The 144,179-nt window shown below is 36.6% G+C and overlaps 1 protein-coding gene across 1 annotated transcript; it reads right to left on the bottom strand.

Moving 5' to 3' along the window:
* Positions 1 to 73,449: 73,449 nt before the first annotated feature.
* On the bottom strand, positions 73,450 to 129,127 carry LOC126823851 (uncharacterized). Its single transcript, XM_050552883.2, has 3 exons — positions 128,776 to 129,127; positions 84,373 to 84,455; positions 73,450 to 79,709 (listed from the first exon to the last, which is right to left on the bottom strand). Exon 3 carries the CDS (start codon positions 79,697 to 79,699, stop codon positions 77,696 to 77,698), a length of 2,004 nt encoding a protein of 667 aa, XP_050408840.1. The 5' UTR covers positions 79,700 to 79,709; positions 84,373 to 84,455; positions 128,776 to 129,127; the 3' UTR covers positions 73,450 to 77,695.
* Between the last annotated feature and the right edge of the window lie 15,052 nt (positions 129,128 to 144,179).

Raw genomic sequence — 144,179 nt, 5'->3', positions numbered from 1 at the left:
TTTGGCTGTTTCATTTGTCTTAATTACTTTCAATATCACGACCAATATGTGACATGACGACATATATCTTACGTTGGTATGTAAAGTATTACGTCAGCAAACAAGTTTAAAAGAATCATTATAGACTAGTTAGGGTATATGAGACTCGTGCTCTTGTATATATATACATAAATAGTTTCATTATCTATATATTGTATGTAAACATTATTGGTCTGTGTTGGTAAAAGCAAATATCACTGACAGCTATACAAGCAGAGAATACAGTTGGATTGCACATAGTCGTTGTCTTCACCTTAATCATGTCATGAGAATGGATGAATGGAAATGAAATGGAGTTTAACAGTTGGAATTTGATATAAGAGTAGGCCGTAGTGCCGCAGTCCGGGCAAATTTCCCTCATAGCACACTGTATGGCGTATGCCCGTCTTCATTAGCCCAGTTACGAGTAAAACAGTAGGACATTAAACCCTATGTCATTTCATTTCTTTTGACCGTCATAACGAAATGCAAGTGGGGCGATATTGGTTAAAACATAAAAGAGGGCTCAAATCAAGAAGCAATTCTTCAAACAGAAATGACCTTGACAGCACTGTCAATCGGTATTCTGTGAACTATGGGACCTTAGCTAAACACTACTTAGACGTCCTAAATAGTTTTTAGATAAGCACCCTGTTTCTCTTGCATGTCCAATAATGAGGGAAGCACCCTTGAATTATTTGACTCTCTTCAAGAAAGAAACATGTACGTGGTGCAATTAGACGTCTAATCAAGTAAAATTGGTTTTCAATTAAAACAAATCCGCACGGCATATTAATAGAGTTTTCAGATTATTGGCGGTCATTCGTCAATCTGTGCATGTTAGCCTTGTGTCAATTCTACCTTCAGTAGAAAGTTCTTAAGCATTGATTTCAACCAATATGTCATAAATAAATAATATAATTTCAGTATACCAAGTACGGTCAACTTGTGTAGTACTGGAAGTAAATTCCTTTATCTACACGCTAATTTTATTGTTAAAGGGGGTGTCACTGATTTCAAAAGACTCGGAAAATAAATGTGGATTTAGGAATGTAAATGACGCTATATGACGCTATAGCGCATCTAGCTTGTTTGAGATTTTCAAAATACTAAATTGATCTCTAGATTTGTTTAACGGGATTACTTAGCTCATTTAAGGATTTTCATTCTTCAGATATATGGAGGACATGATAATGGTGACGATAACTTAGTACTATAACTTCTGCAAGTATCTACATATAATAGCCATTCTGCTATATAACTAAGGTAAAAGCGGCCATTATACCTACTAGATATGGATATCCAGGCACTTAGCTCATTTGAGGATTTTCATTCTTCAGATGTATGAAGGACATGATAATGGTGACGATAACTTAGTGCTATAACTTCTGCAAGTATCCATTTATAATGGCCATTCTGTTATATAACTAAGGTAAAACAGACATTATACCTACTAGATATGGATATCCAGGCACTTACAAATGGTAAAATCTCAGAACTTTTGCCCAGACCCAACGGAAAGTATTAGTTTGCACCTCTTCGGAAAAGAATCATAGAGTTGCAGACAGGTGCATGGTATTAATATAAAGATTTGTAAGCGTCTTGTTCCTCCTCGAATTTACAAAAGTATATCTGGGACTGCTCCTTTAAAACGATGGGTGGGAAACAATGTAGCGTGTCACAGAATATATTTCTACAGGTGGTTTTTAAATTGTTATTAAGAAGGCCGGTCACATTACACTTTTCTTGTAAATCATTATACATTTTTTTTATTTTAAGTGACGCCTGTATAATTACAGACCCGAAACCGTACAACGCAGTGGACACTTACGACTGGTCCCCAGATCCATTCCCTGTATTTGAATTTGTTGTTTGTTTCTTGCAATGTCTGTGTAGTTTGTTTTGTCTGCAGCTTTGTCTTATCGGTTTTGTTTTGCATGTTATTTGGTCTTCCTGTACTTACTATTAAACATCAATTACTAAAAGACGAATTGTGTACAAGCCATTAAAATTCATTAGCAAACTGAAACAAATATCATAAATGAATAGTAAACCATATCCAACCCATTTACAAAGATTTCTTTAGCATTATCTTATGATCGTGTTCTACTCTCATTGGTCATTGAAAATATTCGTAAAGTTTGAAGCCATTTAAGTACTTATTAATTGTTTCGGTGACTTGATAAATACTAGATACTTCTAGTCGAGATACCGCCCAGTAATAAACGGTAATTGTATTCGATATAATTTTATTAATCCCGCATTGCAGGTTTACATGTACAATGTGTGACTAATGTCCTTACAGTGTATATTAGATACTTATGGTGCTTCGAAAAAGTACCTAAAATGAACAATTCAATAAATTTCTTAAATCTTCATGGAATGCTGTAATTATGTATCAGTTTTATTTTTGATACCCTAATTATACTGTATTAAACACTTTACAGAAGTTTATTTCAACGGCTCTCGTAATTCTCTTTGTGAGCAAATAACCTTGAATATTCGTAAGGCGTGTGGTATTTAGATTTCCTAGTTATTCCCACCCAGACAGGCTGTCAAAATAAAACAAAGCATCTATGGTTTAATTATAATAATAATTCAAACTGGGTGGGTGTAAAATGCAGACTAACTGGGTGTTGTATTTAATATAACATTTACCTATTGTACAGTAACAGGAAGATCTTAAGTCAGCAATGTATATACACCCAAAATTTATCGGAAACATCTACATTAATCGTCGCATGAATAAAGCGAGTGACATTTTCTCTGAGCAAGACGTCTATCAAAACATCCGCTATTCCTGTGTGGACCATTTTGACAATGAAATTTTATTAATCGCGCGTTGCACGTTTAAATGTACACTCTGTGACTATATGTCTTTAATGCCAGATCCAATGGATTCCTCTACAAACTGAAAGCCATACATGTATGTAGAGATGGAGATAGTTCAAGGTTGAATTGAAATGGAGTTTAACGCCCAACTGGCCTAATAAAGACGGGCATATATAGGGTGTGTCATGAGGGAAATTTTGCCCGGACAGCGTCGCCATGACCTACTCTTATTTCGAATTCGAATGAACGCCAATGGGTACACGGTACCCCGTTTTTTCGTCCTATCCGTTCTGTACCACTAAACGTTCTCGGACAACTCCGGGAGGTTACCCGAAACCTCCTGGTTAACGAGCCAGTGTATTACTCACCGCGTCTCCCCAGTTCAAGGTCGAGTGTCCGAAGGACTTGTATCATGACAATCTTCCAAGCCATCATGAAATTTATGAAAATGAAATCAAATCTATTACTCTAATCAGTATTTTAGATAGATAGATAGGTGAGTTAAATTGGGTTAACGTCCACTCGACACAAACTAGGTCATTCCGGGACTAACATATGGTTCAATTTTATTTCAATAATTTGCTTGCGCGTGGGATGAATTGGAAGACACGGTGAAAACCCACGATGGACACGTACAAGCTGGGAATCGAAACCACGCCATTTGACTCAATTGACAGACCTTATGATCTAAGGTTGGAAGGCCGAATGGTTAGCACGTGCGCGCTGTATCATTGAGTCAACTGGCGTGATTTCGATTCCCCGATTGTACGTGACAATGAGTAATGTCGGTTTCCTCCCACTGCTAAATAGCCGTACGCGCAAGCGAATTATTGAAATAAAATTGGACTATGTGTTAGTCCCGAAATGACCTAATTTGTGTCGAGTGGACGTTAAACCCGATCTCTCTCTCTCTCATTTCTCTCTCTCTCGCGTTCTCATCTCCTATTTTTCTATGGACATTCGTTTGTGACCACAACTCGACAAAGGGTGTTTTCTAGACGAGTTGTAACTTGTAAAAACGAAATTTAAAGGGTACATAATGTCAAGGTTGGGGGGGGGGGGTGGGGGTGGATGGCCGAATGGTTAGCACGTGCGTGCTGTATCATAAGGCCTGTCATTGAGTCAACTGGCGTGGTTTAGAATCTCCGGTTGTACGTGACAAGGATTAGGGTCGCCTGTCCAACCTCGTGGGTTTTCTCTGGGTCCTCCGGTTTCCTCCCACTGCTAAAGACCCCTACGCGCAAACGAATTATTGAAATAAAATTAAACCATATGTTAGTCCCGAAATGACCTTGTTTGTGTCGAAGGGTGATTTCTAGACGAATTTTAACTTGTAAAAACGAAATTTAAAGGGTACATTATGTCAAGGTTGTATGAAGATCTTCAGATCTAACACTGTTCCTTTAACAAATGCGCATTGGACTGATGATCCTAAAGGCCAAAATATAGATAAATCCGAACAGACTCCTCATAAAATATTCAAAAATAAGGAACAAACTTGAATCGAATCGCCGGTATGGAAGTGGCATTAGTTGTCCCTAGATGAACAAGCATACTGTGTATACTAATATTTATTTCTAAATAATAATGACGTAATGTGTCATGTGACATCTAAAACATTAAGTATAATCTTGAGTAAAATTATTTCGCAGAGCTATGATTCAGATGTCAATCTTCATATTGCTTTTCATGTTGTATATTTGGAACTGACGTAAAAGGAATTTAAGCCTATTAGGATAACTGATATTTTGACGGTAATAGATACCTACTTGAGACAGCTTGCGATTGGGTGTATTTATATATTCTTGATATTAAAAGCCTATGATGTCACTATATTTAAGTCATATGACTGAAGAGTGCTGCAGGTAGATATATCAATCTGCCACCTCAAGGTAAAACCATCTCTTCGAACTAATGCCCCGAACTTTGCTTTCTGAGATAAATCCATTTCTACAGCGTTGTTTCCTTCCCCACGTCTGTGTTGCAGGACCTTGCACGGACAGTGTCTGGTCATTGGTAGTGAAAATAGAATCTGACTCATAATTAAATGCACGTACTGTACGGTACCCAAATAATTATAAGTGGTCATCGAAAAAGGGGGGGGGGCAGATTCAATGAAAAAAAAGGCAAAATGAGGAAAATCAGGAATTCACCCTAAAGCTGAACATGACTGAATGGACAGTTTATTTGTACCTTAACTTACGTTTGTCTGTGGCAAGTACAGGCGTCCAGTTGTTCTGATGGTACGTAACACTGGTAATTCTTGACCGCTGCAATTCGTTGAAGACGTATAGGTGGAAACGCAAATGTCCGGCCAAATTCTTTCCTGTGTCCTTTTCTTGTAATTTAATTTTTTTTTATAAAGAAACCGATTCTTTAAAACAATGCTATAATAGTCTCTTTTGCTAATGGTCCGAATATATATATATATTAATTCTATATTTAGTTAACTTTACATTATTTCGTCATTTAAATTCACATCATACAGAATATAAACTACCAGTAGCAGAGTTATAGGCTAGATTAATGTAGCATCTGCATATAACAACCGCCCACGATAGTAAATGATACGGTTAGGTTATATCATTTGAAATTGGCGGAGCTTGAAAAAATATATCGCCAACATTAAAGGACCTAAGTCCGTAACTCAAAATCCTCCAAAATCTTCGACATCGAAAACACGAATTATTGGTCAATTTAAATCAACATTGATGATGTAAACTTACCGGGAAAAGATGAGCTTCTGATATCCGATATTTAAGATAAAATATTTTTTTTAACATTGGTACACGAATCGTGTACCATAATGCGCTTCAGCCACAGTTGTATTGAGAGACTCGAGGGACGAGGCTAGACACATTGCACCAAATCAAATGGAGTTATGTAGACTAGAATAACTAGACGCTAGAAATTTGAACTCGATTGAGATTGCTGACTTATTTCGCCGAACATAACTGATTTGAAATTGGAGTAAAAACGGAAACCATTAAATGTAAATCAGTTTATATACATTCATATTACAATATTATATGCGTTGCGACCCACTTTTGTGAATTTCTAGGTCCCAAATGTTAGCGATTTAGCTCCTTTAAAATAATCGACCCATATTCTCAAGAATATTACATTTCGTGCAGCTTGAGTCGCGTGTCAGTGGATGTCCACACCTTTATTAAGTCATCAAAAAATAAACTTGATAGTCTTGTACAACAAGTGTAACACCCATACTACAAACACACTCACCACTTTAATTTGTTGTTTTTTGTTGTAGTATATATGTAATTATTAAATACTTACATCATTTGACATCGGAAACTTTATTTAGTATTAAGTGCATGTATTTCTAATTACGATCTCTTATAAGATATATTTAAAGGATCCATTTTGAAAATATTATGTTTTATGTTGGGAGTAGAATGTTCGGATTACAATTTATTTACGCAGAATTCTAATGCATCTGGCTGGTATTAGATAAGGTACCTCATATTATGTCGACCCAACGTGTCTCAAGATGAAATGGGGTTTAACGTCCTACTTTTCTGCATCGACTGGGCTAAAGAAGACGGACATACACCGTACAGTATGCAACGAGGGATATTTTGCCTGGACAGTGGGCCACGGCCTACTCTAATTTCGAATTCCAACTGTCAAGGGTTCTTTCGAGCACGCCATTGTGTACACGGACCTCCGTTTTCGTCCCATCCCAACGACTAGGCCATGTCCTTGCGAGGCCTCCGGTCCTACACCAAGCACAAGCAACCTTTTCGGCCAACATCACAAGCGAACTCGCGACCTCCTGGTCAGCGATTCAGCCTCTTACTCAGAGAGACACAGTCGCTCCTCTCTCCAGACGAGAGAAGGTACTACATAGTTACATCTACCAGTTTCCCGCTGTGAATCAAAGCATAGCGCTTGCGCAATACATCGTAACTAGTATGAATGAAATGTTAAGGTCCGCACTTGATTTAACCGATAATTTTTGCAGACACACTAAAGTTGTGTCGCTACACGAGGATGGGTATTTATAATTAGTTATAATAGTTTAACATTATCTTATTTTAAAGACGCCACAGATGTTAATATACCGAATTAGTTTGCAAGTTGAAACTAACAAGAGAAAATCGTCGCTAAAAGCAATCACACCAGAGATATCTAACGGACAGCTCCGCGTGCTCGCGTGGACACCATTTCGCAGACTGTTGCCATGCTAATATGCTCCCTGCATTCGGATGTCCGTAAACAAACTATTGGTTAACTTGAGTAGAAATTTCAAGATATTAGTATTTCACTAAATAGTCTGACTGCCTTTTCAGTGGTTCAAAATCAACTAATTTTTAACATTGTCCAGTACTATTGTATTTGTATCATAAAATAAAACAAAATAATATAAATTAACGGGCTTTCTTTGAAGTGATACCGGCAAATACATATAAATGCACAGTACTCCACATTGAATTTCTCCATTTTTGTCCACATATTACTAGACATCGATTTAGTAGAATGCCTTACAATTATGACAAATCTCTTTCGTTTTGTTCCATTACATTATAAGTATTAATATTTATTTTGATCAATATTCCACGTTTGATGCCTCTGACCGGAAGTCTAATTAATGAATTAAAATGTCCGCCTTTTTAAATGTATAATTTAAATCAGCCATTTGTTTTTAAATTTAATATTAAACGCCTTTAAGACTAGTAAAATCTTTCTGTCGATCTTATGAGAACGTCACAGTAACATATATTATCTGATATACGCGGAAACATAGTAGCCAAACTTATTTTGATAACTTCCTATTTTGTCGGCTAAAATAAATGAATGACGACATTTGAATGACTAATAATGAAATCTCATATGCACTTTATGGGAACATGTCGTCAAACAAGTTATAACTGTACCGAGACGCAATGAAAACGCACAACTGGCGAGACATGGGACAACTGAATATGATCTTTGGCATGTAGGCTGGACATTTACCGACACAAAGAAAATTTAATCTACAACAATGTAGGCACAGTGGATACAAATCAAACGTTAGAAACTGTGTGTTCACCTCTAACAACCATGCACGCCTTGCAACGTCACTGGGTGGGGAAGATCAAACTATAAATGGATACCGGTTTCGGTTGAGAAGCGGGAAATAGTTCTGATGTGACTAAAATCCAAGGTTCATCCGTGTACTGTTGGTATTCTAAGAAAAGTAGGCTGCTCATGTAAAATTCTCTTCCCTATCATCTCACGCATGACCATAGAAAAATATGTCTACCGGTCTCAAAATGGCCGAAGAATTGTTGCCAGAAATGAAATGAAATGGGGTTTAACGTCCTACTGTTTTGCTCCTAACTGGGCTAATGAAGACGGGCATACGCCATACAGTGTGCTATGAGGGAAATTTTGCCGGGCAGCGGCACTACGGCCTACTTTTATATCGAATTCCAACTGTCAAGGGATCTTTTACGTGGCGCCAATGTGTACACGGGACCTCGGTTTTTCTTCTCATCCGAATGACTAAACAGCTGTCCTTTTCAGGCCCTCCTTCCTGCATCACTGACAAGGGGGAACCACGCCGGAAAATATAGGTGAACGTTCTCGGTCAATGCAGGGATCGAACACCCGACCTCCTGGCTAGCGAGCCAGCGTCTTACCCACTTAGCCACCGTAGGATCAGGTGTTCTAGAATATCTAGATATAACCGAAATATTCAAAACCGGTGAGTTTATGCGATTCTTAGATTCGACTGCCCCATAATGTATTGTCAAATTTCGAAAACCTATGCATGTCCATTAATCTGATTTTGTTTAACGGAGATAATATTGACTTCAAAATCTAGTATCTCTACTTTCAATGTATACAAAATAACTAACTATCGTATAAATACTTTCGTGAAAATGAATTGTTTATTTCGAAAACTTGTCCTTTAATATGATTTTTGAGCGAAGACATTAGCAAAAAAATCAACTGACACAATCTTAATCATTGTGGTAATTGTTGACTCGTTTCATTTTACCTGTTAACTAGAGTCAATATTTGACGCTATTAATTGATTATAGTATAGTTGATAGTAACTCTGTCGCCTAGTTATAAACAAACCCTACAGTACGGACCATCTTTACCTGAAGTTTATAACTTTTATAAAAGGTGCAGCAGTGTGAATGACGGAGCCATGGCAGTTCCTATCGACCGCCCACCATCGTCCAATAATGATTCTATTTACCTAGTACACTCAAACTGTTTGCCAGCTAACAATAAATTGTAAGATTTCCATGGATCACGCCTCTCAATTATATTATTCGTTTCGCTCACGAACCTTACAACTCTTTTTGACCAGATGGAATTCATCAACACCGTTAGCAGTAACAACAGAAATTTGTTCCACTTCGGCATATTTGTACTTCGATGATCAAATTGGATCTAGGGGAACGACATTTATTTCAGCTCACTAATTCAATAACTTAAAAAATGATCTAGAAGTAGCCTTTGTTATCAATAAGACCTCCCCCTTTAGGTTCTAGTCAACATAGAAGGATGACAGAGGCTACAATTTGGCTATGTCTTTTATACACGTCGGTATATTTTGAACTGATATAAGGAAACCAACTTCATTTACTTTAGTAAAAACGAAAATAACTCAAGTTAGTGATGTCTCTCGTCTCATTTCATCAATATCCGGTCTGTGAAGACATTTGATTCTGTTCCAAGTGATATAATGCCATTTGGGACATGGCCGATTAAATGGTTAAAGACATTAGTATTGGACATTCCCTGGCCAGTTACAATATATAGTTTTAATCAAGATGAAATAATTAAAACAGACACTACATATATGTCTGGGAAATTTCGAAGATCAAGCCCAATTGCAATAATTTAATGTTGTAAATTTGCCTTGCAATATAGTGCTAAAATATTTTGACATGAGCCAAATATAGACAAAATATAACTTCAAATGTGTAGCTAATGGTTAGGGGGAGGGGGGGGGGGGGTAACCAGATTCGGTTTGCGCTGGAGGACGGGAACACTTGGTCTACTTCACTGACATAATTTTGTTTTTCCACTAGAACACTGCTTTTATTCTGATTTACAGGGAGTGAATTGGAAATTTTTATTCTGATCTACGCGGAGAGAGTGATGGGTGCCAAATTGGATTACAACCCTAGACGGCACAATACCCGACACCGATTAGAACACCACATACCATATACACATCGTATTTTACAGACAATAAATGTTGCTCCGCGAGTAGGGGACTGGCTCACATTCAGAACAGTAGAACATTAAACCCCCATTTCATTTCATTTCCAGGAGGAAGCGTGTTCAATTCCTGCACTGTCCAATAAAGTTCTGAAATTTTCCATTCTGGTTTCCCCTTGGTGCAGGACTGAGGGCCTGGTACGGTTAACCGTCTAGTCATTCGGATGGGACGAAACACTGAGATGCCGTGTAAATACTTCCATCAGAGCACGCAGCATGGCGTAGGCCGGTCTTCAGTAGCCCGATTGGTGAAGACAAACAGGACGTTAAACCTCAACTTCATTGTATTTAAAAAATGAAACCATACAGAAATCGTTAATTAAGAAACTCAATGGCGATTTCTCCAATTAATCAATAGAAAAAGAAAATCCTATGTCGTGTGGTTTGAAATAAATAAAAAGTTTCTTATTGCGCGTGAGTAAAGGGTACTATAATTAACGGGTTAAGCCGTGTATAACAGATTCCAAACATAATAAAATATTAAACATCTTATTAATGGAATCGACTCGTGGGAAACATACGTTGAAATAGATCAGTGATCTTAAATTTCTGCACGCGTCAGCCTCGTAGTTGACACGCGAATTTTTCCTTGAAGTTTTCAAGGCAGACCCACAGGCCATAAGTCAATGTCAGGCATAGTACAGGTGAAGTACTTATCCATCTATTGTGTTATTGAACACAACCTGCGCTAACAATAACCCGATTGACATCCTAAGATATCTTGTGGCCATTACACATCAAGAAAATGGAATAATCGAACTATTGTGTAAAATTTGGTAAAGGCACAAGTTAGATCTTTCCGGATCTTTCAAAATTTAGTATTATTTGAATGTACAGATTGTTGCTAAATTAGTACATATGAGAACAAAAAAAAAACCCTTCACGAAGAGTGGGATGGCTTGTATGAAAAATATTGTTAAATTTTTACTTTATGGACCAAACCTCTGAGTGTGTATGGTCTTAATCTCAATATTATATTTTTGTTTATTCTGATACGCCTTTAACTATGTGCTCTAGACAGATTGATCATATCCTATCTGGCGCATGTAAGACAGCCATAGTCTAAGATTGTTATTCAGAATCAACTGGGCAGACGCAAACCAGGCCTTGGGTTTCTATAACATATTGAAAGAGTAAGGACTTCGAAATCATAACGTTCTTCTATAAATAATACTGACCAACTGTAAAAAGCTTAAGTCCTTCTCATATTCTTTATATCTAAGAGGCGGTGACTCAATAACTTGACTATATTGACTCCCACACAAGAGAGAGAGAGATGGGGTTTAACGTCCACTCGACACAAACTAGGTCATTTTGGGACTAACACATGGTACAATTTTATCTCAATAATTCGCTAGCACGTAGGGGTCTTTAGCAGTGGGAGGAAACACGAGGACCCGGAGAAAACCCACGAGGTTGGACAGGCGACCCTACTCCTTGTCACGTACATCCGGGGAATCGAAACCCCGCCTGTTGACTCAATGACAGACCGCATGATACAGCGCGCGCGTGCTAACCATTCGGCCATCTACCCCCCCCCTCCCACCCAAGAAAAAAACAAAAACATAACAGAAATGATCTAAGATGATTTTCATTAAACAAATACAATTCTAATAATTTACTACATTACCGTGTATTAGGTTAAATTTAATAGGCGATATATCCCTTGTTAACCTGGATATAATTTTAAGATATTGATAGCCGCAATAACTACCTGACTTAAGTAGTGGCGGGTTTAGTGTTTGAAGCATCTTATAGAATACGTGATACCATTTCTCATGTCACATAGCTGACAATTCTGGTTGTAAATAAATGCTATTTGGACAAAATATACAGTAGTTTAATATTCATTACCGGCTGAAATGTCGTATGTGTACTCGTAATTCCAAATGGGAATGCTCGAAACATTCAGAATTTAATGAAGCGGTTTAAAGATTAGAAAATATTTAAATGATATAGAAAATTCTATGAAAACGATATTTATTGCGTTGATTTAAAAGTCTAATGTATATTTCATATGTCTAAAACATCCGATAAGGCGTTCGTGTTGTTATAAATTCCACTTTGTTACTGAACACCTGGAATACAATTAAAATAAAATGTGGTATTGTAGTGTGATTTTCTCAAAAATTGTTTATTACACACAACCGATTATAATTAACATGAGACCACATATCTTTCATCTGCCATCATCGCCCAACTGCGACCGGTGCATGTTGTAACATTAATTCCTTCCTTATTTTAAAATACATATAATGTATATTATACTGTTTGGCGGCTTATAATCTATAGCAATATAATACATCAAATTCTTATGCAAGTCTTTGTTTAAATCTTGAGAAATATTTTTTCTCCTATGGTTATTCTGTGACACCAGTTAAAATTATACGTGTATAATGATTGCGTATTTGCCGTTATTAAAAATTGGAAGAAATAATAAAAGTTTGATGACTAAACGCATTTCACCCTGCCTAAATATACAGTATTAATGCGGTAGAAGATTTGGTCATGATGACACTCGACTGCTTCTACTGCTATGATTTGGAATATTAAATATTCTTACTGGTGAATTAATCAACATTTCATCAAGTATCATAATGGTTGTATTCTGAAATTGGATTCTGACGGGGGTTTACTTGTTTTCTAGACATTCTTCAACCTGTTTTCAACAAAGGTACGTAATAAACTAACTGTGGGTTTTTAATGAGAAAACCACGCACGTGAAATCCGATGTTAAGAGAAAGACTGGGTCGTATGCCGAGGTGTTGTTTTACGGAGGATTTCGTCACGGATGTTGACTTTGTTCAGCATAATGCAGGAGTACCTAATCGTATATTTGAACCGTCAAGAAAAATGTAAAATTTAGGTGAATTTTTTCATCTGTAAATTACCTAAACCATTAACCTTATTATAAGGTCCATGCCTAAACGTATCGAACAAATTTAAACTCACGACGGTCCAAACCCAACTCACGTTCCCTGTTGATGGGTGAACAATCCAACGTTTGGCGAATTCTGCTTAAAATACCTTGAACACCCTTTATCGGGTTATTAAAATCAAACGTGGCTGCCCACATAGACTTATAGTGCATTCAATTCAAAGTCATAAATTTTAGGTGTCAAAATATTAGTATATTTATTAAAAGAAGTAATTAGACACCGGCTATAATATATTGATTTCACTTGATTAAGCAGTTATATATTTGCGGCATAAACATCCGCGGATTAATTGATGCAATACATACCATGAATACTGGATAAAACATTGTTGTTAAGTACCAGTGTTAAACAATCGTACAGCATATGTTACGCCCCTGGACAGCATAAAACATGATATAATGTCACAATGCCCATTTTTATAATATGGGCAAATTAAAGTATTTGGTTATTCAGGCCCCAAGTTCACAAAACATTCTCATACTTTAAAATTGTTCGCCTTATTTTAACTAAAATATAGCCCTTTATAAAACTTTTGTTAAGTAAATTTTGAACTTAAACATACATTACGCAAGAGCTAAATCTGCCTATTGCAAGTCGTTCTTTAGGCCTGAAATGTTTTCTGAATTATTAATTAGACATTAATTAACTTATCCAGGCCATAATCAACTCTCGGTGGCATCGGATTTCTCCGATATTAAATAGATTATAACAGTTCAGCCATATTTTGATTTAAGCTAAAAAAAAAAAAATTGGAGGAGCGAGACTTAGCTTCGAACAACCAGTACCGTGGTTGAAATTATTGCACACTTCTTATCAAACCTTCAAAGGCTAATATCGTCGCTCGCAATAGAGTAATTTGAATGAAATTTTCAAATTATTCATTTTTCACTATCTATTTTCGAACTATTATAGAAACAATAATTAGCTCTTTATCTAAATCTTACATAATGTATCTTTAAGTCTGAGAATGCTTTGTGAACTCGAGGCCAGAATAACCAAATTCTTTAATTTGCCGACGTTTTGGTAACATTGGGTGAGGGGGGGGGGTGTGTGTAAATATTTGCTAACTGGTGCTAGTGTAGGGGCTAAGCTTAAAAGCCTTTATGATCAACACGTCACACATTCATTGACCCAATAAAGCATCAACCACATACAAAACATTTGTGCGTCAGTTTATTGAGATGTGCTCGACTTCATAGACTGGGTGTGTTTATGGGACATTTTGAACAAATGCTAATATAGAAACAACACAAATTGATATGGTGAGAGAGAGAAATGGGGCTTAACGTCCACTCGACACAAACTAGGTCATTTCGGGACTAACATATGGTTTTAATTTTATTTCAATCATTCGCTTGCGCATAGGGGTCTTTAGCAGTGGGAGGAAACCGGGGGACCCGGAGAAAACCCACGAGGTTGGACAGGCGACCCTACTCCTTGTCACGTACAACCGGGGATTCGAAACCACGCCAGTCGACTCAATGACAGACTTTATGATACAGCGCGCGCACGCTAACCATTCAGCCATCCAACCCCCCAAATTGATATGGTATGTGCTTACATTAATATAATAAAAAAAAGTAATTGCATAAACCATATTTATATGTCTATGTTATCACATGGATTCATGGCAGTTCATTCGAGTAGTAAATTTGTAAACTGGCTCTCTTATAATTAATTTGAGCACCTTTAACCGGAGCGCACATGGTCACAGGGATCATAAATTGAAAATCATATCACTTCATCTTTAGTATCGGACACAGTTGATCAAAATTAGTCATTGCAAGAGATAATACCACAGGATCATGATACAACTAAGCAAAAACCATAAAATAGCAAGAAATGTGATCACAATTAAGCTGAAATAACGTGCAGCCCATATAAACCAAGAACTATAACCGACGTTAAGTCTCCTTTATGTAGCAATATTTGACTTGTTTCACGCTAAATCGGCGATAATTTTACGCTAACTTGCTTTCATCGACACAAAACTTAATACTCAATTATGAGAAGCTTTGTGCTAACGGATGTTTTTTTCATTACAAACGAATGCTTTTGAATAATGATAATATACTATTCATGATGTCTTCTCGTGAGATAATCATGCTGAAAATATAAGTTATTGACCTATTTTAAATTGACTTAAGACTCAAATATTGTTTTTTTTACTGAAATGACGCTAAACCTTGACAAACGAAATAAAATATTCCCCTTTAAGGTATTATTCGCCCCTTTAAATTCGCCCTCCCCATTCTTACAGTATATTTATATCAAGCCTCAATAGTTCGCGGATTTATTCACGTAGATATATACACAGATTGATTATTTAACATTTAATCAAAAATACACACTAAAAGATCATATCCAGGCTGACATTCAATACCATTAAAATGAGGCCCAGCAAAAGGATGTACCCAACACTTATGGCTGGTTCTGTCTTGTTAATAATGTAATATTTTTTTCACTACTGAACGGAAATGAGCCATTCTTTGGCTGGTATTCCTTGTAGAGATTTGACTTTCACAAGGGATTAAAATCTATCAAATGAAGATAAGTGGCTTTATGATTTCAATTACTGAGTTACCTTTTCAAATAAAGATTCCACAGCCTTTCAATATTAAATAAGGAAATGTTCATTACAGGTCAATTGGAATTGGCGAATAAATACCCATTCCAATTGTGTGAGAGAGAGAGAGAGAGAGAGAGAGAGAGTGTGGCTTTAACGTCCATTCGACACAAACAAGGTCATTTCGGGATTAACATATAGTTCAATTTTATTTCAATGATTCGCTGGCGCGTAGGCGTCTTTAGCAATGGGGGGTACGCGGAGGACCCGGAGAAAACCCACGAGGTTGGACAAGTGACCCTACTCCTTGTCACGTACAAGGTACAGCGTGTAAGCGCTAACCATTCGGCCACCCAACCACCCTTCCGAATAACTAGACACATTTCCTTGCCAGGTCCTTCATTCTGCATCGTTGACAAGGAGAAATGACAGATCTTCTGATACAATAAGCTCGCGTTAACCATTCGGCCACCCAACCCCCTACATGTAATAGGTTAATAATACTAAAACCCATTATAGAATCATAAAAATCGTCATAGTTCTTTAGTTAATAACACTGTAAATATGGAAAAAACATCATATTTAAGAAAATGTTGCCAAAATACTAAGAAACCGGAAAGTCGCTTTAGGATAAAACGTAGCACAATGCGTAGTTCGAACCTCGCCTTGATATATTATCTATGCGTAGGATAAACTCTTTCCAGTCAGGCTAAGTTGGATTTCGGCTACCGAAAGTGCAAGTTTCAAATATATCACTGTTTCAATAAGCGTGTACTCTTAACAATGCATTTCCTGTGTTTTGATTAATTGGTTTTTAAATTGATGTATTGCTGATTGTGTGTTTTAAAGGCGAGAATAAACATATTGTTTTAGTTTTTGTAAAATACACCCACTGTGTTCTACATTGATACGTTCTAATTTTTAAATCGTCAAAATTACATATGTCTAATATTCTAAATGTGATAAATTTTGGGCGGATTTATTTCATAAAATAAATAAAAAAGTATTTAAAAATGATACAAATGAATATGATATTTTTTGGCTCTCCACCCAAATTTATATCTATTTATCGTCCTATGACATATTTTGAATAAATTACAATCATCGATTAACCCAGGATGTCCAACGATGAGAAAATATACGATGTTAAAACTACATTTTTGGACCCTCCATCCAAATTTATATCTATTTATTGTCCTATGACATATTTTGAATAAATTACAATCATCGATTAACCCAGGATGTCCAAAGATGACAAAAATTTACGATGTGAAATCTACATTCCACGCCCGTCAATCAATCACTCACACAATAACAGACATATTGTGTCAAAACGATGTCACAAAGCCTTCGTTTTACAATATGTTTAGTCAGTAAATAAGCTATTCACTGATAATAATAGAATTATTTACGACTATACCACAGTAAACCAATGGACCACAAAGATTACAGCAAACTGTTGATAGCAGAATTTGAATTTTAAGAGAGAGAGAGAGAGAGAGAGAGAGGAGGAGGAGAGAGAGGGAGATTGGGTTTAACGTCCACTCGACACAAACTAGGTCATTTGGGAATTAACATATGGTTCAATTATAATTCGCTTGCGACAGGGGGTCTGTAACGGTAGGAGGAAACCGGGGGACCAGGGGAAACCCAGGAGGTTAGTCAGACGATTCCACACCCCGTGACTCAATGACAGACCTTATGATCCGCAGGCCACGCATTAGACCCCCCCCCCCCATATATAATACAGATATATGGCTATGTATTCTGACCACACAGCGCGAATAGTATTCTGTCACCATGAATATTTTATATCCAAAAAATGTCGAAATCATCAATCACTGAATAAGATCGATTTACCTTTGAAGATGAAAACATCAACGGACACTGACCCCATAATGTCTTACATCGAAACTTAACCGCAGAGGTTGATATAACATATGAAATTATTGCTTGAATGCATTAATGCATAGATTCTAATTAATGGCTGGAAATGTAATTAATAGATTATGAATATAAATTATTTTAAATTAATCACCATCGATTTTTATACGCCCACATTTGCATGTGGAGGTATTGTGTCGTCGCCCCTGTCCGCCCGGACCTCCGCCCGTCCACAATTTATTTGTGGACACTCTACAGGTCACATTTTTTATCCGATTTAGACGAAACTTAAAATATAGGTCTATATCCCACGGATCTCGGTTCTTGTTGATATTGACATGTATCGGACCATAGCTTCATGGATTTTTTTAGCTTGTGGACACTCTATAGGCCACAATTTTCATCCGATTTTGATGAAAATGGAAATACATGTTTATACCCCCATAATCTTGGTTCCATGCGATATTCGCGCATATCGGATTGTAACATCCTGAATTATGACACCTGATTGTACGAGTTTTTAGCTTGTGGTCCCTCTAGAGTTCACAATTTATTATCCGATTTAAAAAAAAAACCTTGTGACTATATCACCGTTACACCTTGGTGATGGTTGAGTTCATAGCAAAACTGCCGGACAAAATGCCCGCCCCTTGTACGCAAATTGTGTAAAAATATAGTATATCAAGGTTGTGGACCCTCTAGAGGGCACAATGTTTGTCCGATTTTGATGAAAAAGGAAATACATGGTTATAACCCTAAGATCTTGGTTCCTTTCTGTATTATGGCAACTCATTTTCTAAAATTCGCATTTTTAGCTTGTGGATGCGCTTGAAATCACAATTTGTATTCAATTTTAAAATCCGTTTAAATATATCACCGTTACACATCAATGAAGGTTTAGTTCGAATTTCGTGAAAATCGGACCAAAACTGCCGGACAAATTGGCCACCCTCGTACGCAAATAGTGTAAACATATTATGGTGTATCAAAGTTGTGGGCCCTCTAGAGGTCACAATATTGATCCTATTTTGATGAAACTTGAAATACATGTTTATAACCCAGAGATCATGGTTTCTTGTGATATTTGTGCATATCCGACCATAATTTCCTGGATTATAACCCCTGATTGTACGAAAAATCGCTTTTGTTTTTAGCTTGTTCTCTATTCATCTTTTGCAAAATGTGGGCGTATCTTGCCTGGCAACTGGTGGTTGTTCTTGGTAACAAATTTGTACAAACTATTTTAGTATTGTATATATGAAAATCGGGGGACGCGGTGCTTTAATTATTCACTGTGATTGCTCGTCAAAACAAAAATGAAATAGAGTTTAACGCCTTACTGTTCTTCTCCGTCTGGGCTAATGAAGACGGGCGTAACGCCATACACAGTTCTCTGAGGGAATTCCAAGTGCCGAGCGATCTTTTACGTACACGCCAATGTGAGCACGGGACCTCGGTTTTTCGTCCTATTCGAACGAATAGACAGCTGTCCTTGTCAGGCTATACGTTCTGCATCACTGACATGGGGAAACTACGCCGGAAAATCCCGATGAACTTTCTCGGCTAACACCAGGAGCGAACCCGTGACCGCCAGGCGAGTCAGGGTCTTACTCACTTAGCTCGTCCTATATGCAATCCCAAGGAAAAGCGTCTACTCGTTCGGATGGGACGAAAACCCGAGGTCCCATGTGTCCCATCGCCAGCACGTTAAAGACCCCCCACCCCCACCCCACAGTTGGAAATCGAAATATGAGTAGGCCATAGCGTTGCTGCTCTGGACAAAATACCTCTCATAACTCACAATATAGCGTATGGCCGACTTCATTAGCCCGATTCCTGCAGAGAAATGAGAATTTTAACCCCATTTCATTTTATTTATATATGAAAGTCAGATTTAACTCAAGGTTAAATATTTTATCACAGATATAGGAAAGCACTTTTGTGGTTACATGTTGCAGGTCACATACTCAAACACTGTCAATGGTTGTATTATGTTAACGGATATTACATATTGATAATTCACTTTTAAGAAAAACTTCTATTGAATTACAAAATAATCATATCAAGTTTCAAAGTATCCAACCATTATGTGAAGTTAATATATATGAATAAATTCATTTTCAAAATGCCGAGTAACTCTATGTTAAATTGTCCTATACGGTTTATTAAGCAGAGCAGTGACTGTGCTCTTCGCATAAATAATTGAATTACTTAAATTTACCGAATATGCATAAAGTTGTAAAACAAAAACTGAATAACAATAGGCAAATTTATTGATTCAAATTGACAATTACTAATTCCACACGCTGTAAATTAGATTAGTATTACAAAATATAATAAAACTGTATCGGGGGGAAAAATGGATGCTTAATAATGTTTGAAAAACAATGTTGGTATGAATTTAAATTTGTGGGCTTCATCCATAAAATATTGTATTGATAATGGCTTACCTGATTGAGTTCCCGAAAAAAGAACAAAGATTTTCAAACATGATCTGAACTACATAAAACCATTTTCTCCACGCGCATAAATACATAAATAGGTAGGTTAACTAGTTATACTGGTGTTAACTCATACATCATACACAAAATATAGGTGTGTATACGTCGTCACTTTATGTGCATCAGCTGACACGGATCATCGTCTCGAATAAAAACAATCGTTTGTCATTTATGCTTAACATTTACAGCTGAATATACACTGCAGAGTTTTCATTGTTTAATTAAGTATGCAAAATAGTGTATGTTGTATATAGATGTATACTTCATGCAACAGGTGGTATATGGCTTATTTATATTACCTATGTACGTATATAGTTATGACTCAGTTGGTAAGAAAGAAATACATGTAACAATATATATTAAGGTAGTCGTCGTCTAAAGACATATGGACGATAGTGTAAATAAAATAATTATTATATCAATTCGAATTGTTGTTGGAAATTATCTCTTAAGGGTTTATTTAGTACATTGAGATGGGGAGTAATGATTGCATCATTGTGAGCAAGGGGTGGGTGGGTGGGGGTACTATGCTTTTGCTGGTGCTTGACGGGAATTGGTAATATACAGGACATAATTCTATTGAATACACAATTACTATTTATTACCGAGCAATGCATTGACTCGTCCGTTCGAGGGGTTTAACGTCTGCTTCCACCGAGGTTGATATCGCAGACATATTTTCGACAAGTATTTTCTAGTCTTTATAAATGAAACATCGCTCAGCAATAAAACGTAACTGCATACCATAGAGCCGTGTCCTGTGTATATATGTACTGTTTGTGATATATACCTACATTTCCCGTGTCATACCCACGACTACAGCAGTGACAGACTGGCGAACTACAGATTATAAACTATGTATTGACGTACACATGATATATCATAGAACAATGTATAATATATATACTCTTCAAAAAAAGTAGGGGATATTGAAATGCAAATAACTATGCAGGTTGCGATATGATAATGGACATTTGACATGCTTTGGGAGAATGTTCACAGACGAAGAACTTATCGCCCCAACAGAACCACTGAGCTGCACATGCGACACGCAATAGCACCATACACGTGGGAGGGGTTCATTGTCAAATTTGACACTTCAAGGAAGGGTTGATGAAAACTGCCGCCTGCTGGTTTATCTATCCATGTTTGCTTTCCCATCGGTTCTTGCTTAAGATTTACTGTTTAGCATATCTATGCTTTAGTGTATTACGTTTAATTTGATCGGGAGACGTCTTCGACGACGTCAACGTCAACCGACAACACTGCAAGAATTGGCCGTGGCACTGCAAGAGGGGTGGGTCAGATTGCCCCAAATCGTGATTGGACGGTTGATTAGGAGCATGCCACGACGAATTGCTGAATGTCTGAGGATTGGTGGAGGAATTACTCATTATTAAGACAAAAATCAAAAACGTCCATTTTCACTTTTGACGGTGTATCTCTTTGCGAGTGAAATGGGGCCGTCAGCCAAGCCGCCCATATGAACTGTTTATGTTTATGTGTAGGGAATTGGCCTGTTATTAACATACACTGGTTACCTCTAATAAAAACAGTAGTGCATTTCCGCAGTTTTGTATTGCAAAACAATACAATTGCCTAATTACGTTAAAAAATAATAACCAATATTTATAAATATCAACACTTGATCAATTTTTTTTAGCTCCAATTGATTGATTGGGGAAAATTTGATTAATTTTGCAAATATTCATCTCGCAGTTAACAAACATTAAAACTCCAAATTGTCATAATTTTTCACATAATAAACGGTCATTTTACGCCACAGTGTTCCACATCACAAATTTCGTATTTCTTCCTGGATATAATATGGAAATTGGAGTAATCGGACAAAACCCACAAGGTTAGGCATGTGATCCTATTCCATGTCACGTACACAGAACTTCTGATCTGCAGCGCACTTAGACCACTCGGCCAAACAAGCCTACTTTGCTAACAATATTAGGCCTATTCCTTGTTACGAAACTAGAACTTTTGATCTGGAGCGCACTTGGACCAGTCGGTCACCCAAGCCCCCTTTGCCCTTTAAATGTATATAGGACTATATACTGTAATACTATTTATCTACAGTTTATGTCTATCTATAATATAAACAGTACCAACATTTAAGAACATATGTTAACAATACACAGATTTGATACTAAATAAATTACAGCTGAACGTAATTTAAATCATTCTATGTACTGTGTTACCTACATATCATTGAAAGATATATCATAAGGATTATTACTAATCAATATGGCGAGTCCCTAGGCCTCTCTCAATTCTTCGCCCTAACTTCTAGTGGAAGATGAAACACGCCTGAGCAAGGCGTTTGATAGGGTGTAAAATATTATACAACTTGTCCCCTAGATATTGAGGCCCGAGAGAGAGAGAGAGAGAGAGAGAGAGAGAGGGGGGGGGGGCTACTCCATGCCACATACCTAACCGCTGTCTATCTCATCACTTACTTAGATACCATATCATAATTATGATCTACAGCACACTTGTAACAGCCTTTAGTTATAAAATGAAACGTAGTGGGCACAAAAACTTCCCGTTAACACATATTTTAAACTTAAACTTGTATGTACGGTATGGGTGGGCGAGGTGCACTTTGTACAGCGGCATTTCCCACTACCAACCTGTCATACGAAGCGCTAAAATATCAGATGTGGTGTCTGTCTCTACGGACGGGAGTCTATACCCTTCCAATCTGTTTGAAAGAGTATAATGCACACTATCCCACCAATGTGTTGTTAAAACAGATTTGTTATGCTTATCATCAATTTTCTGTTAACGACCATATAATGTTTTCAATATATTCTAGCTTAGGTGTTATGTTTCCGTGGTAAAATGTTTGACACCCGACTGGTGATTGTTCTGTTTTAAAGGGATTGGAATTCTACCAGTTTCCTGTTCATTGGCCGAGAAAGTTCATCCAGATTTTCCTGCGTGGTTTCCCCTTGTCAGTGATGCAGGACAGAGGGCCTGACAAGGGCAGCTGTCTAGTCGTTCGGACTGGACGAAAAACCGAGGTCCCGTGTACATATTGGCGTGTACGTAAAAGATCCCTTGGCAGTTGGAATTCGATATAAGAGTAGGCCGTAGCGCCGCTGCCCGGGTAAAATTACCCTCATAGCACACTGTATGGCGTATGCCCGTCTTCATTAGCCCAGTTTAGGAGCAGAACAGTTGACGTTAAACCCCATTTCCTACAATTGTTAGGAGAGAGGGGGTGGGGGTGGGGGTGGGGGTGTCAGTACCGGCACTATACATTTATTTCAATAAGTCCTTCGTCCCCCTGGACGCTAATTAATGCTATTCAAACCCACACTACGATGTTGGTTACTGAAGGTATAACTGTTACTACTTGGTTCCATCATCCAATGGCTCTCGGCAGTTGCCACCTCTGGACGATGTTGGTGCTGCCAATTCTTGGTCATCTGAATACAAATTACACACTCAAGTACATTTTATAAATATTAATGGAACTGATAAAGAAGGGGGCTTTAAAGAATACACCATTTATCAAATAATTACAATTGATAAACACATCACGACTGATTTTAACGGACCTAATCAATTCCAATCTCATCCATTATGCTTAGCTAATAGACTAAGACTACAAACATAAACTGCTCATGATAATGAATTAGGAGGAATAATCTTTATAAATATAACCTGTTACTGCCAAGCCATTTGGCTTGTGTCATACCCAATCGACATTTTATTACCTCTGTAGTGAAGTGCGATTAACAACTCTATATTATTTGCGTCAAAAGTTATTTCCGTAGTCCTCATGTCGCCTAAACACTTGAAGGAGGTGGGCGTCCAGTCCGTCTGGCCGATATTGGATATCAAGGATATCTGGTTCTCTATCGGAGGAAATTTTGCACCTGGACTGAATTATCGAACATATTAATTTATTTAATTAATGGTTTTCATTGATTGATGATTGTTAGCTTTCATAATATTGTTGATCAAGTTTACACACGAGTTTTATCGCTAAATACACGACAGATTTAAAGAGACATTTTCACTAGCAGTTGCTGTCGATCGTTTAAAAAACGAAAAAATCGACATGTTTTAATTTGATTGTATTTCCGTATCATCTATAATCAGACTACGCTGATTGCAATTTAGGGCAGGATGATGAAATGGGCTCCATTCGGCCTTCACGGAATTGTTTCCGAGGCATGTTTCATAAACCGTTTAAGATGATATCTTTATGAAACTTTGTATGCACATCAACATAGAACTTTCTAGAAATTAAATTCGGCTTAGTTTTTGGTATACAATTTTGTATTCCGGAGCGCATCTCATAAATCGTTCAAGCTATCTTTATGAAATTTTGTACACACGGTAACATATTATAGTAGCTGCGCCTATTTGTAAATGTTGAATTTCTCGGATTTAAAAAATATTTTATTCCCAGGTTACAATATTAACTTAGATTTTGGTCGAAACGTACAAGGACGCAAGATGTTGATGGCGCTAGAGTCTTCTGGTTAAAAAATTATTTGTGTTATATTAACAACATTTATATGGAATAGGTGCGAACCCCCACCCGCTATGCACCCCACCCTTTCCCTTTAAATTCCAGGCAAAGACGGCAAATAGTAAGGAAAAGACGCTGAGTCATCGAAAAAGTTGAATAAGAAGTATATTATCTCCGGAAAGCAGACATTGCTGAAGTTAGAATTGTCTGGAAACTTCGACACTTTTACTAATTGCGAATGATATAACCGACCTGACGCGACCTTATATTTGACCAAGGCATTTTCTAGAACCTGTCACAATTACTTGCCTCTAGTCGTGTAGTGTACACTAACATTAGCGTAAAAGATTTTGTTCTTGCATTCTGAGTAAAAACTCGTCAGCAATAGAGTGAACTTATATGACGTTTCAAAATAGCAGCCTCCAGGGTGCTACAAACAAAAATCTAAAACCACAGTTGTTATTTGTCTGTCGAGTCGACATCAGTGATGATTTAGTCAGCTACACAGTCGCGGCATCACACTCTGGGGATTTCTATTGAACTTCAAAATGTTTGGTTTGTGAAATTAAAATTAGCTTCTTAGTATGTTCACTGGAAAGTTTTTACTGGATCACACTGCAGAATTTTTCCAATAACAGAATTTGGAAGCTTAAAGGTGGTTCCTCTTTCCGCTAGTAAATTGCATATACGTTAAGGAAATTCCAAGTGAAAATTAAGTGTCCAGGTCACAAAATGCACTCTGTGTGACCACTTTTACAAGCGTGTAAACGAGCAACCAGTCAGAGTTTTTTACAGACTTCCAAAAACACAATTATAGTGTGACAGACCCGCAAGGCGGCTCTTTTTCTGACTTAGTCGAGTTAAGAAAACCTCTAAATGGAACTTCAAAATGACCGTGAACGTGCTATAGAGCATCATTGTTTACAAGTCTGACACAATTTCAATTGAAAAGCTCTTGAATTGAAAAACTCTTCTGCAATAACCATCCAAACACATTGGTGTTGTGTTTAATGACCTAATATTACCCAACTAGAAAAAAAAGAACGTTGACATTAATGCGAAACTCTGATTACACATAACATAAATAAGGAAAAGAGTAGCTTCGATTTTATACCTTCAAACGCCACCTGCAACATTAGGCATAGTTCATCTTGGACATTTTAGTGCTCAGCGTACCAAAAAGACATCAAAATCAAAAGACAGAGACGTATTTATCGCCATGTATTCTTTATGAATCCATAACAAGCAAGAGCAGCGAAGTTTGATGGTTAGGCACTTTGAAAAACGTCACAAGACGTTATTGGAAAACCACTATGCCTCAAGCACCTGTGGTGTTTTATGGACGACATTGTCGTGTAATAAAGTATATGAACCAACTAAATTGATTGACATACCATCTGGATAGAGGTTGACATTAATTACAGTATTACTTGCTTTTGGAATAAGTCGACATATGTTCAACTTTATCTAAACAGCAATAATGTGGGAGTACGATTACGTTTAAAGAGCACTTCGTTACAAATCAAGCAGGTATTTCCTGGATACTAATTTAATCTTTTCGATATTCTACTTTGTACACCACCAAATCTTGACAGTTCTCGTGTCGTTATAAGGGGGTTATGTAATATGACAAGTTTTATTAAGACAACTAGTCACGTAGACCTGGAATTCAATTGCAAGCTCGTGCAAATAGCCTACTTGAGTATTTAAAAATTCGTTTAAGAGCTGATTGTTGACACATGACTTGCATCCGAAATATATTAAACATATTGTAATTATAGTGCTGAAATTAGATCCGCTCGATGTAAGAAACAAATAAGTATAGTCAGTCGAAAACAAAAACATTTGGTTCTAAGGACACGGATGAGCAATAGTAAATAAAGGGGAATGCTCACTAGTCGGGTTCACTAGTCCGCGGGTTCGTTAGTCAACCGATATCTATTATCAGGGGTTGGGTTAGGGTTAAGGTGCACTAGTTCACGGGTTCATTAGTCTACCGATATCTATTATTAGGGCTAGGGTTCGGATTAGGTTTTTCAATAGCGGCGGACTAGTGAACCCGCGGACTAGTGAACCCGTCTCTAAATAAAACTTCCAGTATCTAAAATACACACAACTCCTCTATGGAAAAGAATTCCTATATTTCAAGCATCATGGACACTAATGAGCTATAGTATGTAAAACTTCTAATGAGTAAAACCGAAACATGGTATCAGGCACCAGGAAATGTTAAGCTGACCATAACAATAAGCTTAAACATACATTGTGCAAGAGCCAAATCTGTCTATTGCAGGTCTTTCTTTAGGCCTGAAATGTTATCTAAATTATTAATTAGACATTAATTAACTTATCCAGACCATAATCAACTCTAGATCGCATCGCTAGCCTGCGATCTTGAGTGAATTATGAGCCGATTTACTGCATAACTTTCCGTCACGATTTAACGATTAAATGAATATCGTACTGTGTATCGTAATGACTTTAGTAATGATGATCGAGGCTAGGCGGAAATTTCAATCGCTTAGTTGTCGGTTCATAGTGGATCAATTTGAATGAAATTTTCAGCAAATTGCCTTTACATTATCTAGTTTTTAACTATTATAGTGAGAACTGCCAACTCGTTATCGAATCTCCCATAATGTATCTTTAAACTTTACCAAACGGTTGAATCAAAGTCTATGTGTGTCTTTTTCACTGTAATATTCCATGGCTAAATCCACCCTAGAATGATTATTTCATATTTAATTAAGTGTCAAATATCAACGATAGATAATCTCTCGGATTAGATTCAGTCGGATTAAAAAGAGGTCTATCAAAAGACTTCAGCACAAATTAGAGGTAAGCCAATGGATGTCGAATGTTGACAACTCATCATATCGTTGTAAATACTGAACGGAAATAAACAATATTTGGATATTTGGACTGATATTCCTTTTAGCGAACCAACTTTTACACTATTATAGTTTGCAAGGGATTCCTCGACCATTGACTGTCACATATATAACAACAAAGTTGACAAGTAATAGGTCACTAGCCTTGTGTCATTCCAAATATATGTCATAATATCAGCAGTCAAAATACACCGTGATATAACTTACTATACAATATATAATTAATACATTCCATGCATTCTAAAAATATAGGTCAAGATAATAACTCCCACCGCCCCAGCTGCACAAGGATTCTACAGCTGCTTACCAATCCCTGGGCGTCATTAGGGTTAGGTTTAGGGTAAGGGTTGGGGTGGGGGTTAGGGTTAGGGTTACAAAGGCATTGTACACATTGCCTGATTGTAGACATTGACTGTAACATATATACATATTGATGGTGTTCGCCCAAAATGAAGGAACAAACTAAATAGTTTCTAAATACTGGCGATGCCGTACAATTAATATACTAAGAATCATACCAGGGGCTGATTGGTGGTGGTTGGGTTATATGTAGGCATTTCGGTGAATATAACACGTGCCAATATCCTACAGCGGGTAACCTTATATAGCTTATTATATTAAATGATCCATCAGCAATTGGTACCTGGTATTATATGAAGGGTACGAATACCTTTATCGTACACGGATAGCAGCAGGAAGCAATGCCCAGGCTCGTTGTCTGTCGTGTACATTTAGAAACATGGAGCAAAGTCTTGGCTGCTTGTCTGTCATATACAGTTAGCTACAGGAAGTAATGTTTGGGTTGGTTGTTTGTCATGCACAAATAGGAACACGAAGCAATGTCTCAACTGTTTGTCTGTTGTGTACAGTTAGTAACATGAAGCAATGTCTGAACTGGTTGTCTGTCGTGTACATTTAGTAACATGAAGCAATGTCTGAACTGGTTGTCTGTGGTGTACATTTAGCATCATGAAGCAATGCCTGGACTGGTTGTATGTCGTGTAAAGATAGCAACATGAAGCGATGTCTGGACTGGTTGTATGTCGTGCATAGATAGGAACACGAAGCAGTGTCGTGTACATTTAGCAACATGAAGCAATGTCTGGACTGGTTGTCTGTGGTGTACATTTAGCAACATGAAGCAATGTCTGCTCTGGATGTATGTCGTGTACAGAAAGTAACATGAAGTAATGGCTGCTCTGGATGTCCCACTAAAAGGCGCGTGTTAAAGGCAGGCCAAAACAAAATGGAATTAAAATAGAGTTCAACGTCCCATTCCCTGTATCAACCCGGCTAATGGAGATTAAAAAAACACCGACCGAAGCATCAATTACAATGAATCAATCGTGGTTGTTTGTTTGCTTTAAAACTCTCCTAGCATGCTCACTTTAAGCAGAAGCAGTTGTACCAGCATTCGATGCCACCGATATGTCGTCACCACACATTTAAAAGTTTCGCGATTCCCATCACTGAGAATTATGCGTAGAAAGGTTTGCAAGACAAGACCCGGAACTGGACTTAATATCTTGCAGTGATGGACTTTTATAGTTTTATTATATGAGATCGATAAATATTTAACAACAATTCCATCATTCAGACATCACACAGTTATGTAACTCAGATGTTAATCAAATCTTCGAGAATCACTTCATATTATTGAGCAATTCACAAATAATTGAAATAAAGATGTTCGGGGAATGAAGGGTTTTCGATTTGTTTAGGCAAATCGTTCATAGACTTCAAGTCCGGCTCTCGAATTTCGATGCACTTGGTGACTTGGGACGTTAAGATGGTATTGTCAAACAGTTTGAGCAGAATGGAGATCTGGTGGCATCTTGTAACTTATGTGTTACAAGAAATACAATTAGTCATTATATAGAAGATCAATGAACTATCTATAAACGTCATTTGAGCAACATGAGATTATGTTTATTTATAGGAAGTAAAAATATTTGAATAAAGTTTGAAGGATAAGTGCGAGATCCTGTACAATAAGTGTTGCCAGTCCTGTGTTAATACTTCTGATAAATCGATCGATAATCAGCTCTGAACACTAACTTGTATAGCTACACATAAGGCAACGCCCCACTGGCCATTGTGAACGCATAAAATGATTTAAAACAAAGATAATATATCAAACGGAATTGAAACAGCTTTTCACGTGGTATATTTAACAGATAACCGCCCTTAAATACTTCTCTCATTTTAAAGTGTACGACACACAGGGGAGGTAACTCATATTAGTCAAACTCTTAATTGAATTGAACGAACCTTTCCATCTGTTATATATGAGTCGATTTTATGTTGAAATTTTTACCCATTTATTTCCTTTAAGTTTGAGTTAAGTGTTTGAAATCCACTGAAACATTACGTGCATTCAATTCAACTTATCTGAGGTTTGATGGTAACGACCCACAAACGGTGAAACAGTGAGTAATTTATGGCGGTAGCGGGAGGTCCTGTGAGATTAAGCTGTCTAATACTGACGATAATTTCTCTTTACCAATACAATAGTTTCTGTAAGATACATGGAAATCTGATAAACGTCTTCACACATGATGAGATTTACACCCGGTTTATAAAGAGACAGTAACCATGATAGAACACGGCTGCCGTTAAGTGTGGTAAATTATCAGATTTTCGAAGATGAATCATAAAAAAATAAGGCTGGGCTGTATAGTAAATGATTAAGAAGAATTTATGTACAGTATTTAAAAATACAATTTCTTATATATGCCTACCGTTCTCGTTAAAATTGTCAGGATTGTTACGAAATTATGTTTCTGTCGAGTGCCGGATTCGGGACAAATAAAGCCCAGTGCTAGTGAAACATACATTATGCTAGAGCTAAATCTGTCTATTGCATGTCTTTCCTTCGGTCTTAAATGTTATATAAATTATTAATTAGACATTTATTAACCTGAAAATACCATAATCGACATTTAGTGCCATCAGATAGTTCCGATATTCAACAGATTTGAATCCGATCTGCGGTTCAAGGGCCGTTTTTGACTACTGTAAAATGGATAATTGAGACTTCGTTTATTATCGTAACAACGGTAACAATGACTATTGAGGCAAAGTGTTATTAAAATTACACCCGGTTCAGAGTGTAGTAATTTGAAATTTTCAGCATATTCCCTTTACATAATCTATTTTTTAACTATTAGAGCGAAAACTGACAGTTCTTCATCTAATCTTCTATAATGTCGCTTTACGTTATGAGACCACTTCCATGAGAAAACTTAATTTTTATTCATAGTTCGAACATAATCAAACATCGTTTGGAATATGTCCAGATTCTGAAACCGAATGCAGTCAAGAGAAACAGCATCGACAACTAGTCAATGACTCAAGGTGCTTACAGGAACATCGGAAGCATATCAACCAAGATAAATAAATATCTTGTTTTGGGATTGTACTGAAAACAAAACCCTAAAAAAACTTGTTTACTAATATCCGACATATATGCCTATGCATATTTAATTAATTCAATATTACTGATAAGTCGTCATGTCGACAACTGAACAATAAGACCTTTACATTTACCGTATCTGACAGAAAACAATGGACGAACACGTCGATATCTATGCATTTTACAATTGTTTTATTTTGTTTGTTAAGAAAACTATATAGAATCCATAAAAACACAAAAGTCGATTAGAATACAAAAAACGTCCAATATTTAGAACAAGTTTACTAAACTAATTTTATTTTATTGGGGTATTTTTATGCATCCTGTCAATATTTGAAACTACATACTTCGTTATTCATCTAATTTTATTGAATATATTGGATGCACTTACGTCAACAAAAACTTTCATTTCCCATTATTGGTTTTAAATTGGTGTACTTATTTTAAACATTAGGTCTTGTTATCAAGCCACTTGAATATTTCTGATATAATATGTCTGATATTCTAAACATGCGTGATCACATGTCAATCTATTGTCCATCCCTTTCAATGTTTACTTTCGTTTTAATTAATGTACTTATTTTAATACACTGTATTTGCATTTCTACATTTAGATTATTTTACTGGTGAAGGGAAGCGGCTGAAACCTCTGGGCAGAAACGAGAAAAATTAAATGATTTTGGCGGTATCTTGATCAATAGCTTGTATAAAATATCGCAAAATTCCAAATGTTGTCCGACTTCACTACAGTCTAGTTCTTATTAGGTGCTTATTACGTTTCGTTTTTTTTTTGTTTTTTTTTTTGGGGGGGGGGGTGGATGGCCGAATGGTTAGCACGTGCGTGCTGTATCGTAAGGCCTGTCATTGAGTCAACTGGCGGGGTTTCGAATCCCCGGTTGTACGTAACAAAGAGTAGGGTCTCCTGTCCAGCCTCGTGGGTTTTCTCTGGGTCGTCCGGTTTCCTCCCACTGCTAAAGACCCCTACGCGCAAGCAAATTATTGAAATAAAATTTAAAAAAACATGTTACTCCCGAAATGACCTAGTTTGTGTCGAGTGCACGTTAAACCCCATTTCTCTTTCTCTCTCTCTCCCCTCTCTCTCTCTCTCCCTCTCTCTCTCTCTCTCATGTTTCGTTTCATTTTAAAAAAATAAACGAAACGCAATTATCCAATCTTTAATCAAATAAACTTTGCTAGATTTGATACAAACGCGTATCATTTACATTTGGGCATACGCAAATAACGTTGCTTAAATCTGGTTGGCCGTCATTTTAATTCCTTAATTTGTTGATTTTAGTCAAATACGCAAAGTTTACTATGAAAGTTTTGATAAGTATTTATTCTAGTTTTATTTAATAGAACAGAAAATGTTAATTTAGTCTTTGTGTGTATGAAAGATGTAAACGCGATTAGAACCGCATTGCATTGCAAAATAGAATATTTTGAATATGGCGGCCAACCAGGAGAGAGATCTATTCTCACAGTAGACAGTTCGCGGTGTACAGAATGACATTTGGGTTCAAATGTGTATTTGTGTGATTTTGTCAAAACTTTGTAGACCTGATACAATCGTAATATCTATATTTTGTAGGGAATTCTCTTTGATCATTTAATAAAAGAAACGTATTTGAATTTTATGTATGAAAAATATTTACACAGTGTCTGTAGTTATCACACAAATTTTCCTTGTCTTTTTTTGCATTAATGCAATTAGTTATTATGTAAGAAGTGTCTGTAGTCATCTGTACTTTTACATTGTAATTGGTTTATTCACATGAATTATGTTTACTAGATTATACAGTTATTTTAAGACCTATTTATATATTGCCCATTATTTACTAATGACCTGTTAATTAGATATCTTGCACAATAGATCCGTCTCCTTTAGACTGGTTAGTGCAGAAATTTAAAACGTTAAATCACATTTCATTTCATCTGCACAATAGACCCGTCTTCGTTAGATCAGTTGGGGACATAGACTTATTAAATCTTTTGTCAGTAACGTTTGAAATAGATAATAATTTAAAACTAGAATGCACAATTGTTATCAATGTTATTCTGTTCAGCTTATTAAGATGGCACTTTTTTTTAAACACGCCATTATGAATTAAAAATAATAAACCAGGTGAAAAAAAAGTCCATATACCAAACCTTAAAGATGCATTATGCAAGAGCTAAATCTGCCTATCGCAGGTCTTTCTTTAGGCCTGAAATGTTATCTAAATTATTAATTAGACATTAATTAACTTATCCAGACCATAATCAACTCTCGATGTCATGGCTAGCCCTCGATATCGACTGGATTAGAATCCTATATGCTGCAAACGCTCATTGATAATTAAATCAAAACAATTGGTAATCGGGACTATGCTTTTTAACCTACTAATTTTAGTAATGATGAACGAGGCTAGGCAGAAATTTGACTGAAATTTTCAACAAATTACCTTTACATTATCTAGTTTTTAACTATTATAGCGAAAACTGTCAGCTCTTTATCTAATCTCCCATAATATATCTTTAATGAACTAGTCTTAAATAGATCATATAATTTTAATTTGTACGAAAATCCTACAAGCCTGTTTGTTAAATTTGAGAATACTGTACATAAATATGGGACTCGCCTTCTTTTCAGACAACTGAACTCGACAATAGCTTTCGACAAAGACTTTACTTGCAATGTTTACTAAAAACGACCAAAAACAAAAACAAAGAAATAATCCAAATAAGCCCTCTTTATGTTCAGCTCCGATCATTATTCTGTTTTTATTTTTATTTATTTTTTATCGGTGGTGTCACATTTAGAAAATATTGATGAGGGTTGTTAATAAATATATTACTGTATCTTTATTGGTCATTGATTGACAATATTAGTATTGTTAGTTAAATTGATGGGGGTTTAGTTTACCGGGATATAAGCGATTTCCGATACTTATTGTTAGCCGCTTCTATCATTAATCAATGTCGAGGAATAACAGCAGAACAGCGTGATATATTTTAAGAGGAGCGAGTAATTTATTGATGCTGCCGAAAATAATACAGAATGTTTTCGATTTGTAGAGGAGATGACCTAAACCTTCTGAATAGTTATTTTTTATTTTATTTTGTACAGAGTTGCAACAAAATTATTTATGTCGCCATTTTGAAATGTCTTCGAAATTAAATCCGTAGAGAATCATGTAACGTGTTATTTTCTCATTGGCAACTGCGTCTATTGAAACTTGGTTTCTAATATTCGCTATATTTTTTATAAGTAAAAACGGTTCATGCTTACAGGTTTACATGTAACCACATATCTTTTTGTCCAATCGTATTGGTTTTTACAACCCACACATGTCAGTATAATATATTCAGATCGTCGACAATGATAATGATAATGACGCTCCAGATGTAACGAAAAATTAATATTGTTATTGTTAACGTCATCAAAATAAAGGACTATATACGTATTTATTTTTCAACCCGCACATGTCAAAATTTTAAACATAAAAACACAGACATAAAATAATTGGATAAAAACAAATAAAAGTTTTATTAATATTTAAAAATCATTACGTGTCATCATTATTAGTTATTACTGATGTCTGTGTTAACATTAGTTTTTATTGTTCATAGAAATACGCCAACAATTGTTACAGGATCTGTATAATTGTTGATTTAAACATAATTATTTTATATTCTAAATATATGTAAACATTATCTTGTTGCTATAAAGTCTCTATGCGTCATTGGCATTTTTCGGAGAAGATCTACGAATTAATACACACTAACATGTACTCAATCCTAAAAGCTTATATACGCCCCCGACCCCGACTTTGTACGTGCAATAAATCCGTTCTCTTTGAAGTCCTTGCTTCATAGGTATTTCTCGGAAAATCCACCACGCTACGTGTAGACTCTACTCAAATGATTATTTTATTAAGAAAACAACATAAAAAAAATATTACCGGCAGATAATAATCTTCTCCCGACTTGGGTTTGATCAGATTAAAAAGAGACTCATCAATAGATTGAGCGTGTGTCGGCGATATCGCTTCTGTGGAAACGGACGTTAAATAAAGCTATTTCACACACAGATTCAACAAACCTCACATTCCATATGACGTGGATGCAGAATATTGACAAATTTTTCGGTTCATCATTTCTTTGTAAATAATTAACGGAATTGAACAATGTGTAGACTGATGTTCCTTTTAGGGATTCAACATTCACAATAATGAAGTTTGCAAGGGATTAAAAATCCCTTAAATGACGTTCAGAGGCTTTAAACTAAATAGTTTTCACGTTTGTGTAGACATCCATTTGTGATATAACATGTCTTAATACTGCTATTTGCGTACAAAAAATGTTCGATCCATCCTAAGCCGCGAAAATGTAGATCTTAAAGAAGGCGGAAAGCGATGATAAATATACCAGTGCTTTATCAATACTAGAATCACCGACATTGCTCCATAAAGCTATTACAAATTACTATAGTCCCCGGGCCATGTATTGGCACACCAGCGATTTCAGATTTACAATGTACATTTATACATACATAAAAGAAAGAACGCCTTGCATCTAATTCGACGTGATCTTATTTGCTTTCCTACGCAGTTTTCGTCCCCGTAGCACAATACATGTTTGGCGAGAAAACGGCCTTTGACAGGAGTGATAACGCTTGCTAATGGGTATTGGACAAGAAGGAGAATCCCTTCTTCCATAATGTTTAGTTAGTCGGTAACTGATTTCCAATTCTCATAATGGTACTTTTCTTTCTTTGGTATTCATGAAGAATATGAAAGGGCGTGTGTTACGCTGCCATTATGCCAAGATGCTCTAGGTGACCAGATGCCTACCACCTGGTTTAATATGCTTATAGAACAGTTTAATAGTTACATAGTATGAATAACATTCTTCCTCGCGCATTAATCATTTATAATCATTGTCATTTCGACTTATCGATACTGTCTAATTGATGGATGTGTACGTTTATCTAATCTTTTTTAGGCATGTTTCCTTGTATAACTGGTAATTTGTAATTTTGTAGAATGTGTAAAGAGTAAGTTAGTACACATTTTAAAGAAGTAAATTAACGTTGTGTCTTATGACATATGTAAATTATATAAATGAAATAAAATGAAATGGGGGAGAAGTAACGTCCTACATTACTGCACCGACTCGGATATTGAAGACGGGCAGTGTGTTTTTCCGGACAGCCCTGTTAACGGTCGACTTGTATATCGAATTCTGACTGTAAAGGGTTATTTTACGTGCAAGCCTATGTGTACACGGGACCTCCTCGGTTTTTCGTGTCATCCGAACGACTGGACGCTGTCCTAGCCAGACCCACCGTTCCACACCCCTGACAAGGGAGTGAGGGGAGAGAGGGAGAGAGATCGCTTAAACGTCAACTCGACACAAATTAGGTCATTTCGGGACTAACATATAATAAATCGCTTGGGAGTAGGGGTCTTTAGCAGTGGTGGGAAACCGGAGGACCCACAGAAAACTCGCAAGCATCAAGCTTGAACATTCGACCCTACTCCTGAAATTACGCCACTTGACTCAATGACAGCGCACGCCTTAGACCATTCGGCCAGCCTTCTCAACCCCCGGTTGTTTTAAGAATAGAATCACTGATTATGTACGATACATATTAGTCTAGACTCCTCAGTGGTCATTATAAATCCCTTCATTCAATAAAATTACAATTTATCAATAGACGGCCATTTAAAGAAATTACCATAAGTAGTCCCGGTAATTTTACAATATTGTGCCAGTAGTAAATGATAAAACCTATTGTAGGCTACATGGAAGGTTTGTGTATTCTATTCTGATTCAATCGCACAAATTTGTAAATGATTATCGACACTCGAATTAGTGCTAGACGAATCTAGAGTTAAGACATCAACTTATATCCGGATACACGAAGATAAATGAACGAGTCATCTAATGATTACGGGCTGTGGAGTGCGGGGGTTTAATGGCGTGCGGGGGGGGGGGGCAGCTCTTTGATTACAGAGCCTTTAAGACTCAAGTATAATGTTTAATACAGAAAAATCAGAGGAAGGCAAACATTTTAAATATCCCACAAAACAAGCGAAATAAACTTTTTATTCTAATTAAACATAAATTTTAATGTCCCCTCCCCAAATCCATGCGTGATATGGATGCCTGAAACCGTCGCTCCCTCTGCTCCTCTCCTTGCACGCCATTGAAGTTACATGTGTTTTCAATTAGATAACGAATGTCTCTTTCTGAAACAACTGCTATCAATTAAAGCAGTGGATCATGATATGCATTTGTCAGACAATATCTACTTTTTCACCGCCTAATCCTTGATAAAATGTACTCAAAGTGACTGTTTATAACTTAATCAAGAAAACAAAACAAAAATATCAACGGCAAATAATCTCTTGGTCGACTTTCAGCTATTAGGCCCCGTTTCCATGTACGTGTCTTGGCGCGCGTTTTTTTTTATATATATATATCGAGCAATTTTTTTTCATGCTTGTTTTCTCTCTCGCGGAAACGCTTCATGTATACGGTCCCATTATACTTGTATTACAATAACCATTGTTCTCGCCAGTGAAAGTGCGCACTTGATAAGTGGGACATAAGGATTCTTGAAGAGTACAATTTACTGGTTAATCGTCCCATCCGAAGGTAATCACGAGCTTTAAAAATCGCGGAGCTCCTTTTGGGCACACGGTGGAATTCGAACCTGAGATATTCTAGTAAGGCGCCAAGTGACCAATAAGAAGGCACACGGTGGCATAAACAGGATAAGTGCACTCCTTCCAGAACTCCTTATTTAACCTTTTGCATCAAAGGATTATCAATATTATGTTCAGCCACTTGCCAACCAAGCAAATAATAAATAGAGCAAGGAATCATACAGCTTAGCGATCACAATTTGTAAAAATCTTATCCTAAAAAGGGAAGTTATTTACGAGTTTATTGGGTAAAGGAGACCTACTCTTTGTATTAACCCATTTTAACTTAATATTGTTATCTTTTTTTCAAATGGTGGTCGAATATCACTTGATACCACTTAAGAGGCTTCGCTCAGTAATAAAACAAGCTGCTGAATAACGAGTGCCAAATGATTAAGCGTAATTTCTATCATATTTAAATACATTTGATTTAATTTCAACGCTCATATTGTTCACACCAAGATGAGAGTACTTTGAAGTCACAACTCGTCTCATGTCTAAAAGTCGTAAAGTGGTCACATTGTATGAATACTAATGATATTTAGTCTTAATGCGTTTCAGTTAGGTCAAATTTGCGTCGTTGTAAATTCAATAGTTCGGCAATTGAATTGGAGCCCACATAAAAATTCGATTTTAGACATCGGTTAAGTTATGCCTTGAAAACATAAGAGAACCTTAATGTAATAATCCACAGGCGACAGGCTACGATTTGCTTCTGTTTCTTAATCGTGTTTGAGATTACAAAACAAAAAAAAAAACCCGCCATGCACCGAGAAATCGGAACAGAATTTGTTAGAATCCGTTCCAGAGGCGATTGGTATCAAACTAGTCAAAATAAACATTTTGACATTCATATCCGCATTCTTATTCCCAAATTTAGTGTTCGGGAGAGCCGAGTCCCTGCGTTTGACATTCGTTATAAACTTTAAACCATAAATCACTAATCCAAGCTTAAAGCGATCATTGGTTAAGATTTAGAAGAACAGATTTTCGAAGAAATAATGATTTGGAATTATTATACCTTAACTTATTGTCAAATGTGTATATATCTTTCAGAAAAAGAAGACCAACCCTCCGAATAAAAAAGCTATGGCAATTTCTGCATAACTAAAGATTAAAACAAAACATTGGGCAACTAAATAATGAAGTCAGGGTGTTAAAATGCGTTTTGTATGGAATTTGTGAGTAAAATAAGTCACGTTATTTCGGACGACCGGAAGTAGGCGTGACACATATCAACCACAAACAGTGGCATATCTTCTTTCTGATTAGATAATAAAGTGTACATGACGTCTCCCATTCCAATGTGACTTGGCTTATATTTATTTTTCTATTAAGATATCTATTAATATCATGATAACAGTTTATTTTATCAGTCACTTGACCTCAAGTAGTGGTTTGGGTGGAAGGGGTTACCTTCTCGAAAACACCCTTGTTTACCAAAAATTTAAACATAAACGCTGAAAATCATTAAAAGGTACATCACAGGTAACAATATGAATAGCCATGCAACAAAACAAGTCTTTAGTTCTCCAATCTGATTAAAATACAGATCTATATTTCGTTTCGTTTTTTTTAAACTTTCGATGGTCTACGCTACATGAAGATCTACCCAGTTGTAATGGAGGGTCGCGTCAAAGGTCATACGAGCGGCTTTTGACCCTTTGACGTCGGACATTAGATTAACCAATCAGCGTTGCTGTTTCTAATGGATTACCCACAGTTCCGTGCACCTCACGCCAAAAACTCGCCGTAACAGACCGTTTCATTGGCTAATCCCTCACATCATCCAGAACGCGGGTTATATAAAACCCTTCCAGATCCTAGTATTGTAAAGACAATTAAAACGAAATTTTGAACTATAAAAAAGCGAAACGCAATCGGGTCTGTGTTTGAATCAAATTGTTAGTTCTGTTTTCTAATGCATTATGTCCTTATTTGGTATGTCTAGCAATTAAAAGTCTCGTTCTAATTAGAAGCAAAAACGACGCTCGTAGAACGCTAAGGATCATCTAACAGTTGGAAATCGAAGACGTTAAATCCCATTTCATATCCCAGTCGATGTGTTGATGATAACAAAGAAGGGCATACTCCATGCAGTGTGCTATGGACAGGAGCGTTTTCGCCTACACTTCGTCGAATTCAAACTGTCCGTGATCCTTTTGCATGTACACGGGATCCCTGCTTTTCGCCCAATCCGATCGCCTAGACGTTGTTCCTTGGCAGCCCTTCAGTTCTGCACCACTGACATAGGGAAACAAAGTTAGATAATCCCCAGGAACTTTCCCGTTCAACACCGGATGGTTAGTGGGACAGCACCTTATGTACTGGGCCACTGTGTCTCAAGTACTAATATTAACAGGCCATGATTAGGGTGGATGGATACTGGAATCCTCCATATTAAGTACTGGCCGCGAGTCTAAACTTTTCTGTGAACTGTAGTTGGTGGTCATGCGCAATATGGACAACACTGAATGGAGGATTAGCGTTTGGGTTAAAAACCTCTGTGGACGAAACGTCCGTGGCAGGAATATCGGTGACCGAAACATCGGTTACTGAAATATCGGTGGCCAAAACATCGTTTGTTGAAATATCAGTGGTCGAAACATCGTTTCCTGAAATACTGGTGACCGAAACGCCCGTGGCAGAAATATTGGTCGCCGAAACATTAGTTGCTAAAATATCGGTGGCCGAAACATCCGTGGCAGAAATATCGGTGACCGAAACGTCGTACATTCGAAAAGTTTAACCCTGTAGACTGATTATAAAAATACGGACGGACCCACTGTCAAACAGACGCGATGACAATATCCGGCAGCATGTTGGCGTATAGTAATTGGTGAAATATGTCACATAAGACTCATACACTCACAAATAGTACCATAAAGTGTTTAAGGAGCGGACATTTGCCCTTATATAAAATAATAAAGTGAGTTTATGAGTTGAGAAAGCACTCACAGTAATTAAAAGCCGAGTTTATGACTTGATATGTTCACGAAACACTGTGATAATATTAGATATAGTTATTGATTAACACGGTGGTCAGATAAAACTTCATATGGACAAAAGCAGATTGGGGAAGCAATAATATCGGACAGTTATATGATCGCCCGGATGGAGTAGCAGAAAACAGGTGGCACTTGCCATCATTACCCTACATAAAGTGGCAACATGCCAGATTAAAACATTGTCTGCGACATCACCCTCGCATCACCCTCGGTCGACGCCGATGTTAAAACCAAGAATAAAGAGAGAGAGAGAGAGAGAGAGAGAGAGAGAGAGAGAGAAATGGGGTTTAACGTCCACTCGACACAAACTGGGTCATTTCGGGACTAACATATGGTTTAATTTTATTTCAATTAGTCGCTTGCGCGTAGGGGTCTTTAGCAGTGGGGGGAAACCGGAGGTACCGAAGAAAACCCACGAGGTTGGACAGGGGATTCGAAACAACGCCAGTTGACTCAATGACAGGTCTTATGATACAGCACGCACGTGCTAACCATTCGGCCTTCCCCCCCCCCCCCCAAGAATAACAAAATAATAGTTTAATTATAGTTTAACGACAAGCACAACCAAAACATTAAACTTAAGTCGTGTTATTTTCTATTTACACCACAATTCCATTGCGTCTGAAAATACATAAAGCAATAATAAATTTGTTATCTTTTCCATTCAAATCAGCCAATTATTTATACACATTTTGTATTGGTTTCTGATCGGTGCTTACTAAAATAATTGAATATTCACATTCGAATAATTTTTCAAGACTACTCGAAACGATTTTTTGATATTCGTTATTTGGTGTCAGTATACATAACTAATGGATTTGATCTATTTTTGGTCTCCAATACAAAATATTTATATATTTATCATTGCAACCAACTAATATTCAAAAATAAATATGGAAAATATATTGATTTTGAAGAGTCAAAATTTCTAATAATCTTAAAAGCATCCATAACAGTGCAAACTGTGATGATCTTTTGAGTTGAAATCGAATATTCAAATAGCATTCGAATAATGACTTACCATATTCGAATAGAATCTGCATTTGGTGTGACCCCTAGTTTAGAAGTGCTTAATTAAATTATAATAATGATCTTTGCAGTAAAATGACACACATTTTAGATTTACATAAATAAAATATATACGACCGATATGAATTCACGTATTTTGTTCCAGTGTTATTTCAATATTTAGCGTGCCTTTAAATTACCAATAATCATGAACGGGTTCCATTGGCTTGCGAAAATGTTGTCGTAAATGGGATCTGTTATAAAACTGATAATTAAAGATTAGTAGTTGACTAACTTCGACATTCTCAAAAGTCAGATTACCTAATCCTAGACTAGAATTTTGGTATTGCAGAAATTTTTAGTACTGGGACAGTGAATTTTAGTAGTTGTACATCCCGGATTCTAAAAGAGTCTCAGGAACAAAAGTGGAATTTAAGCGCCAAAATATAGATGAAGGATGTAGCCTATTTATCTTTTCTCAAAATTTCAATTCGAAATATTGAGTCGTTTGGACGTGAACATCAAAACGGCTTATCCGGACACGTAACCCTTTTAAGATTTCGGGTCACGTTTTTCGTTTGGTGACCTGATAATCTATTGCCGTTCCTTTAGAGGTGTATACAGTACATGGCCCACGTGCTGTACTTGATAACGAAAGGTACATTTCACCTACACGTTATTTTTATAAAATAAAACTCTGGTTTTATCGAGACAACGTATAATACTTCCTAAAACACCGGTCTCCGTTTCCAGATGAAGAACGACGGGTTGTTTGAAAACGTATCACGTATATTGAGTTAGATGCTCGTCCCAATGCTAGAGGATTTCATGGGCTTTTAACACACAATTAAGCAGTTTTATTCTCCAAAACATAGTCGAGATTGGCTCTTTAAATAAGACCCCAGACCGGTCACCTGGAAGATGAAAATGTAATTATCATTTTTAATAAAGTTGTTCGTATCGCCCCGCTTAGCACGCCATTATATAAACATAAAATGTGTCTATTTCATGTTTCAATGGAATTTAATTGGCAGTTTAGATACTGCTTTTGCCATTTTTATACATACATCTGAGTGCCAATTTGATAGAATTTCATGAGATATATTAAATATAATATCATTTATTAAATAAAAAATGAACAGTATATTTGTAATGACCAAGCTTCAAAGACCTAAAATACAATTATTGAGTTCACTCGGCTTTGAATATGGCTTTTTTTCATTTCTAACATCTCTTTGTTGGGAATATTGTGTGAACATATGAAACTGCAACAAAGTATGTAACAAACTCTTTTAATACAACGAATGTCATTTCTAGTCGATTTTGCCCTGTGTTTTTCCTCTACATAATCGCATAAAAGTTTCACCAAATATGCTGTCCTCGATACGCTCGACGAGACTTTGGTTTGGCTGAAACCCACCCCACCCCTTTTGTAAAACTATATATCCATCCTTGTGAACAGGCCCGTAGCCAGAGTTGGGGTTCGGGGTAGGGGAGTGGGGCGTCAATCACAAACAAGGAAGGCCGTGGGCTGTTTTCCATACATTATATCAAGGTTATAAACTCTCGGTCGCTGCGTCAGGAACATGTATCCTTTGCGCCTCGAAAATTTCTTGCACTTTGTTGGGGGTGGGGGACGTAAATCGAAAATATATAAATTAAAGACGGACAGCGTAAGTTGAGTATGCCAATATAGTGTGTTTGAATTACGGAGAAAGGGGAATGTATGGTGTTAAAAATAAATAAGGGTAGCTTAGTGGGAAAGACAATGGCTCGCTAATCAGGAACTTTCGTGTTGGCCAAGAAGGTTCATCTGGATTTTCCTGCCTGGTTGGTTACCGTTTGTCAGTGGTGCAGAGCGGAAGGTGCGAAAAAACGAGGTTCCGTGGACCTAAAAGAACCCCTTACAGTCGGAATTCGAAATAAGAGTTGTCCGTAGTGCTGCTGACCTTGATAAAATACTCTGATGGCAAACTGTGGATACAGATAAGAAGGACGTTAAATCCCAATAAATGTTGTTTCATGCTTATTTGTTTCATAACAGCATAACTGAAGGCAGTATAATGGCATATCCATGCACTTAATCCTTCCTTCAACTACCCCGCTGAGATGACTACTATTTATGCTGTGACTTAGTCAAAGATTCAGTACAAGTTAACTTTCCAGAATATCACATTTTATGGTATTCTCGAACAATAATTAACTCAATGATTAGGCTAAACAAAGTTTATAAAAATCTTAGTTTAAAATTAAGTCAGATTTAGTTAGCGCTAATCTACATTCGATTAATGTTTTTAAAATGATCTATTTTAACTATTAGTAGTTTTTTTATATTGATTGGGAAATATTCAAAATGATCTATTTGAACTATTAATTATATAGTTGATTAGGGAGGTTGGATGGCCGAATGGTTAGCACGTGCGCGTTGTATCATTGAGTCAACTGGCGTGGTTTCGATTCCTCGGTTGTACGTGACAACGAGTTGGGTCCCTTACCCAACCTCTTGGGTTTTCTCCAGGTCCTTCGGTTTCCCCCCACTGCTAAAGACCCCTACGCGCAAGCGAATTATTGAAATAAAATTGAACCATGTGTTAGTACCTAGTTTGTGTCGAGTGGACGTTAAGTCCCATTTCTCTCTCTCTCTCTCTCTCCCTTTCTCTCTCTCTAGTTGATTAGAATATTTTAAGCTACATCTCGCCTTGTTGTTGATATGTCCATATAACTCATTGTTTCCGATCAGTTATTGATTAGTTGATTATAGAGCATATATAATCATTATTTTATCCCCTTACAATTAACTGAATGAGGTGAAACACTATACAGGGTAATTAATTAGCCTGCTCATTTTTATTATTATCGATAGATGTTCAGTGGGTTGCCGGTATTTATTATAAATAAAATACCCACTGTTCGTGAGACAGATTAAGGTTGAATGGAACACTTCATGGAACAGAATTGGGTTTAACATCACGTCAACACCACACATCCTTTAATTTTTACACACGGTCCGGTAGAACGTATATACGGTTTTTAACGGATATTTTTTTTTCAAAATGGGTGTAAAGCATTGGAGTGGGGATCGATTTTGATCGATCAGCAACGATCCATTCCAGAGTTACCCCCCGGAAAGCTTGTAAATTATGAAAAGGCCCCAACACGCTTCCATAGCTGTGATGATTATTGTAGGGTCAAAACTTGAAGATTAATAAACGGCAATCGACTTGTTTAATAATTTTAGTTTAAATTTTGGCTTATTGCGTCCTCAGTGGAAGGCAAAATAGATTTTAGAGATACCATACCCAAGGAAGACTGATAGTCAACCCATACAACAAACAAATATGTTACAAAATTTAATAAATTCGACAATTTTATTTTTGACCCATATCAAAGGTTGTGCGTCATTTTAAAGTAGCTAAGTCTCTATCTCAATATCATCCAAAGTCATACACATTGAAAATACGAATTATTTGTCAATTTAAATAAACATTGATGTTGTGATCTTACCAGGAAAAGACAGGCTTCTGATATCCAATATTTAAGACAAAATCAACATTTTACCATTGGTACCCGAATCGTGTACCATAGTGCGTTTTAGCGTCATTTGCAACAAGTGACCAGAAAGAACAAGGCTAGACATATTCAACTGGAGAGCATGCTCAATAGACTGGAATAACCAGACGCTAGAAATTGCTATAGGGTTGAGACACAGGCCGTATTTCGCTGGACATAACTGATTTGAAATTAAGAGTCAAAACGGAAACAATTGAATGTAAATCAGTTTATATACAATCAGATTACATTATTATATGCGTTGCGACCCATTTGGGTCAATTCTAGGTCCCAAATATTAGCGATTTAGCTCCTTTAAATACTGTTAAGTAGTGTGAGTCATTTTATATCGAGCAAATTATGAGACTTGGCTTAGACTTTATAACACTGACCCACAACTACATACCATTCTTTCAATCTCGACTCATGTTTCTTGTCTTCAATACCTAACTGACTTTGTTTATAAGAAAACTGTAAATAGTGAAATGAACCTTTAAACCCTCAGATTGCCTGTGTGATTCAGATACTAGAAGCAACGAACAGCGTTGAGTGAGTGACAATATTTCACAATCGCACATCTCCGTACATATTTTATGATGCACGCGCCTCACCACTTTGTAATTAATATTTCTTCTGCATGAAATGGCAATAAGGTTAATAAGCTTAATATGGCTGATTAGCTAAGAATCCGTTCAGATTTTAATGCTCTTGTAAGAGTAATAAAACATGATTAGACAGTAAAATTATTTTACTGAGTCATATTTCAATGTGTATTATAACCTTTGTTGTGTTTATGTTTGGAGCCACTGTGACTCAGAGAGTAAGGATCTTGCTCAATAACTGGAATGTCCCGGGTTCGATTTAGATGTTGACCGACAAAGTTCCTCGATTTTCCGGCATGTTTCCCTTTGTCAGCGATGCAGAATGGAGGGCCTGGCAAGGAAATGTGTCTAGTGTTTCGGCGGAGTGGTTGGATGGCCGAATGGTTAGCATGTGCGCGCTGTATCATAAGGTCTGTCATTGAGTCAACTGGCGTGGATTCGATTTCCCGGTTGACGTGACAAGGAGCAGGGTCGCCACTCCAACCTCGTGGGTTTTCTCCGGATTTCTACCAATGCTAAAGATCTCTACGCGCAAGCAAATTATTGAAATAAAATTGAACCATATGTTAGTCCCGAAATGACCTGGTTTGTGTCGAGTGGAGGTTAATTTCAACAAAGAATAGGTCGTATCACCGATGTTCGGACCAACAAATTTCCCCCATGGAACACTGCATGGCACTTATCCGTCTTCATTACCCGGTTGATGCAAAAACGTAGGACGCTAAAGCTTATTTCATTTCATTTTCCCCATGTTTGAACGCAGGAACGAGAAAATTCCGAGAAAATTTGTCTGCCAACACCGCGGTGGAAACCGGGATCATCCTGGCTAGGGAGCCCGCTTCATACTCACTAAGCAAGTGTCTTCCAAGTCATACAGTTGATATGAATGATATAAAACTAATGTCCGTAAAACCCAATAGTTCAGGTGTAAGATTATTATGTACTTCCCCTAATCAGCACGAAAATTTTGTCCAGTTTTTATCAGTTGATATGAATGAATTAAAACTAATGTCCGTAAAACCCAATATTTCATGTGTAAGATTATTATTTACTTCCCATAATCCGTACAAAACTTTGTCTAGTTCTAATCTTTTGATATGAATGATATAAAACCCAATATTTCATGTGCAAAATTATTATAATATTTACTTCTCCTAATCCGTACGAAAACTTTGTCTAGTTCTAATCAGTTGATATGAATGATATAAAACCAACCCAATATTCCATGTGTAAGATTATTATTTACTTACCTTAATCCGTACGACAACTTTGTCAAGCTCTTATCACATATCAGCTTATTACAACTGGTATCAAATTCTAACCTTTAAGGGTGTAACTTTAAGGATATCCTCCAGGATACTGTCTGTAATAATCCTTTAATAGTTTGCCACAACGGGAGTGAACTTTAAAAGAGTGTGAACAGGCACTCCTGTGTCTTAAGTCTAATCCAAGATATAGATAGTTGTTATATCGACAAATCTTGTCCAAGCGGGAAAATAGAAAAATCTTTAAGTTTGTATTATGTTATATATTGGCTGGAGTCCACGTCTAAGAAATACATAACATAAGTGAATCTGTTACCACCACGCAACAGAGAGTTCCAATATTACTCATAAAATTAAAAGAACTTAATATAATTGAATGATTTTGTCCGGGAATTAAGTAAGTACGGCACACCTTTGGTTAATATAAATCAATACGATTAACTGACTGGTTTGGTTCAGTTTGTTTTATATATCTCTCTCTACCAAGCTCTCTACTGATAGACTTTATTACAAGTGGACAGATTAGATAAACACACGAAGTTTTACTCCTCGGCTTTGTGTGACCAGGTGTTACAAAGACCTTTCACCAATTGGCCCAGGTGATTTTTTGAAATCTTTAATCAAATCCACAGGGAGTTGCTTCTGTCTTGTAATTATTGTTTTGGTATTTCTTTCGCGTTTTTTCCGGAGAATTTCGGCGACACATGTCTCATCTTTTTCCACACCATAACAAAAGTCTTGAAATCCCCGATGACCATACCGATAATAAAGAAAATCTTTAATCTATTTCTTGAGGTTCTCTTTATCATAGGATTATTGAACAAAACTTAGAAAACACATGGCCAGAGGAGTTATAATTATCTAAGGGTGGGATATTTAGGTCAGAATTGATTTTGATGGAAACATGAGAATATTTTAGGGTATATAAGTGATAAAAGGACTTTCTTTAAAATCTTTGGTATGGGAATCTGGGATAGAAAAATTCAGATTTACAGGTAGGGAAATGAAATAAAACTGGGATAAAGAAGACGGACACAGGGCATGCAGTATGCTATGATGACCTATACCCTTATCTTGATTTCTAATTTGCAGAGAGAGAGAGAGAGAGAGAGAGAGAGAGAGAGAGAGAGAGAGAGAGAGCAACTAATCGACACAAACTAGGTCATTTTGGGATTAACATATGGTTTAATTTTATTTCATTAATTCGTTTTCCCGTAGGGGTCTTTAGCAGTGGGAGAAAACCGGAGGACCCCGAGAGAACCCACGATATTGGAGAGGCGATCCTACACATTGCCACGTACAAGCGAGGAGTCGAAACCACGCCACTTGACTCATTGAGCGACCTTATGATACAATTCGGTCACCCAACCCCTCACCATTCCCTGTGGTTATCTCTCTACCTAGTTATAGCTCTATACATAATGACGGATGTGGTTATACTTTACGGAATATCCGGTACCGCTTGTCATTGGAGGGGTTCACGCCACTTACAATTTGTTGTGTGGTTTTGTATTACTCTAGTAGTAGCCAATATAAGGGACCATGGCAAAATTTAAACATTTGCGTCGAAACGAATAAGCCTCGGAACTGGGTGGGTGTGCTGAACGACACCGCCGATATAAAGTGATATCTATCAGCTTGTTATTCTTTTGGGACGGTATTGCTAACCCATTTTACAACAGTGATTCTCTGAGACAATGTCACATTCACCCCCTAGAGATTACCGGTTTCTTAGTTTCATCCTCCATTTTAAATTATTATCTATTAATGTTTTCACCATTATACATTATTGATACAATTTATGAAAGTAAATCGCTTTATCAATTGACCTATCCTAGAAAAAACTGCGATTACTTTGACGTTCATCACCACCCGCGCATCATATTCAAACCTCAATAACTGAATACATGTAGTCACAAACGGGATTTAGTTTGACACAGCAGTTTTTCTGAATGCTTAATTCATGGTCTTCCTTATAGTTGATATATACAAATTGTACTCTTGTGTTTCCTAGTTTGGAATCATACCCAAACGGAAATACCTCCATAATTTCACCACTGCTAAACTTCGTACATTGGATTTGAAACGTTTTTTTATACCACATCATGGCGCATTCGATGAAGGGGGTTTCCAAATTCTACGTTGCTTTTAACTCACATTTCACGTTTTACCTTTAATTTTCTACACATACAGTAACAAAAGAAATGTGTTTTAGCATGCAAATTGACCAGTCGTGTGATACGTTCTAGATATTAAGTAGCTCATCAGAAATTCAAATTGCTGTTTAGCTAAATCAAAATAGGTTATGTACCATGTTAATAACCTTGACCCTTTCTACAAACGAGATGAACATGTCAAAACATAACGGCCATCTTGAATTAAGGCTAATCGGTACGAGATCTGTTAAATGTCTAACGGCACACAAAAACCTCATGCAGGATATGTTCATCAGCAACCTTAAATGAACGGGATCAGTTCTTATTTGATTTTGGACGTAACCCACCAGCATCCATAATTCAGTGGTTTTAAAACATACAGTAAACTCACAAAGACAAAGAGGCATTTACTTGATAATTCCTTTAAATTTAGATATCTAATTTGAATTGACTCAAATTGAGTTATAGTTTGCTAATAATTTTGCAAGTTATGGATCTGTTGTTTTTTACCGAAGATTAAAGAGATAAAGACAATGCCGTATTTGAAGCTGGCCAGACAATTGGGATGATTCCTCTATCAATCATAATCTTTGTCTTATGTGGGATTCGCGTGATGAAAGTCAGATGTCTTTACTTGTTTTTGCGTTGGTTTAAAAAAGTCAAATAAATATTTGGTAGCTATATGTGTGTGAACACCAAAACCGTGAAATGAAATGGGGTTTAATATCCTACTGTTCTGCAATGACTGGACTGATGGAGACGGGCATACGCCATGCATTTGATTTGAGGGAAATTTTTTCTCGGACCAACGCGGCTCTTGTGAAGTCCACAAAGGCAGAATACCAGTATAGCAGACAACACGACACGTTTTATATCCCAAAAAATATAGTCCTATATTCTATGACGTCAACGCGTCACATCAGTATGTTCATATCCGGTATTAAATCGACATGGAATATCGGATATATAGCTTAGCATAGTTTATTTACCCCATCATTCTAATTGTCAGACACGTGCACGGGTCAGGGTTGTATCCTAATTGACAAGCTTTCAAATCAATATGCACTGACTGATCAGAACATGACATGGAGGACAGAACACTTTCAACAATGGCAGCGTCAATATTTGTATAAATGACTCTACAAGAAAGATCTAATTTGTTGCTCATTAATTTGTGAGAATGGAGCAATAAACGCTAACCTCGAGGTTATTCATGGGGATATAGAGCATGTATTTTGGTGGATAATAAAATCTATGATATCTTGAATCCCATGGGAAATTTAAAGTGTCATTGCCTCACGATGGTTAAACATGCTTGTTTCCTGAATCAATTCTGAATGATTCGATTTTTTTCGCATAAGAAAGATAAGAGTGCATGGCTATCTATGTAATAGACTGGTTATGTGCTATTATGAACAAGCAGAGAGGTGAAATGGTGTTTAACATCTTTCTTTTCTGCACCAAACTTGCTAATGAAGCGGGCGTACGACATGTGCTGTGGAAGAGATCTTGTCCTGACAGTGGCGTTTACGCCTACTCTTTACAAAATTCCAACTGTCATGAGTTCTTTTACGTACGTCCCATCTGAACGACTAGACACTATATCTAAATCATGAACAACCGACTATGGAAAACCACTCTGCAAAAACCCGAGGAAATTTCACGGTTAAGGGATCGAACCGTGAAGTTCTGGTTAGTGGGCCAGCGCCTTGCTCACTGAGAAGTGTTGCCCGGAATACAATCAGTGAAAAATTGTCATATAGATTTATTTTCCTGTCTGTTTACCTGTTTTCAGTGGTGCCGGACCGAGGGCCCGGCATCGAATGGAACGAACGACTGAGGTCTTCATAAGTCCGGTTGGTGCACTAAAGTAGGAAGAGAGAGAGAAATGGGGTTTGACTTCCACTCGATACAAACTAGGTCATTTCAGAAATAACATAGGGTCTTTAGCAGTCGGGAGAAAGCGGAGAACTGGTTGGACAGGCGACACTTCTCCTTGTCACGTATGAGCGGGGAATGGAAACCACGCCACTTGACTCAATGACAGACCTTATGATGCAACGCGCACGCGTTAACCCCCCCCCCACACACACACACTAAAGTAGGGCACTAAACCCTGTTTCATGCCATTTCATATTAAAGCATTATCCCTAGATGATGGTATGTCCATTATTGCATTGTGATATATACCAACAACAAAACTGGGAACTGCTTTTAACTGGAACACTGAAATAAAAGAGTAAAGTTTGTTTTAAAAGATAGATCTTGGAAACAATGCCGCTGTTCTGGATGTACAATTCTTGATAGTCATACGGGGGTGGGGGGTGGCTGAATGGTTAGCACGTGTGCGCTGTACCATAAAGTCTGTCATTGAGTCAACTGGCGTGGTTTCGAATCCCCGGTTGTACGTGGCAAGGAGTAGGGTTGCCTGTCCAACCTCGTGGGTTTTCTCCGGGTCCTCCAGTTTCCTCCCACTGCTAAAGACCCCTACGCGCAAGCGAATTATTGAAATAAAATTAAAAACCATGTGTTAGTCCCGAAATGACCTAGTTTGTGTCGAGTGGACGTTAAACCCCATTTATCTCTCTCTGATAGTCATACACAATTAATACGCAGTATTAGCTGACGGTGTTGAAACGAGCACCTCTATGGAGACTCGTCATAAAGCTAACTTTATATTGTTTGTTTATCGAAATAATTACCGGAACTCGTCAAAGTCTGTTGATATCGCCGAAGTAGTATGTATAATCAGAAAGCAATGAATAAAAGAATGCAGATTGTCTCATTATAATAAAATGAAATGAAATAGGGTTGAACATCCTACTTTTCTACACAAAACTGGCATTCGCCATGGTTTACTATATGGCAAATTTTACCCGGACAAGCAAACGTGTTCACGGGATCTAGTACCAAATGAAGGGTTAGATGCTGTCACTCCTTACCTACCGTCATGCGCCACAGACAAGGGGATACCACCCCGAGCAATGCACAATCAGACAAACGTAAACCTGTACATATCAATTAATATATAACAATAAAGACGTCGATCATCTCGCCTGTAAACCTCATTCAGCCAGACAACAAACGTAACTTTTTCTATAACCTCCAGCCTCGAACGATTCACAATCTATCTGTTTTCTGTACTGCCGAAAATTGAATTTGTCGCAGGGTTGTAGGAAAAACTAGATGACAAAAGAGTGGTACAGTGCTTGTCAAATCTAATCCATTACAACGCTTACTATCAGTAGATCCCATTAACAAACTTTGTACATTTCACATTAAAGCTAATGAGGTTTTTGAATCAATACAAAGCCCACAAGGAGACAAAGCTAATATGTGTCCACCAAGCAAACCAAGAGAAGAAGATGGCTATAGACAATTGAACTATTTATTTGATTTTCTTCCAATGAAGATGGTTAATGTAAATGATATTTACATTTAATTTGTGGTCTTTGTGTATAACTGGGTATGAATACTTCCACATAGCGCTTGGTCGTTCTCCGGTTCATGATGTACAGGAATGTGTTTGAATAACATGCCCATCATAAACGGTATTCAAATTTAAAAAAAATCCTCTCCAAGGGGGTGGGAGAGGAGTCCAAGTATAAGAATACTTTTAAGACATTTCGACGTTCGCCCTTCTCTAACACAATTTGTATCACACACTGTAGTGATTAAGTCTAGGGTTTAGTGGGGACATATTCTGTGCTCGTGCAAAATGTTACGATACTATAACAGCATGCGAGCCTCCATTCGTGGAAGGAACCCGGTGTTCTGGGGACACCAAAATCACAATTTAATATAAATTACGCTGGATTTTGAGCCTCTTTAACGTCTGTTTGGTTATCATTGCAATATATGCTCCTGCATGATACGATAATATGGTTTTCCAAAAAGAATAAGCCATTTACAGCTGACTGAACTTGGAGTTGTAAAGCCGAGGGATATCTACCATCTGTTCAGCTACATTAGTTTTTAGATGTCTCTTTTGTTTCCATGTTATGAATATTTTAGTGCCACCAACATTCTGAAAAATAACATATGACGAATTTTTAAAGATTATAACAGTGAAACTAACATGAAACAGATGTGTAGGTGATGTCAAGTCACGAGAAAAAGACAACTACTATAAACGTCACGGATTGATAACTCTATAATTTATGATCGAACTATTTCGCCAGCCTTTAACAAAAAATAATTCAATTGAAATTCTTTGTCCCGTATCACGTCGTAAGCTTAAAACCGAACAGTTAATTATGCATTATACGAGAGCTAAATCCGTCTATTGTAGGTTTTTCTTTAGTCCTGAAATGTTATCTAAAACATTAATTAGACATTAATTAACTTATTCAGACCATAAGCAACTCTCTATGTCATTGCTAGCCTGTGATATTAGTGGATTAGGATCCGATTTGTTGCTCAACTTTCATTTATGATTTAATCATGAAATGGACAATCTAGACTATGTTTTTATCGTACCGACTTCAGTAATGATGATCGAGGCTAGGCCGAAAATTAAATTCAGTAAATTGAGTGGATCAATTTGACTAAAATTTTCAGCATATTCCCTTTACATCTAGTTTTTACAATCCGTATAATATATTGAACAATCTCACTAAGTTGCAAATTGTATTTTTGACTCCGCGTCCAGAAGATTTCAAAAATTGAACGCTAAACGGAGAGATAACTCCGCGATTTTTGACGCAGGGGAACACAACATACGTCCCCATTAAACGTGACTGTATCAAAATGATTATCCCCAGTGTACTTACAGGCAACAGGAAAAAAATATATGTCGAGTGTCGTGCACGAAGCAGTGTAGAATTACTACTTCTCGAACACTTGACACAATTTAATACTTGTTTGAAGTGTTCACAATGCTATCATGAGTTGCATATAAGGAGAGAGGCGGGGGGCTAACGTCCACTCGACACAAACTAGACCATTTCGGGACTAACACATGGTTCAATTTTATTTCAATAATTCGCTTGCGCGTAGGGGTCTTTAGCAGTTGGAGGAAACCAGAGGACCCGGAGAAAAACCCACGAGGTTGGACAGGCGACCCTACTCCATGTCACGTACAGCCGGGGAATCGAAACCCCGCCAGTTGACTCAATGACAGATACAGTGTACACGTGCTAATCATTCGACCATCACCCCCCCCCCCACCTCCCATAAGGAGACAAAACTATCTGGATCTCCATTTGACGCATCTTCAAACAAGCCTGTGAACTCTCACTACTAAAATATGTTACTGTTATATATCAATGATGTTATAATGTTATAAGAGGGTTCAATAATTAGCTCACGGCCACCAATAATTATATATGATGTGATGTACATCGTTCTATTGTAGTTCTGTATACGGTATATAGATGTTATACATCACATCAATAGTTGTAGAGTGGGTCGGATCAATCATGTCTTATTCAATAAGTTTCTCGTTATCGTGTACATCAAAGAGTAGGATGGGGAGAAGAACACTCACAAAACCCTTTTGAGGTGATTGTGGTGTGTTATAACGCCTCTTCAACATCTACATGTACATGCCTACCGGGATGAATTATTTTACAACTGCTGGTATGTAATTAAGGCAAAATCCCAAACAGATAAGACTAAATGGTCGCCATTACTAAATTCGCAGAGAATTGGGTTTAACGTCCTACTTTTCTGAACCTGAAATGAACTGAAATGAAATGTGGTTTAACATCCTACTGTTCTGCTCCGGCTGGGCTAATAAAGGCGGGCATACGTCATACAGTGTGCTAGGGGGAAATTTTGCCCGGGCAGCGGCACCATGACCTACTATTATATGGAATTCCAATTGCCAAGGGACCTTTTACGTGCACGCCGAAAGACTAGATAGCTGTCCTTGTTAAGCCCCCTTCCCTGCACTATTGAAAAGGGGGAAACACCACCTCGGAAAATATATACACCGGACAAGAGCGGATCCATGTCAGAAAATCCCGACGAACTTTCTCGGCCAATGCAGGGAGCGAACACGCGACCTCCAGACTAGCCAGCCAGCGTCTTACCCATTTAGCCACTGTGGCTCCCTTTTCTGAACCGACTCTGCTTGTGAAAACCTACATACGCCCAGATTCATCGAAGATGCAAATTTTGTCTGATTCTATACACATGAAATTGTCAATCTTTATATTTCTGTTAATATATCAGGCCAAACAGACATTTTGCTGGAATGCGGAATGGGTTGATGCTTGTTAAAACTACCAGATAAGAAATAGGGGTATGAAACATTGCGATATTATGTCGTATGTACAGTAGTATACCATACTACCAAATTTAAAAGCTTTGGTGATTTATAAAAATAATATCTTTGTGGTTAGATACTGCCAGTTTTCTAAAAAAAAAACGTTACCTGAAAAGAGAAAGAAGAGCCAGGAGTAATACAGAACAGAACAATTTAAACACTCGTGCAGTATCAATATATAACTTAAAGATACATTATTAGGGGGGGGGGGGGTATTTTACAAATCTTGATGTTTAAATTCGGGGCCCCTTCAAAAGTTGTAGTTACCCTACCCATGTATGAACATATTTTAAAAAAAAAAAAAAAAAATTTTTGAACCCCCTAACCGAGAGTGATAATTTAGATTTCATTAAAATTCTTCAATATTTTTCCCTGTATAAACCTCATCTTGACTCTGTATTAGGGTTTTCGGGGTCGCCGGGTTCATTGATGACATTAAATTTAAGATTTGAAAATCCAAAATGGAGGAAATCCAATGGCAGTAATATTTCCACAAATTCCATACGTGTTGATATTTTCTCAATGTGTAACGCTCTGTATAACATTTTACAGTTACATTTTCTGGTCTATAAAACTTTTTTATGTATACTTATCTATATTTGTCTATAGACTCGCCTATGTTTGGCTATATTCTCACCTATTGTGGTTATTGTGTGCTTGCAAACTAAAGTAATATGGTAATGACCACGCCAAAACATAATGCAACTTGCTCTTTGGTGCGAAAACAGTTCGGGGATGAAACAGCTGGATTTGCCAGTGGACTCTTACCTTTCAAAAAAGATATAACTGATGAGACCTACTAGGGCTGGTCAAAGTGGACGTTCTTAAAATGATGCAGCTCTGTTTTGGCATATGTGCTTTCAGAACAATGGTTATTTTGCAACGTATAGTATATACTATCACTACCAAACATATCAAAAAGAATATACTAGTTCTCTATACAAGATTCTAAAACCTCATCCAAACGCGCCAGGCAAGGAAGTTTTCATCCACTGTTCATACATGAAGTTTTCACTTACCATTTTCCTCTCACCTGGTTAATCTTCCAAGAAGCAGTGGACCGGGTTCTAATCCAGTCAACATCACAGGCTAGCGATGACATCGAGAGTTGAGTATGATCTGGATAAGTAAATTAATGTCTGATTAATAGTTTAGATAACATTTCAGGCCTAAAGAAAGACGTGCAATTGGCAGATGTTTAAACTAATAAATTAAACCGTGCAGTATGAAGAGAATGCATTTGGTTTGAACAACAATTATTCATAAAATATCATATATTGCATTACAATTTTTAAAGACATGAATCGAAAACAAGCTATAAGAGCTTATAAATTTGCTTCATATATGACGACGAAAGTTCAATTCAAGCATTTGAAGGGAAATAACTCCATATTTTATTTTATCAAGCAATCATTCTTAATAACCCTAACATACATTAAAAATGCATTAAGTAAGAGCTAAATCTGCCTATTCCATTCTATTTTGGGCTTCAAATATTACATAAATTATGAATTAGTCATGTATGCACACAAGCCCATAATCAACTCTCTAAACTATCGGATGGCATCAAAACACATTCAGCATTTAATAATTTAATCTTTAAGTGGCATTTAGTGATTGGGGTACACAATAACAGAACACAATTTTTATGTGCTTGATAACGATAAGAGGATACTTGTCGAAACGTCGTGCTATTAGAATAAAACCAGTGATTGTTTCCCATAAAAATTGTGTTCTGTTATTTAATAATTTGATGTAAAAACTGATAATCGAGTCTTTGGTATTATGGTACCTGACCATCGCGGCTATATTGTGAAAACTTCAAATTCGCTCGGAATAAAGTAATTGACTTAAAGTTGCAATTTCATATTTTTAAGTTATATTTTTAAAATTTATTAAAATAAAACCTTAAAATAGATGGTATCTATAAACAGTCCTACCTTGTTAAAGAATAATCCTATTAATCCTATAATTCACTATTGCCAGTTGAGAAAATGGCAAAAATATCATTTTCATCGACATGGTGGAGAGTAGAAAACAAGGGAGGTAATTGGGAGGTAATTGTGTTATTATTTCCGGTGTAAATGAGTTTTAAGTGTGAGAATGACACCTATGATCGTATAATAGTGAGTTGACAACCTATTAAGCAAAAGATATAGAAATAATTATGTTTTGACTTTCTTAGAAAATATGAAATTGTAACTTTAACATTTTCAAAATATTCATTTTAAATCATCTATTTTTGAACCATTATAGCAAGAACGGTCACCACTTTGTCTAAATCTTACATAATGCATCTTTAAGCCGAGTACAGTACATTAAAGCATCTGACATATTTTCATACGTCAACGTGAATAAAATCTTTACTGTAGGTTCGTTCATTAGACGGAAAAACTCGCGCCGGTCACACCTCCACCGACAATTAGGACTCGTTACTGCAAAGTTATGGGCTCAGATATGGCATGAAATTAACACATTCTGCACACAGAGATCCATCTACTTCATACTTCTAGAGTACATCTCTGCCCTGAATGGCCGCCATATCCAAAAATTAGTATACTATTTTGTAATGAGGCCCTACTCCTTTTCATATCTGTCGCATACAAGGAACAAATAAGCGTTTTCAATTTTATTGAATGGATGCGGAATAAATACTTCTTAAAATTCTCAAGTATACATAGTGTTTGCGACTAAAATCATCATTATTTAGCACTTAAAATGTCGGTCAACTAGCTTAGTGTCTGTTCTCAAGCGGAGCTAACTGTAAACAGGCAGCCTAAGTTTAACATTGGAGTCGGTATAGGCAAACAATTAGTAGGCTTACTAAAATCATAGCAAGTTAACAGGATTTGCGTCCCTTCCCTTGGACGGTTTTAATGGTATAGGAATAAGAGAACGAATCAATCTATGGGCATTCGCTGTCTGACTTTAAAGAATCTACATGATGTCTAAACTTATTCTAGTCCCGCTCTCTCTTATAGGTGTCGAATTACGTAGGCTAATTAGTAATTTTCCACTCACGTGTATTTCAAACAATAAAAAATTATCCTTGATAAATGTAAATTACCAACATGTTTACTAAAATATACCTCCGTTAACGTATCAATATAACCAGCATACTTTCTATATTTTTGGTTATGAACTTAGAATCAATAATTTGTAAAGATAACAATATTTTTTCAGTTATGATATTTCTCCATTCCTTGTCTGTGAATTTGAAAACAACGTTGTTACAAAATTATAGAGTTTTTAATGATAGTTAAGTGATTTTAAACACAGTATTGGTTTTAAATTTATTTTAAATTCTTTGGGATAAAACAACCAACTCTGTTCCTTAGAGTTAGCGTCACGAGCGTTTGGATTTTGTCTCCATGTTTCATCAGATTTGAGGATTGATTAAATCTTTATCTGTGTCATTATCTGCATGATGCGAAAACATACCGTTATGACTATTTCATGTTCTCTTGGTAAAATTAACTTTTACTTCTGATTTTATGCTTGCAACACTTTATATTAAACAAACTGACCACACCTCGTGGGATTCATATGTAAACAGTTGATACTCATTGATAGTGTAAAATGTATTAGAATACGAAGGGTATTTTGGTAGTTAAAACTTGTAGACTAGACTGGAAGCTATAGCTAGCTATTTGCTTAGTATTTAAATAACAATAGATATCCAAAACAACAATCAATGAAAATTAAATTCCGAAGCTGATCGGTGGTCGAGGGGTAATGTTAAATACATGTTAGTTGAAACATCAAAAGGAAAACACCATCAAAGTTAAGCTACGGTTCTTTGTACAGTGATGGATGTAACGGTATCTGGAGGCAATATGAATATCAAGAAACGGCCCCTGGGGGTAGAATTGGAAGCTGGTTTTGGTAGATCGATACAATAAACTCTACCGAGACTTAATTATATGACAGTGGATCGGAACATTCAGAATTCTGTGATCATCCAACGATATTTCTAAACGGCATAGTAATCAGCTCCAAATTAAACAAGGCCCACGCTCTGTATATTATGACCAGCTTCGTGTCATTTATATCTGAATATGTTGATGGTAAACTCGGGACCTGATAATAACAGGAATCGTTCAGTTAATGGTCCGTGCTGTAATTTAATGTTCCGACGTTTCTACCCATTTCTACATTACCAAGCAATAAATAAAAACATTAAGACCACAGTGTCATAGATAGAATGCAGATTGTCTCGTTATAATGAAATCAAATCGGGTTTAGCGTCTTATTTTTCTGCATCGACGACGTTTCATTAACATTCAGCGGTACTCGAACGGTACCTGGAACAGTTCTGTACAATTTTCAGTAGTGTAAATGGACCGAACCGTACGCCTTTACGAAACAGAACTAACGCGAGGTGGTCTTAATCTGGAAAGGAGTACGGTTCAGTTAAATGGACAGGTTATTTTAGTATACATGCCATGCCTTTATTTATAGGGTAACGCGATGACCCAGACCTTAACGGTCCAGACACACTTCTTGAATTTTAAACATACTCATGGAAGAACAATTACTAATTTATTTGGTATTTCAATCGTTCGATCGTGGGATTTTACATCTGCTTCCACCTTGGGTGATATCGCAGACAAGAAGGTATTCTCAGATGAGTTGGTAAATATAATAGACAATAACAATAATAAGAAGCCAAGTATAACAACAGGATCTTAGACAGGATGAGTACAGTTGTAACTGACGTAAACGTAATTTTTCTGCCATTGCTAAAGTTTATTGCTCTCCAATTACTAAAGGATTAGTCATGAGTGTTCTTTGGGCCAGATTCTGGCCTGCTAAAGTACGCTTTATCAAGGCCAAGTGTATATTTGGTAGGCCTGAGTTTCTAGCCAATGTCAAAACTCCGACAAACCATGACAAAGCAACACAGTAATTTGTGAGATAAAATAGCAAGCGACAGTCAGATACAACAAACCAGGGGAGTAACCGCCCCTCCATCTAATGAGGAGCCACGTCAGTTATGTCCTAGTTTTCATAAATTACCCCCAAGGTTTCGTAACATTATATTTTTTTTTTACTTGACCTAAAATAAATTAATGACCAGTTGTTAAACAAATAATAGTGACTATTAATTTCTGAATATTATTTTTGCCATTTTGTGCTTCTTGAGAATAGCAATTTGAGCCATTTGACTTTAAATATGTACATGCGTGCGTTTCGACAATCTCTTTCATTTAGGTTAGTCTTGTGTGTTAATTTCATACTTGATTCAAATTTCGTTTGGAAACTTTAAGCGGAAGACGGCTTGGTTAATAATTTTGGTACATCCATTTCTAAATTCAACAGGTTCTGAATTATTTTAAACACGCCAAGGCAGACGTGTCCCCACGCTGTACTGCATCTGTGAATCCTGCTGTCACGGGAAGGACTATTTACAATAAGTGAAAAAATAATGTAGTAGGGTAAGTAAATATGCGCAGATGGCATTGATATTTTTACCCGGTCTTAATACTTATTATAAAGATATCGACAAATCAGCATGTAATTGGCTAATAAAATAACCGCGGATGGCACTGATGTTTGAAACATACCTATAGTTATTGTTATAATGAAGGTATATTCCAAGCTTTATCAAAATACATTCACTGGAAATGCGAATAGATTTAATTTAAATTACAGTATCATGTAACAAAAAAATCATAGACAGGTGCGTTAGGAATGTTGAAATATAAAATAATGATCAAATGAAATTCATTCAGAAATATAGAGGTAGTATATTTTATTCGCCTACGAAACACCTGTACTCATAATTGATGATTTCCATATTAACTGTTTTATCAAGACATAACCAATTTTTTTTTAATATTCATTGCCTATTTTCCAATTTGCTGTGTAAATTAATCATAATAATTGTTTTGATTTATTTTAATGTCCTTTGTAACAATATGCCAATAAAATAATATGTTTATTTATAGTACATTAGGTAATTAAGAGACGATTATACGATATTAAATCAATAATTAATCAATATTTAATCAATATATAATTTTTATCTAAACGATGCTGTTCTTTCATTCTTCGTGTTGTGTCATTAACACAGCAGGCATTTTGTGAATAACCGCATTTAATGCCATCTTAACTTATGACGGTAAAAACGCCTATTTATATAATTCCAATAACACGATATTCAGATGCCGCCTTTTCATTGACTGTCATACGAACTAAAGCTGTTCAGCTTAAGGCCCGGTCCCACTGCACTTACGGATGCAAAGCGGATGTAAAACGGGGAAAAAACGTGCCCTCCGTTCGTTCTTTTCCGTTCTGTTTTCGCAAAGTTTCGTCAATTTTGTCCATTTCTGGAGCGGATGAAGCGGATGGAGCCACCCCCAAAAGTTTGCTCGTCCGCTGTGTCCTTTTTACATACGTTTTGTGTCTATCGGCCACTCGGACCGGGCCTTTAGCTCACTAGTCAATGAAAAGGCGGTAAGCTAACTTTTGGATAAATAGACTTATAATGTGTATGCATGCGTTGATTATTTAAATTGCAGCAAATTTATAATATATTTGCAGCATTGTCTGTTGGCCTTTTCATTAGGATTTTTCGGAACATATCAATCGGATAAATAGGTGGCACATAAAAAGATTGCAGGAAAGATTACGGGTGGCGCTAGCCTGTTTTGACCATATCCCATCAACATCCTATGTAGAGGAGGATACCGAATAATTACAGATTTTCAATTCATCATAACTTTGTAAATACTGAACGGATTTAGCCTTCACAATATTGTGGTTGAAAAATCCCTCATTTCAAACGATACGATAACAGACAGATGGGAAACTATGAGGGTAAAATTCCCTATAACACACAACACACCCTTATAAAATAGAAATTACCATGCAGCTTTTAACTTTGGAGAGAGAGAGAGAGAAATGGGATTTAACGTCTACTCAACACAAACTAGGTCATTTCGGGACTAACACATGGTTCAATTTTATTTCAATAATACGCTTGCGCGTAGGGGTCTTTAGCAGTGGGGGGGCCGAGGACCAAGAGAAAACCCACGAGGTTGGACAGGCGACCCTACTTCCTTGTCACGTACAACCGGGGATTCTAAACCACGCCGTTGACTCGATGACAGGCCTTATGATACAGTGCGCGCGCACTAACCATTCGGCCATCCAACCCACCTTCGAAGCGACGTACATACAGGTTCCAGTACGTTCCAATAGATAGGGTCCTGGCAAGGAAAGACGTCTAATCCTTCGGATGGGACCCTTGACTGAATTCGAATTAAGAGTAGTCCGTAGCGCAGCTGTTTGGGCAAATAACCTTCATAGCATCTTGCATGACGTATGCCCGTCTTCATACGTTCGGGTGTCGCAGAAAAACATGACGTTAAACCTCATTTCATTTCCTCTCAAAGTGTTCGACATATTTACAAAAAACACGTCTATAATCATTAATAAAATCTCTACATATATACACAATGCACGCCATCAAAATGCCTTATCTATAAAAAAATGTTGTTTTCTAGAATTGGTTCGGTTCAATCGCTCTTTCTCTTGTGTTTATTCACCATGCATTAGATTAAAATGTATGGTTTCAGACATAACAGAGATATGAATACATAATCAAATAATTTTACAATTAAATGGACACACAGACATCCCCCGGGGATTACAACGCGAGGAACTATGGCGATACGTTCAACATAACAGACGAATAAAAAACGGAAGACAGAGAGGCCCAAAACCTAAAAATAAAAAGTTAATGTTAAGTAAATATGAATAATAAATGAAGGCACACTCGCGTATTTATTAAAATAGCGTTCTTGCGAGAGCTGATTAGATAATGTTGCTGCGAATTAGTGATTATGGCGATTTTAAATGTCGCCGTCTGAGGGCCAGACAAGGAAATACGGCTGGGATGTATACCGAGGTTCGCCCGCGTACCCGTTAGCATGGGAGTAAAAGAACAATTCATAATGAAAACGGTTTTATAAAATTTGAAATAAGATGATGGGGATTTTTCAGTGCCACTGGAGTTGTTAAACCAGCTTTCTCACCGTCCCGAAGCTGGTTGGCGGGCCAGGGTGATCATAAAATCCGGATAGGGGTATACCGAGGTTCACCCGTGTAACCGTTAGCGTGCGAGTAAAATAACGATTCGTAATGAATATGATTTTATAAAAATTGGTAAGGTGACCCACATTGATAGAAATCTCGAAAACTATTGATACAATGATGCTGGGAATTTTCCAGTGCCAATTGGTGTTGCCGACCCTTGTTTCGAAATTCTTCGCACGAAACCACCTTTCCGACCGTCCCGAGGCTGGTTGGAGGGCCTGTGTGATCAGATTAATTTTAGACAGCTAATATCAAGCGCTAAAAAGTATTAAATCTTCATATTAAAGTGTTGTAGTGACAATTCGCGAGCGTCGAAAGTATTAAAAGCCCACAACTGAAAAAATGGAAAGCTGCAAGTATCATATCCTATCCAACCATTTCGGAGCCTTTAATTTAACCTGAGCAGAGAGTAGGAGTATTGACGCCCTAATGGATCCGCGCCTGATCGGGACTGTAACTTAATTTCATTTGACTGTGAACATCAGTTGATGTAGGGTAATTTGGCTGTGTGTAGCGCCCTAAATTGTTTATTGATATTTGTGCTGCTGTATTAGTTCTTTGTGCTACATACAATACGCTGTATCTGCGACTAAAGCAATTTAATTGTACATTTAGCCCAGGGTTCGACTGGCGAAATAAAGATTTGTTGGGGTTATAAGACCGTTACGCTAGGGATCGCGAACTCCTGATCCAGGTTACAGAATTTACTGATCGTCCATATCTGAACCAGCATATCTGGAAGTCTCTAGAACCAATAAAATTAAACATCTTCACTGCCAAGTCCTTTTTTTCTTTCCAAATCTTTCCAATTAACTAAATTCTAACCTCCGAAAAGGTAATAAAATCTCACGCAAACAGTTTGAAAAATTAGACTTTTAAAAAACTTCTGTGATATCAAGTTTTCTTTATTGATCAAGGTCCAATTTAACCCTCGCTGGCATATATAATTACATTTTGGTGCTTTTAATTCTCTCAAGATGCGATTATTACAGCGTTGGGCCTTCCACTCCAACCACACACGCAGCAAAATAGAACTTTTGACACGCGTGGTGGTTTTTTCTACCATGAATAGACAATAATTTGATATGACACACTGGGACGTTTCATTTTTGTTACTCAATGACCATCTGAGATAAGGCTTTGTAAAAAAGTAATCGGATTTGTCTTTTCTGTCTTTCTCTCTATGATTCAGCTGTCATTTCTGATGACAGATGAATATTTCTTATTACACATTTCATTGCATTATAGTGATATGTAGTCATAATAAACACCTTTTATTTTTATGACATCTAGTCAAGATTTATAAAATTTATAAGATTTATAAAATCAATTCCGCCCACCAATTGAAAATTTCAGCATCTTTAAATTATTACTTTATGAATTTAAGGTATAATGAAATTTCACCGTGGCTTATTTCGAGAAAACGTTGTGGGTTTTTTCAGTTCACTCCCCTATTTAATATAGGGCAATTACTTTGAATGTATTTTTTCGGAAAAAACCTCGCCCCTATCACCCCTTCTCCCCCCTCCTATAATACACACCCACGTCATTTTTTACGTTTCTAATTGCAGCCATTCTAAATCCTGTCCTTGCGTTTGCGCACCTCCATCTTGTGCAGTGCCTAAGTTTGCCAACCTGGAGGTTTCGGGTTCGCTCCCGGTGTTGGTCAAGAAAAGTCATCGAGATTTTCCGGTGTGGCTTCTCCTTGGCAGTGGTGCAGAACGACCGTAGCGCCGCTGCCCGGACAAAAGTCTGCTCATAGTACACTGCATGGCGCATGCCCGTCTTCTTCATTCCATTTCCATCTTATTCAGATAAGTAGCCGCCAGGTAACGGACCCTAGTTAAACTTTGTATAGCATTAGTTGTAACGGTTCAATTAAACAATAATCATCTAAAAAATATAACCCTATTTGGATCATCTGGTTCGCCATTAATACTTTTATAATAATTATAGTTTAACATGTCACCAACATGCGCATCGTCATTTCTATAAATGCAATAGAGTTTAACGTCATACGTTTCTGCACCGAAAGGAGAGAGAGAGAGAGAGAGAGAGAGAGAGAGGGGGGGGGGGTTGGGGGGGCATCGTCCACTCGACACAAAATATGTTTCGTTTCTAGCATGGTTCAATTTTATTTCAATAATTCTTTGCGCGTAGGGGTCTTTAGCAGTGGGAGGGAACCTACGAGGATGGGCAGGCAACCCTACTCCTTGTCAAGTACAACCGGGGAATCGAAACCTCACCAGTTTACTTAATGATACCTTAAAATGCGACGTGCACGCGCTAACCATTCGGCCATCCAATACCCCTGCACCAAAAGGACTAATGTAGACCAATGTCCCAATTGTAGTGTACTATGATGGAAATGTTGCTCGGACAACTGTCGGGGATCTTTAACGTCCTGTCTATGTCAGAAACATCGATTAAAAAAAAGCCAGATATCACTCACAGAACCCATATTGAACTTATTGTTCAGGTAAGCTTTTAGTAGACAACAGATCCTTGAATCGATCTCCATCAATATATAATAAGAGTCCGAATTCTCACGAATATGAATTACTTATAAAGTCTTTATGTATATTTACGATCTTACTACGCAGCAAGTATTGAAACGCGTGATTGAATCTATTAGGTGCTTTTAGAATAAAACTAGTGATTGTTTCCCATAAAAACCGTGTTCTGTTATTAGTATTTTACTGGGGTCGGTGTGCTTCACAAACATAAGTTCTTCAAGTAGTTTCTCGAACTTTCAACACCAGAAACTTAAGTGGCTATCACAGCGCATTGCATGCCGTATGAAAGTACGCTCTCACACCACACTGTATGGCCTCTGGCCGTCTTTATTAACTTGGATGGTCGTTGAGTCTATTTCGAAAAGCACTATTTGGGACATTGTCATCCATAGGGAAGCACAATATGAGTTTTAAATTGACTTTAAGCAGATATCATCATCATTAGCAGCAATAAGAGAATTATTGCGTATCAGGCGTATCATTAAGTTTAGTTACTGATATAAACTCGCTTAAAGAGACATTATGGGAGATTATAGATAAAGAAACTAAATGAAATGAATGGAGTTTAACGTCTTACTGTTCTGCTCCGCACTGGGCTAATGAAGATGGGCATACGCCATACAGTGTGCTATGAGGGAAATTTTGCGCAGACAGCGGCAGTACGGCCTACTCTTATATCGAATTCCTACTGTCAAGGGTCTTTTACGTGAACGCCAATGTGTACACGGGACCTCGGTTTTTTAGATAAAGAGCTGGCAGTTCTCACCATAATAGTTAAAAACTAGATAATGTAAAGGGAATTTGCTGAAAATTTCAGTCAAATTGATCCACTCTGAACATCGTTTTTTAGAATTGAATTTTCGGCCTAGCCTCGATCATCATTACTAAAGTCGGCACGATGTAAAACATAGTCTCGATTATCCACTTCATGATTAAATCATGAATGGAAGTCGAACAAAAAAACGGAACCTAATCCAATAAACATCGCAGACTAGCGATGACATCGAGAGATGATTATGGTCTGGATAAGTTAATTAATGTCTAATTAACAATTTATATAACATTTCAGGTCTAAAGAAAGATCGGCTATAGGCAGATTTAGCTCTTGCATAATGTATGTTTAATGCTAAAATAATTTGGTGCCAGTGTACCAGATGTATATAAGGGTAAATGACACTTGAGTGAGTAAAGTCTGAGAATTGTTTCCTGTGCCACAGCTTTGCACGGCGAACAGTTTTGACACCTAGACTAAATTTTGACAAGTTCCTTCTTTGCTGAATAAGGTTTAATTATAGACCCCCAATGTTAAAATAAAAACTTCTCCTGGTTTTCGCCACTCTATTTCTAGAAACACATATAATTAATTATGTCTATAGGAAGTCTATAGAAAAACATTTTGAAGTATTTGTTAATAGACTTTGTTAAAATTGAAAGGTGTGTCATAACATGGAATTGTATAATTTCTTATAATATTTATAGAACATACAGTCATTCCTATATTGATTGTATTTAAAGAAACTGATTATTCATTTAAAGACGTGTTCCATCGAGGTTAATTGGTTTACTTAAAATAACTTGTTTGATATTTCTTATGAACTAGAAAAATAAAATTATTGTTTGAAAGTGATTAGATAGCCCACAATAAATGAAATAAAAAAAAAATCCTTATCTGTCCAACGACTCTTCGTGCTGGTCATAGTTAACAGATTAACAGCGTTAGATGCCATATGGGTAGAGGATAACTGTTCATTAACCGCGAAATTTCATCCAGATTTTCCGGCGTGATTCTTCCTTGTCAGTGATGCAGGACGGAGGGCCTGACAAGGACAGCTTTCTAGTCGTTCGGATGGGAAGACAAACCGAGGTCCCGTGTACACATTGGCGTGCACGTAAAAGATCCCTTGACAGTTGGAATTCGATATAAAAGTAGGCCGGGCAAAATTTCCCTCATTTCATTTCATTTCATTTCATTTCATAATGGCAGTATGTTTAGAGTTGAAACATAATAGTATTTCAATCCATAACTCGTAAGATATGTTGTTCTCAGCTAGGAAGATAGGGTTTCCCTGTATTTTAAGTTAGGTCTATACCTAGCTTGTTTTACATCAATGGAGGTATCCCCAGGTTGAGTTGATTTTAATCTGTTAAACTACATGCAGTACTCACTAAGCACAGATTGATTTATTAACTAAACTGAGTACATTTTAAACTGTTATAATAGTACTCACCGAATACAGATTGGTCTGTTTAGTAGACTGAGTTGATGTAAACTGTTATACTAGTACTCACCGAATACAGTTTGATCTATTAACTAGACTGAGTTGATTTTATACATGTACTGTTAAACTAGTACTCATCGAATACAGATTGTTCTATTAACTAGAATGAGTTTATTTTATACTGTTACTAGCAGGATACCCGGCTTCGCTCGGGGGTCATAACTCCGAAACCGGAAGTGGTAAACTAACGCCACCTGGCCTATGTTCCTCCCCGGTCCGAGCTACCCCTATACCCCAAATTTCAGACTCGGGGCAGACCTAGTGTAGCCGCCAACCCCGGACAGACAGACAGACAGACAGACAAACGACAGTCACAAATATATATATAGATAATAGATAATAGTACTCATCAAATACAGATTTATCTATTGACTAAACTGAGTTGATTTAAATTGTTAAACTTAATACTCACTGAATACAGATCAATCTAGTAAATAGACTGAGATGATCTTAAACTGCTATACTAGTACTCATTGAATAGAGATTGGTCTACTAACTACTGAGTTGATTTTAAGCTGTTAAACTAGTACTTACTAAATACAGATCGATATACTAACTAGACTGAGATGATTTTAAAGAGTCATGCTACTGAGTTGATTTTAAACTGTTAAACTAGTACTCACTAAATACAGATTGGTCTACTAACTAGACTGAGATGATTTAAAGATTGGTGTATTAACTTGACTGGGTTGATTTTGAACTATTAAACTAGTCCTCACTGAATATACAGATTGCAATCTACTAATCAGTGAGTGAGATGATCTTAAACTGTTTGAATACGTGAACGCCTTTCTCTGTTCTGTGTGTTAAAGTCTGATGTTTTCCTAAATATGCTACTTTCCATCTCTCAAACAGTACACTAAGAGTGTGATTTTCACTTGACATCATGGTAGTGTCCCACTGCTTTTGTAATTTTTATACAGAGCAGTGGGGGTAATTTACTGTACAGTAAACAGTGGACACAATATAGACAGTAGCCAAGTGGGTTCTGAACAAATTAAGAACTTTCCGTGAAGTAAGTTCTGTTTCGGCACTTTGGGAAATCATTTTGTGTCAAAGTGCGGCATTGGGTCAGTGTCATCATTCTGGCTCCGTTATGTGTGGCTGACTTGTCCAAAAGTAAAATCAATCTAACAATCGTCAATTAATCAGTAGTACATGTATTATTAGAACAGTTAACAGTTTCTGCGAGGGAAACTTTGCCCGGAAAACTATTTCTATGTCCAAATGGCAGGGATCTCTAACGTGCCGCCAATGTCACGGATAAGTTGCGAGCTATCACTCACAGAACCCATATTGAACATATTGTTCAGGCAAGCTTTATTGGTAGACAACCGACCCTGGAATAGTTTTCCATTGATATATAATGAGAGCCCAAATTCTCACGAATATGCATTATTGATAAAAACTTTATTTATATTTACGATCTTACACGCAACAAGTATTCAAGCGCGTGAGTAAATCTATTAGGTGCTTTTAGAATAAAACTAGTGACTGTTTCCCATAAAACCGTGTTCTGTTATTAGTATTTTACTGGGGTCGGCGTGTTTGACAAACATTAGTTATTCAAGTAGTTTCTCGACCCTTTGGCACTAACATCTTTGGTCGACGTCATAGTACACTGCATGGCGTATGCCCGTCTTCATTAGCTTGGTTCGTGCAGAAAGATAAGATGTTAAACCCCTTGATTATAATATTTTAAATATCATAATTTAAAACTGATAAATCATTTAAAGTCTTCCCTGGAAATTAATAAGATCAACTGAAACTTGTTTTAAACTAAAGTGTGATATTTCTTATGACCCAGAAGAATAAAATTATAGACTGAAAGTGATTAGTGCGGTTGAATAAATAAAAGAAAAAAGTCAACCTTATCTGTCCGACGACTATTCGTGGTTACCGTATGTGCAGCGCATAGCTAGGGTACACATTTTGGCCTATCGCTAAGTGACGACTCTACTCATAATAGTATTTTCCATTCATAGCTCGTCTATAACTTCTTCAGCAAGAAAGATGGCTTTCCTGTAGTTTAGATATAGTCTCTAAACGATCCAAATAATATATATAAAAATATTATTTCGACATTTAATGAACTCTCTATGGCATCGGGTGGCTAAGTGAATAAGACAACGTCTGCCATATCTTCGTTAAACGCTATTATCATAGCAACGATACTTGACAATCGAGACTATTAAGGGTTATTTAGACATTTATTTGCAATGTCAATAATTACTGTAAGAGTGAGATTCGTGTTAAAGGATACTTACAGAGTACAAATTGTGATATAATCTGTAACATAAGTAAGTTTATTTATAATACTATGAAAAGAAGAGAAAATTACTTGAGTAAACTAAAATAATGAAATCCTAATATAATGTGAGGTTATGATTATGATGAATCTGTGTAAATAGTGTTGGTTTGTTATGTTTGTAATGTTATGATCTTGTCTTGATCATGGGCCCATGGCCTGAATACTTATTGAAAATAAACTATTATTATTATTATTATTAGACATTTATTCACGTGGCAAGCACATGCTGAACTCTATAGTTCATCGCGTGGCTTAACTATTAAGTGGATAAGACAATGTCTGCCATACCTTCGTTAAAAGTTAAAATGAATAATCGAGTCTTTCGTTTATTGTCGTAGCAATGATACTTGACAATCGAGACAATTAAGGTTTTATTTTCAAAACTTCAAGCAATCATAACGTCGCTCGGAATAAAGTAATTTGACTGAGATTTTCAATATATCCAGTTTTCATTATCTATTTTTAAACTATTATATAGATAAAGCCAGTCAGAACAACTTGGCGGCAGTTGCTAAACTATCACCTTAAGGTAAGGTATGTCAATAATTTGACGGCAGTTGCTAAACTATCACCTTGAGATAAACTCTGTAAATAATTTGACGGCAGTTTCTAAACTATCACTTTAAGATAAACTCTGACGACAGTTTATAAACTATCACTTTAAGATAAAGTCACTAAGACTACTTTGGTGACACGCATTTCAGTTTGTTTGTACCACGATAAGAATACTTTGGTGAAATGCATTTCAGTTTGTTTGTACCGCGATAAGAATAATTTGTTGACATATATTTTGGTTTATTTTTATTGCGATGAATAACTACAATTGAGGGCGTAACTTCCCTTATTTTTGTCTGGTAGAATTTTAATTGATCTAATTATGTATTTGCACATGTATGGCGACTGATATTCCATCGATTAAAATATAAACTTAAGAATTCCATTAACGTCTGCAATGCAGTTATGTCTATGAGGAAGATGCTATGGTTACATGACGGGTGTATTTTAATTGGACCAAGACATAATTGCACATTACTTCACTTGAAATTCTTAATTGTCAGACCAACATGCGTGATACTAGGCGAAATATAAATATGAATATATCCAAGTTCTTTTATGCTTACCAAGCTTGATTCAAACGACTGGAACAAACAATTTTTTCATTTTTTATTACATGAAGTATTATACCAGAAACATGTCTTAAAATGACCAAAAGTTCTTTTCCTGGCCAGACGTTTTACTTTTGAAAACATATAGCTTCCCCAACTAACCATACGGAATCTAATCGCCGCACACGCTGCCTTCTCTCTCTTGTTATCATGGACAGTTCGTCTGTGACAGGAATCAGCTGCTGTTCATGATGGAGTCGAACTTGTTCTATTTAAGGAGACACTGTAATGAAATGAAATGGGGTTTAACGTCCTAAGAAGACACTGTACAGGATTCGGAAACTCCTAACAACATTCAAGTTATTTATGTCATTTCATTTTTTACAATACAACGTTTTCTACGGGCAATAGGGGGCCGCGGTAGCTCCGTGAGTAAGATGTTAGCTCGCTATCGTGGATGTCCTGTGTTCAATCACTGGGATTGTCCGAGAAAATTCATCGGCATTTTCCGGCGTGATTCCCCCTTGTCAGTGGTGCTGTACAGAGGGCCCGACAAGGGATAGTGTATAATCGTTCGGGTGGTCCCATGTACACATTGACGTGCACGTAAATATACCTTGGCGGTTGGAATTCGACAGCCCATAATGCCGCTGTCCAGGCAAAATTTCCCTCACAGCACACACTATTTCAGTATTCTGGTCGGAACAGAACAGTAGGGCGTTAAACCCATCTCATTTCATTTCTTATCCGCAAACAATGAAAGTTTATCATTCGAAGCCCTCCACGACAGATTAATCTTGGCTTTCTATATAAATAGCGGGATATAGGTATCTCAATTTAAGGCCTTTAAAGTGCTTCCCAATAGATAAATTTATTTAATTTCTTTTTTTAGTAAAAAAAACCCCACTCAAAATGTGAATACATGTAGTTTGAAAGTACATTTCTGCCTTACCCCCCTTGATACATCATGACAGTAGACACACTCATAAACAGACCTTCCCATAAAGTAAAGGGTACATCACTTTGTCTGCGGTGTTACTATTGTGGAAACAGAAGCAAAAAACTGGCGACAAAATGAGTGGCATCACTTAGTTTGTGGAAGCACACGGTAATGTTCTTACTGTTTCTTGTTTTTTGGTGGGTTTTTTTCATCCCCATTTTCGCTCTCCTCACATTTCATTCTTCATCACGCCTTTGATCTGCTCATTCCCACATTTTTGTACTCCTCCCTCATGCCAGTACAATTTTTAACTGCTCATTCCCCCATTTTGAAAACACTGTTCTAGAGAGTCTTAAGACGGGGATGGCGACACTATACGGCCACATTTCCACCAAAAGGCTTTGCGGGGTCACGGTAGCTAGGTTGGTAAGACGCTGGCTCGCTAAGCCTGGAGGTCGGGTGTTCGATCCCTGCATTGGGCGAGAAAGTTCATCCAGCTTTTCCGGCGTGGTTTCCCCTTGTCAGTGATGCAGGGCAGAGGGCCTGACAAGGAGAGCTGTCTAGTCTTTCGGATGGATGGGACGAAAAACCGAGGTCCCGTGTACACATTGACGTGCACGTAAAAGATCCATTGACAGTCGGAATTTGATATAAGAGTAGGCCGTAGTGTCGCTGTCTGGACAAAATGTCCCTCATGGCACACTGTATGGCGTATGCCCGTCTTCATTAGCCCGGTTCTGAGCAGAACAGTAGGACGTTAAACCATTTTATTTCATTTCCAAATGGCGTCAAGACTAACATCGCCCTGTATTCCTTTGACATTAAGAAATAACTAAAACCAATCGTAAACAGAAACATATTTATTGGTAAGAAAAAAATGACAGATACAAGATATAAAGCATTTTAAAGTTGTCACAGACAACATAAACAACAAGTTATTATAATACAATTATTATTATAGTATAATTATATAAATTAAAGAAATATTTAATTTAATTAGAAAATATCAATCACTATACATTATAGTACATATAATTAAGAACGGAGGGTCAACAATATAAGCCTAACTCCACACCTATTATCTCTTTAACTGGGTATAGGCTGAAAAAAAAAATAGAAATCTTTGAAGCAGTATGTGATGAAATTGGGGAATATTTAGAACTCAAACCGCCACTTATTATCTTGTGAATCCCCGGTTGTACGTGACAAGGAGTAGGGTCGCCTGTCCAACCTCGTGGGTTTTCTCCGGGTCCACCGGCTTCCTCCCACTGCTAAAGACCCCTACGCGCAAGCGAATTATTGAAATAAAATTAAACCATATGTTAGTCCCGAAATAACCTAGTTTGTGTCGAGTGGACGTTAAACCCCATTTCTCTCTCTCTCTCTCTATTATCTTGTGCTGAAACTTATCGTATATTGGCTAAGTTACGTTTTCATGGGAGCTACGGTGGCTCAGTGAGTAAGACGTTGGCTCGCTAACATAAAAAATCGTGTTCGATCTCTGCGTGGAATTTCCGGCGCGGTTCCCCCTTGTCAGTGGTGCCGGACCAAGGGCCTGGCAAGGGACAACGTATAGTCGTTCGGATTGACGAAAAAACGAGATCCCGTGTACACATTGACATGCACGTAAACGATCCATTGGCAGTTGGAATTCGATATAAGAGTAGACCGCTCAAGATTTATAAAATGTATAACATTTATAAAATAAACTCCGTCCACAAACTGAATATTTCAGCATGTACAAATTAACTTTATAAAGTCAATTTATTGTGAAATTTCCAAGAAGCTATTTATACCCACTGTTATCTAGTTTATTATAGTATTCTCTCGGTCGACAACAAAAGGTTTCGGGTTGACTAAATAATGAAATTATCTTAACATACCCTTTACGTAGCTAATGATTTAATTCTACTCCTTTCTATCTTATATACACAAGTCTACGTACATACCGCAACTATAATATTAATATTAACTGTATATATTGGCACGTTTAACCTAAGCCATAAGACTAGAGACAGACAACTTGGAAACCAGAGAAGCATTGATCGATTTATCGATAAATATCGAACAATAATTAAAAGAAAATAATTAATAAATGATAAAATTGATATGATTAATCAAACATACATGTACAGGACTTTAATTTCGAACACTGATATGGAGTATATACATGTTATGTTCTATTTAAGAATGGAACAGAATATATTACACACGATATTTACACGGAATAAAAAGTTTCACTTTAAAATAATATTATCTAAAAACAACCCATAAACTATCGTTGATCGTGGTCACAACTTTTAATATGCATGTTTTGATATCCAACACTTCTCAGACAAGCATCATTATAGAGATTAAGTAATCATCATAATAGGTTAGAGACATCTACAAATTGGACAGAGTAATAAACTATAACACATATTTATGGAAGAACAATTACTAATTTATTTGGCCAACGTTTGGAAGAGTACTCTCTTAACTTTTTCAAACCAGTGAGACAATTACTCGTTGTCCCGATAAATTAGTAATTGTTGCTCTAGAAGTATATGTTTTAGTGTATTAAGTAATCCTCTAGAGGCATTTATGAATTGGATATAGCCATACACTATAACGCATACTTATGGAAGAACAATTACTAATTTATTTGGCCGATGTTTGGAAGAGTACTCTCTTAACTTTTTCAAGCCAGTGAGACAATACTCGTTGCCCCGATAAATTAGTCATTGTCTAGAGGCATATATGAATTGGATATAGCCATACACTATAACGCATACTTATGGAATAACAATTACTAATTTATTTGGCCGATGTTTCGAAGAGTATTTTCTCAACTGTTGGAAGCAAGTGAGACAATACTCGTTGTCCCGATTATTGTTCTTCTAGAAGTATGTGTTTTAGTGTATTAAGTAATTCTCTAGAGGCATTTATCAACAGGATATAGCCATACACTATAACGCTTACTTATGGAAGAACAATTACTGATTTTTTTTACCGTCATTTCGAAGCGTACTCTCTCAAAGTTTTTAAGTGAGAAGATACTCGTCGCCCCGATAAATTAGTAATTGCTCTTCCATAAGTACGTGTTATAGTTTATTAAGTAATCTTCTACGGGCATTTGTTAACTGAATATAGCAACGCGTACTTATGGAAAAACAATTAGTAATTTATTTGGTCGACATTTCAAAGCGTGAGAAAATACTTGTCGCCCAAATAGATTAGTAACTATTCTGCCAGTCCGAGTTAAAGTTAGTTCATCGATCAAGTAATCGCTAAGTCAACCGCAAGGGTCTCATTTACGCTCATAATAATAAAGATTTATAATTTAAAAAAAGAACAATCGTTAAATATTTAACAAACAAACGGATATTAACTTCGATCTATTTACATACCGGTATATAATATTAATAAATATACGAAAAGAAAATATTTATATATCTTAAAAATTAATTTGGAATGAACGGGAAAAAACGAACAACAATGATATACATGAATGGCATTTAGCGATTGAACATGACACAACACAACACATTTGGATAACAATCACTGTGAGTATTTGTAATTTTTTGCTTGAAACGACAAGTCAACTTTTGTCGCAATCTGATTAAAACACAGACCCTATTTCGTTTCGTTTTTATAGGTCAAAATTTCGTTTTACTTGTCTTCACTGTATAAAGAAACGAAACGAAATGTAGATTTCTGGTTTAATTAGATTGCTCTTGTGGAAACGTCGTGTGTATACAATATAGTGATTGTTATCCACTGAACTGTGTTGTGCTACAAATTATACATTTTATTTACAGATATCTTACAAAAAGCTATATATTATGCACTTTTCAATATACTATATTCAAGCTATATATTATACACTTTATGATATACTATATTCGAGCAGTTTGGATTCTAGACAAACTTTAGCTTAACGAGATCGAAAAGAAAATAATTTAACTTTTTTTCTCAATTTGTTGGGGGGGTTTTTCCACATGATGGAAATATATATTCCCATGCCGAGCCCTAATCTGTTAAAAACCTGTTGTTTTGAACAGTTTTTCTTCATTAGATATTCCCTATATTTTACGAGAGTAAACAAAATTATATCCACGAAAACAAAACGAAATAGTTTTACTAGATTAGCGTTTTGGGGTTACGTTGACGTCTAATGAAGAATTAACGCGTACGTATAAATATACTCCTATACTAACTGGTTCTTTTTTTACTCAATCTTCTTGTGATCACAAACACTTAAAATGAAAAACATGTATCTATTTCTGTATACTATATTGCACGTAATCCCTACAGTATCAAGAATGATAAAAAAAATCAATTTCAAAATATCTTTTATATTTTCCAAGTAACCTACATATTATGGACCATGGCTGTGATTTCAGTGATAAGTCTCCAAACATGGATATGACGCCAGTGATAAGGCGCCAAACCAAAGAAATCTGCTTATGCCAAGTTCTCACTGTCGAGCGATGCGTCAGGATAGGAATGTCCCTATTGAGTTCGGATAGGCTTCGATACGACCAAGCTGATTGCTACGACTGACCTCAATATATGATAAGACCTGATAGAATCACCACGATTACTCCACGATTAAAACCACGATTTCAATCGTAGCACGAATCGTGATATTTTGGAACCTAGCATTAAAGTTAATATATTATTCATATGTGCTATTGTTATTTTTCCAATGTTCGACATTTAAACCGTAAAAGTTCTACTTAATTTTAAAAACACTGCAAAAACAAATATTGTAAAATTTTCATATTCTCAGACGTCCTTTTATGTTGGTAAGTAATATCATCTACAACATAAATATGGCCATTTGCCCGTTATGTACACAACAAAGTGTCTACTCTTATATAAACTCTTCCAAAGCTGGAGAGTACTTTGATAACTGGAAGCACACGCCTTAAAATATTGTCTTATTTATACAATCCATCCATCTAATCTCTTTTAATCTGGCGTGTTAGAACACAGACACGCCCTTTCCTTCATTACCAGAAGAAAAAAATCAACGTTCCCGTACGTCCACTTGTTTCCGTCACGCAAGAAATATCACAATCTTCGCTCATAGTTAAAACAAATCTCAAAACGTTAAGTCCTCGCCACTAGAATAATTAACGCAATTAGTAAAATGATTTTAGTTGTTAATACATTTGATTGTAACGCATGGCCTAAGTTTCTGTGATCGTAAACCGCCTTGGCATCCATCTCGCTACTATGTTCCGTTTGAGCGTTTGGTTTTTCTGGTTCAAGGATAGTATAAAGCACTTTTGGCATAATTGTCGTTCCATTACTCACGTGTCGGGCACTAGTTGTCCGAGGTGCAAAAACTAAATTCCGACATAAATTATTAGGTGACTCTTCAGCGACATCCATTATAGAAAATTGAGCCTCGAGTCCTTCTGGGTCAGCAAACTCGTTCTCAAATTCATAACAATCTGCCGATTTAATCACCTTAATTTTTTTATCCATCGTGAAAACCCAGCATAAGTACTCCCCATAGTTTCCGGGGATACTCGTCTTTGTCACGACAGCGTGCGTTCTGTTTCCGAAATCAAACGATGCCAGGCAATTATATTCTAATGGGTAAGGATCCACTGAGCAGTTGACAGGCTGAATATATATTTTATCTGCGTCATTATACGGGCTGTAATATAGACATCCGCCGCATAATTTTCCATCCTCCTTAAATGAGATACCGTATTGAAGTTTCGCGGGAAGACCGCAGCTCACCGGATGAAGGACATCAGCATGAATTAAAATTTTGGGAGGTCGCTCTTTCGCATATTTCGTATTCCGGTCTTTGAATTTGTCCGCTTTACATAAATAGTCCTTGTCATTTTCACGATAGGGAAGTGGCCAGTCAATTCTGTTACCTAGACGATAGATTATTACAGAGGGCGCAATCTTCTCCAGATCAACGCATGCGTATCGTGGATAGCATCCATTATCAAATAGTTCCAGCAATATCCTTTTATCGGCATAACTCTCGCTTTCAATGTTAAGACATTCAAACTTCCCAATATTTTGCAACCCGAGAGAATATTCTTTCACGCTCATCCTACGATTATTTTGACGAGAACTCTCTATCCAGTTGCCGCGTAAATGTTCGGGAAATGTACACAAGCCCAATTCACTCTCATATTCACAAGAATCACACGTTTTGCTACAGTGCCGTCGGAAATCTGTGAGACAGAATGATTGTATAATGGAACAGCCGTCAAGTTCGTCGGCACATATTGTGGAGTAGATGACCCTTGACATTCGGAAGTGGAAATAGTTGAGTGTCTGTAAAACTGGTTCGCTGGGATCGCAGACCAGATTAAGAAACAGATAAGCTGTGCGGATATCACCTAAGGCATCAGTAATACGTAAGCACCAAAAATGTTTGTGCACCGTAGAATGTTGCAAGACAATGAAGGTGTGGCCCTCCTCCGTCCAATGTGCGATACAATACGCTCGCTGTTTGATTTCTCGTGGGAGATTTGCTGGGATACATTTATCGGTACGGAAGTCAAAAGTAAGCCCCTCTCCCGACTCACATTCGCTTTCCATGCGCATTAATAGCAGATTATCCACACAAACCATTGTTTCATTAGGAAAATACATGTTTATATTGTACCCCCCTACAAACGGACACACAATTCTTTGTTCGGGTGATTGGGCTATTTGCACAATCGGCCAATGGTCCAATCCCATACCACTTTCATCACAAAGTTCAATAGATCGCCGATCAGATTGACGTGACACTTTTAGCTGCACAATGTTTTCACTTCTTTGTAAGAATTCCATGCACATATATTTTGGAGGTTTTAGGCTTTCTTCATGGGTAACTAAATATTTATTACCTTTCGTTTCCTCGATACATCGTCTAGCATAAGTACTGTCATTTCCCCCTTTCAATTGGTTTATCTGCATATACGTGTTCTTGACATACGCGACAAATCTCCCCTCCCCATAATCAGCTGCCCACGGCTGCTCTCGTTGAAGGAACTCCGGAAAGCGACAGGTGCTGAAAACGCCATTTGGTATCATACACGTTAAAATAAGAAACCCAAATTGCAGTCTTTGACATCTAATCTTTGTGGACATCATATTGTTTCAGCTGAAATATAAAGACATATATTTGTCATAATATTAATGTTGATGGTTGGCGGACTTATAGTGTCAGCGGCTGGGGCGCCCACAGTGGGAAAGGCATTGGCTTACTAAAAAGGATTAAAGCCCTTCAAGATTCGTCAGTAGAGGGCCTGGCAAGGAACAGTGTCTAGTCCTTCGGAACACCTGCGTCGGTCCCATCTACAAATTGACATGAAGGCCAAATACCCCTTGGAAGTTGGAATTCAACGAAGAGTATAATAATTGTTTTTTTCTATTATAATTTATTTATAATGCGCCTATTACCAATATCAAATACTGCCCAATGGGGCAGTTATGTTTTTGTTCCCACTGTCGTACGATGCGTTACGATAGGATTGTCCCTATTGAGTCCACGATCTGGTACGTACAGATGTTCGGGTACGTTTGCTCCGACTTACCTCAGTTTATATGATAAGACCTGATAGGATCACCAGGATTACTCCACGATTAAAACTACGATTTCAATCGCAGCAGGAATCGTGATTGTTGGAACCTGGTATTAACATTTTGTGGACATAAAAAATTAGCAAATACTATCATACATAGAAAAATAAACTAAACTTGCACATTATTAAATGAATGATAATAGAAATTAAAATGGTATACGATAACAATCAAAATATGGTAGTAAAGATTATAATAAAATATGACATGCAACAAACAAATTAAAATAGCTAAAAGTAATAAAGGATAAAATAGAACAGCGCCTAAAACAGACTAAATTCGGATACGTGTATTAAAAGCCATAGTAGACAACGAAAAAGTTCGTTTTTAAAGGAGCTAAATCGCTAAAATTTGGGACCTAGAAATTGACAAGAGTAGGTCGCAACACATATAATACTGTAGTATGAATGTAAATAAACTGATTTACATTCAATGGTTTCCGTTTTTACTCCAATTTCAAATCAGTTATGTTCGGCGAAATAAGCCAGCAGTCTCAAGCGAGTGCAAATTTCTAGCGTCTGGTTATTCAAGTCTACATACGCCGTTTGATTTGGTGCAATGTGTCTAGCCTCGTCCCTCGAGTCTCTTGATACAACTGGGACTGAAGCGCATTATGGTACACGATTCGTGTACCAATGGTAAAATGTTTATTTTGTCTTAAATATTGGATATCAAAGGCCCATCTTTTTCCGGTAAGATCACAACATGAATGTTGATTTAATTTGACAAATAAATCGTGTTTTCAATGTTGAAGATTTTGGATGATATTGAGTTAGAGACTTAGCTACTTTAAATTGCGTTTAAAACTGGCAATGCCATTAGATAGTTAGGAGAAAGAGCGTTTACCATAAGATATGGAAGGATAAAAGGGTGTAAGAAAATTGTTAATTTGATATCCGACTCTGTACGGGATGGAGTATATAGGGAGATAAGGAAATTAGGGTAATTTGACGAATTATCTGAATGTAATGTAGGGTAAGTGTAAGTATTTTGCAAGTGATACGGTGTGATATAGGAAGCCAATGTAGATCATGTAAAACGACAACGCCGCTGTCTAGGCAAAATTTACCCTTATAGCACACTGTTTGGTGTAATAATAATAATAATAATTTGTTTATTCAGTATTTAGAGGTCTTGGACCCAAAGATACAAATAATACAATATCATTTAACAAAAATGTGGGAAGATGGTGGTGGTAACAACAATAACAATAAAATACAATATCAATAATGTCAACAATATCAATCAACGTTTTTTCAATTGACTAGCTTTATCGATATACTGTGAAATTGCAATTATGTAATTTTGGCACTCTGTATTACAAAGATTGCCTAGACTGAATTGACTGTAGTTTCTGAGAAAGTTTTGGGGAATTATCTGTTGTCTAAGTTCCGCCAGAACTGTACACTGGAAAAGGAAATGACTTATATCCTCATCAGACTCCTCACATAACTTACAAACTTACAAACATAACTGTTTGGTGTATGCCCGTTTTGATTAGTCTCTTTCATTTCATTTGCTGCTTGTACGTGATAGGGAGTAGGGTCGCCTGTCCTACCCCGTGGGTGTTCTCCGGGTCCTCCAGTTCCCTTCCACTTCTAAAGACCCCTGCGCGCAAGCATATTATTGAAATAAAATTTGAACCATTGTTAGTGCCGAAATGAGCTAGTGGACTCTCTCTCTCTCTCTCTCAAAACTCGGAGCTATGTGCCCGTCTATCTGTTATCGCTCGTTACTCCAGTCAGTTATATAGAAGGATAACTCGTGTTTTCATTTCCTGTGATAAAGGCTGAGACCAATATTGTCCGTTAATTTATTATTTCTATCCGCGGTGTCGTTCAGCTCACGTAGCTAAAAGAAAAGTCATTATGGATTTATAAATTGAACACCGATTAATAATATTGAATCAATCAAATATATATTGACTTCATGACAATTTCAAGTGAATTGTTATATCAAAATATCAAAAAAAGAACAATTCGTTTTTTTGTAACATCTGGAAAGTATCCCTTACGATAAAGAAAAAAACCTGGAAGTCCGTGATCTGGACATGGGATAATTAATAGCTTATATTCAGTTATTGATAATTAATAGCTTATATTCAGTTATTGAATAAATCATAACTTTTAAAAAGCTTTTTTTTATATTTAAAAAAGGCGATTGCTTGTCATTGCTTGTGAGTTATTAAATAAAAACAAGACCACCCGGAAAATCTCTAATTCTGAACTGGATAATAAACAGCTTCTATTCAAATATTGAATCTTTCATATTTTTTAAATTTTAAAAAGGCGATTTTTTTATCGACAGTTTTTGCTCCTATTTTTTTATTTTAAAATAAATCATAGATTTTAAAAGGCTTTTTTATATATCAAAAATGCAATTTCTTGTAATTGCTATATGAGTTATTATATAAAAATAAGACCACCCGGAAAATCTCTAATTTTGGACCCGATAATAAATAGCTTCTATTCAATTATTAAATCTATCATATTTTTATTTTATTTTAAAAAAGCGATTTGTTTTTATTGACATTTTTTTGTTCATATTTTTTATTTTAAAAAGGCATTTTTTTTGTTAACATCTTCAAATGCGTTATTTAAAAAAATAACAAAATTCGTGTTTGTCAAATCTGAACGATATTCTAACGATAAAGCCTCACATGGCACTCCATTATTTCGAACTCGTATAAGTAATAGTTTCTATTTTTTAAATTTTAAAAAGGCGATTTTTTTATCGACATTTTTTGCTCCTATTTTTTTATTTTAAAATAAATCATAGATTTTAAAAGGCTTTTTTATATTTCAAAAATGCAATTTCTTGTCATTGCTATATGGGTTATTATATAAAAATAAGACCACCCGGAAAATCTCTAATTTTGGACCCGATAATAAATAGCTTCTATTCAATTATTAAATCTATCATATTTTTATTTTATTTTAAAAAAGCGATTTGTTTTTATTGACATTTTTTTGTTCATATTTTTTATTTTAAAAAGACATTTTTTTTGTTAACATCTTCAAATGCGTTATTTAAAAAAATAACAAAATTCGTGTTTGTCAAATCTGAACGATATTCTAACGATAAAGCACCACATGGCACTCCATTATTTCGAACTCGTATAAGTAATAGTTTCTATTCAAAAACAGGATCTATCATAGTTTTTTTTGTAATATATATTTCTTTAAAAGTCCCCTTTCTTGACATTTTCAGGCGAGTTATTGATTTTTATTTACAAAAAAACCCAAACAATTCGTGTTTGTAACAATCGGTAGAATATCACCAAGGTTAACACACAGTCCAAAATTCTCTGATTTCGAACTCGGTGACAAGTATATAATTAAGTGAACGGAAATTTGAATAACGACGCAGCATATCTTAGCTAACATGTAATAATTTAATCTTACTGTTGCCACTGATGTGTGTGATGGGGAAATACATCCGTCCATAAAGAAGGTGAAACCACTTTAAGCAATCACTGGGAACTTTCTCGACAGACACGGGGGGGGGGGGGATGGCCGAATGGTTAACCCGTTGTATCCTAAGGTCTGTCATTGGGTCAACTTGCGTAGTTTTGATTCCCGGGTTGTACATGAAAAGGAGTAGGGTCACCTGCCCAGCCTCGTGGGTTTTCTCCGGGGTCTCCGGTTTCCTTTCCCCCCGCTGCTAAAGACCCAGCGAATTATTGAAATAAAATTGAACCATATGTTAGTCCCGAAAGGACTTAGTTTGTGTCGAGTGGACGTTAAACCCAATCTCTCTCTCCTCTCTCTTTCTTCTCTCTCTCTCTCTCTCTCTCTCTCTCTCTCTCTCTCAGCAGACACCGGAATCAGAACTCGGACCTACTTGTCACTAAGCCATCGCTGCTTCAAACTGTAAGGGATAAGACTACACGGCATATTAAATACTGGGAGGTGTGATCAAATGTCTATTCGCAGGTGAAAATAATTACAGACACATTACACTAGGCGAGTGCCAGAAGTTTAGATAATCAAGTAGAGCGACTTCACGTTACACTAGGTGAGTGCCAAAAGTTTAGATAATCAAGTAGAGCAACTTCTTCTTAACGACTTTCAAAAAGAAAGTCAGCCATAAGGAATAATTAAGTGTCAAAAAGAAGTAATATGTCGGTTCTAAACCTTTATTTTAACTCTGGAAATAACAAACACAAAGAGTATTAAACCGACCTTTATCGAGTGTCTATCTGCAGACATTCACCAGATTTCCTCCTCTCTGTTATAATGATATATCATGCTATTTCAAATCAACCCTGCAAATAGATATAATAAAATGATATATTTGATCATTTCAAAGAGGTAAGAGAAACCACTCACCGCTCAGATGGTATTATTTCTACACATTTAGATGTCAACATTAATATCAATATGACTTTCTAGTATTTAATAAACTTGGGTATCAACATAAGTATCAACACGACATTCAAGTATCTAAACTTGGGTATCAACATAAGTATCAGTATGACTTTCAAGTATCTAAACGTGGGTATCAACATAAGTATCAGTATGACTTCCAAGTATTTAAACTTGGGTATCAACATAAGTATCAGTATGACTTTCAAGTATTTAAACTTGGGTATCAACATAAATATCAAGTATCTAAACTTGGGTATCAACATAAATATCAAGTATCTAAACTTGGGTATATTAACATTGATATCAGTATCTAAACTTGAGTATCAACAATAGTATCATTATGATTTTTAAATGTCTAAACATGAATACATTAACAATATTGTCAGCGTCATTTTCAAGTATTTAAACTTGGGTATCAACTTTCAGGGCTTAAACTACAAGATGCCTAAAAAGGTATCTGATGCTGTGAGATAAAACCCACACTTCAATCCAAATTAATCGTAATCAAAATATAGTATGTGGTCCAGCATACAGGGTAAACATACAAAGACGGATATGTAACCATAATGGAACAATAGTTCCACTAGGAACTAATAGTTCGAGATAGATGCTCTATTGTCAGGAACAATGGGTATCCTTTTAATAACAAAAATGAGTATTATGCGTTCCACATACATTAAGTATACTCTACCCTCGCATGACACTCGCTTCTAATTGAAGCAATATAACAGATGCTACTTTATATAACGTATCCTATGCTGCCAGGAACAAAACATTTTTCTTTGTTCACAAATATTAACAAGCCTTTTCCGTCATATTCCAACAATTGAGATAAAAGACTATCACATATGGTTGACTGTGAAGTAACACACTATTTGTGAATTACGCCAGCAACAATATTTAACTAACACCGTAAACTGATTAAAAATTCCAGATAAACTATATTCCAAGCCGTTGATTTCCGCCCAAAGCACGCCTTTGCATGACATCCCACCTCTCAAAATTTTGCAATACCGGTCAATCCAAATATCATATAATTGAAATTCACAGTTGGGCCGGTATAGATAATTGGTTGAGATATATTTATAAACGATTTATAAACAAATTACGCAATTTTGATAGATTTTCGGACATTTTCCTTAAAACGGTAAATTAATTTCGGCATATGTATAACCATAGGCTATTATGTCTGGTGGAGAAGGTGTTTTTTTTTCTCCCTCCCCCACCATTTCGATTTAACATATAGCTGGCTCACAAACAAATAATTTTAGGAACAATGTACCTGAAAGTGCTATTGCGCTAATGGAAGGTCGGCTCGATATTTGAAATATGCTCTGGGAAGTAAAAGCAGAATGATAATCATTATGACGAGCACTTAATCCCGAAACGTAAAATTGATTACATATGTGCAATGGAATTGAACTTGATATAATAAGCAAATATTATCACCTAACCGATATTGAATATACCTGGTATAAAGAAATGTTCAATATTGGAAGACAATTTTAGAGCCGATTAGATCGCAATAGGGTATTTTTTCCTGATACGAACAACGTTGCAATTCCACGAATTTCTTTCGATCCAGCCGTGTTAATGCATTTACGATTGTTTTATTGAATTAGGGAGAATCTTTAGGTCAAGGCCCGGGTTTTCTTGCTCATTGAATCGACCAGCCAAACTTTATAATCAATTGAAGGACCACTGAAGTAAAAATGGACAAATAGTAAATTTGTTTGAGTTGCGGTATACATACAAGATGGCGTATCCGTTTCTGGGATAAAAGCTTTATGTTTATTTTGGACGAGGATCTTTAGACACGTACATATCTGACTATCTGTCTACCACGTTCTAACAATAGACAGGACAGTATATGTGTCTAATTTTCAATAATTGACTATATTAATACGTTATTAGTATACATACTTAAAGTCAATCAAGCCCTCCCATTAATACAACCAACCAGCATCATTAGATACGCGTGTCACCAACTAGTATCATTAGATACCCGTGTCACCAACCAGTATCATTAGATTCTCGCGTCACCAACCAGCACCATTAGATACTCGCGTCACCAACCAGCATCATTAGATACTCGTGTCACCAAGCATATTACCTTCTGTATATTAACTCATTTGTCAAATAAAACGTGGTTTAACACCCTATTTTTGTCCATCAACCGCACCAATTAGTACAGGAACATTTTGCCCGATCTGTGGCGTTTCCGTCTACTTGTCGCCGTATTCTAGCTGTCAAGGATCTTTTACTGGTACACCAACGTATAGAAAGACAAGGGCGCTAAAATTACATCTGATATTTGGCTGGTTTACCATTGATAACACAATTGAGAAATCCTAACGTTTTAATATATGCAGGTTTATCATTCAATATTTGTAATTTAGTGTAGCGTACCGGACCCCCGCGACCGGGTCTGAATCCGCCACCTGTTTGTACCGGGTGTGTGTGGGGGGGGGGTGTTTGATGGCCGAATGGTTAGCACGTGCGCACTGTATCATAAGGTTTATCATGGACCCCACTGGTGTGGTTTTGATTGCCCGGTTGTACGTGGCAACCTTGAGGGTTTTCTCCGGGTCCTCCGGTTTCCCCCCACTGCTAGAGACCCCTACGCGTAAACCAGTTGTTGAAATAAAATTGAACCATTTGTTAGTCCCGAAATGACCTAGTTTGTGTCGAGTGAACGTTAAACCCCATCTCATTCTCTCTCTCTCTCTCTCTCTCTCTGTGTTTGTACCAATGTCAATGTGCTCCCACCTCCTACGGATTTAATCCTTTCTTTAATAAGCGTATTATGTCCTAACACACTAAATGAATCCAGTATTACACATTATTACAACCAATTATTAATCGATCAAAATATAAAAACATGGATCCAGCCTTTTCAAACAGGTATGTAAGTGACAGCTTGTACATTGTGGGCCTTCTATCATAAAATACATATAGTCTACATGTACATAAAAGAATCTTTACACAATATACAAAGTACGTGTACTATTACAAAATACAAGTTTTAGGGTTAAGGTTAGCAAATGTGCATCGGTAGAATTCGAAGTTTTCTGCGTGATGTTAAAATATTTCAATAATTATTTAAAAACAAAATGAATGAACACCCGTCATGCGATCCATAGTAAAGATAATATACAGCTATAAACGCCACACACTACAGCAGAACATTAAATTTATAAAAGTATCGTTAGTATAAATTGCCTAATGGAGTAAACATTATATACGAAATACGATCTTAATAGTAGCCAAGATCTTCTAACGAAATGAAATGAGGTTTAACGTCTAACTGTTCTGCACCAACTGAAATAATGAAGACGCTATGCAGTATACCATGATGGAACTGTTGCCCTGACTGATATCGGCGCCATCGTCCACTCTTGTTTCAATTCCCACGGGATGTTTTTAACGTGTGGTCGATGGTATACAAGGCTCCTAGAGTTTTTCGTCTCAGCACCTGTTCTTACCAGGTTGTCCGTTCTGGACCAATTAAGAATTCTAAGGAACATGCTCGGCCAACGAACCCGGACCCTCTGGATAGTGAGGAGAAGAGGGTTCACAAGTCGTGGGTTCTCTGGTCCGCCGCTATACAGCATACTATAAACATGATTATCAAAAGAACCAGCAGTTATTTCTGCGATATCACCCCTGTGGAAGCGGACATTAAATAAAGCCATTTCACACACACAACCAGCAGTACCTATTGAAGGATTGGTGACCATTCCTCTGTGGGCCAGGGCCACACTCACTCAATCACAAGAGAAATAAAATCATCGAAACAAATACTGAAATTCGTAGGAGTGATAGCTAGGGGAGGTTCATTACATGACGGAGTATTTTGACATCATATAACCGAGCATTAAATCGGTATCGCACATTTAGAACAAATTACCCAATGAAGCAAAATCTTCATATGAAACATGATCTTGATTAAAGCATAGAACAAATAAGTTAAACAATCCCCCAAAATGACACCATATAACGTTAATTTTAGTATAGAACCATTAGCACAGATTGCCTAATGGAACAAAATCTCTATACGAAACATGATCTTAATTCCAGCACGGAGTTAAAAGTGAAAGAACCCCCCAAAATGAAATGGGTTACAGCTACAGGGGTAAGGTCTTATAATTAATTACCCGATGAGAACCATATACATCCAGTGTAGATACATTTTTAAGATCAAACATAACCTGTCGATTTATTGGCAGTTTCACGGGCAAATAGACATACTACTTAAATTTTATCGAAATGCATTAGGCTTTATTGCCTCAATTTCCTTTGAAGATTGAAATATAATAAACCTTCTATTTGTCCGTTCATTATCGGCTTTTATCACATGATCCCATGTGATGGGCGAAATATGAAATGAAAATAATGGCCAGAAAACGGTGCTAATGTGCAATGGAACATGATTTATGGTCTCGATAAAAGTTTGAATTGAACTTGAGAACGAATCCTGGATTTAATCATAAACGAGGGCTTTATTCCATTAATGGCACGGGTTGTTTCAAGTAGGATGATAAGTTAGAGTTCATTATAAAGATGGTATAACAATGTGAATCTACCTACAGAACATCGCAATAATTCAAATTAATAAACATCGCCCTAAAGCTTGTTATTCGTGTAAATATCATGAAAGCACGACCCTAGGTCGTGAATGTTGCTGTACTCTTAAACAAGTATTTACTTATAATAATTATATAGCATCCACTATGCGAGTGTGGACTTTGAAAATAAGTCTTATTGTAAAATCTCGGACAATTATTGTTAAACTGTTCAATGGCGTGAACCATATACCTGAATGAATTTAAATGTACTGTAATTGGGGTCAAAGGTACCGTTGACACGTGTATTTTCAGGTAGGTCTTTTTGAGACCAGGATAAAATAAACAAGCCAACAGTGAGCCTGATTTTCCAGACCTCAAACCCATTAGATGATAATTACCTTAACATTTATCTTTTTTTAATAAAGCATTGACCGACCAAACTGCTTCTCATGCTGAACCTGAACAGAAAATGCTCTGTATCGAACTTACAAATGTAGTCAAGTTATTGGTGTAATAAAACTCTGCAACAAGTTCCATCCCATTAACTCAATTAGAAGCAGGGTTAACGTTTTCGAAAGCATTACGAATCAAAGTGCTCATCGCTGCTTAGCTGAATTGTTTAACACTCTGCTTAACCTAAGCAGGGCATGCTCATTATCGAACTTAGTCAAGAAAATGGTGTAATGAGCTATACACCAATCATACACTCTCACTCAATTAGAATCACAGTTATCGAGCTCCAAAATGCTCATTATCGAACCTAGTCAAGGTGTTGGTGAATGAACTTAAATACTCAAACAGAAGAGTATCACCGGCTTCCAAAGCATTGACAAATCAAATTATCGAACTTAGTCAAGGTGTTGGTGAATGAACTTAAATACTCAATCAGAAGTAGTGTCACCGGCTTCCAAAGCATTGACAAATCAAATTGCTCGTCTCTACTTAGTCCAATTTTACCCCAGTCATAAACAGAGCCATTGTGTTCGAATGTTTTGAATGAAACTATACTTCAAAGAGCATGAATCAAAACCATTCCTAAAATGAAATGGGGTTTAACGTCCTACTGTTCTGCTCCGAACTGGGCTAATGAAGACGGACATACGCCATACAGTGTGCTATGAGGGAAATGTTGCCCGGACAGCGGCACTATGGTCTACTTTTCTACTCTTATATCGAATTCCAACTGTCAAGGGATCTTTTACGTGCACGCCAATGTGTACACGGGACCTCGTTTTTCGTCCCGTCCGAACGACTAGACAGCTGTTCTTGTCAGGCCCTCCGTCCTGCATCACTGACAAGGGGGAACCACGCCGGAAAATCTGGATGAACTTTCTCGGCAAATGCAGGGATCGAACACCCGACCTCTAGGCTGGCGAGCCAGCGCCTTACGCACTTTGACCACCCCCTCTCCCTCCAAAAAAACCCAAAAACATTAAGGACTGTTGACCCACCCACCCTCTCTTTAAAATAAATTCCAGTCAAAGAATTGATAAAAGGTTTCAATACTTGACAAATCTGATCTTTCACCCACTCACCTCCTCTTTAAAATAAATCCCAGCCAGAGATATGATAAAGGTTTCAATACTTGACAAATCTGAAGTCAATGTGTTTTCTTTTTGTTTTTTTCTTTTTTAATATTCAAGACAGCCATAGAATCGTTGGGCTGTTCTTCACAACCCACTACCCCTTGACTTTATACAAAAAGATATCTTGGCTTTCCACTGTCACGTTAACTGGCGGCTTGTAATGGACTTAAAGGGGATTAAATGACAAATTCTCAAATAGAAAAGACCGTACAACGCGCATGCACACTCGTTACCAGTATTGATATGCTTGTCAATGTCAATGGGAATATTCAGAAATTGTTGTAGTTGATTCGCCGACCCCGTTTCACCTTATCAAACAATCGCTCATTGAGAATACGGCACATGTAAATATTCTTAAGTGAAAAATCATTATTTGACTGACGCTGCTATTTTATCTTGTATAGTGCAGCGATAGAACTTTTCATGCAAAGTCTAATTCTCGCTATTGATGCATACAGATTCCATTAAACAGAACATACAATTTCTAAATAAAAAGCACAATATTCATTATTCCGTACTCGACCAAATAGGACGTGATAGTTAAAATCTATGTCGGAAATAAATGTAATAAATATCGTATCATGATTCTATTATGATATCACATTAAATGCAGTATGTCTGAGATTTAGTTAGAGAAGACATTTTAACGGAATTCTTTATAAATGTAACAGTGTATATACCGTATTGAATCAAATAAGTGCACATACCGTAATACAAACACATTACTTTATCCTAATTTTTAAGAGACATTTTTAAACTGTATATATACTCTTCAAAAAAAGTAGGGGATATTGAAATGCTAATACCTATGCAGGTTGTGATATGATAAATAGTCATGGACACTTGACATGCTTTGAGAGTATGTTCACAGATGAAGAACTTATCGCTCCAACAGAACGAGCTGCACATGCGACACGCAATAGCACCATACACGTGGGAGGGGTTCATCGTAAAATTTGACACTTCAAGCAATGGTTGATGAAAACTGCAGCGTGCTGGTTTATCTATCTATGTTTGCTTTCCTATCTGTTCTTGCATAAGATTTACTGTATAGCAATTACTCATTATTAAGACAAAAATCGGAAACGTCCATTTTCACTTTTGACGGTGTATCTCTTTGCGAGGGAAATGGGGCCGTCAGATAAGCCGCCCATATGAACTGTTTATGTGTAGGCAATTGGCCTGTTATTAATATACACTGGTTACCTCTAATAAAAAAAGGCCTACTCTTATATCGAATTCAAACTGCCAAGGGATCTTTTACTTGCATTCCAGTGTATACACGGAGACAACTGTCCTTTGTCAGGCCTTCCGTTCGGCATCACTGACAAGGGGGAACCACGCCGGAAAATCTGGATGAGCTTTCTCGGCCAATGCAGGGATCGAACACCCGACCTCCAGACTAGCGAGCCAGCGTCTTACCCACTTAGCCAGAAACAAAGTTAAGGTATGTTAGTCTGACAATAACTTATGCAGTACGTTAAACCACGGCACTAGAACGATCTCCTTTCATTTAATGTCATTTCAAAATAACTTAAACAGGCATTATGCAAAAGCTCAATCGGCCTATTGCAAGTCTTTAGGCCTAAATGTTACTAGCGGATGACCAGGTGGTGTCCGGGTTGTGCCCGTAAGTCCGAAACTTGCATTATGTATTTTTGAACTATGAAAGCAAGAACAACCAGCTCTTTATCTAAATCTTACATAATGCTTCTTTAAGTCAAGTGTTGAGGACACCAAAACCCATTTCATGCCGTTTGAGTGGGCAACAAAAGGGAAACATTCAGTTTAACGTCCACAAAATAGATCATTTCAGAACTAACATGAGCGTAGGGGTCTTTAGCAGGGCGAGGAAACCAGGGGCCCCGGAAAAAACCCACAATGTTAGACAGAAAACCCCTTGTTACCTACAAGATTGGGGTAGGCTTGAAACCATGCCACTTGACTCAATAACAGATCTTTTGATCTAAAGTCCCCCACCCACAGAATCGTTGAAGAAGTGTAGGCACCAGTTTTGGAAGTGAAAACCGGCTATCAAACAATCCGTCGTATTCAACCGCTTATTCGACTAAAAATATTGTCAGAATTTCGAAAGCTCGAGGGAATTTCTTTAGTCAAATACGGTATGTATTGTGTCTGCATTATATCTTTGGTGACTCGTTTGAATTGTTTCTTTTACAAAATGGCTGCAATTCTTTCGAAGCTTTCTCGAGTCCTCTGTTTCCGCTATATATTTAATGCGGCGTTGAACACAACACAATTTGAAAGGCGGGCTTTACAACCGACTGGACATAGGCTACTTAACTGAATGAGATCATAAATTTTGGAACCACGTTGTCTATCATGTTACTTGTGAACAGCAATTATGTCTCTTTCAGGAAATGCTTAAATATAGATTATAATTATGTCCCGATCCAGTCAGTTTCACTTAACTGGCAGTGATGAATGTAATTCCCAAAACAGCAGATCGGGAAGCATAGCACCGTGGGCGAACTCCCTAAACGTTCAAGAATAAAACTATCGAAACCATGACTTTTTGGAACCCTTAGATGTTTGTGTATAATGCTACGTGTGGGCACAACTTAGATGACCTTCAGGAAATGTGTTTTTAAAAATAATAAAGCAATAATTAAATTTGCACTCTTGATATGTCTACTTTGGTTTCACTTTATGAGAAGTGATAAATGTAATTATTAAAATAGAAGGTCGGAAAGCAGCACAGTGGGCGAACTTGATAAATACATTCATGAAGTATATTTTAATTAATGGTGGAGGTAGACTCGAATTTCAAGTATTTGACGATTAACCCCTTACACTTTCCATAATAATTATTCAACCATGGTTCTGTCTTCATTATCCCAGTCGGTGCTGAAAACCCCATTTCATTTTATCAACTTGGGTCATTTACTTGGTTGGAATTTACAGATACCGGTATTGCACGTAATAAATCCCAAGAGGTAATCAAAGACAGGAAGTTCGTGTTTATTTCAAAATTCTAATATCTTAAGCCCAGGTCTACTAGAATAATACCTATTCTTCATCAATAGCCATCACTTGCTGTAAACAAACGTTATTTTGGTAGCCAATTAATTTAAGAATTAGAGTTTTCAAGAGTTGTAGGTTTGGAGGTTTTTAAGGTACAATAATTTTGAAGATGACGATAATATAGTATGTCTCAACTGTATGCAAATATTGCTACTTTAAGAGTATCCATGTTCTTCTCTATGTAAGACCTAGTTGTATTTGAGAAACTTAGAGGTTTTTAAGGTACATTTAAGTTCCATTATGTAAGATTTAGATAAAGAACTAGCCATTCTTGCTATAATAGTTCGAAAGTAGATGATGTAAAATGAATAATTTGAAAATTTCATTCAAATTACTCTTATTGCAAGCGAAGATATTAGCCTTTGAAGGTTTGACAGACGTGTGCAATAGTTTCAACCACCGTACTGGTTGATCGAAGCTAAGTCTCGGTCCTCCATATTTGATTAAATCAGAGTATCGCTGAACCATTCTAATCTATTTAATATCGGAGAAAGCTGATGCCATCGAGAGTTGATTAAGGCCCGGATCAGTTAATTAATGTCTAATTAATACTTTAGAAAACATTTCCGGCCTAAGGAAAGACCTGCAATAGGCAGATTTAGCTCTTGCATAATGCATGTTTAACTTTGAAGATGACCATAATGTTTTAACTCCATGTAAATATTGCTACTTTAAGAGTATCCATGCTCTTCTCTATGTAAGGACTAGAACGATTGGGTAATTTCAGTCTGATTAAAATACAAATCTATATTTCGTTTCGTTTTTTTTATACTGTCGATGGCCTACACTACATGAAGATCTGACAAGTTATAGTGTTATAGTGGGTGTTCACGTCAGGGGTCAAACGAGAGGCTTTTGACACTATGACGTCAGACATTGATTAATCAATCAGTGTTCACGTTTCTAGTCGTTTACCTGCAATTCCGTGCATAACAAAGGCCAAGGACTCGCCGTAACAGACCGTTTCATTGGCTAATTCCTCACTCTTCCAGATCCTAGTGTAGTAAAGACAAGTAAAACGATATTTTGAACTATAAAAACAAAACGAAATAAGGGTAATTTGAACGATGGGACATGGAAGTTTTGAACGATCGCACATGGAAGTTGAGAAAAGGAAAAACTAAATAAATAGAACCCCAGAAAATGTTATCTTTACGTGGTGAATCACATGCACCAAGGTTCACGACCTTTAATCAGTATGCAAATTAAGTAAATAGGAATTCTAATGTAATTATTGTGCTGACAGGTGCCACGCTAATCTTAACCAATCAACTGCAACTCATTCAATAACACGGATTAAATATAATTCGGGCCCTCATTCACAAAACCTTTATTCTATCGAATACTGGGGATTATGTCGCCGTATCATCATGAACCGTGACCTACGCTACCTCATTAACAGTACCAATAGTTTGAATGCAGGCGTTAATTCTAAGGAATGAGTAACCAATTGATGGATTAACATCAATAATTTCTGCATCTTAGCATACCGTTGTGGAAACGGATGGTGGCTGCGATGACAAGAAAATTATAGATAGAAAAACCGAATTGCCTTTGACAGGATGACGTAATGCGAAATGGGTTTTATTGTTGCCTCTGCGTGCTCAAATGTCACAACAAGATTATGAATTATTAATTCAGTGCAATGGTTATCAAAATTCATTTAGAAGACTTGACATTACATTGGTTTGACGTTTTGTCAACCCCATAAATAACATAAAAAATCTATGCAGAAAATAATAACAGTAACCGCTTAATGTATTAAATAATTCATATTTTTGTTATGAAAGGATTTATGTGAAGCCAGTCTTCATTATATTTTGAAACAAAATATCCTATTAACAACATTCCATTCCATTTTAATATTGACAACTACTCGGGTAAATTTTCCCTCATCGCACACTGCATGGCGTATGTCTATATTCATCAGCCCAGTTGATATATGATTTTAACCCCAATTCATGTGTCTGCGCTATTACCAGGGTGGAAGCGGGTTTTATGCCCGTCACCAGTTTCAAAACCTCATTGGAATTCATTGAACTTGTTCTTTACTTTATTACAGGCCAAGCAAAGAGTTTGCTATAACCAAAAAGTATATACAGATATAAATAGTATGCATTGTAAATTAAATATACATAGATAACAATAAAGTATAATCCCACCAGGGAAAACCCCAACACAATACACATTAAACGACTTGAATATATTACACACTATGTACGATACTTCATCCACATAAGAGACATAATCCTACTTTTTCTGGAACGTCTGACACCACTTCTTGTGTCGTTATCCGTGGATAAAATGACATGATGCGACGATATCTTACTAAATATTTAAACTTATTTCTCTGACTTTGATATAAAACGTTTGACTTGCATCGGTTTCAACATGGATGATAAATGGAAAGTCATGGCTTATGTTATTGAAAAACAGTCTAAAATACTACAAAATAATCCTTGACTCGAATCAGTTCGGTGTTAACAAGACTTAACTTAATTTCCCCATACTAAAAGTGACACTAATTTGAATATCCATACAAAGGAGGTAGGAATAACTGGATAAACTACAGATTTATCATAGTGGAAGTTTAATAATCAGGCATTATATGCTCTTTAACTTTGCTAAATAACACCGATTCCTGGGAATAATGGTATTATGTTTTCTTGGACCAGGTTCTGTTTTTATTCAAACACATACACAAAAAACATTACAGATTAGAACCCCGGGATTATTTTTTTATAAGAATTAACACAGGCCAACGATGCCTTTGGCCAACATATTGCAGAGTGTAAAAAACGGGACACACAACGAAATCTTGTAATTTTACCGGATTTTAATATCTTTGCGAGTAAATCAGCTTGTTATTGCTAGTGGGCGATTGATTTTTGTTGGTAATTCATAGCTCATGATTTGTCCATTACACGGGATCAAACTCTAAAACATTATTTAAAGCCAGTGCCAATGGAAATAGAACAGGATAGTGAAAATGGCTTTTATTAAATGATGATGGCAAACATGTACTTTTTTTATTGTCACACTCTTATTCGATCCTTGTGATTTATTGGTGCACGATTCAAGCGTTAAATACCATCTGAAATTATCGTGTAATGGATTTTTAAGGATGGGCTGCGATGCAAAAGAAAAAAAAGTAACTTATTTTTTCTTTAAATCCCTACTGACTTAGACGCATATTATAAAAATTTCTAAACATACAAAAGCTGCGATTAGTTTTTGAAAATCATTCTTTTAATGAGTGGATTACATTTACATAGACAATAAATACCGGCCATTCTTCTTTTTAAACTACTGAATGACTTATTCGCTTGAATTATCACAAAACAAACACAAATAATAGGATTAGATATGAATATAAAAAAACAAAAGATTTTCTATTTACCTTATCTTTGACAGGCACATTGTGTAATAGTTTAAAATAATGTTGACAAGCCTTTATTTACTCCATACGACTAATGTATATATACAGTACCAATCAATGGCCCTAATCACATAATAATCTTAAATGCATTAAGCATTGATGAGAAAAAACGACCATTTTGAATTCTACAACCGTTTATTGCGCTAAGTCATGCAATTAGTACTGTTTTATTTTATTTTTTCTCTTAAGTGAAATTCTGATAGCATAGAATGATTTGTCTCCAGTCATTTTACTGACTACAATAGGCGTCTTATTACGCTAATACGCTAATGTTTGTCGCTAATGAGAAGTGAAGTTAAAGGGGGTTAAAAGGTGTATTGTAGAAGTAAAAACAGCTATTAGCCAGAACTAACTATCGTCTCAATGCAATCCTTTTTTCTCACATTTCCTGCTTTACCGGGGAGTTTTAGGGGTGTGGTTAACAATAGAAACTAATTACATATTTTCACCTGATTTCCTTAAATCAATAATCCCAAAACACAAATTTTTTAAATGCTTTAATAGAATCAGTCTGCTTGGTATGTGTAAATACCGGGAACAAATATCTTTAATCTCTCAGACGTGGAACTATGCCATTTAAGAACTCAGACGTGGTACATTTTAAGATTTCAATGGGTCGCAGTAGTGTTTGGGGGGGGGGGGGGCACAGAACCACCACGTGACACTAATCGCGTAAAACCCGGGATCGAACAAATGCTTTGTATAGAAAACAAGTCTTGATAAAAAATTTTTTTAAAAATTAGCACCGAGCGCCCTGGCTTTATCAACGTATGTTTAAAGCCTATACCTTAATACATTAATCAGAGATATATAAGCACGTAACGACCTTTCTGTCTCATAACTGCACAAAACATACGATTATAGTTAATAAGCCTTTTTCATCTTCAGCAGCGAATTAACTTCAAAACGCAAGATGGGTGGGAAAACGAGCTACACCATTTTATCATTAAACCGCTCAATAAAGCCATGATCTTATACCGTGATAAACGTCCTTTAGTAAACTCTAATCTTTGATGTAAAGCTTTAAAAGATAACTAAATGATTTTCAATTTGTTCTTGTCACTTACGGTATGATTAATCATTGGATTATGGGAAATTGATATCAGTGGCATGCTTAAACGTCGGCGGGCGGGAGGGGGCACCGGGTATCCATGTCAGTGGGGCATTCAATCAAAGGGTAGAATTAAAATTAAAGTTTTGTTAAATTTGAAATTATTGCTGTTAAGTTTGTTTGTTTATTACTTAATTTGAATAAAACGTTAATTTCACCTGCTTTTACAAATCTTGAAGAAAAAAACGTCTTTCTTGCTCACATTACTAAGTACCAGGCCCCATTCTCGAGTCTTTGGTACACAGAATCACGAAATTGATCCCGGGCATCATTAAACCGAACTGAAATGTGGTTTAACGTCTCACTATTCTGCACCGACTGGGCTAATGAAGACGGACTTTTTACGCCATATAGTGTGCAATCAGGGAAATTGTGCCCGGACAGCGGCGCCACAACTATCAAGGGTTCTTTTACGTGCACGGGACCTTGGTTTTTCGTCCCATCCGAACGACTTGGGCCCTCCGTCCTGCACCAATGACAAGGGGAAGCCGGGGCGGAAAATCCAGAGGAACTTTCTCGGTCAACACCGCGAGCGAACCCGAGACCTCCTGGTTACTGAGCTAGCGTCTTTCTGGGCAACCACAGTTCCCATCATCAAACTCCGTCAAGGGCAAACTGGGAAATTCCGGTACCGTCTAGATAGTGAGCCAGCACCACACTCCCGATATATCTAACGTACACCCGACACAAACTAGGTCATTTCGGGAGTAACATATGGTTCAATTTTATTTCAATAATTCGCATGCGCGTAGGGGTCTTTAGCAGTGGGAGGAAACCAGAGGACCCGGAGGAAACCCACGAGGTTGGACATGTTACCCTATATCGAGACAATAATATAGTTTAATGTATACCGGACATAAGCTCATGTTTCAATTGTATATTTGAGGACGATTAAAATGATTTTAAATTATGATTCATTTATTCATATATTCTTGAATAAGAAAAGACTCGAGGGAATTTAAGGGGTTTCGTGCCAGAATAAACGTCATACATAAAGGCCAGACGGTCTGTGATACTATTATTCTAGAAGCAGGCATTAAAAACAACCAATCTGCAAGTAAGCAGCCAAATCATAATCAGTCACCACTAATTAAAACAACGTTAAAATATTTTTAAATGGACCAAGTGTATTGTGTCAGCCAAGACGGCCAGAACGTCTGCGATATTACTATTTTAGAAGCCGACGTTAAACACCAATATGCGAGAAAGCAGCTAAAGCCTGATCAATCACCACAATTCTTATAAACACAAATGAGTCCAGACATTTTTATATCGATTAATATTTAATTAAGTTATGATCTACCTCAGCCTATATTAATTTCATACCCCCATCTTTATGTTTTTAACTTCAATAATAATTCTATAATCTATTTCATAATAGACAGCCCATTCTTTGCACAGGTTGTCATTAACATTATTCCTCTTTTCATACAATATGTAAAATCTGAGGAGATGTCCCGTTAACACTTTAGGTATGAAGTTTAACATTATCTATTATATTCCTGTTGGAAACATTCGTGAGACGACGACCTGGACATAGAACGACAGATTATCAATGAACACGTGACACCAAAGACAAGCGCGCTATCAACTGAAGACAATGAAGAAGATAAATTAACGACAGACTTGACCTATTCAAAATGTCTACGCATGTTAAATGAAATAAAAATTAATGTAATAAAATTTTGAATGAACAAAGAGGTTTATCATTTTTAAACGGAATAACGTTCTGGGGATTCGAATCTTCATTATAATAATACTTCCAGTTTTCGAAGTTACAATAATACTTCCGGATTTGAGAAAACCGAATATTCCGATACTCTGCGTAATACGACATATTGTACCGATCCCGTAGGATTTCGGATTTGACAGAGTCCACTGTATACATAAGTAAATTGAACTCTCTTAATCAAACCTTTAGATTATGTTCTTGGCCAATGGATTCCTAACATACAGAGAGGGGGCGGGGCAGAGGGGTGGAGAGAGCGTGTAATGTCCACCCTACTCCTTGGGAATAGGAACCACGCCAGTTGACTTAGTCGCAGACCTTATGATCTAACCCACACCAGTTAGACCATTCAACATCACCCCCATCCCTAACATACAAAATAAGTGCGGTAATACAACCTTACAGTAAGTGTCGAGGAAATAAAAATAGGTATAATGGGGGAGCTGTGAAGTGTAACTTCTCGATAGATGTTCCCGCATTAACTGGACTAAAATACAGCAGTGGTGACGACATTAACCCTTGTCTTTTGAAGTTCGTTTACGGCTAGAATAGGTTGTTATTTACCATGATTGTTTGAACAATATCCTTCCTCTGCCAAATACAGGTATACAAATCAACAAAGGAGATTACTCCAAGTCATTGACAACAGAACATCACAAATATTGAATGCATTGTAAACCAACCATAATTTGAAAAGTCAGTGTTGTATAACAGACAATTATACGGTTAGTTAAACTATTGACAAGTTAATGGCTTTCAGAGGTAAATGTAAAACTGTAGTAAAAAACAACTTTATCTACTAGCGACGATTGGTTTCAAATAGAATTTGAACAATCAAAGAATTGAGCATGCCCCCATCATCACATGATAACATTGTTGTTATTAATTGTGTCATTACAATAAGGAAACAGATAGCCCGTTCAGACGCTTAAGTTGAACTGGTTTAACGATCCCCGGGTTTTTTAAACCAGTTCAACTTAAGCGTCTGAACGCACATGTGGGGCAAATAAACCAGTTTAAAAACCCCAGCTCGCGACCTGTCTTCGAGAAGGCTTTTTATTTTAAACTGGTTCATCTTAGCCGTTTGAACGGGTTGGCTTAAAAACCCCAGCTCCAGCTTATTTTGAGCATGCGCAGTACGCAGTAAGTTACATTCCTGTGAAAATATCGGGGTCAGACTGTGCCAATGTTATCTAAAGCGTGCGAGAGCCGAATAAAGAATATGAAGCTACCCATGCGCAATTAACTCTAACCTCCGACCGAAGAGGTCAAAATAGTTAAACTGGTTTGGCTTATAGTACGTGTGAACGCAACACGATGCTGTCTTAAAAAACCCCAGCGATTATGAACTGGTTTAAAAATAAGGATCTGAACGGGCTATAGACATCGTCACGGTAAAATGGGGATCGTGCCATTTGCCCGATTAAAATTCTTTATAGGCTAATTAAGACGGGCATACACCATGTAATGTTCTAGAAGGAAACTCTGCGATTCCGCCAACTCTTCGTCAAATTCCAACCGCCAAGGGTTCTTTTACGTGTACGCCAAAAAGTACGCTCGTGGATCTCGGTTTTGGAGACATCGGAACAACTAAGCGATTTTTTTATCAGGTCAACCGCCCTCCATAACTGACAAGGGGAAACCAGGCTGGTAAGTTCGGGACCACCCAGTTAGAGCGAGACCACCTGGTTAGTGCGTGACCACCTGATTAGTGTGGAAACACCCGGTTACTGTGGGAACATTCGGTTAGTGCGGGAACATCCGGTTAGTCCTAGAACATCTGGTTAGTCCTGAACCAACTTGTTATGAGCCAGTGTGACTCATGCCTTAAAGGATTGTAATTAAATTACTTGCATGCACGATTAATAGTAAATAGAAAATACTATACTGTTAAATGTATTTTGTATATGAAGTGTACATATTACAATTGTATTTGTAGTATATTTATTAAATAAGGACACGAATTAATATAAGCCTTTCGCTTGTTTTTGAATCCTTACCTTTTGACAGAGAGAGAGAAATGGGGTTTAACGTCCACTCGACACAAACTAGGTCATTTCGGGACTAACATATGGTTTAATTTTATTTCAATAATTCGCTTGCGCGTAGGGGTCTTTAGCAGTGGGAGGAAACCGGAGGACCCGGAGAAAACCCACGAGGTTGGACAGGCGACCCTACTCCTTGTCACGTACAACCGGGTATTCGAAACCACGCCAGTCGACTCAATGACAGACTTTATGATACAGCGCGCGCACGCTAACCATTCAGCCATTCAGCCATCCAACCCCCCTACCTTTTGACAGTGTATATATACAATACAATATCTACCTTATTTGAATGAAATATTGTTTAAATCAAGGAGTATATATTCAAATCACTATTAAGTATTGATTCTAAACAACTTTTGCGTACACTTGTTTACCACATTTATGGAAATGAAAACTTTGCACGTAATACCATTAGGGTCTAAACGTCTCCTTCGTTAATTTCTGAACGCAAGAAGAGATAAAACGAAACCAGGGATTAGAGATATCCAATAAAACAGACCACCTACCTGGATGAAACGTTGAAAACTGAGGAAAAGCAACGGAGTCCAGCTCGTTTAGCGTCAATTGAAATCCTTTCCAATCTACAAATGTCATTACTCACTCGGTTAACTCTTTTTATAAACCTTCATTTCAATCAATCAATCACATAGCCGATAAACAACAAATTATCTACCTCGATTCCAATCAATAGGAAAGGGAACCGCATCATTAATGTACATATGTTCTTTTGTTATGTAAAAACAATGAAAATGGATTTCCGTGTTGACTTTACGTTGATGCATTGAAAGATAATGGATTTGTTTTGTGAAGAAATAATTGATAGAACTTTGCCGAGTTTCAGTATATTGTTATATCTACAGTGGCTGTAAACCATCTGCCGCTATGATAGCAAGGTGATAACATTATAAATTACCCATTTCTTTTTGAATATAAATAATATCACTTCTTCCTAGATTTTTTTAGGATACAATCAAAACCCAGACGTATTGAAGCCACTGGTCGCCATTAGTATTTTTCGGACAATATTCAACAGCATTATTCAGACTAAAACATACTAAACTAATTTAACAGTTATTTAATTACAAAACCAATCAAACTGTCAACATTAGATAATTCCCCGGCGTGTCTTCAATCGGATTTTTATTTTTTTTTATTTTTTTTTTTGTAAAATGTTTATTCACAGAATTTAAATACATCATTAAGTACTTACATCATGAGACAATCATATATATATGATTGAGAGAGAGAGAGAGAGAGAAAGAGAGAGAGAGAGAGAGAGAGAGAGAGAGAGAGAGATGGGGTTTAACGTCCACTCGACACAAACTAGGTCATTTCGGGACTAACATATGGTTCAATTTTATTCCCATAATTCGCTTGCGCGTAGGGGTCTTTAGCAGTGGGAGGAAACCGGAGGACCCGGAGAAAACCCACGAGGTTGGACAGGCGACCCTACTCCTTGTCACGTACAACCTGGGATACGAAACAACGCCAGTTGACTCAATGACAGACTTTATGATACAGCACGCACGTGGTAACCATTCAGCCATCCAACCCCAAATACATTCATATAACAACAAGTGTTTCTTCAATTGGTTAAAAGTGTTAAAAACTGCTTATGTACATTGAAAGAAAGCTTTTTTTTCCATTTTTCGGATTAAAAAGCGGTCCATCACCAAATTTTACACACTACTTGTAGACGGCATTGGTATTATTGTCTGTACTGACTGCTGAATTTTGCGAAAATTCCAGTGCATCATACATTAGTAATTACTGAACGGAACTGATATTACAGTTTGCAAGGAATTCATAATCTCCAAAATGACGATCATCGGTTTTACGAACGGTGTAATTTAATTAATACAAATCGAAAGATAGTTCCCAGGCCTTTTTTTGCGACTAATGGGTTATATCTGAAATCATCTAAATTGATTAATGTTGTATTCGACCCGTTAGAACATAAAACACTGACTTTTAATCCACGGATCTAGATCTGATACAAGACATTTGTCCGTTTACCTGTGTTTCCATTGATCGATTTGTAGGCTTCGATTTCATCCGCTAACTCCCGGGTATAACACATTATCTTTGTAAATAATTCGATATAAACTTGTAGACCGATACATCCTATTAATTAATACACACCACGAGTTCTCATATTTTAATGTATATAGGGATATCTTGAAGATATGCGGGGTATTTTCTAATTAAACAAATGCTGGGTGTTGCAAAATGCAAAAAACAAATTCAACATTGAGCTATGAAACATTTCCTTCAAAAAAAAAGCGTTATAAAAACCAACAATGTCATAAGATTTGTAACATGCAACAGTTGTGAAAACAAAATATTTATGCGAACACAATTGTTTATTTTTGTGCACTAACCTTTTACGAGAAAAAAATCTAATTCCCAGAAAATTAAAAACATCCGGTTAAAATTCAACCACTTCTTCTTTTCATTACAGAATAAATCAATTGATAAGCCAACTGTCTTCATTGCAAAGAGTGTCTTCACGCAATATTAGAAAATAGATGCCGGTTAAAGAATCCTGCCAGACTTGACGACCTTTGTGATACAGTAGAATACATCGGTATATAATAGACTTCATCGGCCATATATTTGTTAAAAATTATTGTCCATAGAGAATTAGAAACTGACGATCTAGCGATCTTTTCCTAACTCTTATTCTTATTGTTCCCTTGATAGTATGTAGAATATTCACCAGATGTAGTGAAATATTAGTTATTCTGAAATAACAGCCGAGGTGTTGGTTGTTGGCCACTCAGTAACAGTTAAAAAGGGTTGCAGTTGTTAAGCCGAAAGGTTTGATGTTCTGTAATGAAGGTATATGGGTGTTAGACTGGAATAAGGAAGATAAATGATGACAATTAGTCGACTTGTACTTAAAAAAATCGTACAAAAAGACGTTGGAAGATTTATTATTGCCGGACTCGTTAAAATGGCGAATACAAGAGTTTAGCACGCATGTAGTGTTAGTCTTGTTTTCAAAAATAACTTAAACATGCTGTCTGCTGAATACAAAAAGTACACAAACCACATTTAAAGTTCAAAAAACGGGTACGGGCCGATCTTAATTCCAAGACCTCCAAATAACTTACATCTTTCTGGTAATGTAGCTAGAGAGAGTGCACAAACTTATTTACAAAGTACAATTAAGGTTTTGAAAACGGGTACGGTTCGATCTTAATTTTAACAATGACCAAGGAACCAGGCATCCAAGAAGTGTGACGCCATATCACAAAATCTAAAGTCCGCCAATTGATGCGCAATTGTCCAAAACGTGTCATGTCGATTGTACTGAATTGATAACGCCTTGGCTGTTTTTAAAAGCGTAGCCCATAAAAGAACATGAGTTGGGTCCCCAAGTGTATGGAACCAGTCCTAGTCGTTTGGACCGAAAACAGAGGTCCCATGTACACGTTGGACCAAAAACAGAGGTCCCATGTACACGTTTGACCAAAAACAGAGGTCCCATGTACACGTTGGACCAAAAACAGGTCCCATGTACACGTTGGTAGTAACTTAAAGTAGCCTCTATCCGGGCAAAATGTCATACAGTTGGTTTCGAAAATTAGTACGTTAAGCCCATTTCATATCGTTTATTGGATCATGTACAGCGAGTTTATGATAAAGAGTTTGTTTTGATATATTCTGCGATAGACTGTGGAATTATTACGGTCCTTAAAGTCGTATCTTGCTACAATTCCATATATATAGCTGTACTAATGATTATATGACACCTCAAATAATTATCACAAAGACATCCCGACAACCGTTAATACATGCTTTCAAGGCTCGATTTTCTACTAAATATAAATCATAAAGTCGCCAAACAAGACAAAATAAACGCCGTGTGAAATTAAGAACCGTCATATAAGGCGAGAAGATCGAGCTAGGTAAATTGGTTTCTCATATAGCTCCGCTATATAAATTCCCAATTCCCACACCAGCGATCATATTATTGTGATCATCTGATAGGTAACATTATCATATATTATGCATGATATCTATTGATTCGCTTAATACACTCGAGCCATCAAAACCCGTGTTTTTCAACCATACGATTAAGTGTTTGTTTCGAACCCTGATTATTTTTACTAATTTTGATTTCAATTTTAGCTAACAGAAGGTGACGAAATCAGTGAATTGAATGATCTGTTCACTCAATTCAACAAGGTCATGTCGGTGCATGGGAGAACTCGAAAAGTTTAGACAGGCGAATTAATTCACGACCTGCTTAGAAGATACGCATACGACCCATAACAAGATTGGTCGCATTATTTCTGTTACGTCTTTTTTGTAAATCATTTTTTTTTCATTGTTAGTGAAGCCTGTACCATAACAGGCCCGGTGTCTATTTTCAGTCTTGTCCGCAGGTTTATCTTGTAGATTTTTGTTTTGCGTGTAGTGCGGTCCTCCTCCACTTACAATTTAGAAGTGGTATCAGTTGTTCGAGATAGCTTAATCATTCGTCTCGTACTCGCCACCAAGTCTATACTCACAGCTAAATTATGCGATAGTTTAGTATTAAGACAACTTTATAATAGGTTATACTATTACGATCAGGTGTTATAATATGGCAATATTACGACTATGTGTTATAATGGTATTATGACGACGTGTTATAATAAGCAAGTCAACACTGAGGCTGATGTCCCCCGCCGAAATCCTAAAATAAATAGATGACACATATTAATTAATTGTGCATTTACCTTTTTCAAAAGTATTAAGCAATCAACTGATTATCTATACTTAGTCTAAGCAGAAAATGTCCACTATCGAACGCAGTCAAGGTTTGAAATACCTGGTAGGGAAACTAAGTTTTTAATCAGTAGAATCAAAGTTATCTTGTCCCAAGGCATCGATAAATGAAATGGCTTAGCTTTAGCGGAAAAAAGTTAATCATCGAACTTAATGAGAACATTCTCCTAATGAACATCTACACTAAGTTTAAACATTCTACCTCAATTAAAAGCAGAGTTGTTATGTTCCAATTGATTAGCCTAAGCAGACAATTCGCATCATCGTACTTAGTCAAGGGATTAATATAATGAATCTATGCTTTGAGTTTCATCACTCTCACCGAATTAGAACCAAGGTTATGGTGTTTTATAATAGGTTATATTACGACCATGTTTTATAATGTGATATATTACGACCACGTTTTATAATGTGATATATTACGACCATGTGTTATAATAGATTATTGTACGACCATGTTTTATAACAACTTGTACGGCCATGTTTTATAATAGTTTATATTACGACCGCATGTTATGACATTCTATATTACGACCATGTTTTATAACAACTTATATTACGACCATGTTTATAATAGTTTATATTACGATCATGTTTTATACTGTGATATATTACGACCACGTGTTATAATAGATTATTGTACGACCATGTGTTATAATAGATTATTGTACGACCATGTGTTATAATAGATTATTGTACGACCATGTTTTATAACAACTTATATTACGACCATGTTTTATAATATTTTATATTACGACCGTATGATATAATATTCTATATTACGACCATGTGTTATAACAGTGTTACGGCCATGTTTTATAATAGGTTATACGACCACTCTGTGTTATACGATCATCTGTTATAATTGGCATTGCAACCATGTGTTATAATAGGCATATTACGACAATGTTTTATAATATGCTATACGACCACCATGTTTTAACTGCTGAACGTAGGCGCTATTTGTTTATTTTAACGGTATTAAGAAAAAGCTATTAGACATCCACAGGGAAAGATTATTCATAATGAGCGATAATTATCTTCGCTTAACATTTATACAAGATAAGCGTAACGATACTTCCGAACTGTTGCGCAACAACAAAACAAGGAAGTACGAAACTAAACCTGAATTTTACGAAATTTTAACAAGAAATTACGCAGTTTGAAATGAAGCAGGAAATTAAACATTTCAGTTCCAAAAGTACTAAAACTATCTGACATTAAATGAACTAATATATTATAGCAATAGCTTAGTTACCCGGATATGTGTGTCTTATAAGGTCTCTATTTTGAGTTTTGGGCCAGTATAGGTTTCCACAATAACTCAATGGGTTTAATTGCCCAGTTTCATCATTAAACACTGCATCAAATACTAAATAAAGAACATGCACAATTAAATTCTCTGTAAGAGAAATTGGTTATTATGGAGTTAGGAAATATCAAGAGATATACTCAGGCAATAACAAACCTGCATGTACCCACGTATAATTGCATATTCTTGAAACAATGTCCCGAGAAATCCCCCTCTAGCCAGATTAGGCCCAATCAGAGCAAACACTGTGCGGACGGAGTGTGCGTATACTGGTACATGTTACCTGTTGGATTTCCGTGATAAAGACTGATTTAGATCGACTTGCTGATATTGAAGGTTCAACCGCGTTTCCGGTAGCGAACAAACCCACACACTAACCATCTCGTTTATATATAGCTACAGGATCAAGAAATAAACTTAAAATTAGAAAAGGATAATTTTGCAGTCTAATAAAGGAAAGGGAGTAATCAAAATCTTAAAACGTATTTACTAAAAATACTTTCTTTGGATTATTTAGTCACTGTAAAGCCTAATGTTATTGTTGTATCTTTTGACCTTCATGGGAGGATAGCCATCCAATTTAAATGGATCAGAATTGTCTGCCCGACAGAGAGTGGTTCTGTTGTTTGCCGTATGCGCTTACATATAGTCCAGAGGGTCAGCGCGGGGGGGAGGGGGAGTTGGATGTCCATCAAATGGGCACAAAACCAGACCCAACTTTTCTAGAGTAAAATTTTCACCTTATTTTCATGATACAAGAATGACTGCGCATTCACTTTCAGTGCAAAATAACACATTTGACCTTTGACCCCGAATATCTCGAAAACGCCCCAACGGCGGACTGATTACCACTCGGCACCGTATTCTAGGCAAAATTTTACTCTAGAAAAGTTGGGCCTGGTTTTGTGCCCAGTTGATGGACCCCCCCCCCCCCCGCACTGAGCCTCCAGACTAATATATCTAAAGTAATGTCGTACTTATGTTCTGGAAATTTCATCTGACAATCCACGCCTGTGAACAAATTTATTCTCTTTGAACTTAAACGTATATTCAAAATACGCATCGCATGCTACACTGCGGCTTAGTTAATTTCTCGTGAATTATATGCGAGCGGAGACTAAAATTTCCTCCATATTGACGTTACTCCAGTCTGTGGAGAATATGAATAATAACGGTAATGAGTATAAGGAGACATACAGAAGTTGTAAGTACTCCCAAGCGCCATATTGTGTCTCCGGTCTGTGTCGTAAGAATAAATCATTTGTTTGAACATAAAGTGAAAGCACAGAAAGACGTTATCGCCAACCAAGTGCTTTTTTTAGTTGATTGCTTCGATGAATGAACTGCAGCTAGCCACGTGTCTTTTTAACTTGAAACATTGCGAATTTCTTGGAAGCAGATATTTTTTGTCTTAAAACCTAAATACTATTTGTGCTCGTTCAATTCTAGATTTTTTTGCTATTAATGTGTTCCCCTGGGTTTAAGGAATTGATTGACTGAAGATCGTCAAATGAGTGAATTTATTTGCGATGGTCTTTAGGGCTTCCTGTCATAAAGACGAACAAAGGAAACCAGTTCGTTTCTTTTCAATTTTAGATAATTGAAAAACTACGGGACTCAGTTTTACAATAACAAAATAATCCCTAGTGGTAGCGCATGCTTTACTTGTTCTTAAATAACGACTTATTCCATATGAACATCCCGATAGAGTAATCTTTTATTCTTTAAGTGTTATCAGTTGTACCTGAATTAGTTCCTGTATATTAACATCTGTATTTCCATACAATATTGTCGTTAGTATTTCAACAAATTGCTGACTCTGGCTGTGGACTTTGTTTCTAAATGACCCTCCAGCAACAAGCCGGGTCTTAAAGAGTCCGTATAATCACCCCCTATAGCCGTTAATTCCGACGAATATCAGGTGCAAGACAAATTATGCTTACTGTACCTGGGAAGGTAACATACCTGTTTCCCATTGTGCATGGCTTTGTTGGTGGCCATTTGCCCTTTGCTGCGTGACTTCGGTGTCTGATAATCAATTAGCTGTCATACTTGTTTATTGTAAAATTTGTAAAGCTAACAATGTTTTTATACCTTTGTATGTATCTCGAATAATTAAAGCCGATAGTTGTCATTTGGTGACCCACTAAACCAAGTCCATGGCCTAAGGCCAAATGGAAAGATTGCAAAATCATATTTTAAAAAACAGGATTCAGCTTCGGCTCTCCTATGTCTTGTCTGCGATATCACTTATGTGGAAGCAGACGTTAAACCCCAAGAACGAACGAACGAACGTCATTTGGTGGATTTTCAATACCTGTATGAAATATTAGTCAGAAAATGGTCCAAACCCGTTCAGTATATGAATAAATATGATGAATTGACCTAATTTTTGGTAAAAACACGTATCAAACAGCACCAATGTCTGCTGTTCAAAAATATATCAATCAGCAAACACACGAATCCTGATATTCATTATGCGTATATATTATTTTATATATTACTTCCTTGATCGTGTGGTTATACACATATGCACCAGTTGCAAATCTAGTTGAAAATTGCAACACAAACAATGAACAAAGGAAGGAAGATTCGCACAAAATGATTTATTACCTAGGTTTATCGTTCTATAGAGAAAGGTAAGATTGTTGGACCCGATAACGACAGCCACATCAATAGTGCCTGCATTTAGCCATTTTCACGCTCCGCTAAGGGAAGCGTATCGAAGATAAACTCGGACCAATGTTAAAACCCATTTGATTAAATTTGAGTTTCGCGTGCCACCAGGTTATGAGTTGAGTTACGTGTTTTAATAACTCAATTCACACCCGAGTGGTAATTAATGGCCTCCGGTGTTTTTTCTAGATTTCTTAGATTTCTTCTTAATACGGCATTGCATTACTTGAATAAACTGTTTTAAACTATCGTGACATTATAGATATTGTTTGTTGATTACATTCCTACAAATTATATATTTTTTGTCAATGTATGTCATCGAGTACAGTAGCTTGGGAACAGTTTAAATTGGCGTTTATAGATAATGATGTGTATTTATACACGAGTTCAATAAATATTCAGAATTCAGAAGTAGCACCAGAACGACCAAGCATTCCCTGCCCCGCAAACAACACCCGAAATGTGAATGAAGTGATATTGACTTTTTTTTCTCTTAACTCAACGTGCCAAAAAAACAATGTTAAATATAGAATAGAAGATCATACATATTCAAGAGTACTTTTTTCAAAGTCCAAACATGCCAGAGTTAAAGTTAAACACAGAATAAAAGATCATGCATACGCATGCTAGAATAAAGGTTAATTATAAAGTTGAAAATTAAACAACAAAAATAATAAAAAAAATAAAGACAACCGACCCATTTTAGTCCAAACTTGATTCAATTTTAACTCCGTCTTGATAGCTGAAAAATGCAAGGGCACTGTTTCGGCCAACACCAGAATCGAATCCGGGTTCTTACCGAGACAAAATGATGTCCTTTTACATTCTAATTAGTTCTGACAAATCTCTTTCATCATTCTTACATGTATTTGACGGAGTTACACCTGAGACATATTTGTGTTGTTGGTATTTTTAAAGTTTTACATAAAACATACATTATGCAAGAGCTAAATCTGCTTATTGCAGGTCTTCCTGTAGGTCTGAAATTTTCAAATTATTCATTTACATTATCTATTTTCGCACTATTATAGCAAGAATGGCTAGCTCTTTATCTAAATCTTACATAATGTATCTTTAATAATGAAATTACAAACAGCGATGTGTTTTATTATTTAAAACCATTATCAACTGTTGGGCTGTGTGTATTGTTATTTATATATTGTAGTAACTAATCAGGTGAACAAGGTTGCTAGATGCTGGACGTTTTATTTCTGTTCTATAAATCTTTAATATTATTCAGCCGTTGATACAAAGTACTGGTAATTGAGCTTATTGTTTGTACTACCTTCATCTCTCTTTTTTTATTGTGGAGAATAGATGATAAGATTGCAAAATTGATAGCAAGAGAAAAACTCTGAACGTCGAGAATAACGATCTTGTTGTTATCAAGTGGCATTTATTAAATGCTATAACTATTGTGATGACAGTTAGCTGACAGTTAAATATTATGTTTGCATCATTGTAGCATATCTACGATATATAGAACAATCGAAAAAACTGTAGACAGGCAGCTGTTGTCCTTGGCATGGAATGAAATAGCTTGGCAAGCAGATTCGTAATTGTAAGTGCAGGATGATCTGACCATAAGCAAACAAAACCCATAAAACAAACTCGCGGACAAAAACTAGACATTGCAAGCAATAAACAACTAACGTTTAAATCAAATCGGGAGCAACGGTGGCTAAGTGAGTAAGACGCTGGCTCGTTAGCTTGGAGGTCGGGGGTTCGGTCCGGTGTTGGCCGAGAAGGTTCATCGGGGTTTCCGGCGTGGTTTTCCCTTGTCAGTGGTGCAGGACGGAGGGTCTGACAAGGGCAGTTGACTAGTCGTTCGGATGGGAAGAAAAACCGAGCGCGTGTACATATTGGCGTGCACGTAAAAGATTCCTTTGCAGATGGGCAAAATTTCCCCAATGGCACACTGTATGGCTGTCAGTCGTCATTAGCCCAGTCATAACAGAACAATAGGACGTTAAACCCTATTTCATATAAATCAAATCAAGCGAATAAAGTCCCATGCTGTCATCATTAGTCTTATTAGTGCAGAACAGTACAAGGCCACTGAACCACATTTCATTCTGTTTCTGTAAGATTTTCATGACCAAGTTGTGAAATAGGTAATTATAAAATATGACCATTTCCGGACAATTTTCTCGCCTATAAACAACCAATTGTCGGGATAACTTTAACGTGCATTGAGGGGGGTTGGATGGCCGAATGGTTAGCACGTGCGCGCTGTATCATAAGGCCTGTCATTGAGTCGACTGGCGTGGTTTCGAATCCCCGGTTGTACGTGACAAGAAGTAGGGTCGCCTGTCCAACCTCGTGGGTTTTCTCCGGGTCTCCCGGTTTCCTCCCACTGCTAAAGACCCTTATGCGCAAGAGAATTATTGAAATAAAATTAAACCATATGTTAGTCCCGAAATGAGCTAGTTTGTGTCGAGTGGACGTTAAACCCCATTTCTCTCTTCCTCTCTTTCATGTGCATAGAAATAATAACACTACACAGTTGCCGATCCATTGACAGGGTATTGATGTGGGGCTATAAGAAGGCTTTGACATAGCCGACGCGAATATCTTCGATGGTTATTTTACCTTTTCTACGGCAGTACTGCCCATTTGTTCTTTAATCAAATTTCTTAAATATTTAGATCAAATTTGCATGCACTAAATTGTGGTTTGAAACCAGAGCAAATTGAGCCGGATGCTTTGTAAATCGTAAGGTGTCATGGCCGTGCGTGATCCGAAAAATCACAATTTGATTTTGTTAAATTATGAACAAAGATAACCGTTTAGTTATTTTGGATGTGTCAAGTTTATGGTATTGTAAAATTCATTTACAGGACGATACACGCTTGAATTGGAAAACGAGTTTGCAAGGTTAAATAAATAGCCCCAATCTTAGCTCAAAACAATCACATCCGATTAACAACCTTTTTAACATGGTCTTCGTAGCTGAGATGTGTCGGGGGGTTGGGATGGCCCTAGTGGTCTAGAGTGCAGCGCTTCGACCTCTAGTTGGCCGGTCACCTCTGGCGTGCGGTTGTGGTTTCGACCCCTGGTGTGAGCGTATGTGGCTTGGAGATAGGCGCGCCTTCTCCACCGCGTGTGGTTACTCCGGTTTCCACCCACAGGAAAGATCCCTGTGCGTGCGCTGAGATAATAAAAATTAAAAACAAAACTTGTCTGCGATATCACCTTCGGTGGAAGCGGACGTTAAACACTAAGAACAACAACAGATAAGACGTGCACAGCGGTGGTCCTCAACCTGATCATGTCTGCCCTACTGAACCTATTTCTCGACACAAGTGACTGGCATTTTGAAGTGTGTTGAATAATAACTCGTTTAAAATATGCCACTGTCTTGTGTTCAGCATATAAATTTTGGAGTATTACCATATTTCCATAGTACACGTATATGAGTGCGGAATTCAGAGTCCCAATTGGCAATCTGATTATAGAAAATGGCAGATACAAGTTCCTGGGCAACCGTGAATTAACTTCTCACGCAAATCGATGACAGATTCTAAAAATATATATTATAGTCATATAGATGGGTGTTCCTGCAACAAATTTCCATTAATGAAAATGAAATGACATTCCAATATATTAGTCGTTAACAATCGCTGCGTGTGCGATTCTGTAAAGCCCCCGTCAGGTGAATAAAAATGTTGTATTTGTGAAATAATAATAATATCTATTTGTTTATCAATTATGAACCTATTCATTTATCCATTATCGTTTTACTATCATATCAATATAAGTTAATTGAGTCCTACACAGTGATTTTTATATTATTGGATATTCGAGCTAGTAGCATATTTTATAGCACATATTGTTGGCTGTTTTGGATTAAATTTGCTAATGTAAAGATTGTCATGAAACTCTGAAATATAACAGACCCCCGTTTGCAATCTTAGTTCAGACAAATCTTAAAAGACATATTAAAATATTTAAAACAAAAGAGGTAAAGTAAGCTATCGGCTTCCAAAATTATACGTAAGAACGAAAGACGAAACAAAATCCTTGACACTCGAGGGTCTTTGTTACTCGTCGATGTTATTGCTTTTGCATTTGATAACTGTAGTGAATTATTTCTTGTTATGACTTAAATTCTGTTTTACGCCTTCTTTGAAAGTCAAAAGGTGTACACTGAAATATACCGCCAGGGGCGTGTGAATAACACCCTACACCCTAACAACAGAAAAATCGAGCGGTCTTGGCATTTTTAGCTATTCCACACACACCCTCCCAAAGACAATTCACATAGCCCCCCCCCCCACACACACACCACCCCGGCCTTGAAAATACACACCACACACACCCTCCCAAAGACAATTCGAATACCCCCCCCCACACACACACACACCACCCCGGCCTTGAAAATATTTGAGAAATACATGGTCTCTGTCGTCATTTTGGCGAATATACATCCACACTGAGATTTTTAAAGCGAAATGCACCCCCCCCCCCCTGTTTGACGTTAATTTTCATTTTTAATTAACACGATTAATATATCACTATATCATTGTCTTGCGCTTTGAATGTCATCCCACCAACTGACGACCATGACACTTTGTTTTACAAAATGTGTATGTAGCTGAGAGGCGGGGTGGGGGGTCTTACGCCCCTGATATATGTATTAGACTGACGAAACTTAAATTTTCGTTTCATCTCATTTCAAGTCTCATAAATTGCTACGGTAAACTAACGTCAGTCAAGTAAATGGGAGCGACACCCCTTGATGCTATATATTACAACCTATAGACGATATGCTATAACCAATATATTATTAACAATAGACTCTAACTTCAGCCGCTATAAATCTTATAACCTCGAGAATCGCGATATTATTATCATGCTTAACATATTGACGAAAGGCCGACTTATCGATAAACTCTTTATCATTGATGACCGTTGACTTACTGTTTAACAAACTGGCCACATTGGCTTATATCAGAATGATTTAATAGGAGTGATGTCGCGAGGCCAGTATCAACATACTGCCATCATCACATGTAATATTAATAGTTTCCACATGAGAAGGAATGGAACCATTAATTGGCGAGACCTTTCTGGATAATAATGTCTGAGTGTTGATAAATCTAGAAAGACGAATATTGGAAGACGAATAGCCCACAAGTTAAAAATTACGCTAAAACATATCCGCTAACTGCTAAACCGTTCATTGATTACGAGGAAAGTGACTGCCTTCTGATTGAAGTTGAATAACGGTTGGAGTCATAATACACAATCTAAAGAATTATTATGGTCTTTTTTCTTGAAGGAACATTAAAGTGAGCAGTATTCCATTACATAAAACACACATTGAAGTGATATTTTTATTGCAGTGAACAGTCTTTCATAACATAAATTACACATTAAATTGATATTTTTATATCTTTTGAAATTCTACCGGCTATTTGATCAGTTTTAATAAATGTTAAGCGGTTACAATTTAAAGCATGTTTGATCATTTGGTTATGACAAGTTCTGATTCCTGACCGGAAGACCGTCGTCGAGGCCGTCGTTGAAAAACGGCTACGTGTACTTAATGGCAATTCACAGAAAAGTAGGTTGCCAGTACACTTTTTAGGTTATTATGAGATTAACCTATGATACATTTCTATGGCTACGTTTTCAATCAATGCGAGGTAAAACGTACTGCCCACAGAGACTACGGTTCTTCGACTTCCAAGTGACTAAAGGGAAATACGTTCAGGAATATATGTACACGTTTGACCTCGGTATTTTGTCCCCATCCGAGTTCCTCTGTACTCGTTGATGTGCACGTAAAAGAACCCTTGACAATAGCAGACTGCATAGTGTATGCCCGACTTTATTAGGCCACTGCAAGATGTTTAAACTCCACTTCATTTTATTACATCGTACTTTCTAACTCGAAATACATATATTTTTTTTTACACCCGCCTCTAGAAGAAAGCAGGGGACTATTAAAATAAGTAGTTCCGTCTGTCTGCCCGCCCCCTGTCACACTTTTTGGGACATAGTTACTTGATGGAGTTCGAAGATCGTGACTATCCTCCTTCCGTTTCTTCCCTTTGAACATTTTTTTAAAGCGAAGCCCAGACATAAAGAAACAATTTTCTTTCATATTCTATTTTCAATACCGATCGGATATGGCAGAACCAAGTTGTTGCTCGCGTGATACATAGGTACTGCTTTGAACTGAAAATAACAGACTATTTACATTATCAAAGTCAAACTGCGTTCATACCTTCGGTTTTCTTATTAGTTCTATAAAGGTAATTCATAATACTGTTCCAAGATACAGTTTGTAATTAATGAAATAACAAGGTAATCCCTCCCTACCATCTAATGACATTCACTGAAATTCACGCAGATTATAACGAACAGACAACTGTAATAGGTATCCATTTTAACTGAAAATACAATTCTTAATCCTTATTAAATTTTATTACATATTATGGGTCCTCATAAAAGATTGTGAAATAATTATGGATCTGAACAACTGGCTGAAATAATTATGGATCGTCACAATGGATTATGAGTTTGTGAAATAATAATTATGGATCTGCACAACATACTACGATATAATTATGGATCTACATAATGGAATTGTGAAATAATTATAGATTTATCCAATGAATTGTGAACTATTTATGGATATTCTCAATGGACCATGGAATAATTATCGATCTACATTATGAAATTGTGAAATAAATTATGGATCTACTTTATGGAATTGTGAAATAATTATGGATATTCCCAATGAAATAATTATGGATCTACATTATGAGATTATGAAATAATTATGGATCTACTTTATGGAATTGTGAAATAATTATGGATCAACATAATGGAATTATAATGAATTTACACAAATAATTATGGATCAACATAATGGATTTTAGGATATCTAAAGAATGACGTATGGATACCTTTAAATGAAAGCTTTATTAAAGTCCATTGGTAGATTGTTAATCCCTTTCAAAGTACAATATTGTGGAAGTTGCATCTCTAAACGGAATACAAATCCAACATTGGTCTAATTATGTTCATAATTTACAAAGATATAATGAACTTAATCATTCATAGCAGACGATATATAGTCAACATACGCTAGTGCCACCTATAAGTTTCACAGAATCTTTTAATAGGCCGCTTTTAAATCCGAATGAATCCAAGCAGGGAGATTATAGACAGTGGATATTTTGATTTTGATTTGAGTTATAGAATTTATCGTACTTTAAGCCGTTGGAAATTTGATATTTTCCGATAATGCAAATGGCGCGCAGGGTCATGTTTAGCGAATAGTGATTATGGCATTTTAGAGCAAATTAATGATTGGTTGCTCAGAAAACCTTTTATTTGAATTGTGGATTATAAACGCGATAAAATATAATGGTTTGCAAACATTAACTCCCACATATAACTCTTGAATGGATAAAGTAAATAAATTAGGTCCTTAATTAAAGGTGTGTAGGCTTTTTAGTAACCACTGATTTATTAATTTTAAAACCTGTCTGAAAAATATCAAATCAGGAAAGTATCAAAATCTGATAAATAACTCACATATTGATGTATAATGATTAATATGGCGTAGATAAGCTTTTATTGGCGGACAGATCTAAGCACCAGTGCGGAAAACCATTATTGGCATCGCCTTGGAAAAGGTTCAAAGCAGCGATACGATTGATTTCATTAAGCATTTGGTGGATCGAAAGCCATTCTCAGCAAATATTACACAAATATAGAAAGAAGAGGAAACTGGCTGCTGGTTGTTCTAATTGCCACTTCAGACCGCTTTTAATATATTGGAAGATTATCCACTCGGGATGGAAGCAATGAAATATTAAAGAACCCATGTAATATGCTATTAGGCTTCATTCATCACCAATATTCCGTGTGACAATGTACAAAAACATCAATGGCGCATGAATAAAAGAAGCTGATTTATAAAAAGGCCAGTTAGATTGTATTATACATGGTAATATATAAAGTAAATAGTGGCAGTCGTTTTTATCAATTTATTCTGCATATTCGGAAATGTGTGTCCGCAGCAAAAAATGAATTAAAGACATCTCAGCAACAGCCGTTTATTTATTTTTATTGTCATTGAGTTAAACAATAGTTTATTACAAAATGAAATGAAGGCGTACTATGAGGGGGATTTTGCCAGCGCAGCGGCACTATAGCCTACTTTTATATCGAATTCCAATTGCCAAGGGATCTTTTATGTGCACGCCAACATTTTTCTTACCACAAGTAGACAGCTGTCGTTGTCAGGCCCCCCATCCTGCACCACTAACAAGGAGAAACAACGTCGGAAAATCCGGATGAACTTTCTCGGCCAATGCAGGGATCGAAAAGCTGACCTCCAGACTAGCGAGCCAGCGTCTTACCCACTTAGCCAATGACGTATTTACATACTATATATGGATACAATAACAAGCATTGTTGCTTATGTTAAATCGCTTCCATAGATACTGAAAAGTTTGACGACTGGATATATTCCATTAACATATTTTACAGGGTGCGAAAAATAAGATCCCTTGAAAGGAGCATATAAAACACGTAAGAATATATTATTACAGTTTATATTCATAAGACGATGTCATTCACGTGGATACGTCTTTGGAAGACGTCGAGGTGCCAAAAGAATAAAAACGTTGGATTTGATGATAGTAATATTGGTTAAATGCAGGAGACATGGGAACGGTTAAACATAAACAAGTCCATAAGGTATTAACAGAATGTCTACACAGTGTCAAACATAGTATACACCTTGACCGAAGCTCCCAATCCCCGCCCACACGTTTTTTTTTTATATATATTTTTGATGAAGATCTGATAAGTTGTAGTGGGAGGTCGCGTCATGGGTCATACAAGCGGCTATGACGCCAGACATTTAATTAACAAATCAGCGTTGATGTTGATAGATGGATGGCCACAGTTCCAAGATCTCACCGCAACAGACCGTTTCATTGGCTAATCAAAAAAAGTAGGGGATATTCAGAAACAATGCAAAACTGCGGAAATGCACTGCTATTTTTATTAGAGGTAACCAGTGTATGTTAATAACAGGCCAACTGCCGACACATGAACATAAATAGTTCATATGGGCGGCTTATCTGTCGGCCACATTTCACTCGCAAAGAGATACACCGTCAAAAGTGAAAATGGACGTTTTTGATTTTTGTCTTAATAATGAGTAATTCCTTCATCAATCCTCAGACATTGAGCAATTCGTCGTGGCATGCTCCTAATCAACCGTCAAATCACGATTTGGGGCAATCTGACCCACTCCTCTTGCTGTACCACGGCCAATTCTTGCAGTGTTGTCGGTTGACGTTGACGTCGGCGAACACGTCTCCCGATCAAATTAAACGTAACACACTAAAGCAAAGATACGCTAAACAGTAAATCTTATGCAAGAACCGATAGGAAAGCAAACATGGATAGATAAACCAGCACGCGACAGTTTTCATCAACCAATCCTTGAAGTGTCAAATTTGACAATGAACCCCTCCCACGTGTATGGCGCTATTGCGTGTCGCATGTGCAGCTCAGTGGTTCTGTTGTGGCGATAAGTTCTTCATCTGTGAACATACTCTCAAAGCATGCCAAGTGTCCATGACTATTTATCATATCACAACCTGCATAGGTATTTGCATTTCAATATACCCTACTTTTTTTGAAGAGTATATAACAACTCTTCCAGATCCTAGTGTAGTAAAGATAAGTAAAACGAAATGTTGAACAATGTCAACAGATAATGAATCATACTACGACCACCAACAAACAAATTATACGACTTCAAACTTCAAAGATGTTTATTTATTCAGTTGTACAGCCAGCATAAAATATCCCATTGTCAACAAATAACAAAACATAATACGACAACCAACTAAATTCAAGATTGTTTGTTTATGCAGCTGAACCGCCAGCATGATAACGAGCAAACTTAAAATATTCAACGGGCCATTACAATGGTAATGCAGAGTCAAAGGTGGTGCATATATTTCATTCAAAGAGTTGGATAGATAGTACAGTATACCGCTGTCAGTTTATAATAGATACTTTGGCATTTCCATCTCTGCTTAAGGAGGTATATGCGGTTCCCTCATTCAGAATAACTATGATAGAGAACCTAGTGTTGAAACGTCTTATAATCAATACACAAAAAACACATACTTATAATCAGTTTCCAGTTATTCCAGAATTTGTAAATCCATCATCACGTACTGAAACTTTACTTAAATATTTCACCAAAATAGAGTCAGTCGAAGCTAAAATTAGGAATGTCACCATAACATCCCTTTCGGCAATTTGACCCTAATTCAGTGCTTATATTTAAAAATATGACTTAATTGACATACAGACGTTAAAACTATAAACACATAAACATTCAAGAGCCCTGAATCAGCGAACATTCGCATGTTGCTATCTGGGCTGGCTGTCATAATTGAACACATGTCTGAAACAATGACATTTACATAATTGACATTTTAATTTGTCTTTCTGTCGAGTTTAAAGCATATAAACATAATATCATGTGACACATTTATATTTTATAACGCTCTGAACGTATTTTAAGGAATAAAATTATCTATTTGATTGTTGTTATTATACTTATTTGATTACTATAAGTAACGAAAAGACTATTGATAAATGCAGTTTCCAATATACGGAGGTTGCAAAGCAAGGACATTAATTATTGTCAGTTTACTGGAAAACCTTACCCTAAAAGACTAGGATTTGTAATGACAACCACAGATCGGATCTATACACGGACAGTGGGTAATCATTAAATCACAGTTCACAAACCTGGTGGATACTCGTTAAATTATAACTAGCTAAACCTGGTGGTTGCAGAACTAGATCGGTAAAACTGATCAAACAACAGGAATTCAATACAAAAGGTATTAGTATACAGAAGGCTCCAGGATACATTTCTCAGTTGATCCGATATGTCAGAGCCTGTAATCTGCCATATAAATTAAGATATGCTAGGGTTGCCACCTAGAGATTATTGAGACTTATTTCTGGTGATTTATTTTTATATAATTTATATAATTAAACAGTTATGGCGAATTGTGATATATAATATATCTGCGACTACTATTATCACAGATCTCTTTCACTGAGACTTATTTCTGGTGATTCACTTGGCATATTTATATAATTTTACAGTTATGGCTAATTGTGATATATAATATATCGGTTACTACTATTATCACGGATCTCTTTCATTGAGACTTATTTCTGTGGATAATTTTATAGTTATGGCGAATTGTGATATATAATATATCTGTGAATATTATTATCACAGATCTCTTTCATTGAGACTTATTTCTGTGGATAATTTTACAGTTATGGCGAATTGTGATATATAATATATCGGTTACTACTATTATCACAGATCTCTTTCATTGAGACTTATTTCTGTGGATAATTTTACAATTATGGCGAATTGTGATATATATAATATATCTGTGACTACTATTATCACAGATCTCTTTCATTGAGACTTAATTCTGGCGATTCACTTTTACAGTTATGGCGGATGTCCCTCGCAGTGCAGAGTATATTTACTCTTCGAGGAGCACCTGATGCCACCTGGCTATTATTTTGACAGTTTATTAATCTGAAAGTCATTTCACAATTCACTCGATTTAACTATTCCCCCTTTGTTGTATGAACGAAAATACAGCAGCACGTAATTTTTCAGGAATCACATACATAGTGCTCTAACCACAAATTTATTGGTGACGACAAAATAATTTTTAATGTAAACAATAACCCTTAAGCTAGAAAGTATTCATAAAACGGACATACTCTCGCATTGTGCTATTGAACATAATTTGTATATAAAAGAACACAAGGGAAACAAATGACAGGGATTGCATGTGATTAATATTTAAACGGTTCGCGCTCTATTATTTGATTTTAGAGTCTATCCTTGGCAACCCATAGCTGTATTCCTAATGTTCCCGATTGTTTACAAATCGTATCTTTCCAGAATGATTGTAGGTCACTCTAATTATTGTCATGGTTTAAATCTAGACAAATTATCAACAAGCCGATTAGTATATAACCTTCCTAGCGACAAGTCACTGGGCTAAATGACCAGTATAAGCATGTAAAACAGCAACGGTGATGCCAAATCTCCAGACAACATCAAAGAAAAGACAATGTGCGGATTGCCATCAAAAATAGTTCCCGGTAATGTATTTAACATAATAAAACGATATCTTCTTTATTTTAGTATGTAGACAACGGAAGCAGAAAACACATGGATAGTGCATTTTGACATTCGGGATCTTTAAAGCAGCTTTTAAAAAATGATTACTGTGCGTCAAATCTGTTAAATGCTCTTTTCCTCTCCATTATGAATGGTCTGTTACGTATAAGTCTTTATAAAAAATAGCACCTGCTTCAAGATAGCACTTGTGTATTCAGATGACATTTTCAATGTTGGAAAAAGGAAGGAACCCATTCATGTCTTGTGACATTGCAGCCAATCCTGTCAACAAAACATACAGTAGACACAGTTTATGAATACAAAATTAAAACCCTAAATGTCGAAGTGATCTAAGATTTTAGCTGGAATGAAATGGGAGAGAGGGAGAAATGGGGTTTAACGTCCACTCGACACAAACTAGGTCATTTCGGGACTAACATATGGTTTAATTTTATTTCAATAATTTGCTTGCGCGTATGGGTCTTTAGCAGTGGGAGGAAACCGGATGACCCGGAGAAAACCCACGAGGTTGGACAGGCGACCCTACTCCTTGTCACGTACAACCGGGGATTCGAAACCACGCCAGTTGACTTAATGCCAGGCTTTATGATACAGCGCGCACGTGCTAACCATTCAGCCATCCACCCCTTTTTCTTGTAATTTGTTTTTCTTTTTTTATTTCTTTTTTTTGGGATATTGGTTGTTTATTTCTTGCGCATTGTCTGTGTAGTTTGTTTTCTCTGCAGGTTTGTCTTATTCTGCGTGTACTGCGGGTCTCGTGTTAAAGAAAACAACTCAAAACCCAAAGGATTGAAACATAAAAAACGACCATGCGTCATATCAAATTCAATCTTTTTGTGATGCAATTTAATATACTGGTTAATCCAACGCTGGGTTGTTATATTAATTAACTTTAATAAAGCTAATCTCTTTTGGAAACCGATACAAGGAAATGAAAAAATTGTAGAATCGAAAGGTCACACGTCTTAGTGTCATCTCCCCTACATGTTTCTGGAAGTGAACGTCGGTATGAGCTGTTCTTAAGACAAGTTTCTTTTATCCATGGGTACAATGTGATTTATTCTATCTGGAACACATCGTTTGTCCAATTTCTACGTTTCTAATTCGTACAATTGGACAAATTGGTCGATCATTTGAAGGTTTTGACCATTGTAAGATTTCTTTTTAAATCACAAGACCCAAAAGAATGTGTACATATCCAGATTGTTTAGATAGTGTTCACACGGTCCTATAGCTTCATTCATGAAATTACGGACTCCCAACCAGTATTGGCCGAGAACGGTCTCCTGAATTTTCCTGCGTGGTTTTCCCTTGTCAGTGGTGCAGGATGGAGGGACTGGCAAGGAACAGCGTCTAGTTGTTCGGATGCCACAAAAAAAAGAGGTTCCGTTTACACATTGACGTGCACGTGAAATGACCGTTGACAGTTGGAATTTGATGAGGAGTAGGCGGACACTACAATGTCTGGACACAATTTATCTCATAGCACACTTCATGGCGTATGCTCGTCTTCATTAGCCCAGTTACAGTAAAATAGAACGTTAAACCCAATTTTATTTCCAATTTTGAGGTTTGCTAAATCAATCTATGCTTGTAATATTAAACGAAACCTGTCATTAAAATTTTGATTTGTGGAATAAAATAACGTCATTTCCGTCAGCTAGTTTTCTTTATATTGTATACGAATCAACAGCGATGGAAAACATATTTAATTAGATCACAATTTCGTTCCATTTATTTTTTTGTCTGATTTTACAGTTTCATAAAACCAATTCTCTATACAATGTTCTGCAACCAAGGATAACATTTACATTAGAAACTTATTACGCCCTTAAACCTTTAAGAATCATTCCCATAATTCACAAACCCAATTTGATTAGTCAAACAAAAAAAAAGAATTCATCTTATCTGAACACCGACTTCAAACCAAATTATGTCAGATGTTAATGTAGTACAACACATTTTTAAAAACAATATATATAAATAAAGCGAAACGAAAATGAATTAACATCTGGTTAATTACATTATTTTATCATCAGGCTGGGGATGAGACCAGCGCCATATATAGAGATAATCTTTCCAACTGTAGCCATGGTCGCCATTTTGTTATCTAGTATGCAAGTTTCTAATAGATCAACATTAAAACAAAACAAATCTAAAATAATGAGTGTTCTGCAGATATATAGAGGGTCAGAGGCAGGAACTATGTAATAATATGTAAAAGCATATAGTACTAAGATTGGACAAAAATAGCATTTTTCTTAACCCATCATAATTGAGACCATAGTTGGCCAGACCCTTTCTGTATGCACGTTTGATATTGGGTGGGACTATTTCAATACTGGATGTGGTTTTTACAGAAATCTTCTGAAATACATTGACATACGTGTTTATCGCAATTAAACGGTTGTTAAATTAGAAAAGGGTTAAACCACGATTAATTATTCTTATTTTCGATGTATTTTTATGTATTTTCTGCATCCATGTCTTGTTATATTCACACTATATTATTATTTATATGCCGTTTAGACGCTTAAGTTTAATTGGATTAAAAATAGCAGTGATCGTTAAGCTAGCTAAACTTTGTCATCTGAATGCACACCGGGGCAAATAAATGATGTTTTTTTTTTAAAAAAAAAATAATAATAAAACCCCAAAACTAAATTAAAAAAAATAGATCGCTAAAGGACTCATGGAAATTTACATTTTAAGTAGAATTATAACCTTTACCGTGGCTCTCAGAACTCTTACACGTGGGTTTAAACTAGCGTACATCATTGACTTCATTGTATTCAATTAATAATTAATCCCCAATAATCAAGTCACTGATTCGATTAAGAGAAAATGTGTATATCAAGTCCTTTGGGCTACTTTAAAAAAAAAACATGGCAATTTATGTCTGAAATTGAAACTGTAACAGTAATGATTACGAATTTTAGATTGGACGCCATTGTTTTTCTTTCGATTGACTTTCTTGATCCACTGTTCTCAAGGTGCGATATTCCTTTTGACTTTAATGCTTTGACACCCTTGAGACAACTACAGCATGTCATTTATAATTCATAGGCAATTGGCCCACAATTCTCATACGAATACAGATGGCTATAATAGCTATATATATATAAACATCTTTCTTTAGTGTATATATTTATGTATGGAAAATGACTTTAAAAATAACTGGTTTAACATTATTGATGCGAATACATATGTATATATATAATTGCTATAATATATCTATAAGCACATGTTTCATTGATAAATATATATGGGAAAGGGCTTTTAAAAATAAACTAGTTTAACATTATTGATACGAATACAGATGAATATAATTGCTTTAAAGATGGATTCCCAGAAAAGTATTTATCGGGTGGTTATTTCCAATAAAAGTATGGCAATTTTGGTATATATGGAAAGTAGAGATATCCAATCTTACTAGAAAAATACTGGATTCCCCAAAAAACACTCATGGAGCGTATACAGGACAAAAATGTAAGGGTTCCCCTACTCAACAGCCCGACGATTATGACCTTCTGCACGCACGATGTCAAAGGTCACAAGCGAACATTGAGCGCTTGATGTACAAGTTGATAAACTTAATGAAGAGTTAGACGTACAATACTTTCTGAGATAAAAATGACGGAAAAAGACGGTGGTAGTGGATAAGCCGAGAATTTAATTAGGATTCGATATTTGTAATAAATAGTAAGCGATTAAAGACAACATCGTCTTATGTATGCAATGATTTCTCCTCTGACTCCCAAGACGTGACGTAAACATGACCTGGTTTGATCGAATTTTAATAGCAGGGCATTCCTTCGCAATTACAATGTTTGAGAAGGATTTAAAGCATAATTATGACCAATTAATTAGTTTGAATATGTTTTTGGTCCATATATACCATTAAATCACCCAGTTTGTACGCGGGAACCCATCTTTAATATATCTATATGCACGTTTCATTTGTCAATATATATTTGAAAATGTGTTCCATGTAAATTGTGCTGTGTTGTTAGCCTACATATGGGTATACTTGCTATTTACATATAAACATATAGATCAAAGTTGCTAAAATACAGATACTTTTATTATATGTTTACGGTAGATCAATACATAAACAAAACGTTAAAAATACGTCCAGCTACAAAATCAAACACATAATTAGTGTGTCTTTCTTGTAAATCATTGTTTTGTTTTTCATTTTGAGTACAGTTGAATTAACGCTTACGACTGACCCTCGGATCAATTCACTTGATTTGGTATTTGTTGGGATTTTTGTGCTTGCAATGTCTGTGTAGTGTGTCTCTTTTCGATTTTGTTTGTGTGTAGTGAGGTCCCCTTATCAAATCACAAGTTGACAGTTTGCTCGTAACTGAAAGTCTTCAGACGTTATAATGCATAAATAAATGTACATAAGCCATACAGATATGGAAAGAGGGTTTAAAAATAACTGGTTGATCATTATTGTTGTTTAACAATAGCTTATACTAGTTACCACAAATAGATGTACATTGATACAAAATTAATCACAACCTTAAGACACGAACAGAATCACACGTATAACCAATATTTTATCGTAGATTAACGAGACGATACCAATTAAATCAACTCATTATTTGTTCCTGGATATCTTTGTTCGATATTATAATAATAATAACAATGCGACAACCACCCAAGATATAATCTTATTCCTCTGTACCTTTGTCATTGGAAAACGAGCTTGATTAATTAATTAATCTAGCATGTGACATCATTACCATGTCCACTAATAATATTACTTCTCGGGACATCATGACAACAATGAAGGGGGACTAGCGGTCATTCAATTCGTGTCGTTTGAGAACTACACCAACCCAACCCCTTTCAATCCATTTTGAAATTGACACTAAACAAAAACTATTACTTACGTATTGATTGAATTAATGACAGCTTGTATCGGAAGCAAAATTATTTTGGTGAATTTCATCAACACTTCATAGATATGTGGGTTACGAAGATAGAAGATGGCGATGTTAAGCCTGATTTAAACACACATTGAGTCACGACAAGTGAAGGGACTCATTCAATTATATTGTTTCCGCACTAGACGAATTAGTTCGCTATGTTGCCATTCATGCCAAAAACATCATCATTATCTGACCGTTACTATTGTTCATAACATGGATAGTGTTCTTAATAACATACGAAAACAGTATAAATTTTGTTTAATAAGACAATAGCCGGATGCCGAATACAATATCATAGAATTCTTATTCAATACAGAAGTCGCGCCGAATATTCATAATTTTCATTTTTTTTCATCTATCCCTTGCATTTTTAAACAATATACAAATCTAGACAAAACTATCCGAAACGTCGGAAAGGAACCCTTAAAATAACGCACAAATATTAAATATAATTCTTTTTCGAAAACCCGGTATGTTATATAAGAGAAATAAGCATAAAATCTAACAGATGCTATAAAACCCTTGTAAGACTATAACACAAATCCGTAGTCATGCGAATATGAGAATAAACACATATCTGTGAATATGAATATATAAACTTGAACCTATATCTGTAAAAGCAACCAAAAACCTAAATGTAAATATGAATCAAATCAATACGATAAAGTTATCAAACTTTACCGAAATAATTTAATCGATGAAAAAAAAAGTTTTTCGTAATGATTTCAACTTACCTAAAGATCTCAGAAAATGTTCACATGAAACAGTGGAATATTTAATCTGTTATAAGAGATGTCGTCTTCTCCCCACAGATGCTGCTATAATGGAAATTCTTAATGAAGTGTGGTAAACAGTCAAATTGATAAATCCAGCAGAAAATGATATCCGACAGATTGAAAAGTTCCTGGTTTTACTCTCCGTTCCTACAATGTCTGCACAGATCCGTTCTTAAGTGGCATATCGTCCAAGCGCTTAGCTAGAAATTAGTGTGAATTGTTGTTGGTGTAGATGTTTCTGGCATAATGACGACGATCAGGCCAGCTCATAATAATCAAATTACCCGGTAATTCAGCCGAGAGTTGGCAAGCTTGGAGACCACGTGTCAGAAACTCCTCTGCCAGCCCAGTGACAATCGCGCCTATAGAGTCACGTGATCCATCCCAAGGTGTATCCATTTGACAAAGACTCGGAGATGCGAGAGAAATATCAATATTTGAATTGTGTGCCTGTAATATCCTGTTTGCTATCATTCAACCATTTTTAGCTTCTAGGTTTTTATAAATCCCCTCTGAATCCGTTCACAGCACCATAAAATTATCTATACGTTTAAGTAAAACTAACCCTCTGTGGAGATGTAAAAAAAACACAAGCTGATACAATCATTTAGTTTAGACAGCGCAAAAAAGGAAGAATGCGGCAACCCAGGGAAAACACTGACTTTATCATTTCATAATTGACTTAGTGAATGCGACATTTACGATACGATGGGGTGATTTCTACTTGCGCATCAACTTACACAAGTATTTGTATCCAAGAATATATGATGATAAATCAATAAGAAGTTATAATACCGAGAGCAGCGGCGGCTCGGTGAGTAAGGCACTGGCTCGCTAATGTTGTGGTCCAGGGTTCGATTCCGGGCTAACCTGGAGATCCTGGGGTCAATTACGGTGCTGACCGAAAAAAGTTCCTCGGGATTTTCCGGAGTGGGTTCACCTTGTTAGTGGTGCAGCACGGAGGACCCATTAAGGAACAGTGTCCCACACCGAGGTCTCATGCACGCATTGGCAAGCACGAAAAAGAACCCTTGACAGTTGGAGTTTGAAATAAGTGTAGGCCGTAGCACAATAGACTTTATAGACTTTTATATTATAGCACAATGCATAGCATATGCCCATCTTCATTATGTTGCGAACGTGTATACTTGTAACTTCCAAATAAAACTTAGACCTCGGTTGCGTTATGTTTAAAGAGTAAAATAATACGATTGTGCATATAAGTAGGTATATATGGCTGGACAGTGCGGGTAACTTTCGATAAAGTCATGCAGCGTAGTCCAGACTCCTAATTATTTAGCTCAGTCAAAGACATTGTACAAGTTACTATAGGCCATAGGTTAAGTATCTTAGAATCTGTAGAGTTTTAGATAATCTGAGTACTTAACCTTGCTATTAGTATCAGGTGTCAAAAGGAAAACGGTCTTTTCGACGAGAATCATTACTTGTGTCTGTCTAGAGCACACTTATATGTTGTCACTGTTTTTAACACAGGAAATGGGTTATTTGCCGCCGTGCAACCTTCATATTTTTATCAATAATAGTTCCATGCGATGGCTGCAAAATGTTCCAGCTGATTTGAATGCTGTGCACGGGGTATGATATGCTAATTAATTCAGATAAATACTCGCTATACGATGTACATCTTAGAGATGTTACGGGTGCTATACATGCGATGGTTACAAACTTTTCCAGCTGTGCACGAAGTATGACATGCTAATTAATTCTAATTAATTCAGGAATAGTCGCTATGTGCGTCTTTATTTGTTGAAGAAACGATAAGTACTTTTTTCCGAACACTGCAAACGTCACTACCACACTAAAATATTAAACATTCTAGATATTGGTTAGTACCTATACTGAGAGAGAGAGAGAGAGAGAGAGAGATGGGGTCGTCAACTCAACACAGCCTAAGTCATTCGGGACTAACATAGATTAGATTTTATTTCAATAATACGCTTGTGCACAGTCTGGAGACCCTGCTCGGACCGAAACCACGCTATTTGGCTCAACGACACACATCACATGTATATGATCTAAAGTGAATGTTTTAAACAACTATGCCATCTAAACCCCAGACCGGACACTTTTTAAAAGTGGCAAATAAAGTAAGTATTACAAAACTAAAACCATGACCAGAATATGTTAGTAGTTGTTACAAGGGACAGAAGTAACTTGCTCAAAATTAAATTGGTTAGATGGTTACGGTCTTGTAATAAAATAACACCAAACTTCAAATCCCATAATTCGAATTTAACCACCTCCTCTTAAAATAGTCCATGTACTTTAAGTGATATTGACTTTCAAATTTAGTTGTGTAATTGCTATGATTTCTGTATCATCAAATCAATAGTACTCTTGTTGGTTTTATAGCTGTTATGAGGCTTTCTAGCTTACCGGAAGCCACGCTGGCTCAGTGTATACGGCGCTAGCTTACTAAACAGGGATTTTTCAACGTGGTTCCCCCTTGTCTGTGGTGCAGGACGGAGTCTAGTTTAGTAGTTCGGATGAGACGGAAAGTCAAGGCCCATGTACGAATCTTTGACAGTTGGAATTCTAAGAACTGCAGGTTGTCTGAGTAAATGTCTATTCTCATTATCCCAGTTGATGCAGAAAAGTAGGACGTTAAACACTGCTTCATGTCTGACATATCTGCTGTAGGGGTGTTAACAATTGCATTCTCATAATATATGACCTTTCTATATAGGTATGTATTAAATATAATATAAATAATGTATTTTACTAATTCATTTTATATAGCAGTGTTGTCATGGTATGTATATTATTCTATACATCTGACAGACAGTGACAGCCATTAAAGCGAATGTAATAATGATCGCATTTAATAGCTTTTACCAATAAAATTCGGTCCCGACCCAAAAGACACAATACGAAAAAAAATCTAATTTAAAGGGAAGTGTAACGAATGGAGAGAGGCCTTGGTATTCTCATTAATACGTTAATAATCAGATTGGGTTCCATCCACAGGGATTCCAGTCTAATGAAACTATAGTAATTAATGTACATTTTAATACGAGTAGATTGTATTGTGAACTTCATGCGGCTTTAGTTCTATTGGTGATGTTTGTCATTCAGGAATAAACCAAAAAAAATTGAAATGATAACCTCTAGAGTGACGGCTCAATACAAATTGAAATTTGAACAGATTTGATATTTGTTTCTCTGCCAGATTAACAAAAACTGCATGGGGATCTCAAAATACACATTTCTGTAATTTACGTTTGCTTCCATTGGGATAGAAAGAATGAATGGAATCGGATTGAATAGAAAGAATGGAGTTTAACATCTCCTCAACAGAATATTTCGATCATTTGTCATGTCAGTGATTCGTGTGCAATATGAGGGGCGGTTGCTGTTAGTCGCAAATGAAATGAAATGGGGTTTAAAGTCCTACTGTTCTGCTCCGAACTGGGCTAATGAAGACGGGTATACGCCATACAGTGTGCTATGAGGGAAATTTTGCCAGGACAGCGGCACTACGGCCTACTCTTATATCGAATTCCAACTGTCAAGGTATTTTTTACGTGCACGCAAATGTGTACACGGGACCTCGGTTTTTCGTCCCATCCGAACGACTAGACAGCTGTCCTTGTCAGGCCCTCCTTCCTGCATCACTGACAAGGGATGTTAGTCGCAAGTAAATCTTATAGTTATATAAAGTTATAGAATAAACCAAACGTGGGCGGTACCGGATGTTCTAGAATGATTTGACCTATAACTCAGTGTACACGCCCACACCTGTGAACTAAAGCCGTCACTGCTTAAAGCTAAATGGACCATTAATTTGGTTTTGCATTCCACGACGCCTGTCATTCGTTACACTTCCAGATCTGAACCCACGTGTACTGACTCAAACACCAACACGCTCAGTTGTCAAAGGCTAGGTGGGTTATTATAAAACGAAAAAAAGTTTTTGAATTTGGTTAACCAGTTTATCAGCTCTGCTGATGGGAAATCAAAGTAGATCTTTTGTCTGGGTTATTCAGGCCTACAGTTTTTACTGTGATGACACGTTTTAGATATATTTAATTACATTGTTCCCCCCCCCCCTACTTTCATTTTAATTGTATATAGTCATATATTATTTTATTTCAGCCAAAGCAAAAAAAAAAAAAAAAAAAAAAAAAAAATTCATTACATGTACATGTAAAGTTGTCAAACTACCGCAATTAAGAACCGTCATTCGGCAGGCGCACCATTTACATTGTTTCTTTCTTGTAATCAATGCTAGGTTTTCCGGGGGGAGGGGGGAGGGGTCGAAAAGAGGCTTATTCCCATATTTTTAATACACTTACACAATTTTCTAAAGCTATTGATTACTGTCTTGAGTCTTTAATTTTTTTGCATGACGTTTTGTCTGATTTCTCTAAAGTAAATAGTTATGGATTTTTGTCTGTGGTGCGGTCCTCCTGCAATTAATATTCCAAATGAAAATGTGACATTAAGTCCATATGACACCCCATATCTTAAGGGAAATCTGACACCATGCTAAGAAATTTCTAACTTAAGATGCCACCTTATTTATCGATTTTTATCATATTATTTTATAATTTGTCCAGACGATCACACAAGGGGAAACCTGCGATGTCTCATTGAACAAACTTAACGAATTTTTTTATTATACATGTCAGCTCATTGCAAAATGGTTGACCAAGCATGATTAACGGAACAGATTACTTTGAGTACGTTGATATTCCCGAACTTCGCGATGGCTATAATAAGGGGACTGCATCTATCGAAAGAAAACTTTGGTAGAACAGCGGCGTTGGAAACGCCAGAAAACCTTTAACGTGGACGTATATTTTCGACACCTGTTCCGGTCCGTCCGGCCTCCGTCCACAATTTCTTGTGCCTACGCAAACCAGATTAACGCAGCAGATTACTTTGGACACAGCTAAGGCCACTACAGAAAGAAAACTTTGGTAGAGTAACGTCGTTGACAAAACCAGAGCGCCTTTAGTGTGGACAGAGATTTCGAATTATCTTTCAGTTCACATTTACAATTTCATTAGTTCGTGAAACTAGTTAGAATCTTTTAAACCTTGCTCAGTAGGATTTGTTGGCATTGATTCTAGAGCTAATACAGACGACTTTGCAGCTAGCAGGCGTATTAGCCCTTGTCGACGTTTTACTTATTAATATTTCCTAATATTCTCGCTATGTGTCCAAATAATTGGAACCAATGAAATGACCTCTAAATGTAATGAAATGAAATGGGGTTTAACGTCCTACTGTTTTGCTCCGATTGGGCTAATGAAGATGGACAGTGGACTTGTAACGTGTTGACCATCCTGGCGACTGTTCCTTGTTCCTTGTCAGGCCTTCCGCCCACTGACTACGGAATGATTGAATATCCAGGCCAACGCACGGGACCTGTTGATTAGTAGATCAGCGTCATATTCAGCGAGCCACTGTGGCTTCGTGGAAATCCTAGAGCTTTACGTGTTGACCATCCTGGCGACTGTTCCTTGTTCCTTGTCAGGCCTTCCGCCCACTGACTACGGAATGATTGAATATCCAGGCCAACGCACGGGACCTGTTGATTAGTAGATCAGCGTCATATTCAGCGAGCCACTGTGGCTTCGTGGAAATCCTAGAGCTTTACGTTAGCTGACATATGTTGCATGTAAACGTTGATGTATGATTAAAATTGATACGCGTTCTTACTGTTGTCAAACTCTTACCGGGCGGGATACAAAACACTCATACATATAACTCACTAATGAACGTACAGACACCCGAAGCTTTCCATAAAACCTATAAATGACCCATGAAAGAAGCTGACGAGAATATGCTGTGATAATTGATATTTTATAAAATTGTGGACCAGGGTATAAATATATATAAAATACACCTAAAGTTATGGATTACTGAGTTACTATACACATGATTTTAATCATCACCTTGAACTCGTTTCCAGACAGAGAGAGATAGAAATGGGGTTTAACGTCCACTCGGCACGGAAAAGGTCATTTCAGGACTAACATATGGTTCAATTTTATTTCAATAATTCGCTTGCGCGTAGGGGGTCTTTAGCAGTGGGAGGAAACCGGAGGACCCGGAGAAAACCCACGAGGTTGAACAGGCCACTCCACTCCTTGCCACACCGGGGAATCGAAACCGCGCCAGTTGACTGTTAATGGGACCAGAACTGGTCCTGGTGCGGTAGGTACGCTTCATCTGAACCGAATGTAAACAGGATTTTTGTTTTGTTGAAAACCATAATCAGAGGAGTAATTATGGGATAAATTAAAAGTGGTATCGCGTGTTCTAAAACAGGGAGCAAATACACGATGACGTGTTCACGACGCCTGTCACTCGTTACACTACCAGATCTGAACCCACGTGTACTGACTCAAACACCAAAACGCTCAGTTGTCAAAGGCTAGATGGGTTATTATAAAACGAAAAAAGTTTTTGAATTTGGTTAACCAGTTTATCAGCTCTGCTCATGGGAAATCAAAGTAGATCTTTTGTCTGGGTTATTCAGGCCTACAGTTTTTACTGTGATGACACGTATACATTGTTTCCGTCTATTTTCATACGCAAACGAAGTTAACGCAACAGATTACTTTGGGCACGACAAACTCAATGACAGACCTTATGGTACAGCGCGCAACCACTAACCATTCGGCCAGCCCCCCCCCCTCTCGTTTCCAGATAAAATCCGAATTCAACACTGGAATAACTCTCAGATATTATTTCTTATGATCATTTTTATCAATCTTGAGATTTATTCCTCAGCACTATTTCAATTCTCTTCTTTATTTTGCACCTTTTGTGATCTTGAATAATTTCACGAAGGGAAATGATGTTTTTGTAATTTTCTGTAATTTTCGTCCAATCCTTTTACTTTATGGCGTAAAATGTTTAAAACAATCTTCATTTACTCGACAAAACGAGACGATACAGTTATTTCCAACAGCTGCTCTACAAGCAGAATGTAAAATATTACTTGAAATCTTGCCAGTTGAATGTTCCTTTTATGAATACTGCAAATGAACTATTTACTTGTAAGAAAATACAGGTTGATTCTAGTATACAGATATTGTTACGTTTCTATACACACAAATATTGTTACGTTTCTCTATACACACAAAATTTATTGTTACGTTTCTATATGCAAATATTGTTATGTTTCTATATACACACAAATATTGTTACGTTTCTATATACACACAAATATTGTTACGTTTCTATATACACACAAATATTGTTACGTTTCTATATACACACACATATTGTTACGTTTCTATATACACACAAATATTGTTGCGTTTCTATATACACACAAATACTGTTACGTTTCTGTATACACACACGTATTGTTACGTTTCTATATACACACAAATATTGTTGCGTTTCTGTATACACACAAATAAATGAAAAGTAGCATCAAGTGATCTACAGAGCTTAGGTATGTACAACAAACGTGAATACTTGAAGGTGAAACATGTAATAAAATTGGTTTTAACGTCATACTTTTCTACACCAACTGGGATAATGCAGTGTAGTGTGTTGTAAGCGAAATTTTGCCTGGACAGCGGCCTTTTCCCCATCTCTACGTCGAATTCATAGGTGTCTAATTTCAAGTTTTCAGGTTGTGTACAAAGTTACTTGAGTCTTTCTCTGACGAATTGAAAACCCCGAGTTAATTACATTCAGATATAGTGAAATTCAGAGGGGCCATTTTGATGGAGTTGAGATGGAAATGAAATAAAATGAAAATAAATGGAGTTTTAACGTCCTACTGTTCGGTTCCGAAGTGGGCTTATGAAAACGGGCATATGCCATACAGAGTGCTATGAGGGAAATTTTGCCCGGACAGCGGCACTACGGCCTACTCTTATATCGAATTCCAACTGTCAAGGGATCTTTTACGTGCAGAGTTGAGATGGTGTCGAGTTAGTTTTGATTCACTGTTAGATATACACAGGTGGACCACCATGGCCACATTTGCTTCACGCATATCGGGCCTGGTGTTGTCCTAAAAATTTCATTTCTTTTAAATCAAAACATACCCGATCAGCAAAAATAGATACTTGAAGAAATCGTTCACGTGAAAACTTTATACAAACGCACAAATTAAATATGATTGTACAATCTTCTTCACAAAAATCCAACCAAATTTCACTGGAGTTTATCTCCTTTACAACTAGTTTTAGTTGAATAAGAACAAACTTCTAACATTTGAGAAAAATTTAAAAATGAAATGAAATGGGATTTAACGGTCTACTTTTCTGGGCTAATGAAGACGAGTGTATGCGACACACTTACTATGAGGGAAATAGTGCCCGTACACCGGCGGTACGGCCAACTGACAAATGGTCCTTCTACCCGTACGTCATCGTGTACACGGGGTCTCGCTTTTTCGTACCATCCGAACAACTAGATACTATTCCTCGCCAGACTATCCGTCCTGCACCACTGACAAGGAGTAAACAGGCCAATACCGGAAACGAACCCGATCTTCTTCTTGATCTTCAAGCAGTTTAAAATTACGAAGTACACAACCATTCTTTATCCATAACATGAATTTATATGGGAACAATAATTTGTGTCGCCTGATGAATTTTTTTCTTTTTAAAAAAAGACGAGAATCCCTAATTTTTTAATTATAGTCTGTAAGGAATCCCCAACATGTCTATTTTTAGGTCCAAAGAGACTAACTGGCTGATAAATGTTTTGTATTTAAAATGCTTGCTATTCGAAACCCTGTCTCTCGGAAATATAGTGCCACTTCGCCGTTTCTCTGATTCCTGGGGTCTTATTCACGAAATTTTAACTAAAGATAAAATCCAAATGTTAGTACATACTTCAGTTTTGATTGGCTAAGCACTAAAATCAATCTAATATTATCCAATCAAATAACTAAAATTTTGATTTTATCTTAGTTAAAATTTCGTGAATAAGACCCCAGGATACTAAGTTGCCAGTCGACTTATTTGTTGCACTGCACAATTTCAGAACCAAATGTATTAATGTTTTAATGATGGGTTCCCGCGTACAAATTGGGTGACATAATGGTATATATGGACTAAAAACATATTCAAACTAATTAATTTGTCATAACTTTGCTTCAAATCCTTCTCAAACATTGTAATTGCGAAGGGATGTCCTGCTATAAAAATTGGATCAAACCAGGTCATGTTTACGTCAAGTGACTTACCTCTCTTGGAAGTCAGAGGAGAATTCATTGCATACATAAGACGATGTTGTCTTTAATCGCTTACTATTTATTACAAATATCGAATCCTAATTAAATTCTCGGATTATTCACTACCCGCGTCTTTTTCCGCCATTTTTATCCCAGAAAGTGTTGTACGTCTAACTCTTCATAAAGTTTATCAACTTTGACATCACGCGTGCAGAAATTCCTAATCGTCGGGCTGTTGATTAGGGGAACCCTTACATTTTTGTCCTGTATACGCTCCATGAATATTTTTCTGGGAATCCAGTATTTTTCTAGTAAGATTGGATATCTCTATTTTCCATATATACCAAAATTACCATACTTTTATTGGAAATAACCACCCGATAAAGACTTTTCTGGGAACCCATCTTTAATAATAAAACAAGTTAGTACCGAAATGACCTAGTTTGTATCGAGCGGACGTTACATCCAATTTCTCTGTATATCTCTCCTATAATCTGACCATACAAAGTACGAATAGCCAAGTGCGACTAGTAAACTACCATAAAGATATAGACTATTTCGATACTTGACGACGCTGTCTACAATTATCATTTAATCGATTCTGTATTTCAAAAGAATGCGCAGCGGTATCGAAACAATAGGAATTAAATTGCTCTCGGGAGGAATACACACAGACAAATTATTAATTTGATTTTACTGAAAATTATTTGAAGTGGAAGTACTATTTTTTTGTTCTGTTTTGTAACCGACCAAGATAAAACTTCAACAGTTACTAATTACGATAAAAAAAAATGATGCCTTCCTATTTTAATGTCTGATACAGACTACAGAAGATCGCTAATAAATAAAATTTTGTTCCCTGTATAACCATTTCAACATTTTGCCCGGACAGCAATTGAATTCTAACTGCTAAGGGTTAAGTTGGCGAGCAAGCGACTTATTCACTGAGACTCCCTTGTATCAGTAATGGACAGATTATATTTTGTCTCTGTGCTCATCGACTCACCGTAAATGTCTTTGCGCTTTTTTTTTCAAAGTTAAAATGTAAAACAAGAGAAAGAGATATGTCTACTGCTACATATAATTAGCCCTGTTTTAATTTCTAATTGGGGGGTTGGATGGTTGAATGGTTAGCGTGCGCGCGCTGTATCATAAAGTCTGTCATTGAGTCGACTGGCGTGGTTTCGAATCCCCGGTTGTACGTGACAAGGAGTAGGGTCGCCCGTCCAACCTCGTGGGTTTTCTCCGGGTCCTCCGGTTTCCTCCCACTGCTAAAGACCCCTATGCGCAAGCGAATTATTGAAATAAAATTAAACCACATGTTAGTCCCGAAATGACCTAGTTTGTGTCGAGTAGACGTTAAGCCTCATTTCTCTCTCTCTCTCTCTCTTAATTTCCAATTGTTTGCGGTATATATATAAACAAATCGTTTATATTTGAATATATAAGCATTGAATGTCTCGTTGTTTTTAAGCAGTTTACGCATAGCCCGAATCTAGAATATAATATGCACAAAAGAAGTCTAAATATGAACAATCTGATTACTGCAGTCAGCAAAATCATCGATTTTTTTTAGCAGTCATTGTTTGTTGTCACACATGCCTTGTGATATCTTACCCGTGAATATGTATTTAATAATACTATATCTGATATATTCTTGTATCGTTTTGAGTTGCTCTGGTTTTGGAGATAAAGTATACTGTAGATATATAGAGAATCTCCTACCAGTCTTTTTTGATATCAAAAAATATCAACACAAGTTGATAAAGTAACAAAAACGAGCATCTGCCGAGTTTTTTTTACTTTATAAGTAACAAAAACGAGCATCTGCCGAGTTTTTTTTACTTTATCAACGAGTGTTGATATTTTTTGATATCAAAAAAGACGAGTAGGAGATTTTATTTATCCCCCAATCCCTTCTTACATGCACAAATACATAAATATAATTCTTTGCTGTAGATTTCACTTTTACTGAACATTACGGCGTAGTGATACATCATTTTTTGACAGCAATTCAACCATTGCAAAGTCCTTTATATTGACCCAGTGTTTCCATCAAGATCAATTGAATAACAATAGTTCATTTTTAATAAAACAAAAGGTACTTTTGATAAGAAATGAACTGTTCTTTGAAAATAAAAAAAAGTAGTCCCTTTCCAACTGACCAATCAAATTCATGTAAAGCGATATCTCCTGTAGTAGATTATGAAATATATCACACAAGCGATATCTACTGTAGAATGTATTATTGGGTGATAAATCATGTTATCAAACGATCTATTTATTATATGTAGAATAAAAGAAACCAAAAATCATGACAGCGTCATTTATCTTGCACAAGTATATTAATGTAATGACAAATTAAACCTTTCTAATATCAATAAGATCAACTCTTTTTCCGGCACTAGGTAGTTTTATGACAGTCCTTAAACCCAGATCTGGGCCCTGTTTCTCGAAATCTTAACTAAAGATAAAATCCAAATTTTAGTAGATACTTCAATTGTGATTGGCTAAGCAGTAAAATAAATCTAATATTATCCAATCAAATTACTAAAATTTGGATTTTATCTTAGTTAAAATTTCGCGAAACCGACCCCTGCGCTTTTCGGAAATGATTGTTGTGTGGCCGTGTGGTTTAATGCGCACGCCTTTGGTATGTTATTGAGTTCTGAGTCAAGTTTTTGTGGATTCGATTCTAAGCTAGTACATGACAAGAAGTAGGATCGCCTAAAAAAAACCTCGTGTAAGTTCTCAGGTTCCTCCCACCACTAACTGTTGAAATAAACACGAGCCACAAGCGCTTTGTTTGTGTTGGATGGACCCCCCCCCCCCCCGATCTCTCTCTCTCTCTCTCATATGTGACGTAAATAATACAGCTAAACCTCATAAATGTAAAACAGACTCCTGGTGAAACTAATATATCTCAACCATATTTCCACCAGAAAGTCTAAAAACTAAGATCATGTGTTTCCAATCCTATGTTAAATCCAATGGGATTTCTTATATTAGATAACCCGGGAAGATAGTAAGCATAGCGCCACAATATTAAACCGCCTTTGCCACTTATTGGGTTATATTTTAATTTACCAATATTTAATGGTAATAAGATTATAAGACAGAGACCTATGAATAATCCATACCCCCAGGGACCGGCTCTGTTGCATATAAACCATCGCCATTTCTCTTTTGATATAAATATCGAATCTCTCGGGCTGGTCATATTGCATTTCGATGGCCGTAAAACTGTAAAATTAATACATTAAGTGGTATATAAAGTTAATTTAGACTGGTTCTGCTTAGGCTGGAAGCCATCTATATAATTATTAAGAATCCCACTTTTATGCCTGTTGCAAAATATCCTCTTATGAATTCTCCTTTTATGTAATATTCACTTTTCGTTAAACAGTGGATGTCTCGCTTCAACCACGAGGATTTTATGATCATTCATTAAACGGAATCTTACATAATTTCAAATCTGATTCGTTTATTGTTAGTAAAAAAATGGCTTTTAGTTTCGCACTCAAGTTTACTATTTGTAACACATCTTTTATGTCTCCCGGTGGTTTTTGCTTTGCTTTTAAGCAAAGGATTCACTTTTATGTAGGGTCTCTTAGTGCTGATCACGCCATGATTCAAGATTTACTAGTTTCTTTGGGCGATTCTAACTGGTACCATAAAATGCAAGTTTCTATTAGAGAGGAACTGTGGAAATAAATTATTCAATATAACAATGAATATGTGCTTCCGTTTGTCGATAATAGGTTTTTTGAAATCACAAAATGATTTTGCTACAGGCCTAATATTCCTTTCAAGTATATATTTTTGTCTCGCTATATAGATGCCCTCATACCACATTGTATGGCATAAACCCATGCCCGTCTTCATTAGCCCATGGGTGCAGAATACTAGGCCGTTAAACCCCATTTCACATGCTTTTCATTTTGAACGCATTTTACGAATGTACGCAACCATCAACAAGTTATGGAAGCCAACGACTACCATTCGCATTGTCTGTCATTTCATTCACGAGGCAATTTTGAAAACAAGTACAGCACGACAATGTGACCGTATAAAAAATAAAAGCAATACTAGTGTAAGTGGATCATTCAGTGTAGGTGTAGTGTAGTCGGTAAAGATGCACTGCGAAAAGAAAGAAGGATAGAAAAGAAATCCACAGTTGGGGGCAGCATTATCGAAGCCACGCTTAACGTACGTCACTTGGAGGAACGGTCGCGCTGATCACAGTTGAAGAGCGGGTCCGCCTCTGTGGATCTCCCTTGTGTTAACAGATCAGAAAGATATTGTGGTGCCAGCTGATAGAGACATTTATAAGTAAACATGAGAATTTCGAATCAGTGCGCCTGTGCACAGGTAACCAGTGTAGGTTGTGAAGAATTGGAGTGCGCGTTATGGGTTGTACAGCAGAGTTTAGGATAGATTAGACAGTTGGTTAGAGAGCTAGGATAGAGATCATGCAAAAAACTATTACAGTAATCAGGATGCGTGGTGATGAAAGCTATTCAGTAGAGATGTTGTAAAGTGTGAGCAATAGCTGTCCTAAGACTCAACCCTGTGGCACAACGAATTCAAGAGGAGTAGATACTGATTTGTGACCATTTACTACAACACTATCATGCAAGTATGGTTCAATCCACGGTAAGGCCAAGTCTTTGATACCGAACGGTTTCTGAAGTCTCCAGTAGAATACCATGATCAATTGTGTCAAATGCAGCTGACAAATCTAACAATACCAGAATAACTGCCGAATGGACATCTATAGCTAGCATGATATAATTATGTACTTTGAGTAAAGCAGACTCAGTGCTATGGTGCTTTCTATAGACAAACTGGAACTTTGAATACAAAGGAAACTCACTGAGATGATTCAAGATCACTAGCTACACATTTTTCAATGAGTTTGTCACCAAAATGGCAGTTCGAAACTGCACGATAATTTTTCAGTAAATTAGAATCCAAACCAGGCTTTTTCAGTAATGACCGAGCAATGGCATGCTTACATTCACAAGGAGGTGTTGATGATCTTTGTTAGGCGAGCAAGAAAATGTGGGGTTCCGTGGCTTAATGGTTTAATGCGTGTATGTCGCTCTAAGTCATTAAGTCAAGTGACGTGGTTCCAATTACACACTTGTACGTGGCAAGGAGTATGGGTTTTATCCCGGTCCATCGGTTTCCTTCCCAAATGACTTAGTTTGTGTTGAGTTGACTCTTCCTGACCTGTAGTTTTCATGTCTTATCTGTTAGTTCTAAACACCGGAAGAACCTTTTTGCTCCGCAAACTCGCCTATGGTGTAACGTCGATGGAGGCGGGCGTTAAATAAAACTATTTTCCACAATATTCAAGCAAAATATTGTTATGACAGGTTCGAGTTCTATTTTTGTTTCTCAATTATTTATTTTTATATTAAAAGCTGGAAAATTTTCTTTTGGCTTATTGTTTCCCAGGATCAGCGCTTGTCTACTAAATATTATTAATCGCGGCTCAATAACCAGGTACTGGCGTTGATCCTGGTGTTAGTGGAGTTACATCCCACTTCTACTCGTTGCCACTGGCAACCTTTGATAAAACTGTCCTGTTTAATTGCAGTACATGAAGAAAAGTATCCGTGTATCAGATATGTTCAGAAAGAGTACTGTTCATTTCTGATACCCGGATACTTTTATACCGTTTTAGATACCTATCAAGCAATAAGTAGCGGACGTTTAGTCCGACCCAGATCGCATTTGATAACGACGGCTCTGTACAATGTCCACGAAACGACTAGTCAAAATCATAGTAACAAAACAAAATGGGGGGAACTACATGGCAGTTCAAAAACATATACAATGACATTAAATTAACATAACAACATATTACAAAAATCAATTATTATACATATCAATTGGCATCTATTTCATAATTTGGTTTGATTTATATTAATATGCAAAATATATAAATTAGAATTTTGAATAATTATTTTAATTAATTGTGATGATAGAAGGCGCAGTTCTCTTGCTTGACACTTCACAGGCATTGAAAATAAGCAGGATGAAAAAAAAAACGCCTAGAAAGTCATAAACTTTATTACAAATAAATTTCAACGGAAGAACCATCCGCCGATGCATACTTTCACCAGGAATGACCCACGTTTCGCATTTCCTTTACACTACATTTAATAATATCGCA

Source organism: Patella vulgata, chromosome 6 (genome assembly GCF_932274485.2).
Source record: "Patella vulgata chromosome 6, xgPatVulg1.2, whole genome shotgun sequence".
Lineage (NCBI taxonomy): Eukaryota > Metazoa > Mollusca > Gastropoda > Patellidae > Patella > Patella vulgata.
Note: the sequence above shows the minus strand (reverse complement) of the source record. Positions and strands in the feature narration are given on the sequence as shown.

Excerpts from the sequence above, each read along its gene's own strand:
- LOC126823851 (XM_050552883.2), bottom strand. The coding sequence starts at position 79,699 with ATGATGTCCACAAAGATTAGATGTCAAAGACTGCAATTTGGGTTTCTT.